We start from the raw sequence: 144,179 nt of genomic DNA, 5'->3' as shown, positions 1-144,179 counted from the left end.
TCGCATACTACTCTACTGTATTACTGTTCCTCAGCATGACAGGGTTAAAACCCTGGAATTCTTTGTCTAACAACATAGATGGAGCATCTTCACCCACAATCATTAATGTGGCTTACCACAACATTCTTAAGGGAATCTAGGGATTAGCAATGACTGCTGGCCTTACCCTTAATGCCGACCCAGTGAATTAATACATTAAAATAAAAACTCATTGAAAAAGTGCTGGGGGAAAGAGCAGAAGAAATCCAACACAGCAACTTTTTTTTTAATTGAGATGTCAGGTACAAATGGTGTCATGCTTTCTCTTGATTTGATGCAATTCTATAAGTACGGTATCATTGAACACCTTAATCAGTCAGTTTAATCTCTGTTATTGTTGAGGACAGATTCTCTGGAGTACTTACTGCATAAGTAACTACACATTGGGATAGTGTGCTTAGATATGTTTTGACACTATGTCACCGTGGTAAGATATAGATCATTGATTTTTAAATTCCATTGTCTGATTTTAATAGTTGGGACCATCATGGAATAATAGGGTTTTAAAACTGAAAAATAAGCACTGCCTTAAAATGGCCAGAGGAAGCAACTGAAGACACAGGTTCAAGATTAGAGTGGTGCTGGAAAAACACAGCAGGTTAGGCAGCATCCGAGGAGCAGGAAAATCGGGCAAAATGAGGCTGGGACCCTCGGGGGTGGAGAGATAAATGGGAGGGGGTGTGGGGTTGGGGAGAAGGTAGCTGAGAGTGCAATAGGTGGATGGAGGTGGGGTGATGACACAGGTTAAAAATGTGTTGCTGGTTAAAGCACAGCAGGTTAGGCAGCATCCAAGGAATAGGAAATTCGACGTTTCGGGCATAAGCCCTTCATCCTGATGAAGGGCTTATGCCCGAAACGTCAAATTTCCTATTCTTTGGATGCTGCCTAACCTGCTGTGCTTTAACCAGCAACACATTTTCAACTGTGATCTCCAGCATCTGCAGACCTCATTTTTTACCTGATGACACAGGTTACCCAAGCTTTGTGAAACCAGTGAGGAATAATCTAAATACTTTGAACATGGTACTTGTATTCTTTTCAAAAGATGCCGAAACTCGACAGACTAGGTGTGAGGAAACCCTCAAACCTTATTTTGGTTTAAACCTGTGTGATATGTTTTGCACATTGGAGATGAAAGATGTCAACTATAATTGTCAAGCATGAAAAAACAGAATTCAGATGGTGGAATGTACAAACCAACTTGTATTTCAGGGAACTGTTTTTGGCAGGACTCAGGTGATGAATTGTGAAATGGAACCACTGGTAAAAAATTCTGTTTCTCTCAGACTCTCAAGAAGGGAAAGGAACAGAACTGATTAAAAAGAAACATGAGAACAGCGAAAACTCAAAGGACAACTGAAATGTTTGCTAATGCTGATGATACAAGGCATTAATTTAACAAGCAAAGTCTCAAGTTAAAATGCCTTTAAGCCTCAAGGACACTCTAAGGACACCCTCCTACTGAACTGGATACTAACCCTTTTCAGCATTGTAGCTGTGTGCATGTATGTTTGACATATTCTTTATTATTTTTAACAGGGTTAGCAGATTGAAACATCCAAGATTCTGAGGAGACTTGACAGGGAAACTGGGGAATGTTAGGTTCCCCTAGAGGGGGAGTCTAAGACTTAAGGGCACAATCTCAGGAAAGGGGTCAAAATATAAGGCAGAAGTGAGAAGGAATTTATTTTCTCAGAAGGTAGTGAGTCTGTGGAATTCTCTGCAGCAGTGGGCAGTTGAGATTGGGTCATTACAGGCTGAGTCAAAAAGTGTGGTGCTGGAAAAGCACAGCAGGTCAGGCAGCATCTGAGGAGCAGAAAGATTGATGTTTCAGGCATAGACCCTTCATCATTGCCCAAATCATCGACTCTCCTGCTCCTCAGATGCTGCTTGACCTGCTGTGCTTTTCCAGCACCACACTTTTTGACTCTGACTCTCCAGCATCTGCAGTCCTCGCTTTCTCTCATTAAAGGCTGAGACAGACAGATTTTTAATCGGTAAGAGATTCCGGGTTAGTAGGGAAAAGGCAGGAAGGGGGAGTTGAGGATTATCAGATCAGCACCGATCTCATCGAATGGCAGAGCAGGACTCAAAGGGCTGAACGGCCTACTTCTGCACCTCCGCCATATGGTCTAGCAGCAAAAGTAAACCTTGCAATGGCTCCATATTGCTTCTGATGAGCTAAGTGATGGCATTTTACCTGGACAGAGGTACAGCCTTAAGCTAAAAAGAACAAGAATTCTTGTTGCAGCCAGCTGGGGAAGTTGGGGAGGGGGAGGTCGAATTACCCCTCCATACCTGGTTGCAACAAATATCATTAGGTGTTACAGATGGGCTATTTCACACTGATATTTTCCAAAATGCTTTCCTCCAGGCTAAATCCAGTTTCTCCTGGCTCAGTTTAGTTGATGACACTCTCCTGTCTCTGAGTCAGAGGGTTTGATCTCCCCATTGGAGCTTACATTCATAATCTATGCTGTATAGTGCTGATGGAGTGAGGCATTAAACTGAGGCTTCATCTTTGTGTTCCGGTACTTCAGATGATGTTAACAATCCCATGGCACTCTGTACATTAGAGCTGAGGAACCTCCTGGTGAACTGTGTAACATTCCTTCTTCAAACAATGCCTTTGAATTACCTTGACTGTTTCGATTTGTGGGGCTTCGGTATGTATGAAATGCCGCTACATTTGCTGCATAATAAAAGTCACTGCATCTCAAATTGACTGTGCATGTTTTTGAGACATTGCTGGAGTGTCACATAAATCCAAATCTTGCTTTCTTCAATGGAACTTAATCTGACTGTTACATATCATCTGTTAGATTTTACAATTAGGCTTGTTCCTTGACAATAGAACAAGATTGTTGGAACTGATGTCCTTGTCAAAAACCTTCTGTTACTGCTGTGATCTGCAAATTTCAGCAGTGTACTGGGGGAATATATTTTGCTTCCCTGGTGATGACTTGACATTGATCAAACATTTGCAAAAGCACAGTCAAAACAATGACAGTAATCATCATGAAAGTGGATTCCAGAAAGCTGTGGGTTTGAAACAGTTAGGGTATTTACAAAGAATGTATATCAAACAGTTGATTATTGTTTCAATTCATCGTTCCCAAATTGAACAGAAAAGCAATTGAGATTTACATTGTGACTCGCTATACAATCTAACTATCAAAATTTACAAAGTTAAAAATCACACAACACCATGTTATAGTCCAACAGGTTTAATTGGAAGCACGCTAGCTTTTGGAGCGACGCTCCTTCATCAGGTGACAATCACCTGATGAAGGAGCGTCGCTCCAAAAGCTAGTGTGCTTCCAATTAAACCTGTTGGACTATAACATGGTGTTGTGTGATTTTTAACTTTGTACATCCCAGTCCAACACCGGCATCTCCAAATCATCAAAATTTATAACAGCCTGGGTTCCTTCAGGAGAGCAGCACCACATTTTATATTAGATTAGATTACTTACAGCGTGGAAACAGGCCCTTCGGCCCAACAAGTCCACACCGACCCGCCGAAGCGCAACCCACCCATACCCCTACATTTACCCCTTACCTAACACTACAGGCAATTTAGCATGGTCAATTCACCTGACCCACACATCTTTGGACTATGGGAGGAAACTGGAGCACTCGGAGGAAACTCACGCAGACACAGGGAGAACGTGCAAACTCCACACAGTCAGTCGCCTGAGGCAGAAATTGAACCCGGGTCTCTGGCACTGTGAGGCAGCAGTGCTAACCACTGTGCCACCCATATTAGTGAATATGATCCTCCACATTCAGAATTATGGCAAAAAATAATTGTTCCATTGAGCTGATCAAGTTTAAGGTGGCTATAGATTCTCAAATGTAACACACTGCAGTTATAAAACTCTAATAAAACCAGAAAGTACCGGTGAAGTTTAGGAGATCTGGCAGCATCTATAGAGAGAAAAATAGAGTTAACATTTTGAATCTTCTTTGGATGTGGCCTCATCAAACATTAGAAGGGAAATAGAAAGCACCAAAAGTGAATAAGTCAAAGATTAAAACAGAAATCTTACCAGAGAGAAGAGCAGAACTTCTTCCTGGAACTTGCGATACCGAGAAACCGTTATGACCTCCTCAGGAGACAGACACAAGTGGCACCCTTCGTTGACCAGTACCTCCCAGGAGCCAAAAGGCTACGCCAAGTTCTTCACAGCCTGCAATGCATTATCAATGAGGATGAGCACCTCGCCATGACCTTCCCTACACTTTCACTTCTCGCCTGTAAACAACCACTAAACCTCAAACAGATCATTGTTCATAACAAACTGCCCGGCTTTCAGGACAGCACCATACAACCTTGTCATGGTAGACGTTGCAAGACGTGTCAGAGTGTCGACACGGATACCACCATTACATGTGGGGACACCACCAACCATGTACACAGCAGGTACTCATGTGACTCGGCCAACGTTTTCTATCACATACGCCACAGGCAAGGATGCCCTGAGGCACGGTACATTGGTGAGACCGAGCAGAGGCTATGGCAATGGATGAATGAACAAGCCATTTTTGGTATATTGTGCACAATTCTGGTCTCCCTCCTACAGGAAGGATGTTGTGAAACTTGAAAGGATTTAGAAAAGATTTACAAGGATGTAGCAATGGATGGAGGGTTTGAGCTGTAGGGAGAGGCTGAATAGGCTGGGGCTGTTTTCCCTGGAGCGTCATAGGCTGAGAAGTGACCTTATAGAGGTTTATAAACTCATGAGGGGCATTGATAAGGTACATAGATAAGGTCTTTTTTCCAGGGGTGCGGGAGTCCATAAGTAGAGGCATAGGTTTAGGGTGAGAGGGGAGAGATCTAAAAGGGACCGAAGGGGCAACTTTTTCACGCAGAGAGTGATACGTGTATGGAATGAACTACCAGAGGAAGTGGTGGAGGCTGGTACAATTACAACATTTAAAAGGCATCTGGATGGGTATATGAATATGAAAGGTTTAGAGGGATATGGGCCAAGTGCTGGCAAATGGGACTCAATTAATTTAGGATATCTGGTCAGCATGTACGAGTTGGACTGAAGGGTCTGTTTCCATTCTATGGCTCTAGTTTCCTGGCAGTAGCTGGTGTGATGGGAAGCTGCAAAATAACAAGGAAAAATGTGCAGTTATTAAGGTCATTGACAAGTACTAATCCCCCTTAATAGGCAGCTCACCACTACCTAGTGAGAATCTTTCCTCAATGCCTGATACCTAATTAAAAGATATAGCGAGTTTCTTCCAATATCGAGATAGGTGTTGCTGCACGTATCATGCAATTCTGCTTATTTCTTGCCTTCGTCCACATCATTCAGGTTCCTATAAGGTTTTATTCAAAGTATTGACTATAATTTTGTCATTTCAAGTGGCAATTCTGAAAATTAATGACCGTGGTTTTTCCAACTTGCCAGTGGTTTGTGTTCAAAACGTAATCCATTTCAGAGAATGATGCATTTACATCATAGCGATTGAGACCCTGCATCTTATCTTCCCTCGACAAAAGGACACTGATCTGTATGATGCTCAAAATATGCCTGTTCCAGAATCTTGATCTGGTGGTTTGGAGCTGACCTCGATGTGACATTTGTAAATTGTACTATTCAGAATCTAGGCTTGCACTCCAAAAAGTCAAACTGTCAATGGATCATATTTCTGGACTTTCTTTTATTTTTTGATGGACTTGTTATTAATTTGTAGGGCGATGCATCTTTAAAACATAGCAAATACTTTGCTTGGAAAGCTGAACAGAGGAAATGCCATTTGCCAAGAGAATAATGAACTGATGACAGACAGCTTATTTATTCAGTGAGTCCCTTCAGACAAAGACCTGTGCTTTACTTGAAATTCTCTGAACTGATTTATGAGGAAATGTCTGACCACAGCAGCTATCACACCATAAGTCTGCCATATGTATGATTTATATCTGGCAGACACTTCCGGGCACCCTTTCATTTATAAATGCTGCTGCCTGGTGTAAATGGACTCCTGCAGGTTATGATAATGATATTATAGCAAAGAATTAATTATGATGTAATAAATTGTTGAACTTAATCATTTTCGCACCCGAAGAAAAGTCCAAACTATTTAGTATTGCATTGCCAGATCGGCATGTTATTCGATATGTGGATGTATACTTCACAGCATGTACACATCCACACAAGAACGCATACAACAATTGAAGACCTTTACAGATTGATCTCATTAACATAGAATATCCGATTTGTAACTGTCATTGTTTTCTGTAAAAAGAGAAACCCTTTGGGGTGGCACGGTGGCTCAGTGGTTAGCACTCCTACCTCACAGCGCCAGAGACCCGGGTTTGATTCCAACCTCGGGTGACTGTCTGTGTGGAGTTTGCACATTCTCCCTGTGTCTGCGTGGGTTTGCTCCGGTTTCCTCCCAAAGTTCAAAGATGTGCAGATAGGTGAATTGGCCATGCTATAGAGTTAGGTGCATTAGTCAGGGGGAATGGGTCTGGATGGGTTACTCTTCAGAGGGTCGGTGTGGACTAGTTAGGCTGAAGGGCCTGTTTCTAGGGAATCTAATCTTATCTGAGCAATTGGAAATCACCAGGAGAGTTTACCATCCTCGAACAGCATGGAATTCCTCCTGAACTGTCCTGTCTATTTAATGGATGCTCCTTACAATGATCACTCCTTTAGGACAGCACTGAACTCCTGATTTTATCCCATGCTTTATTGGGAAGTACACAACAATAGGTAATGCCACAAGTAATTCTCATTGTGAGATTTATTTTGAGAATGAAAGATTAAAAATATATCCCATTGACACTTAGCACATTCCACATCAGAGAAAACTGTTTCATTTTCAACCAAGTTTCTCCACCTCCTCATTCAGAACGTCCTGATCAATGCATAAGCTGTAGCTGGACAGCAAACATCTCCTCCCAAGAACTCTTTCTCTCATTTTTATCTCTCCGGTCTCTACTTACATGTGTTCAGCTGATCAACTCAGGGTAGTGGTTGGTTGCAGGCACGAGTTGAATATTTCAGAACTCCACATGCTGCTCCTTTGACAAGAACTTCAGTTTTGTTTGATTAACATTGTACAAAAGTTAAACTTGTTGATGCTTTTCATTCCTAAATTAAAAGCCAGCTACACAAGGAAGCTGTTTCCATTTAACCCCCTGGGTATGTAATAGTCAGTTTCTGGTATTGTTGCTCGATGTTAACATTGCTTTTTATTCTAATAACTAGTGTGATAATAGCAGAAGCAAACTACTGCTAACTCTAATGTAGTGGCAATTTGTGAAGCTTCAAATGGGGTCTTTGACATTTAAAGTCTTGTGCTGTTATATTGCCCAAACTTGGCATATTAAACCAAATGATTTTAAACGTGTTAAATTCTCCAATATTTTCTTGCCTCGTGAAATGCAAAATGTCCAAATCTCCATTTTCAGCATTGGAAGTCAAATTATCTCATTTAGAAATTATTTCTTTACTCAGTCTCATGCTCGCTGCCATCTTATGTTCATGTGGAGAAATCAAAATCCCAGTTAATGCAATGGTTTACAGTCACTTGGTTTTGAGTCAGAACTGATAACGCTTTGTCAAAACAAAACTCTGACGAAAACCATAGAGGAGCTTTGGGTGAGAAATATAAGCCCTCTGGTCTGGTGGTGTCAATGGATCTTTTGGAAGTTGGGGGAGTAACATCCATGAAAGAAAAACAACATAAAGGCTTTGGATCTGTCGTTTCTTCAAAGTGACACTCCACTCAGAACTTGGAGTTTTTGAACTCCAAAAGTTTCCAAATATGCAGATTTGGAGTAGGACCAAATGACAAATAGAAACTCAGAGGATTAGACAGTACTACTTAAACTACGCTGGATGACTCTCTAAAATTCCAGCAGCATTTTTTCTTTACTGATTAAAATCCTTTGATTTTGGTTGCTGTCTTTGGATATTTTTTAAGTCAGGCGAAATCTTGATTTCTTTTTTGAAGGCCGTAAATGCTGTTGCTCCTGTGCATTTGAGAGTCAAACCAGGCCCAGGAAATCTCCCTTTTTCTCTCAGCCATTTTCTTTTCTGATATTTATTTAATTTATCACACACTAACCCTTTTCACCATTATTTTTGTTCAATCACTTTCTGCTCTGACTTTCTTACGTCTTGCATTATATTTGTTCGTTCTCGGTCCCTCTGTATAATATTGTGTCCCTGTTGTTTCCCACAGTCGCTGCTTTTTAATATCCTTCTTCTTTTTCACTTGGCAATTATAATGCCTAACAAACTGTGAAGGAGATAGAGACCTAGGAACAACGAGGGCCTGGGGTAAAATTAGGAGTTTGAAATAGTTAGGGTACAACTTAGTTTTAGGAAGTGTAGGTAAGCTGAAACAGGCAGTAATTTTAGAAGTGAGTTTGGATTTATCTCTTCATTTTGTATTCATAATAGACATAATCAAAGCTGTCATGTCAGCTGTAACTCTTAACAGCTTTTTTTTTAACCATCCAAAATACTGTGATAGAAAGAGAAGCCCAGCAGTAGGCGTTGTGCTGTGGATTTCCAAATAGATATTTGCTAGGATTCATCGAAAAGGTGGATAAAATAGTGACTTATCGAGTTGGGTGTGAGATGTTAGCATGGACAGAGGAATTTTCCACTGAAGAAACAGAGAGTAGAAATAAACTTGGCATTTTCAAGTCAGTAGGCTGTAACTGGCAGACTGTCAAAAGGATCACCTTAGGCCCTCAGATATTTACAATTTATCTTCATTGTTCAGTTGAAGAGACCAAGAGTAATGTAGCTAAATTATTTTATCAACACATAACTAGTTGGGAATATAGGTTGTGAAGAGGATATAAAGAGGCTACATGTATGAGACAGAACAGGTGAAATACAATGTGGAGAGGTGTGAGATGAGTCAGTTCAGTGATCAGAATAGAAAAGAAGAATATTTTTCAAAAGGTAGGAAACTTCTTAAATGTTGTTGTCCACAGAGACTCAGGAGCAGTCATACAAGGAACAAAGAATGTTAGCACCAGGTATAGTAACCAATTGGAAACTGATGAAGGGTTTATGCCTGAAACGTCGACTCTCCTGCTCCTCGGATGCTGCCTGACCGGCTGGGTGCTTCCAGTGCCACATATTTTGACTCTGACTCTCCAGCACCTGCAGTCCTCACTTTCTCCCAACCAATTGGGAAGGCAAATGGCATGTTCACCTTAATTTAAGGAGGCTGGAGTACAAGAACAGAGAAATCTTGACACAATTCATGGAAGGGAAATCATGTCTGACTAATTTACTACAGTTTTTTTTGAGAAAGTCTCAATCAGAGTGGTTAGAGGGGAACTTTCACTCGGTGTGTTGCATTTGGACTTTCAGAAAGCATTCAAAAACGTACCTCACAAAAGGTTAAGTTGTAGGATAAGAGCTCATGATTATTGAGGTGGTATATTGTCATGGATAGAGCATTGGCCAATGGGCAGGGAACAATGAGTGTGGCTAAAGTGTGCTTTTTCATGTTGGTGACCTGTGGCTTCCACAGGGGTTGTTGCCGGGACTAAGCTGTTTACAAATATATTAATGACTTGGAGGAAGGAAGTGAATGCACTGTAGCCAGGTTTGCAGATGACCCCAAAATAAGTGGAAAGTCGGGTTATGAGAGGGAGAAAACAGTTTACAAAGATATATTGAAAAGTTAAGTAAGTGGGCAAAGGGTTGGCAAATGGAGTACAATGTGGGAAAACGTGAAGTTGTTCATTTTGGAAGAAAGAACAAAAGAACTTAATATTATTTAAATGGAGAAAACCCTGTAACACAAATGGATTTGGGGGTACTTGTACAGGAAACAGGAAACTAGTACACAGGTGCAACGTAACCAGGAAGACTAATGGAATTTTGGGCCTTATTCCAAGGAGTACAAGAGGAAGGAAATCTTATTGCAATTGCACAAGGTGATGGTGAGACCACGTCTGGAGTACTGTGAGTAGTTCTGACCCCCTTATTTAAGGAAGTATGTCATTTCTTTGGAAGCAGTTCAGAGGAGGTTGAATAGGATGATCCCTGGTGTGGAGGGATATCTAATGAGCAACGACTAAATTGGCTGGGACTCTACTCACTGGAATTTAGGAGAGTGAGATGTGATCTCATTGGATCATCTTGGATTTTTAAGAGGCTTGAAAGGGTAAATGCTGAGTGGATGTTCCCCCTCATGGCAGAGTCTAGGATTAGAGGACATAGTCTCTGAATTAAGGGGCACCAATTCAAAACTGAGATGAGGAGGAATTCCTTCTTTCAGACGGTGTGAGTCTTTGGAACTTCTTGCTACAGGGAGTTGTGGAGTGCAGATATTTATGGCGTATATTTAAGGCTGACATAGAGAGATCCTTGATCAGTCAGGGAATCAAGGACAATGGGGAAAGGGCTGGAAAGTGAGTGTGAGGATTGTTGGATCAACCAGGATCCTATTGAATGGCAAAGCAGATTTGAGGGGCCATTAACCTATTCCTGTTCCTATTTCTTAAGGCATTATGGTCTTCATTGTATCGGGCTTTGATGAGACCACCCCTGGAGTACTATGATTAAGAAACTGAAGGGCTTATGCCCGGCATGTCGATCCTCCTGCTCCTCGGATGCTGCCTGACCTGCTGTGCATTTCCAGTATCACACTCTGATCTCCAGCATCTGAACTCCTCACTTTCTGCTACCTGATATATATCCAAGTCAGGATGCGTTGGGGCCTGGAGGTACTGATGTCCCCATGCTTTTCCTGGTCTTGTCCTTCTTGCAGAGGCTGTGGAAGAGTGAGTTTCTTTCAAAGTAACCTTGGTGAGTTATGCAGTTCATCAGTATCATGTTTCTAATACAGTATGAATTGTTGCTGTCTTTGAAATGTGATATTCTTGTACCCTGAGCTAATGGTACCAAGAATGGTACAAGCAAGGCAAAAACACTTTGACAGTGTGTCTCTTTTTCTCAGCAAACTGTGCAGAATAAAATGTGTCATGAATCTGAGTTTTGGCCTTCTTTCGAATAGATCTCATTTTGTTCGCTGTGGCATAGAAAAGCAGCCAAATTGTAAAATCAGACAAAGGCCATGTTCACCCAGTACTGAGGCCAACAGATCAGAAGATCCTCGGTTATCGTCATCGTTTGATGCTGAAGTAGTGGATGTCAGCAGAAGCAACTGTTGGAATTGGTGCAAATGGCCTCAATAATGACATCCGAAGGAAGGGATTAAGTAGATTAGATTACTTACAGTGTGGAAACAGGCCCTTCGGCCCAACAAGTCCACACCGACCCGCCGAAGCGCAACCCACCCACACCCCACCCCTACCCCCTACCCAACACTACGGACAATTTAGCATGGCCAATTCACCTGACCCGCACATCTTTGGACTGTGGGAGGAAACCGGAGCACCCGGAGAAAACCCACGGAGACACGGGGAGAACGTGCAAACTCCACACAGTCAGTCGCAGTCAGGGTTTGAATGCCTCTTTATAATCCAGGGACTTCTGAGCAAACGGGGTTACTTGGGCTAAGATTAAAGGTGGCCCTTGAACAAGAAGACGATTATGCGCATCACTGGAAAAGAAAAGCAGCCTTGGGATAAAATTGGAACGGTAAATTCTGAAGTATTATTTAAAAAGGCACAAGAGAAGATTGTGATAAAACACAAACTTTAATAGCAAAATGAAGGTGGAAAAGATGGCTAAGGAGGCACATGAAATATTTGCCATTATTGAATACAAGACCAGGAAGGTAACAGTGGAGTTGTGTAAGATATTAGTTAGGCCGCAGCTAGAGTACTAGGACCTGTTCTGGTTAGCACACAGCAGGAAGGACATGATTGATCCAGCGAGGGTGTGGAGGAGATTCACAATGTGTTTTAAATGATGTAGCTGTACCTGTGTATAACACTTCCTCTGGCATTATGATTAAAAGAGTTCAAAAATATATACTTCTTAAAATCTGTAAATATATTTCTTTTTTTTTAGAATTCTACAGTATGAAAATAGGCCCTTCGGCCCAACAAGTACACACTTCCCCTCTGAAGAGTGTCCCACCCAGGCCCATTACCCTACATTTCCCTTGACAATTCATCTAACCTGCATATTTTTGGACCATGGGAGGAAACTGGAGCATCCTGAGGAAACCCACGCAGATTCAGGGAGAATGTACAAACTCCACATAGAAGGAGGTGCCTGTAAACAGGAAGGTGGCTTGAAGTGTGTATACTTCAATGCGAGAAGTATACGAAATAAGATAGGTGAACTTGCAGCGTGGGTTGGTACCTGGGATTTCGATGTTGTGGCTATTACGGAGACATGGGTAGAACAGGGACAGCAGGTTCCAGGGTTTAAATGTTTTAGTAGGGTCAGAGGTGGGGATAAAAGAGGGGGAGGTGTGGCATTGCTTGTCAAAGATATTACTACAGCGGTGGAAAGGATGATGGATGAACACTGACCATCTGAGGTAGTTTGGGCTGAGCTTAGAAATAGGAATGGTGAGGTCACCCTGTTAGGAGTTTTCTACAGGCCTCCTAATAGTCCTAGAGACGTAGAAGAAAGGAATTAGAAGATGATTCAGGAGAAGAATAAAAGTAATAGGGTGGTTGTTATGGGGGACTTTAACTTTCCAGATATTGACTGGGAAAGCAATAGCTCAAGTATGTTAGATGGGTCAGTGTTTGTCCAATGTGTGCAGGAGGGTTTCCTGACCCAATATGTAACAGGCTAACAAGAGGTGAGGCCATACTGGATTTGGTTCTGGGTAACGAACCAGGCCAGGTGTTAGAATTGGAGGTAGGTGAGCACTTTAGGGACAGTGACCGCAATTCGGTGACTTTTACTCTAGTGATGGAGAGGGATAAGTGTGCACTGCAGGGCAAGAGTTATAGCTGGGGGCAGGGAAATTATGATGCGGTGAGACATGACTTAGGATGCGTGGCTTGGAAAAGTAGGCTTCAAGGGAAGGGTGCAATCGATATGTGGAGCTTGTTCAAGGAGCTACTATTGAGTGTCCTTGATAAGTATGTACCAGTCAGACAGGGAGGAAAGGGTTGTGTGAGGGAGCCATGGTTTAATAAGGAATTGGAATCCCTTGTTAAAGGGAAGAGGGCGGCCTATGTAAAGATGAGGCGTGAAGGTTCAATTGGGGCGATTGAGAGTTATAAAGTAGCCAGGAAGGATCTAAAGAGAGAGCTAAGAGCAGCAAGGAGGGGACATGAAAAGTCCTTAGATGGTAGGATTAGGGAAAACCCAAAGGCTTTCGATAGGTATGTCAGGAATAAAAGAATGCCTGCCTGGCACACTCTCCTCATTCCTGATGAAGGGCTCTGGCCCGAAACGTCGAATTTCCTGTTCCTTCGATGCTGCCTGACCTGCTGTGCTTTAACCAGCAACACATTTTCAGCTGTGACCTCCAGCATCTGCAGACCTCACTTTTTACTCTAGGGTAGGAATAGGTCCAGTCAAGGATAGTAGTGGGAAGTTGCGTGTGGAGGCTGAAGACACTGAATGAATACTTTTTGTCAGTATTCACTCAGGAACAGGACATTGTTGCCGATGTGAATATTGAGTCAGAATTAATTAGAATGGATGGTTTTGAGGTATGTAGGGAAGAGATATTGGAAATTCTGGAAAGGGTGAAAATAGATAAGTCCCCAGGGCCTGATGGCATTTATCCTAGGATTCTCTGGGAAGCAAGGGAGAAGATTGCAGAGCCATTGGCCTTGATTCTTATGTCCTCGTTGTCTACAGGAATAGTGCCAGAAGACTGGAGGATGGCAAATGTGGCTCCCTTGTTCAAGAAGGGGAGTAGGGATAACCCTAGTAACTATAGGCTGGTGAGTCTCACTTCTGTTGTGGGCAAAGTCTTAGAGAGAATTGTAAGGGATAGGATTTATGAACATCTGGATAGGGATAATGTGATCAAGGATAGTCAGCATGGTTTTGTGAAGGACAGGTCGTGCCTCACAAACCTTATTGAATTCTTTGAGAAGGTGACTAAGGAGGTGGACGAGGGTAAAGCAGTAGATGTGGTGTATATGGATTTTAGTAAGGCGTTTGATAAGGTTCCCCATGGTAGGCTACTGCAAAAAATACGGAGGTATGGCATTGAGGGTGCATTAGAGGTTTGGATTAGGAATTGGCTGGCTGGAAGAAGACAGAGGGTAGTAGTTGATGGTAAAGGTTCATCTTGGAGTGCAGTTACTAGCGGTGTTCTGCAAGGATCTGTTTTGGGACCGTTGCTGTTTGTCATTTTTATAAATGACCTGGAAGAGGGGCTAGAAGGTTGGGTGAGCAAGTTTGCGGATTATACGAAAGTCGGTGGAGTTGTTGACAGTGAGGAAGGATGTGGCAGGTTACAGTGGGATATAGATAAGCTGCAGAGCTGGGCAGAAAGGTGGCAAATGGAGTTCAATGTAGTAAGTGTGAAGTGATTCACTTTGGTAAGAGTAACAAGAAGATGGGGTACTGGGCTAATGATAGGATACTTGGTAGTGTGGATGAGCAGAGGGATCTTGGTGTCCATGTACACAGATCTCTGAAAGTTGCCAACTAGGTAAATAGTGCTGTGAAGAAGGCATATGGCATACTGGCTTTTATTGGTAGAGGAATTGAGTTCCGGAGTCCTGAGGTCATGTTGCAGTTGTATAAGACTCTGGTGCGGCCACATCTGGAGTATTGTGTGCAGTTTTGGTCGCCACACTATAGGAAGGATGTGGACGCACTGGAACGGGTGCAGGGGAGGTTTACCAGGATGTTGCCTGGTATGGTAGGAAGATCATATGAGGAAAGGCTGAGGCACTTGGGGCTGTTTTCATTGGAGAAAAGAAGGTTTAGGGGTGACTTGATAGAGGTGTACAAAATGATTAGGGGTTTAGATAGGGTTGACCATGAGAACCTTTTTCCACGAATGGAGTCAGCTATTACAAGGGAGCATAGCTTCACATTAAGGGGTGGTAGGTATAAGACAGATGTTAGGGGTAGATTCTTTACTCAGCGAGTCGTGTGTTCATGGAATCCCCTGCCAGTAGCAGTGGTGGACTCTCCCTCTTTATGGGCATTTAAATGGGCATTGGATAGACATATGGAGGATAGAGGGCTAGTGTAGGTTAGGTGGGCTTGGATCGGTGCAACATCGAGGGCCAAAGGGCCTGTACTGCGCTGTATTGTTCTATGTTTTATATTCTATGTTCTATGTAGACAGTCGCTCGATGCTGGAATCGAACCCATCTCCCTGGCACTGTGAAGCAGCAGTGCTAACCACTGAGCCACTGTGCCAAAATTTATATTTTGATCCAGTCAGAATCATTTATTATACTTCTAGAAAATTTAGACAAGTACATGAATAGGAAAAGTTTAGAAGTATATCGGCCAAATGCAGGCAATGGGACTAGATTATTTTGGGAAACTTGGTTGACATGGACTAGTTGGACGCATGGGTCTGTTTCCATGCTGTATATCCCTATGTTTATGACTTTGACCAAAAAGTTTCAGCAATGAAGAGATACTAGAGAGCTTGTTCTCCTCAAAGCAGAGGTAGCTGAGGTGGAAACTTTTTGAGGTATACATAAATCTGGAGATGAGGTGAACAGTAGAGGGTTCAAGAAGCAGGAAGTCAGTGATGAGGAAACGTTTTTTCTCTCAGAGGATTGTGAGACTTTTGAAATCCCTTCCTCAAAAGGCAGTAGATGCAGAATCTTTAAACATTTTTAAGGCAGGGCAAGATAAGTCATTGGTTTCCAAGGGGATGAAAGGGTATTTGAGCAACTGCAGGAATGTCGTATTGAGGTTAAAGTCAGACCAGCCATGATCTTATTGAATGGCAGAACAGGCTGGAAGGGCCAGACAGCCTACTCTTGTTCCTTGTTTGTATGTTTGCATGATTTTACATTTGTTTGTGTACAAATTAAAGGGCAGGAGATTTAAAGGGATTTAAGGAAAAAAACTTTTCACCCAGAGGATGATGGGGATCTGGAGTTCTCTGCCAGAAACATGGCCGAGGCACAGAATTCTTACAACATTGAAGAAGTATTTAGATGAACACTTGAAGAACCATAGCATACAAGGCTCTGGGCCAAAGAACTGGAAAATGGGACTAGAATAGATAGGTTCTTGATGACTGGCACAGACATGATGGGCTGAAGGACCTCTTTTTTGTGCTGTTTGATGATCAGTAGCTGTGTGTGAAATGCAAGAAATAATCATGAGCAGAAAATCATGCATCTGGGGCTCAAGTAATTGTAATCCTGTAGAGAAAACTAGAAAATATGTGTCTTGGTGATCATTACTCTTGTGACCAATTGGTTAAGAATAGTATTGTGGTGCAGATTATATTACTGATCTGGTAAAACATGACACTCATTACCATCTCCCATGCTGAACTGGGATTCATTAACTCTTGCTGGGATACTTATAGGATACCATGTAGGAGACAAACTTCTTAAGTGTTTAGCAAATGCTCTGAGACTGACTTTTCAGTTCAAGAATAACTCAGTGGTGCTGAGTTACTGGGAGAGGGATTACTGATCTGGTGTAACAGGGAAACCCACAGGTTATTTCAATACTTCGGTCAGGGGCATTTTAAAGCAGCCCGCAGAAAATGGTTTCTCACTGGGGTTTGCTGTTGAATGTGCAGCAGTGACAATGGTAAGGACTCACAAGATCCCATCTCAACCTCGGTATTTAAAGAACCAGCCTAAAGATCAAGACATTTGGAGTTGGAAACGCCAGAAGCTGAAATATGCGAATACATTGAAAAGGCTCCAAGGCTGGACTTGGTTAAGTGATGGATCCAATGGTATATTCTGGGATAGGGACACTGTACTGCAGTGGCAGTGTCCCTACCTCTGGAGCAGGACATTTGTGTTCAACTCCCACCTGTTCTAGAGGTGAGTAATAAGGTTAATTAGAAAATGTATATAGTGTTGGATAGAGTGGAAAGTATGAGGCTTCTTCCCAGGGTGGAGAGGCCAATTACGATGGGGCACAGGTTCAAGGTGCTAGGGGATGGGTAGAGTTTAAAAGAGATGTGTGAGACACAAAGGGTGGTGAAGGCCTAGAATGCATTGCCAGAGGAGATGGCGGAAACAGACACAATAGCAGCATTCTGGAAGCACGTGAACAAATACCTGAATAGGAAGGGGATAGAGGGATACAGATCCTGTAAGTAAAGACAGTTTTAGTTTGGAGGGACAAAATGTTTCCGTGTAGAGTTGGAGGGCTGGAGGACCTGTTCCTGTGCTGTATTGTTCTTTGTTTTTTGTACTGCTGGATCAGGATTTCAATGATGACTCCATTGATATTATATTGGGACTAGGGAGATTCCACAGCATGATGCCTTACAGGAGCCAGACAGAGAAACAATCCTGAGATCCTGCAGTCAAAGTTTGTAACATTGCTGGGCCTGATGAGCCACTCATTGCCTTCCTGGGTATTGTAGGCCTTCGACTGGGACACCCTGGCTGTGTTTCCAGCAGAGCCCTGGCAGGATGTGGCAATAAACCTATTGAGGGTGATTGTGACTTTAACGTGTAGCCACCAGGTTCAGCAGAGCAGAGGTCTCTTTCTCAGTGTCTTCCGCCATCTGAAGTGATAAACTGAGCCTTCTGAGAAACTGATGTTCAGACTTGTCAAAGAAACACCCCCTCTAAACATTCTGCCCCTTACCTTCAATCCATGCCTCCTCCATAAAGGGAAAAAAGTCTCTTCCTGTCTAGGCTATCTATGCCCCTCATAATCTTACACAGCTCAATAACATCCTCTGCTCAACAACAACCCCGGTGTCCACTCTGCCTTGATATTTAAAACTCTCCAGCTCAGGAAACTTCCTGGGAAATTTTCTTTGCACTCTCTGCAGTGCAATCACACTCCTTCAATCATGTGCATTCCAGAACTGCGCACAATGCACATCATCAATACAATAGTATTAGCTGAAAAGTATCACTTGCAGGCCTGGGTCAGGTTCTTGAGTTTCCTGCTTATCCCTGTTTGCTCACCTGAAACCAACATGATCCAGATAATTGTTCAAGACTAACTTGTGGAAATGATAATTTTTGAAACTTTTAAAGTCTGGGACCTGGTTGGTACTGGTATGGGAACCTTTTTCAAGCGAAAAGAACAAATAATTTTGTGCAGTGAGATTTAAATAAAGTCAGAACTCTGAAACTATTTTTAGTATGCTGTTAAAAATTGTGTTTAATCCAAGCACAGTGTCAAGGAGTGAGATTGTGGTGTGATTATTATGTTTTTTATATGGCAAGAAATGGGAACAAATTCACCCATAATTTGGCTCCTATTTACTATGTAAACTAGTGATTCCAGGGAAAGAAAAATACTGAATCTTTGGTGGAATCCAAATGCTGTAAGCCAGTGCTAACTTTGCTTTCTCACCAAGCCATTATAAGTAATTGAGACAGTGCTGGAAGTGAAGTTCAAGCAACTACAATATGTTGGCCCAGCACAGAATGGTGGCTTACTCCTGCACTTCTTGATGTTACGATGCCATGGAAGTCGAGCCCTACTATGCTCACAGAAGTTGAAGGTTTGATAAAGTAAGCAAGGTTCCTCAATTGTACCTGAATTTCAGACCCAGATTAATAGGAAGCACAGACCAGGTTTTCGTACTGAACAAGAATCATTATTTATTATAAGCAATTAGAGTCCAGCTACAGGTAAATAGTTATAAACCTGATGCGTTAACACTGCTAACTAAAACTTTAATGCCCTTACAAACTCCCCTTATCCACAGACAGTGTAAACACACAGGGTAAAATAGACTTTGTACAGAGGGAAAAAAACTGGAAAGACAGTTCACTTGTCTTTGCTTCCAATCTTTTTTCCCAGCTTTTATTGTTGAGATGATCCTTATGACTCGTAAAACCATAGACCATAAAGTATCATGGAAGCAGGCCATTCAACCCATCTAATCTGCTTCACCATTCAATGAGATTATGACTGATCTGATAATCCTCGGCTCCACTTTCCTGTCTTTTTCCCATAACCCTTCCTTCCCATACTGACTAACAATCTGTCTATCTCAGCCTTGGATATACTTAATGATCCAGCCTCAACAGTCAACTGTGGTAGAGAATTCCAAAGACTGACTACCACTGAGAAAAAATTCATGCTCATCTCTATTTTAAACATGTGACCTCTTATTCGGAGATTATGCCCATGGTCTTAGAGTCTCCCACAAGGGGAACAACCTCTCCTCTTCTACATTGTCAAGTTCTTAAGCATATTAATAAAAACTGAAAGAAATGCGGATGCTGTAAATGAGAAACAAAAACAGAATTTGCAGGAAAAGCTCAGCATGTCTGATAGCGCCTGTGAAGAGAAATCAGAGTTAACTGAGGAAGAGTCACTGGACCTAAAATAATAACTCTGATTTCTCTCCACAGATGCTGCCAGACCTGCTGAGATTTTCCAGCAACTTCTGTTTTTCTTCTCATTAAGAATCTTATTTGTTTTAATAAAATTGCCTCTCATCCTTCTATTTTTTAGCAATGAGTACAGGTCCAATCTACTCAACTTCACTTCATAAGACAGTCTTTCCATATCTGGGATCGACCTAATGACCCTTCTCTGGAATGCCTCCAGTACCGGTATATCTTTCCTTAGATAAGGGGCCCAGCATTCCATTTGTCTTTCCCATTACCCACTGAATTTGGATGCTAGCATTTTGTGATTCATGGATAAAAACTCTTAAATCCCTCCATTCTGGAGTCTTCTACAGTCTTTCTCCAGTTTGTGCTGTTATCACACTCACCCTGGACCTTCCTGAATGTTCTGTGGCCTTTGGCCAGAGAGATTAGATTAGATTCCCTACAGTACGGAAACAGGCCCTTCCACCCAACAGGTCAACACCGACCCTCTGAACAGTAACCCACCCAGACCTATTCCCCTACCCTAACCTACCATATATTTACCCCTAACTAATGCCCCTATCACTATGAGCAATTTAGCATGGCCAATTCACCTGACCTGCACATCTTTGGATTGTGGGAGGAAACCAGAACACCTGGAGGAAACCCATGCAGACATGGAGAGAATGTGCAAACTCCACACAGACGGTTGCTCAAGGCTGGAATCGAACCAAGATCCCTGGCGCTGTGAGGCAGCAATGCTAACCATTGAACCGCCATAGCACCCCAGGTGATGAATGGGATTCAAAGCATCAAATGAAGTCACTCCAACACCCTTGACTGTTGGCATGATGTAAAGTTCACGACTTCAGGCATTAGCTGGAGGTCAAGGTGCCAGAAAGTCTGATCGATACTTCCCCAATACACAACCTTTGGCTCAGTTTTAACTGGCTTCCCGAACCTTTGTGACCTCTTTGATCTGGGTTTCCAAAGTTGTCTGATGGCTGCTATTTAATTTAGTTTGGCCAATTTTCTATCAGGCCCAATTTCTCCAGCTGTGAGTCAATGTAGGATGTCCAATTTTGGGCCTGTGGGTACTTGACCACACAGCCTTACCTGTGGTGCAGGTCGTAGTCTTTGACAGCTAACTCAGGAAGAAGGCTACTTGAAGCTGACACAGGAGCTGTCAACATGTGAGCTCTAACATCATTTCACTCATTTAAGATCTTTAGTGGCAAGACACATCACAAGGCTATTATAGAGAAAAATATGAAAGTAAGCCAAAAAGGAGATACTTGAGCAAATAACAAAGGACTTGCACAAAGAGCTAAGCATCTTATTAAGGGAGGAACGTGAAGTAGAGAGGCAGTGAGGGTTAGGGAGAGAATTCTAGTATTAGGGCCCAGGTACAACCATCAACTGTGGAATTATTCAAACTGGGAATGTTTGGAGATCAGAATTGTAAGAACACAGAAATCTTGGAGGTTGTGTGGCTGAAGGAAATTACGGATATGAGGTATAGAGGAATTCAAAGATGAAGATGGAAATTTTTAAAACTGAAGCATTGCTAAGGCAACCGATATAAGTCAGTATAAGCAGCCAGTATAAGTCGGTATAAGTAAGTATAAGCAATATAAGTCAGGAGGCAGAGGGGCAAATCATGAAAGGAATTCATTGCATGTTGAAACTCAGGCACCAGAGTTTTGAATGCATTACATTGACAGAACGTGAGAGGCCAGGGTCTCTCAGAAAAGTCTCAAGGTAATTGGGCCAGACAAGCTACTCCATAATTTTCGAAAGTAAATATAATTCACATTCAAAATCCCAGATTCAACCCCTAAAACTGTGCTCAGTGAGCCTTACCAGACGCAGTAGCTGAGGTGTTACTACCACTCAAATTGACAGTTCTGAGGCTTGGAAAGGGACATATTTACGAGAGCTGAAAATGTGTTGCTGGAAAAGCGCAGCAGGTCAGGCAGCGTCCAAGGAGCAGGAGAATCGACGTTTCAGGCATGAGCCCTTCTTCAGCCCATTCCAGCCCTTCTTCAGCTCTGATCTCCAGCATCTGCAGTCCTCACTTTCTCCACATATCTACGAGAATCAATTTCAGCTAACTTTTTGAGTGGTGCATCAATGAGTCATAGAGTCATTTGCACCACAGGAAACAGTCATTCAGTTCATTAGACCTCTGCTGGTGTTCTGTAGAGTAATCCAGTCAGTCTGTTCTCTGCTTCATCCATGCATCCAAGTTTCCATCCAATTTTCTTTTGAAATCATTCAGCATGGGCAGCGAATTTCAGTTCATTAGCAGTTGCTGTGTAAAAACTTCCTTATGACCCTGCAGCATCTCTTGCCCCAAACCTTATATCTGCATTGCCTTAACCTTATGCCATTTTCTCGCATGAAGGATTATACCATGTTCACCTGCCATAGTCCTGTGCATCCCTCTCAAAATTTCCTTTTATCTTTTTTGTTCCAAGCATTTGTCATTGCAGCTGGCTTCATCTGTTTAGGAAAAACAATTAAGTCGAGGTTCCAAATGACCATTGAAACTTTGTGTGAGTCAGACTTTCCTTAGAGGAAGAGAAGGTAATCTATGTTGTATTCTCAAGATAACTCTAAAATGTCAAATCACACACCAGGTTATAGTCCAACAGGTTTATTTGGAAGCATTAGCTTTCGGAGCGCTGCTCCTTCATCAGGTGGTTTTCAGCTGAAGGAACAGTGCTCCAAAAGCTAGTGCTTCCAAATAAACCTGTTGGACTATAACCTGGTGTTGCGTGATTTCTAACTTTGTAAATGCCAATCCAACACCAGCACCTCCAAATATTAAATATCAAACATCAAATAACAGCTGGAACACTGGGGTATGTTAAAAGAAAAGCCTTGATGAAGTTTCTGGTCTGCATGATGGCATTTTCCAAGATGTAATCTAATTGGATGTTAAATTGTCATGAAACTTAAAAAACTCAACTTTTAAAAGTCACGACCATAAAGACTGGAGTGAAAAGACTGTTTAATGCTGTTGCCACGCAAAAACTATCAGCGCTTCTTCCAGTCTACAAAGAGAAATCAGTTTACTTAATTTTATCCTGAAAACCAACCATGTGGACTGCACTAAAACTCATTTGATTTGCTCCATAAAAAAAGTATGTTCTGGAGTTGCTCAGGCCAAGTTAGACACGTCAAGCACCACAGACACGAACACTACCCCTTTAAAATTGGAATCTGAACTCTTTCCATCTCATGCGAAACAGTAATATAATCTGCAACAAATTGCTGAAAATTGACTGAGAAACTATGATTATGAGGATATGGATTCAGGCAGGTATTCTTTTTCCACAGAAACCCAGTGGAGGCTGCCTCACGAGGCTGAGTTCGACAAATTATTGATCTGTATCTTAGTCAAGAGTTGCGGTGGTAATGGGGAAGAGAGTGTGGCAGAGGAGATTGGAGACAGGCATGTAGTAAGTAGCACTCAGGGCACAATTAGATCATTCATGATCTTATTGAATGGGAGCAGGGTTAATAGGTTGATTGGTTTACTCATTTTTTAAATGATCTTATCATTTCGAAAGAGAGTAGAGAGCAGGGACTGGCTAATTCATCAAAGTGTTAGAATATGGGATTTAATTGTGCCCACATATTTTGTTATAAGTTAAATTCACAATTACTCTTTGGGAAAATGGAGATATTTTCACTTAATTGTCAGTTTATTATTTTACATGGTGCGTTAGCTATTTCTTTACTTAACCGTGCTTAGTTCTCCTTTGATAATTTAAGACTTCATATTAACAGGACTGATTTCATTTTAAATAGAGTCATACAGATGTACAGCATGGAAACAGACCCTTCGGTCCAGCTCGTCCATGCCGACCAGATATCCCAACCCAATCTAGTCCCACCTGTCAGCACCCGGCTCATATCCCTCCAAACCCTTCCTATTCATAGACCCATCTGGAAGCCTTTTAAATGTTGCAGTTGTACCAGCTTCCACCACTTCCTTTGGCAGCTCATTCCATACAAATACCACCCTCTGTGAAAAAGGTTCCCCTTACGACTCTTTTATATCTTTCCCCTCTCACCCTAAACCTATGCCCTCTAGTTCTGGACTGCCCCACACCAAGGAAAATACTTTGTTTATTTATTCTATCCATGCCCCTCATGATTTTTTAAAACATCTGTAAGGTCACCCCTCAGCCTCCGACACTCCAGAGAAAACAGCCCCAGCCTATTCAACCTCTCCCTTTTGCTCAAATCTTCCAACCCTGGCAGCATCCTTGTAAACCCTTTCAAGTTTCACAACATCCTTCCAATAGATCTTGCACTGAACTCTGTGATTGGGTCCTATTGCAATGTTACAAGATCCACATTAGCCCAAAGAAAAGATCTTCATCTTTCAATCGAACACTTATGTCTCTGGGGTCAATGAAAAGTTCAATAATTTTAAATCATAACTTCAATGATGTTTACTGTTGATTTTTGGCTTGTTTTGTTTTGTTTCGTTATTTTGATACCCATTCCAGGAATTTTGATTAAACAGGAAGGCAGATTATTATCTGAATGGCAATAGGTTGGAAAAGGAGGCCAATGCATCGAGACCTGGGCTTCCTTGAATACCAGGCCCTGAAGGTAAGCAGGTGGTAAGGTAGGCAAATGGAATATTGGCTTTTACCGCAAGAGGATCCAAGTACAGGAGCAGGGATGCTATTCTGCAGTTATACAGGGCCTTTCCTGAACAATGAAAGCAACCACCCCAATACACACAAAAGAAGTTTCATCAAGACACTATTCAAAAGGGCCACAACACACTGCAGTACACCAGAACTGCAAAAAGAGGAAGAAGAACACCTATACAATGTATTCGCCAAAAACGGATACCTGCGCAATTTCATCAACAGATGCCTAAGGGAAAGACAACGGAACGAGGACGTGCAGCAACCCAAAGGACTAGCCACACTACCATACATCAGGAGCATTTCCGAACTGACAGCCAGACTACTGCGCCCACTAGGACTCATAACAGCACAGAAACCAACAGCCACTCTCAGACAACAACTCACCAGAACGAAGGACCTGATACCCAGCATGAGCAAAACCAATGTAGTGTACAAAATTCCATGCAAGGACTGCACAAAACACTACATAGGACAAACAGGAAGACAGCTAACGATCCGCATCCATGAACACCAACTAGCCACGAAACGACATGACCAGCTATCCTTAGTAGCCACACACGCAGATGACAAGCAACATGAATTCGATTGGGACAACACGACTGTTATAGGACAAGCCAAACAGAGAACAGCCAGGGAATTCCTAGAGGCATGGCACTCATCTACAGATTCAATCAATAAGCACATCGACCTGGACCCAATATACCGACCATTGCAGTGGACAGCTGAAACTGACAACTGGAAGCGGCAGATTCAAACCATTAAAAATACCGGAGGAAACATCACAGAAGCACTTCACAAGAAGCTCCCAAGCACTGAGGATGTCACCTAGAAAGGGGACGAAACATCTGCAACACAGATTCCCAATTCAGCGAACAGAACCACAACAACTAATCTACAAGTCAGAGCCTGGTTTATCCTAATTACCATGTACGCCAGTATTTAGTATTAATTAATAATAGTGTTCTTTTAAGTCAAAGGCTGAAAACAGTTCTTTGTTTCACTTTGACCAGTCTGTCTTGAATTCAAAGTCATAATGTGGCATCAAACCATATCATAGGAGAGGTGGGGCTTGGAGGCATTTGGGTTTGAGGGGTTAAAAAAATTGAGGCGTTGCCAGACCAGTAGGCAATGTAGATCAACGAGTACTGAGCCATCACGTCATAGAGCTGTACAGCATGGAAACAGACCCTTTGGTCCAACTCGTCCATACTGACCAGATGTCCTAAATTAATCTAGTCCCATTTGCCAGCATTTGGCCCATATCCCTCTAAACCCTTCGTATTCATATACTCATCCAGATACCTCCAAATGTTGTGATTATACCGGCCTCCACCACTTCCTCTGGCAGCTCATCTCATACATGCACCACCCTCTTCATGAAAAACTTGCCCATTAGGTCCCTTTAAATCATTCCCCTCCCACCTTAAACCTACGCCCTCTAGGTTTGGATTCCGTTACCCTGGGGAAAAGATCTTGACTAATCATCCTATTGATGCCTCTCATGATGCTCCAGGGGAAATAGACACATCCTATTCAGCCTCTCCCTATAGCTTAAACCCTACAGTCCAGGAAACATCCTTGAAATCTTTTTTGAACCCTTTCATGTTTCACAACATCCTTCCTACAGCAGGGAGATCACTGGGCTGACAAGTAGACAGCATTTGGGGTACATTAGGAAATGAACAATAGAGATTTGGATAAATTCAAGTTTATAGCAGGTGGGAGATTGGAAACTTACTAGGCTAGCACCGCCTTCCTAACCTGCACTCGAACTCAGCACCGCCTTCCTAACCTGCAATCTTTTTCCTGACCTCTTCGCCCCCATCCCACTCCAGCCTATCACCCTCACCTTGACCTCCTTCCACCTATCGCATCTCCATCACCCCTCCCCCAAATCCCTCCTCCCTACCTTTTATCTTAGCCTGCTGGATACACTTTCCTCATTCCTGAAGAAGGGCTTAAGCCCTAAACGTCGAATCTCCTGTTCCTTGGATGCTGCCTGACCTGCTGCGCTTTTCCAGCAACACATTTTCAGCTCTGATCTCCAGCATCTGCAGACCTCACTTTCTCCTGCTAGCATTGGAATAGTCAACCAAGGTGCGCTTCATGTCAAATAGCTTACCAATACTTACTGTGCAGGTCACACATGAACAATGGTAGCTTAACACAGCTGGCATCTGTGAACTTGTTTGAGTCAACAGATCCAAACATGGGAAGTATTAGGAGGTGGGAAAGGAAAGAGAACAGCAGTAAAAGAAAACTTGAGAAACTTGAAAAGTATATAAAATAAGATAGGAGTGATAAATGAAAAAAAATCCTAACAAAAAAATGTACAGACACTGATGAGTTGAATGTTACCCCAGATGAAAAATGCCTACTTTGAGAAAAATTGGTGATATTAAACTCAGGGATACAGTGGCAGAGTAGTTGCTCCTGGGGTAGTAATTAAGGGGCTTGGACTAATGATCCAGAGATGTCTATTTGCCAAATCTGGCCACAACGGCTGGAGAAGATACATTTAGTGGAGTAAATAATTCTGGAATAAACATCTCCTTTCAGTAATAGTGACTGTGAAACAACCGGAAAATTGGTAAAACCCATCTAGTTCACTAATGTACTTCAGGGGTGAAATCTACTGTTCTTACCCAGTTGAGAAGACTCTATATCCAGTGACCTGGCTGGCTTTTGGCCGATTTCTTGAATGGTTTTTCCAGCAAACCAGTCAGTTCTATTGTAAATCAGTAAACACTGGCATGGCCAATGATTCCCATATCTTGGGAATAAATATATGAAAAGGATTCAAATTGACAATTTTATCTATATTTCAGTTGTACCTGTAAACATTGGAGAATAATTAGAGATTCATGATTTCAGAGAAAAGGCCTTTACTGACTACTCTGATGATTCAGTTTGGTTTGTTATTATATGAAGAGTTGGAAATTCCTCTGCGCCCCCCCGCCCATATTGTGAGTTATATTTTCTCCAAATTAATTTGTAGTTTGGTTAGCTGTCTGTATTGGAAGACTTTATTTACATAACAAAATGCTCTGCATTTCAAATGAACTTATTGTTTGTGAATTATTTTAAATATTGGACATAAAATGAATGTTAGTGAGTTTTGAGAGAATTTATAGCTCAGGTTGAGTTTCTGGCTTTAGGTTTGCTCACTGAGCCGGAAGGTTCAGTTTCAGATGTTTCATCATCATACTAGGTAACACCATCAGTGAGCTTCCGAATGAGGCACTGGTGATATGACCCGCCTTTTATTTGTGTGTTTAGGTTTCCTTGGGTTGGCGACATCACATCCTGGGGTGATGTCATTTCCTCTTCTTTTTCAGGCGATGGTAAATGGGATCCAAGTCAATGTGTTGATAGAGTTCCAGTTGGAATGCTATGCTTCTAGAAATTCTTGCGCACTTCCATTTGGCTTGTCCTAGGATGGATGCGTTGCCCCAGTCAAATTAGTGTCCTTCCTCATCTATAGAAAGATACTGGTGAGAGTGGGTCAGGTCTTTTTGTGGCTAGTTGATGTTACCCATTTACCACCTCCTGAGAAAAAGAGCAGAAAATGGCATCACCACAGGAAATGATGTCACCACGCCAAAGACACCTAACACATAAATAAAAAACAGGCTATACCACCAATGCTTCATCCAGAGGCTCACTGATGGTGTTACCTAGTATGGTGACGAAACGACTGAAACATAACCTTCCAGCTCAACGAGCAAACCCACATCCATAAAATGACTAAAAACCCCAAACTATCTGATTGATAAAGGAGAAATTACATGGGTTAAGAATGCCTTTTTATAATAAAAAAACTAGTTAATCTGCTAATGACAGAGTGTATAATGGTTTCAATTTATTGATTAATATTCATTTACAAATGAATTGCAACTACGACATTTGTAGTCAATTCATCATTGAACTATTTTATGCAAAAATCCTTGAAAAACAGATTACATTATTTACAAATGCATGATCACTTTATTTTGTCAAGCTACTCAATAAAAGAAATAATAATGGTACAGTAAGTCTTCGGCTCATCCGATCATTAAAATACATCAATTGAAAATCGATGTAAACAGACCTTGCAGATTAATTGAGTTGGGATAGGGATAACAGTACTGGAGTACATCCACTTTCCTGCCTGAACATAAATGTCAGTTAAAAGCCTTCTGGATGGAGAGACAGCACATAGAGATGTGGTTCCAAGCTCCTACTAGCTTCAACCGGAACAGTAACTCTCACTGTATCCCATCATATTAATTGTTCCCACTTTGGATAACATAATGGTTCCTGTGGGTAAAATTGCTGACCTGTGAACTCTGCTGATTGACACAAAGATTGAGACTAATTTTGCACACAAACGAGCAGAGGCTTTCAACCTATCCTGGGATGCAATTGGATTCTGGGTTCAAGTAGGAGAGCTTAGATATCAGAAACCAAAAGATAGCTCTCACCCCAGCACTAAATCATTCCCTTTGAAAGACGTGTGGTTTTTTTTAAAAAACAATGCCCCACTTCCCATAACAGTTTTACAAACTAAGACAATTGAGACCAACATCTGCAATATGTACAATGCTACATAATCACTGCTGCGATAATTGATGCCACTTTCCTTAAGTAGTGCTGGAAAATGGCTCTTGCTCGACATAAACTAATGTTACTTTGTTGACCAAATTCCTCATCTCTCTTCCTGAAGGTATATTGACTCTTCGCTGAGGCACTGTTTCACAGGTCCTGATGTGTTTGAGATTTGACCAAATGTTGCAAGATATTGAACTGTAGATGGAAGACATACGTCCAATACTTGCACAGGGACCTCCAGCAAGAGCCAGTGGACAACAAGCAGATGGAGGGAACTCTAGTCTTCTCTCCCCCACCCTTCTCCTTAAGCCTGGAAAGGAGTAGTTTGTGCTTTTTGCTACACTTGCTCTGGAAACCAACACAATTCAGGGATGTAGACCCGATGGAAGTGGCATAACAACTTTATCATGGACCCACTGAGCCATAGCAGGCATTTTCTGCAAATTAATTCAGCAATGAAGGCAAGGAAAGGGTGGGATTGGGCTACAAGAGGTTGATAGTTCTTTACTGACTATGTGACCAACTGTTTGCCTGCTTGTGAGTTTTACAATTGACAACTGTGCTCGCTGGACAAGGGTCACAAAATTTAATCCAAGCAGTGAGTTCAGCCTCCAGATTGATTCTGGTAACTTTGGTTTTATATCTCAGCACTGCCCACTTATTTCTCCTCAAATCCCTGTTGGATCTACCGTCAGATTCTATATAAAGTATTCACTACATGCTGGATAAAGACGCTTTGAATAGTTAGTTATTGAAGAACAAACCACATCATTCGGTGCGTCTGCACACTCAGTGTGGGCGTTACAGTCGGAGGTTACTGGTGGTTTGTTTTTCATTAACACTCTATGCTGTCATTTATCTAGCTGACCAGAAAGCAGGGGATAGCTTTCCCAATGTGAGAGTTGGCAAAAATAGCACATAACTGAATCATGACAACACAAGAAATTTTGATTTTCAGTTTGTAGAGTGTATGCACTTTGGTCTTCCTACCTGTTTGTCATTGGGGGAGTGCAGCAGAAGTCCACTAGGTTGAGACTACGTTGTTCTAGAAGATTGGTTCTACTAGGCCTGTGCTCACAAGCAGTTAGAAAGATGAGAGGGGATCTGATTGAAACAAATAAACGTCTAACAGGGCTGGATTGACTAGATGCAGGTAGGATGTTTTCCCTGGTTGGCGAGTCTCAGACCAATGGTCACAGTCTCAGTACAGAGTAGACCATTTTGGACTGAAATGAGGAAACATTTCCACACTCAAAGGGCAGTGAACCTGTGGAATTCTCTACCACAGAAGGGTGTGGAGACCAAGTCATCGACATTCAAGAAAAAGACAGATTCATTTTTAGATGTTAAAGGCAACAAAAGGGTATGGGGAGGCAACAGGAACATGGCATTGAGATAGAGGATCAGGCCGCTCGGTCCAACAAGTCCACACCGACCCTCTGAACAGCATCCCACCCAGACCCATTCTCCCTACCCCATCCCTGTAACTCTGCATTTCCTGTGGCTAATGTGTCTAACCTACACATCCCTGAAGATTAGCAATTTAGCACGCCCAATCCATCTATGATCACATCGAACATGCTCTGCCATTCAAAGGGCTGAATAGCCTACTGCTATTCCTAGTTTCTATGTTTATATCAGTATCCTAGAGTAGTGACCCAAGTCAGCAGGGACTGTGCGAGAGTATGGCCATTCTGAATAGTAATGTGCCCTCAATGTTAAATGGACTGCCCACACTCACTGCCTAAATATATACATGAAGATATGCCATTCTGGGTCTAGTATCATTGAACTGTGTCCAGGCAATCAGTGACAGAGCAAAAAGAAGGCTAGAAACCAGTGTGTGTTTTAAACTTGGTCCTCCTTTTCCTGTTTTGTTTATGATGTGCATTCACTCCTTGGTATCAACCTTCAGTCAGCACATCCAGGATAAACTACCAGAGGTCATCATCTAATGGACACATAGGTCAGCCAAGATTGCAGTAACGTTATAAAGCATAATGTAAAATAAAACACCCATTCACAAAGGCAGGGTACAACCTACTTGCTCACCTTGCTGTCTACAGGATGGCAGCAAAGTAAATGACCTCAGTCTTGATCTCAAAACAAATAAAAATCGGTACAAACACTAATTTGACAAATGGATTTTTAAAAGAAATTTTAAAACTATTGATTGTCCCAAACTTGCATATTTCAGGTGCAACATGCTTGAACTTGCCTAAAATGGCAATGTCAGTTGAGGAATAAAATTTGTTTAACCGTGCATTATAAATACCATGCTTCCTTGCAAAGTTCTCATTCCTACAAATATCAGCAAAAGTTATGGCTCATGACTACACTGAAAAGCCTGTGACCACACTTGGCCACTTTTCCTTCAGACTAACCGAGTGTCTTAAGGAAATAGGACAAAAGCAACAATTGACCAGCTTAGTTTAAACTAATGTGGCCATCATGGGACAGGCCAAGAGAGATTAGTACATCTATTTCTATGCCTGAAGTAGTGAACCTAAAATACATCGCAAATATTTTACACATTGTCATATTAATTGGTCAACACAAGAGGTAGCTTTAACTATTCCTCTGCCATAAAGATGTCCAGTACTCTACACATGGTTTAATAATCACTTCACTGATATTATGCCACCTCCACACTAACAAGATGAGCCTTAATACCTGTGAGTAAATAAAAGACTTAAGCTAGCCTCCAACCTGGTACAGACTCTAAAGCTGGCTGGCAAGGCATTTATTCCTCATTTTCACTTAACACTATGAGGCTGCTGGAGCTTTCTTCCTCAGAATTTTGCTCCTTACTCTAAGTATCAACTAATTGCATTGGGGGCAATGTATATGATCCATTTGTACTTCTCAATTTCATGTTTAATTTATTTCTACCATGGGGCACATGCTGAAAATACAAAGCTATGATTCAGAGAGTGTGACATAAATAATCTGAGAGTAACTCTTTAATGAGCAATGCTACCTTCCAAAACCTGCAGGCACAGGCAGGTGGATAAACCCATTTGGGTTTAAGCCAAACAAGAGCTCAAACTTCGCTGGCAAGATAGCAATGATCATATCCACCACAGCCAGGAATGTATTGTATTTAAGGCTGATCAAGGTAAATGTGTTTAAGGGGAATTAAGTACTGTCTGTTTTCAATACCAAACTAGAATTTTTCCATTTATAGACAATGTCCAAATGTGGAAGATTTTCTGGGGGAGAGGTCCATGGCCTATCTTGGATAGAATACACGCCTAATTGGAAAACTCACTGATAGTCGTTGATTTACAAAGCCAGGACAAGATCTCCCCTCCCATCAGGTAAGTGCAGGATCACCAAAGTTCAGAGCTGTTTGAGAGAGCTTCCTGGAGGCCAATGCCTTGCCCTAGGTGTTGTACAAATTAGCGCAAACCACCCCCCATCCAAACAAATTGACAGACAGGGATTTATCTTTCTGGTAGGCTGGCTCCTTCACATCGCAAATATCGCTGAAGTAATTGCAGCTCTTGGTGGATATGACCCTTGAGTGGTCATTGATTAAATCACCGAAGTGCCTCATTGAACGATGGGGCATGAAGGTTGGCTGAAATGCAATTTCTCTGACGGTGGTAAAAGGGCAGGTATCTCTTTGATGCCAACTCACCCAATTATCAGCTTCTCCCACCAGCTGCTCTACATTTTATGGGAGAGGTATATTCCAAACCCAGTGTCAGGTCATTGCATGCTTGAGAGAAAAATTACCTCCGTCCATATTCAGCCAATTCCAATTAGAGAGAAATATCATTGTTGTCATTTCCAATGCAATCAGCTCTCAGAGATTGTTCACTGGTGCAAGGTTTTGTCGGTTTTGTGCTATGAGCATGTTCTCACTGGGAACTAGATACAGAACGCACTTATTTTTAAAATGGTTCATTCAAAATACAGAGAGCAAAATCTACATTTTTGACTGGATCCCACTAATTCATGGAATGAGAATTTATTTCCACAGCTGATAGATTTGCAATGTAACTTTCAATAACACTCAGATAATTTACTTCCATATCTCAAACTCATGCTTAATGAAATGTCTAAATGTGCAGCCACATGATAATCCCTAATAAGAAGTGACAAGATTACAATCCATGCACTCTCCGTAGATTTAATGCAGATTGTACACTATTGTTATAAATGCCCAATATTTATACTGCATGCTGCTGGATTCTGAAGCAGGATTCCCCATTTTAAAAAGGTGTGTTCGTTACAAAGATTAGGTTTACCTTTACATGCAGTGAAGGAAACGAACCGCCAGTCAGCTGATCAGTCAGAGCTCGATTTAAGATTAGGCTTAAATACGGAATTGTATTTGATAGGAAGTGATTTAGTGCATTTTATGCATAGTGTGTTGAGGAACAAAATAGCATGCTTGTTTTACAAGTAAATATTGGGTTTTGCAGTTCTACTTTGAATTTTTCTGGACTTCTTTTCCAGTACTCCCCTATTCAATTTTGCTAAAGTCAAATGAAGTTTCATTTAACTCATGTGTTGATTTTCTACTTTGCTTAACTCACATCCAAATTACAACCATAGCTTTTTTTGTTTACCACAATAACCATCCTATGTTTTAAGGATTTTCAAAACAGGTTTTCCTTCCTCTTTGAACAACTAGAGAATAAAAATGTTCCTTTTTTAAAATCTATATCCTCTGGTGGGAGTCCAATCTGTTAGATTTTTGGGGGAGCTGTGATATCTATTTCCCAAACAAGTCTCTGCTACACAGAAACACAGTCTACACTCGGAGACCCCAACTGTAATACCAGCTTGATAAATGGCTCTAATCACTGCTGATGAGACACAGAACTTAGAAGTTAGACAGCTAAGGAAGCAAAGATGTCCCAACTGCAGAGAGGGAGAGAAACGGACCAAAGTGAGAAAATGAAGAATATCTGTTCAGTCAGCAGCCATGAGCCTTTGAATGTTGGGTGTGTTTCTGAAAATGTTCTGGCAGATTTCTACAAGAAAACTCTTGCAATGAAACTCAATTTAAAAAGCATAAATATGGCAGATTTCTTTTAAAAATTGAGAAGAACAAATAGACTACATGTTGGGGTTTGATCAATTTGCTGCTTATTTGGGAATAATGAATTTTTAAAAAAAAAGACATGTCTCAAACTATGAAAGAATCTAGCACAATGTGTATATGTGGTGGGTGAGACATATGCAAGAAAGAAATAGACAAAACAATCCTCTAAAAATCATATACATGACGACTTTATATCCCCAGTTATTTGATATACGTATGTTTAAAGCAACAGATTCTAACTTATAATTTCTACCAGTTTCTAATAGTTATTGCAGTGCAATTAGAGAGATTAAAAACCCAACATTTTCCTTGTTGTTGATCAATACATATATCCTTTGTTATAGTGCTGTGAATTGATGCAGCCAGCATCTGGCATGTAGGGGGTGTTCTCGTCCAGATGAGACAGGGGAACAGTGTCTTCTTCATTCACGTGCCGATCAAATTCAGACTTCAGCAGCGGCCGCTGATTGTCAGGGAATGCCAAAGAGAAGAGCGCTTCTGGTTCACAGACGAACTTGTACACGTATCGCTCGCCAGCCACCTGCAAACAACAAAGGTCATTGGAGTACACCAGAGGGCACCCAGCTGCTCTGTACACAGAGGATAACAATGCCTCATTCAGAGTTTGTGCCAGACTTCTTTGCAAGTTCTCTCCTCTCCTCCCTTGACAGTTCATGAAGCAATTGATTTTCCATGATTGCCAGAACCTTCTTTTTAAAATAAAACAGGTGCAAGCTTAGACATGAATCTTGGCAGGCTATTGGGCTATGGAGGGCATCACAGAAAACCCTCTCCTATCTTCAGCTGACCCCTGCACATCCACGCGCTTCCTGAGTATGTCAGTGCTCTGTGAACAGCAGTGTAAGGCTGGCTAATTACTTTTCTCCAGCAGAGAGAAGTTAAGGCCAATTATTGTGACTCAGATGGGATTAGACAACTGCATACAGCAAGGATCTAACGTGGCTCAGTGCCACACCAGGTCACTTACTGGAAGGCAAGACTTAGAGCAAGCCTGAACTGCCAAGTACCAAGTGCAACCTTCATGACAGATTGTAATTTTTTGGCATGCGATCAGACCTTGGGCCAGAAAATTGTGTGGAAAACATCTAACTGTGTTCATTCCAGATTAAAAAACAATACTAAATTAAGACAGAGTTTCAATCCAGCTTCCAGTTGAATAGATTGCGTGGTAAGCAGGAAATGAAGACTCCCCATCATACTATCAATTTTCTACACTTACTTCACCATTAAGTCATAGAGTCATACAGCACGGAAACAAACCCTTTGGTCCTACCAATACATGCCGAACATAATCCCAAACTAAACTAGTCCCACCTGCCTGCTCCTGGCCCATACCCCTCCAAACCTTTCCTATTCATGTACTTATCCAAATGCCTTTTAAATGTTATAATTGTATTCATATCCACCACTACTTCAGGAAGTTTATTCCACGTCCGAACCACCCTCTGTGTAAAACATTTGCCCCTCGTGTCTTTTTTAAAATCTCTCTCCTCTCACCTTGAAAATGTGCCCCCTAGTCTTCAAACCCCCCATCTTAGGGAAAAGACAACTGCCATTAACACCATCTCTACCCTTCACGATGTTATAAACTTCTAAGGTCACCCGTCAACCTCCTACACTCCAGTGAAAAACATCCTAGCCTTTCTTCATAACTCAAACTTTCCATTCCTGCCAACAGCTATTCTTTCCCCAACTGCTTCCAATTTCTTTTCTTGAACCCAGTCAGCTAATCATTTGGGAAACTGGTGGAGGACAGGAATTAAAATTGCAAGGGAATCTACAGTTTAAACACATACAGGTCACGTACTATTCTGGCTCCATAATATCAAGTCTGGACTTTAAATGGGAATGGGAGGGGTTTAAAAAAGGAATGAAAACATGTTTACTTCCTTAAGATTGTACCTAAAGTTATGGATCATATTTGGAAAGGTTGATCAGGTTGGGTTTATACTCATTGGACAGCACGGTGGCTCAGTGGTTAGCAGTGCTGCCTCACAGCACCAGGGTACCAGGTTCAATTCCAGCTTTGGGCGACTGTCTGTGTGGAGTTTGCACATTCTCTCAGTGTCTGTGTGGGTTTCCTCTGGGCACTCAGGTTTCCTCCCACAGTCCAAAGATGTGCAGGTCAGGTGAATTGGCCATTTTAAATTGCTCATAGTGTTAGGTGCATTCGTCAGAGAGAAATGGGACCGGGTGGGTTACTCTTCGGAGGGTTGGTATGGACTTGTTGGGCCAAAGGGCTTGTCCCTACACTGTAGGGAATCTAGTCATCTAGTCTAAATAAGGTGATCTTATTGAAATACATGAGGTGAGAATGGGGTGATACAGTTTGGGAGGAAGTGAGGACTGGAGATCAGAGTCAAAAGGTTTATACCTGAAATGTCGACTCTCCTGCTCCTCGGATGCTGCCTGACCTGTTGTGCTTTTCCAGTGCCATGCTTTTTGATTCTGATACAGTTTGGGGTCTCGCAGTTAACACCCAGGAGAAATTTCCCCACCCCTTCCAAGGGGCCAGGAGTCAGTGGAATTCCCTTCCTCAGAGAGCAGTGAAGACTTGGACATTAAATAATTTTAAGGCTGAGTTAAATTGAGTTTTGATCAATAGGTGAGTTAAGGATTATGGGAGGCTAACAAAGAAGCAGAGTTGAAGCCAAGATCAAATCGGACACGATGTTGTTACAATACAGAGCAGGCTTGTGAGGTAAAATGGTCTACTCTTGCTCCTAAAGCGTGCACTCTCACTCTCCTGCCGACATTCATTCCGACTGCTTCCCTGCCCATTATGCTCTCTACCACCCCATCCCACCTTGATAAGGTTGATCAATTGGCAATCCCGCTGCATCCCTATCACAATCTAAGATGACCCTTGCTGAATTTTACTTAATATGAATTGGGGAGTTGGTTTCAGCAGCACAGTGGCTAGTGGTTAGCACTGCTGCCTCTCAGCGCCTGGGAACAGGATTCAAATCCAGCCGCAGACAACTGCTTATATGAAGTTTGCACATTCTCCCAGTGTCTGTGGGGGTTTCCACTGGGTGCTTCAGTTTCCTCCCACAGTCCAAAGGATGTGCAGGTTAGATGGATCGGCCTTGGTAAATTGTCCCATAGTGTCCAGGTTGGGTGGATTAGCTATGAGAAACACTGTTTACAGGAATAAGGTAGGGGCCTGGGTCTGGATGTGATGCTTTTTGGAGGGTCGATGCAGACTAGGAATTCTATTAGATTCAACTGTAGAATTGAAACTGAAACTTTGGACCCAGTGGCTGCATTCCTGTCTGGATTGGAGTGTGTCTATGACATGGCTTTTGGAAGTTGCAGTCTTATCCAATGTTGTGTAAAGGAAGTGTGTTAAAGTCTGAAATGATGAATGTGATCAGGAGATGTGCATAGTTAGAGTGTTAGTTGATTGGCAGGGAGTCAGGAGGCTGGTCACGTAATTTATGCAAAGGTTTATTGGGTGGGGACTCAGTTTAATCTTTACAAAAGAAAATGGTCTGATTTGATGTGGCTGCTAGTCACAATAAAATGATCACTTTAATAATTACATTGAACTTACCTTTTGCATGATCCCCTTCTCGTAATAGTAGCGAAGTGAACGGCTAAGTTTATCGTAGTTCATGGCTGGTCGGTTCTTTTGCATTCCCCACAGTCTTGCCACCTATAGAAAGAAAATCATTTGTTCAACGCGTGCACAAAAATAAGAGAAGGTTTCTGGTATTTGCCACCTTTCGTGGAAGGATATCACCATTTTTAACCAGTCTGGCCTACAAGTGGCTCCAGGTCCATACAGTGATGTTGCTGAATCTTAACTGCCCACAGAAATGACATAGGAATGTCACCTAACCTGCTATAGAAAAATGCACTACAGACGTATCGATACTTCAGGGATTGCACCATTTCAAGGTGGTTTGTAATTAGGGCACAGGATAGGAGGTATATCAAGGTACAATAATAGGAGCCTAGGGCAGGAATACCACTGGGGGTCTGTATTTTCTGTCCTCCCTCACAGCTACCTTCTTGAGGGGTCATAGTGTGGGCAATTATCATTGTCTGTGTCAGCAATATTCACATCCCAAAAACAATAAAAAAAACACACAAGTTATGAAGAATGGCAGAAAATGGATTCGATATTTTATAATAGGCCTCATGGCAATACAACTTTGAACGCAGAAGTTTATGTAGGTTTAATCAGCAACACTAAAAAGTGGTTATCATTAAAGAAGACAATGCAGCAGATCACCTGGGCCTAGAAACTGGTCATCAGAATAAAACCCTCAGTCTGCATTCACCTGTAAGTCAACAGTTCGGATGCGCACCCTTTTGCATTTGTTCTGAGTACAACTTGAAATGCAACCTTTTCTTTACAGATGTTGACAAAGCAAGTGTGCTTTTCCAGAACTTTTTGTTTTCTTTCAAATTTCCCACTTTTAATTATGTTTAAAAGATTCATTCGGCACCATTGAGGTTTGTTTCACTTTTGTTAAAATTGTAGTCCTCACTTTCACAATGTAAACAGAGTAATACACAGCTGTTACTTTGGAGAAATAGCTGCTCGAAGTGTAGCTGATACAACCAATCCACATGACCATGGACTTAGGGGTCAAATTACTTTAAGAACATTTTCAGCATGACAGAGATGAATATCCTTGATGTAACATACAATCACAAGAATTAGGAACAGCACTAGGTCACTTAGTCCCTGGACTTGCTCTGCCACTCAATTAGATCTTAGCTCATTTTTAAAAAAATCATTCGCAGGACATGGGCATTGGTCAAGCCAACATTTATTGTCCATGCTTAACTTGCTCAAGGACAGTTAAGAGTCATCATATTATTGCGGGTCTGGAATCACAAGTAGGTCAGACCAGGCGAGCAGGACAGTCTCCTTCCATGAAGAACATTTATGAGCACAGATAGATTTTTCTGACAACTGACAATGGTTTCATGGTCATCATTAGATCCTGATGGTGGGGCAGACAAGTCCTTAACATCTCAGATCAAGATGGCACCCCTGACACGCAGCATTCGCTCGATTAGTGCCCAGAAGGTGTCGGGGAGAGTGTCTATGGATTCAGTCGCAGAGTCATTGGTCAACACTCAATGTTAAATCTCATCCATGGCAGAAAGAGTGGTCCCCTGGATAAGAGACTGGTCAGTATGAGCGACTGCGTGAGCAGAACCCCACAAGGGCTTTAGTAGCAAGAGAAATATTGGCACAGACAAGACTTTACAACAGGAGAGACTGTAGAATTTCTCACTAGTTATTAAAAGAAACTATAATGCAATGTTATTTCTAAGAAATGGCTAATTAGAGAAAGCAATCACATTTACTCGTCAAAATATTGGATCCATGTCTGAGTGCTTATGCTTTGCTTCCATGTTTTTCCAAAGTTGTCATCCCATCTTTAAGGCATCACCTGGGGAACAACTAATGGATTCCCACAGCCAACAACAGCTCAGCCGCAGGGTCATTCTCTGGGTGGAACCTTAGAGGATGAATGTGATTGGATGACTGGACATTGCCACTATGTACACATTGTAATGTGGTAAGTCACATTACAAGTGTATAGTCGGTGGGCGTGTGACAACCTCTGGTGAGTAATATTAGAGAAGCAGAGATCAGAATTTCCGTTTACCTGTGTGTGCAAAATTGTACATAAATAAACTAATTACTTTTCCCCCTGAAAGGGCAGTCTAAAGGCAGATGTCCCAAGGGTTAAATAATTGAACTGCATTAACCAACAGGTCTTTGTTTAACAATGTGGCCTCAAATGCACAATGCTTTTTGGAAGCTCTGAGCACCAAGGGAGAGTAACTTTGTTAAATGGAGTCATCAATCACCGACTGACACTAATGGGCATGTCCCTGATCTCCTCAGTTTATTGCTTTGATGTAAATGTTGATTTTTTTTAAACTGTCAGCACCTGGCCCTGGGTACAGAATGATGCCATTTTCATGTCAGCAAATAAAAATGATACCTGGCCCAGAAGAAAGCAATAGCTCCTCGTGGATGATGCATGGGTCCCAGGGTTTCAGCGGGGAGGCATACCTCGCAATGTTAACAGATTGTGGGTGCTACTGTACCAAACCATTCTGTAGGGAACATGGTCCAATCAGCAAAGATAGTTTATCTCAATAGATTTGGGCTTATCAGAGAAGGCCTTGGACCAGTGAGAAAAGAAACTCCATGGGAATTTCCATTTCCCACTGGTATCCATTGCACATAAACAACCAAGATGAGTTTGTGATGTACACACAGATTAATATCCTGTCAATGCCCATAGTCAACATGCACAAAATGGATGTTTTGGTGAGGTATTAGAATACCCAATATCATCAGAAGCAACAACCTATAAATTACGCAAATGCTAAACAGGTCAAGCAATACTAATGTCATTGTCACTGAGCCATGTGGTACAGATAAAACCTTCTGCTCTGTGGAGTTGTTATATTCTAACTGGACTTTTCTGGCAGAATGGGGACTGAACAGTACTCGATATGAAAGCAGGAGAAATCATTCAAAAGGGACCACCACCACGAAACCCCTGCTTAATGCTTTTCAGCAGCCACCTTAACAGCAACACGTGCTGGGATCCTGGGACAAGGTGTCAGCTGGCCAATAGCTGTTCTTCGAGCAAATGTCATATCCATCCTTGAAAAAAAAAACCCCACGCCTACGGGTGCCTCTCAAACATGATGTTGGCTAGTTGTATTCGATAGCTGAGAGATAACACGATAATTAATCCCAAAGTAATACCCCAAATCATAATGGACCAAAACTGAAAAGCACTAACAAGAAATAAATGGAAAATCATGCTAATGTTCATACAAATGGCTAAATATGGATGATTTATTGGAAAACTTTATCTGTGGAACCAAGCACCAAATGGAGTGACTGGACAGAACACTGAAAATTGCAGGCTTATGTGAATTGTGACTAATTAATAGACTTCATATGCCCTTAGGAGTTTTAGGCAATTCTAATGTGAGCAGAACATATCTGAAAAACTACTTAAATGGAACAATTTATCAGAATTGAACCATGGATTTTACTTCATGGTCTAAAATTTCCTGTTCCAATAACTCAAATGAACATCCACAGATGTCACTCAAATGTTGTTGCCTTGTTCTGAAGAAATTTGAAATATGACATTATAACGAGTGTTATAAATCAAGTCAAACACTAGCTTAACAAAGTGAATATCTTTGCAAGTCTTTCTTCCATAATGAAACTTTGTAAGAGTACTGCTCAATTGCAGTGTATTAATTGGTACACCCATGTATTAAACAGCACTGCTGGGAAAATGGATACAATTGCACACAAATCCCAAGATGGCAAAACCATAGTCAGTTCCTAATGGAAACTGGCAGATTATGAAGTCTCCACATTGCACTGCCGATTCCTGCTCTGACAATCTTCTGGGTGTTCCCAGGCACTAGGTTCTGCACTCCATAACTGGCGATTGGCTGTAGACTGGGCAGCAAAGGTCTGACAGCACTGCAACGGTTAATCCACCAGCTGATCGGGATTTCCCCCCAGTCCATCCCACAGAAACATTGGCAGATGGAACAAAGCATGGAAATATAGGAGATAGAAGCAGGAGACCACCATTTGACCCTTCCAGCCTGCTCCACCATTTGATCACAGATCGTCAAACTCAGTAAGCTAATCCCACCCTACCCCATATCCCTTTAGCCACGGGAGCTATATCTACCTCCATCCTGAAAAACACAATGTTTTGCCCTCAATGACGTCCTCTGGTAGTGAATACCAAAGAATCAATTGCCCTCTGCATTCTACTCTGAGCGTGTGGGCCCCAAACCGCACACAGAGGTGAGCGTTTAACTGAACATGCATTCATGAAAGTGGCACATAATCGTCGGTTCACTAAGATTTCCATCCCACTTTTCATGAAAGCTGATTGAAGCACAGCAAAGAAAATATGAAGAATCAACAGTCCCTACATAAAATTCTCTCATCCACAGTTCTTTCCGTTTGTTGCCTGTGGAAATAGCATTCGACAAAGGAAGGGAGTGTCTGTGTGGATTGGCAAATCCACCTGGTCCCGGAATAGAGTGGTGCTGGAAAAGCACAGTAGTTCAAGCAGCATCCAAGGAGCAGGAAAATCGACGTTTCGGGCAAAAGTCCTTCATCAGGCAGAGTGCCTGAAGGGTGGAGAGATAAATGAGAGGAAGGTGGGGGTGAGGAGAGTAGCAGCATAGAGTGAGTGGGGGTGGGATGAGGGTGGGGATGAAGGTGATAGGTCGGGGAGGAGGGTGGGGGAAGGTAGCAAAGAGTACAATGGGTGAATGGGGTGGAATGAAGGTGATAGTTCAGAGAGGAGGGTGGAGTGGATAGGTTGAAAGGAAGATAGGCAGGTAGGACAAGTCATGGGGACAGTGCTGAGCTGGAAGTTTGGAACGAGGGCGAGTTGGGGGAAGGGGAAATGAGGAAACTGGTGAAGTCCACATTGATGCCCTGGGGTTGAAGTGTTCCGAGGCGGAAGATGAGGCATTCTTCCTCCAGGTGTCAGATGGTGAGAAAGCGGCGGTGAAGGAGGCCCAGGACCTCCGTGTCCTCGGTTAAGTGGGAGGGGGAGTTGAAATGTTGGGCCACAGGGCGGTATGGTTGATTGGTGTGGGTGTCCCAGAGATGTTCCCTAAAGCGCTCTGCAAGGATGCGTCCAGTATCCCCAATGTACAGGAGACTGCATCGGGAGCAATGGATACAATAAATGATATTAGTGGATGTGCAGGTAAAACTTTGATGGATGTGGAGGGCTCCTTTAGGGCCTTGGATAGAGGTGGGGGAGGTGGTGTGGGCACAGGTTTTTCAATTCCTGCGGTGGCAGGGGAAGGTGCCAGGACGGGAGGGTGGGCTGTTGTGGGGGAGGTGGGGGAGTTGGCTTGACCAGATGGTCACGGCGGGAACGGTCTTTGCGGCAGGCGGAAAGGGGTGGGAGGGAAATATATCTCTCTGGTGATGGGGTCCATTTGGAGGTGCCAGAAATGTTGGCAGATGATTTGGTTTATGTGAAGGTTGGTAGGGTGGAATGTGAACTCCTGGGGGGGGTTCTGTCTTTGTTATGGTTGGAGGGGTGGTATCTGAGGGCAGAGGTGCGGGATGTGGATGAGATGCATTGGAGGGCATCTTTGACCACGTGGGAAGGGAAATTGTGGTCTCTAAAGAAGGAGGCCATCTGGTATTGCTGTGGTGGAACTGGTCCTTCTGGGACCAGATACAGTGGAGGCGGAGGAATTGGGAATAACAATGGCATTTTTGCAGGTGGTAGGGTGGCACGAGGTGTAATCCAGGTAGTCGGTGGGTTTGTAAAAAATGTCGGTGTCAAGTCGGTCGTCATTAATGGAGATGGAGAGGTCCAGGAAGGGGAGGGAGGTGTCAGAGATGGTCCAGGTAAATTTAAAGGTCAGGGTGGAATGTGTTGGTGAAGCTGATGAATTATTCAACCTCTCCATGGCAGCACGGGGTGGCATCAATGCAGTCATAATGTAGTGGAGGAAGAGGTGGGGAGTGGTGCTGGTGTAACTACGGAAGATGGACTGTTCTACATAGCCAACAAAGAAAGAGACAGGCCTACATAGCTTACATAGAAACAGGCATACCTGGGGCCCATACAGGTGTCCATGGCTACCCCTTTGGTCTGGAGGAAGTGGGAGGATTCGAAGGAGAAATTGTTAAGGGTGAGGATTGGTTCGGCCAAACGAATAAGAGTGTCGGTGGAAGGGTACTGTTGGGGACGTTGGGAGAGGAAGAAACGGAGGGCTTGGAGGCCCTGGCCATGGCAGATGGAGGTGTTGGGGTGGGGTGGGGTGGGGGGGTAGACAGATTGAGGCAGTTAATGTCCCGGCAGCAGTTGGAAATGAAGAGGTCGAGGGCAGGTAATAGGCCAGTACGGGGTGTCCAGGTGGATGGAGTGTGTTGGAGGCAGGTGAAGGGGTCCTCGGAAGGTGGGCGGGAGTCCTGATTGTAAAAGTAAGCTCGGAGACAGAGGCGACGGAAGAAGTGTTTGACGTCACGGCATGTATTAAATTCATTGATGCTTGGGCGGAAGGGGATGAAGGGGAGTCCTTTGCTGAGGACTGATCATTCGTCCTCAGTGAGGGGGAGGTCTGGAGGGATGGTGAAAACACGGCAGGGCTGGGATCTGGTGTGGGTGTGAAGCTGTGAGTAGGAGCAGAGCCTGTAACTGGAGTGGGCATGGTGGTGGGGGGAATGGGGGTGGAGTCATGAGCAGGGATGATGTTTCCCTCAGGGTTATGGGGGGGTGGGGATAGTGACTGTGGGATCTGTGGGGGGCATGTCAGCAGAATGCAGGTGAGTGGCGTTGGTGGGGGCGGAAGTGGTGGCGAACATGGCAGTGGGGGGGGGGGGAAGAAACGGAAGTTACTGAGCGTGTGACATCAGTGATGATGGGAGGGGCAGAAGTTATGTCACATGTGGTGCATGAGGAATTGTGCAGGGCGGAAGTGACGTCCTCCATTCTGTTTGTAACAGAAATAGCAATGGCTCTTGCGGTGCAGTGGGTAATGTCCCTACCTCTGAGCCAGGAAGCCCAAGCTTAAGTCCCATCTGCTCCAGGGGTGTGCTAGAACCTCTTGAACAGATTGTAAGAATTTTCTAATCAATGTAAATAGAAGCATTTAAGTTTAGAAAGCTGTTATTCCAGCGAGGAATTCACTTCCTTGATTACTGGAACCTCAAATTGGGAATTCAGGCATAAGTCACAGAGGATGCCATTTGGCCCATTGTGCTTGCACAAGCCCGATAATTATGCACATTTAACTGGTGTCAACTTCCTGTTTTGCATAAACTTACACACTATTTCTCTCCAAATAATTATCCAATGCCCTCTTGAATGCTTCATTGAACCTGCCTCCACCATATCCTGAGGAAGTGCATTCCAGATCCTGACTTGCTGCTGACTGAAAATGTTTTTCCTAACTTCACCCTTGCTTCTTTTGGAGATCACTTTAAATCTATGCCCCCTTGTTCTTGTTTCCTTTCCCAAGAGGTAAGTTTCTCCCCATATATTCTTGTCAGCCTGCTCACGATTTTGAAAACTTTATCAACTCGCAGCTCAGCCTTCTTCTTTTCAAGAAGAACTTCAATCTTTCCTCATAACTGAAGTTCCCTAACACTGAAACCATTCCTATAAACTGCTTTTGTGCTCTTTCTCCAATGCATTCACATCCTTCTGAGAGAGTGTGGTGACCACACTGCACACAGTACTCCAGTGGAGGTCTAACAAGTGTCTTATACAGGTTCAACATCACCTCCTTGATTTTGTAACTATTCTCCTATTAATAATGCCATGGATATCATATTTTATTTACTACTCTCCATCTATTTTGCCACTTTTTGTGATCTGTGCTCATATACACCCAGGTCCCTTGGCTACACCTCCTTTAGAATTTTACCCCCAACTTGATATTGCCTTTCAATGTTCCTTTTACCAAAATGTATCATTTCATACTTCTGTGCTTTGAAATTCATATGCCACCTATCTCCCCACTTCAACAACTTGTCCATGTCATCTGGAGTTCTACACTCTCCTCCTTACAATTATTCTATGTTTTTGTCCCCTGCGCACCAAGATCCAGATCCTTAATATATATCAAGGATTACAAGGATCCCATTACCACCCCTTGGGGAATTTCTCTACAAACGTTCTTCCAGTTCAAAAAATATCCATTGACCATTATTTCTCTGTTTCCTGTCACTCAGCTCATTTTGTGTCCAAGTAACAATTGACTGACACATATTAGTAGATAGAAAATCTGGGGAATGTGTAGTGGAATTCCTAAGATCTGTTCCTAGTAAGTGCCATTTTGTAAAATTTCTCTTCAAAAAGCATCTGGAAGTGGATTCCATTTGATTTTGGACCAGATCATGTGAAGGGGCATACGACCACAACAATAATTTGTATTTATGTACTAGCTTTAAATGTAATAAAGAGTTCTGAGATATTATAAACTAAACTAAAATTTGAGCCACAAAAGGATATATTAAAGCAGATGACCAAAAACATCAGTCAAAGAGGAGGTCTGAAGGAGTGTTGTGAAGAAGAAAGGGAGATGAGAGGTAGAGGGATTTAGAAAAGGCATTTTTGAAGCTTTTGTCTCACAACTGAAGGCACAACCATCAATGGTGGAGCACTTTAAACTGTAGGTATTGCAGAGCAATGCAAGATTACTTGGTGCTGGAGAAGATTACAGAGATAGAGAGGGGCAAGATTTGAGAACAGTGAGATTTGAGAACAAGGCTAAGAAGTTTATAGCATTGCAAAATTGGCAGCACAAGGTGATGGATGAAAGGGGCTTGGTGCAAGTTAGGACACAGAAAGCAGAGTTTTGGATGAGCTCAAGTTTACAGACAGACAGAATTTGGATGTTGGCCAGAAGTACATTAAAACAGTCACATTCGGATATACCAGCAACGGGGTTTCATCAGCTGATGGACTAAAGCAGGGATGAAAATCAGGCAATTATTTGGGGGCGGTGGGAAGGTATGATGTCTTTGTGGGCAAAAGGGTTCTCAACATATTTAAAGATAGCACAAATGTAATCTTTGATTTAGAATTTGAGTCCCAGCAAGTATTTTCATACAAAAGTGGAATTTAAGACTTCTTTAAAAACAATACAGTATATAATGCGATGGTTGCGTTCTTGCGTGACCCTGAGCTATATAAAAATCGTGCAATAAAAATAGCACTAAGTGATGGCGATGTAATTGCGTTATAGCCAACACACATTTTACAATTTTGTGCTTTAGAAACAATGACCACTGTGCGTCAATCGCATTGCAGCCAATTCACGTTGACAAAACGCATATTATAACAGAATGACCTGCATTTGGTTTTAATTTTGAGTCTTCTTCCCAACTGGTTAGGATTGTACTCAACCATTTGAGATTCAGTTTAGTAATGAATGTCAGCTTTTCGACGATGTCATGATTAGCTCAGTTCCATTTTAGCTGATGGTGTGACTTTTGTTGTAATTGGTTCATTTGTCTTGTGTTCAGCTGGTAATAAATGTAATGGCTCCCTCCTCAAATTGGTTTTGGCTCCTGCACTGGTGACATCATAACAGCAAAAAAAATCAATTTGCTTTAGATCAAACTTGAAAATTCAAATGTCTGAAATTGAAACTTCCAAGAGAGAAATGGAGATATATCTTTGTCAAAAGAAGATCACCACTTGAAACAGAATCTAGGTAGGTTATAGGAGAATAAAAACTGGAGTAATTTAAGAAACAGTTCGCTGAGGTGTGGTGGGAGGGAAACACAACTGGACCCTTAACAGATTGATCGACAAGGACAGGCTGAACAGTTTTCATCAACTGTTGGTTAGCACTGCTGCATCACAGCACCAGAGACCTGGGTTCAATTCCTGCCTCAGGCAACTGTCTGTGTGGAGTTTGCACACTCTCCCTTTTTCTGTGTGGGTTTCCTCCAGGTGCTCCGGTTTCCTCCCACAGTCCAAAAATGTGCAGGTTAGGTGAATTGGCCATGCTAAATTACCCATAGTGTTAAATGAAGGGGTAAATGTAGGGGAATGGGTCTGGGTGGGTTGCTCTTCGGAGGGTCAGTGTGGGTTTGTTGGACCGAAGGGCCTGTTTCCACACTATGTAATCTAATCTGTATTACTCTTGTGATTATAACTCACTTAGGTTGAGAGTGTCAGACATGTACAGCACAGAAACAGACCCTTCAATCCAATTCGTCCATGCTGACCACATATCCTAAATTAATTGAGTCCCATTTGCCAACACTTGGCCCATCTCCCTCTAAATCTTTCCTATTCATATGCCCACCCAGATACCTTTTAAATACTGTAATTGTACCAGCCTCCACTATTTCCTCTGGTAGCTCATTCCATACAAATACCACCCTCTGTGAGCAGATTGCCCCCTCGGTCCCTTTCAAAATCTTCCCCCCTCACCCTAAACCTATGCTCTCTAGTTCTGGACTCCCTCACCACAGGGAAAAAATTCTTGTCTATTTACCCTATTAATGCCCCTCATAATTTTATAAACCTCTATAAGGTTACCTCTCAGCCTCTGATGCTCCAGGGAAAAACAGCCCCAGCCTTAAGCCTCTCCATGCAGCTGAAACCCTCCCACCCTGGCAACATCCTTGTAAATCTTTTTTGAACCCTTTCAAGTTTCACAACATCTTTCCAATAGGAGGGAGACCAGAAGTGCACACAATATTCCAAAAGTGGCCAATGTCTTGTACAGCTGCCACATGACCTCCCAACTACTGCACTCAATGCTCTGACCAATAAAGGAAAGCATACCAAATGCCTTCTTCACTATCCTATCTGCCTGAGATTCCACTTTCAAAGAACTTTCAATATGCGCTCCAAGGTCTCTTCATTCAGCAACATGTCCCAGACCCTCATCATTAAATGTATAAATCTTATCCTTATTTGCCTTTCCAAAATGCAGCACCTCACATTTATCTAAATTAAACTCCTTGGCCTATTGGCCCATCTGATCAAGATCCTGTTGTGCTCGGAGGTAACCTTCTTTGCTGTCCACTACACCTCCAATTTTGGCATCAGCTGCAAACTTACTAATTATGTTCACATCCAAATCATTCATATATATGACAAAAAACACATTGTTGTTCTACTTCAACAGCACCTTCCTTAACTAAGCTGCATTGTAGTCTGACACTATTCACCACAGACTGGTTTTGAAATAATCCGACTGTATCAAAATATTATCAACTTAGATAATGTATTATGGCTCTTTTAATTGCTAATGTACAGAAAAGCTTTGACAAGCAATGCGCAAGTGAGCTCAGTCAGGCCTTTTATAACAGTTTCTTTTCTTATTTCTTTCAAATGTGTATTTTTGTTTCAATCTTAGTCTACTTTATTTAAAAATTTTGCCAAAGTACACATTTCCTGTGTCATACATACCTCCTGTAACTGTGCCTGATGCATCTACCTCTGTCAATTTTTCCATCTTGACTCTTCCACGTTTTCAGTCATATTTAAACCTCTCTAAAAGATGCTGCTCTTTCCTATCAACATAGTTCCTGTAAACATCAAACACTTGCCTCAAGCAATGAGGATTCCACCCAGATTCTAACAGAGGCATCATCAGTACAGTCTGTCCTGATATAACACGATAGTTTCTTTCCCATGCGATCCCATAGTATAAGAAAATCACTTAATATCAGCACCATTTAAACCAATGGGGCTGGAACCACATTATATCCAATACAGCTAAGAAAAGTTTGCGCTCCTCAAAAACTCTTCAATCGTGCTACAGCCAATTTGCATTACAGCAGAACTGACTGTAATTGTTTAGAAGGCACTGAAAATGCAAACAATTTAAGCTTGTTCTTGGTAATCGCTTAGAACGTAGCTTTTATTGGGTTTGTGTATGAATGGCTTACACCTTCAAGCTTGATGATCAACATCCATTCAAGGCTGAGCAGGTTCTATAAAAGCAAGAGAGAGAGATGCGGTGCTTTAAAAAAAACAGTATTGGTTTGGAGAGAGGGGATGCTTTCCAATGGTTCCCACTTTGTAATGTGTTTTGAGTCAGTCTCATCCAAACTCTGGGCATTGGTTAGCTCAGTGGGCTGGGTGGCTGATTTGTGATGCGGTGTAATGCCAACAGTGCGGGTTCAATTTCTGCACTGGCTGAGGTTTCTATGAAGGACTCTCCTTCTCAACATCTCCCCTCACCTGAGAGCTTAAACCGTCACCAATTGCCTCTCTCTAATGAGAGAGCAGCCTCTGGTATGGGGGATACTTTGAAGAAATCTTATCTGCACCACTAAAACTCTCCTCCCCTTCTCCCCCCAGCCCAATACTCAATACTTCCAACTCTCAAATTCTTTTGAATGGACCGACTATTATCACACTCCCCAGCTCCTCGTGGTTGATCTATTCTTGATAAGAATTCTAATGTTGTTCTTCTGACACCAGAATACTGCAAAATCTCTCCCCTGCCATCTTGGTACTAACGTATTCTGAGCTCAGTTTTGTACGCCTACCTTAATTCACCAGAATCTCCCTCATTGTTCATGCCAGCCCCAAAGACTTGTGCTGCTGCCTTATACAGATAGCACTTCCAATCCTAATGTTCGCTCAGTTAGTAGTACGTTTACCTCTGAAGTGCAAGGCTGTGGATTCAAATCCCACTCCAGGACCGGGATACACAATTCAAGGCTAACACTCCTGTGTAGTTTGGAGAGAGTGCTGCACTGTCAGAAGAACATTTGGATGAACAATTAAACAGTCCCAACCTCTCCTCCTCTGGTTCAATGCCCATTTTTGAAATTAAACTTTTGAGAAGCACTTTTTGGATACTAAAGGCAAATTTCTGGTTTCCTGAGCTGCAAATAAATGAAAAGAAAGAGGCAAGTCCCAACTTCCTCTGAATATCCTGGAAACCATTGCCAACTCCAGCACCAGCTACACTTCCTGCTGCTCCTTCTTTAAGCATTCCACTGCTACCCTCCATTTATCTAGACCTCCCAAAATGTGATGTGCTGAACTCTTACTTGCTGTTCATTCCAGACCAACACCTGAAATACACAGGGGGCAGTGGGCAAATCTATCCTGGGACGCCCCCAAATCACCCAGGACTATCTAATCACGGGTGAATAATCAGAGAAAAGTCACCAGCGTAAACAAAATGGGAGGAAATGGTAATGAGCTGCCCCTCCATTCGCAGGTTGCTTCTTCCCCGCATGCCTTGCTGATTACCTGTCACTCAAGACAGTTAGGAAAATGAGAGATCGCAGACAACATTTCCGGGAGCCGCATTTCATTGTGGACCCCCCCGTGCCAGATCCTAGATTATGTTCATCAGGTTTGGGGATCTGGAGGCAATGGTAGTAATAGATCTCTGGGTGGAGGAGAAAAAAAGCTGCAAGATGGGGTGAAAAGGAGGCTGAATCAGGGGAGTGGAGAAGGTACAGAAGGAGACTGTAATAGGGGTCCATTGGAGAAGATGGATTCTGCCATGTGGAGAGGACAGTTTGAAACCTGACAAAAGACAATCAACTAAATGGGATTGGGAAAAAAAAAACTTTAAAATCACTAAGGTGATTAATTTATGCAAATAAATATGGGATATCTAGTTTAAGGCAGTACAAGTTCAGGAGCTACTGTCCTTAAAAATCTGAGATGCAGTAACAAGAGTAGTATTAACCTTCTTTTATTAATTCCTTCACAGAGTGTGGGCATCACTGGCATTTATTGCCAATCCTTAATTGTTAAGAGTCAGCCTGGTTAGAAATAATGCAGTTTTGTGCATTAGCCGTGATCTCACTATTCTGTTGTAGTTGTCTTTAGGATGCTGGCTTTTTATATGTAGAAGTGTGTGTCCATTATTTTGAGGGGAGGGGGAATACTTTTGTTGCTAACTTCTGCCAGTTCCTTGCACCAATTTAAAAACTGTGGTTAATGCTTTCCTTGTGTATTATTGCTTCAAGTTTAATGAAGAGTTGATTATTGAAGATGTTAATAACTTCTAATTCTGTTTCTGAGAGAGTTAAAATACGCTATATTTCAACCTAATACAGAAAGAATTGTTACCAAGAGTCCATCACTTATAGAATCATAGAGAAGTACAGCACAGAAACAGACTATTCGGTCCAATTCATCAATGCTGACCAGGTATCCTAAAAAGATCTAGTCCCATTTGCCAGCATTTGGCCCACTATCCCTCTAAACACTTCCTATTCATATACCCATCCAGATGACTTTTAAAATGTTGTATTGTCCTAGCCTTCACTCTTCTTCTGACAGTTCATTCCATACACACACCACCCTCTGTGTGAAAACATTGCCACTTAGGTCCCTTTTAAATCTTTCCCTTCTCATCTTAAACTTCTGCCTTCTAGTTTTGGCCTCCCTTACTCTGGGGAAAAGACCTTGGCTATTCACCCTATCCATGCCCCTCGTGATTTTATAAATTTCTATAAAAGGTCACTCTTCACGTTCCAGGAAAAATAGCCCCACCTATTCAGCCTCTCCCTATAGCTCAAACACTCCAACCCTGGCAAAAATCTTGTTAATCTTTTCTGCACCCTTTTAAGTTTCACAACATCTCTCCTTATAGCAGGAAGATTAGAGTTGAATGCAGTGTTCCAATAGTGGCCTAACCAATGTCCTGTACAGCCACAACATGACTCTCAACTCCTATAATCAATGCATTGACCAAGAAAGATAAATGTACCAAATGCCTTTTTTCACTATCCTGTCTACCACTTTCAAGTAACTATGAAAAAAGGTGTCTTTTTTTTCCAGCAACATTCCCCACTTTTAAGTGTATAAGTCCTGCCCTGATTTACCCTATCAAAATGCAGCCACTTACGCTTAACTAAATTAAACTTCATCTGCCACTCCTTGGTCCATTTGCCCATCCGATCAAGGTCTCACTGTACTCTGAGATAACTTTGTAGCCCACTACACCACTGATTTTGGTGTCATCTGCAAACTTACTTACCATATCGCCAACGGTCATGTCCAAATCAATCGTAATAATGACGAAAAGAAGTGGACCCAGCACCGATCCTTCTGGCACACCACTGGTCACAGGCTTCTAGTCTGAAAAGCATTCCTCCACCACCACCCTCTGTTTCCTACACAAAACCAATTTTATTTCAAGTGGCTAGATCTGCCTGTAGTCCACGTGACCCAATTAATGTGTGAGTTAGTGAGAATGAAAAAGTACTCAAAAGAAAACCTGATCTCCCGCCCTACACTAAACTATATCCCCTTAGCCAGTCCACCTTAACATGCAATTTCCAGTCTGTCTCAGATGCTCCCTCTCAACGGTTTCCAGTGTTTCTTCTTGAGCTTATTTGCAATTGATATGAAAATGTGAAAAGCCGTTTTACAAAAAGAAACAAATTATTTTCACACCTCTTCTGGTTCAACCAGTTTGAATTCCATGCCTCGACCTGTCCAAGCAATAAAGTTAGAGTTGGACGGGTCATCCAGGAGTGCAACCAGGAACTGCCATAACTGGAGAGAGCCTCGTCGCTGATATAGAGGGCCCTCACGATATGTACTGATCTCCTGTTTGATGTCACCTGCCAAACAAAGACAAAATAATTAAATGCACCGAGCTGAGTGAAACCACTGAAGAAATTGGTCTAGATCATAAACAGTGATATGCAAGCATTCACGTTTTCTATAATGTATAGAACCTGGTCATGCATTTACCCTATTGAGAAGTCTAGATAAAGGTTAAGACTGTGGAAAATACAAAATGAATTGAGTAGTGATGAGGTGACATTATGTGTATTTTTAAAAGCACACCCTGCAGAATAAAGGACATGTCATATGGCTTAATGGGTAGCATTGCTGCCTCGGAGTTCCAAGTTCAATCAATTCCCACTCCAGGATTTGATGGGCATGGGCAGTTGAGACGCATTTATTATATGGCCAACAGTTTGATTACCAAACTGCAAATCCTTCCAATGCTTTGGTAGATAATTAAAGAGACAGAATTTGTTGGTCAGCCAAATTGCAGAGGGTAATGGCGAACCACTACAGATTCATGGAGATGGCATGGGATTCAACTTAGTTCAGGACTGAAAGTGAGCCTTCAAGTCTGCCTGAGGCAGTAACCCAGGCAGGAGGTGGGATCTGCTGAAAGGGATAAGAACCAGTTTTGTTTCCTCAATGTTCAATTGAAAAATGTTGTAGTTATGGAAACACACCTTCTGAGGCATGGAAAGACACACTATTGCTAGCGATTTGGTCAGATGCATTGGATAAGGCATCAAGGGATCCTCACAAGGGCAGCACCAAGTAGTTAGGCAACAGCAGAGGCAGCGCAGGAGGACAGCACAGTCAAGAAGGACACATTAAGATCATACAGCAGTCAGGCACGATACACTTCATGAAAAATAAAAGGACGTAGAACTCAATGAAACAAAATGTAGGACTTAGGTGATTGTAAATATGTTTTTAATTAAAGGTTGTCAGCTTCAGTTAAAAAAAAAAGTGGCAGCACTGAAGGTGTAGCTTTCCATCATTTTGAGAATGTACTAATTCGCTAAGTCTTGTCTGCAATAGTGAGTGTGCAGAAGTATGATTGGGTCATAGAGGCTTGAAGAATGTACCATCTATTCAATACCAAAGTACACTAGCTCCTTCTTGATATTAGCAGATGGAGGCTAAGTAAAATTAAAATATTTGGGTTTTAAACCCTTTGCTTTAATATTAATGTCTCAGAACCTATGAAACAGTCAAAATTCAGAACACACACTGGTGGTCTAATCCAATAAACTGACCAATAGAAGCCTAGAGGAACAGGCAGTTCCTTCAGTCTTTACTCAGTGTCTTCTTGACAGTCTAACAGCCTTTTAATTTTCTGAATTTGGAAAGGTTATTGCTAGACTTCAGGAAATTGCATTTGCTAAGTTAAAGTTTGAATAAAATGCAGTGTTGCAGGAAACTAGTTGAAGATTACACAACACAATAACTATGTTCACACTTCATTGTGAGCTCCTGTGCTGGACGGCATTCAGCAAGTGGTAATAAACTTCATTCCCACTGGAGTCAGGCTGAGCCACTGTTTCCAATGGAAAATGCACTTGGGTACTTTAAAAGGAAATGTGCCCAGCCAGTAATAACTAGGCACAGCTTGGTTTGTGAAAGGGCTATATTAACAACTTTTACATGGATCACTCACAAGCTGTAGGCATGAACGCTTCAATATGAAAGTCAATTCACAATTCTCATACCTGTCTTTCACGAAAAATGAGTGTATGTTGTAATTGAGCCAAGTTATTTAATATTTATATCGTATTGCATCTGTTGCCTACCTTCCCTGTTTCAAAGTGACATTAACTAAAACATCATGGCAACTCGCCTTCAAGATCAGGATGGGCAGGATACTTACACTGAGCCAACTGAAGGGTTTGATTACTTTGGCTGACTTTGCATTGTTTGAACTGGATGAAATCATTACTCTGGGCCATTCATTCATACCAGCAAATTATATTTGATGTTTCAAAGTTCAGTGTACACGTGGAACACTTTACTGGAGAGCGTTCTGGAGAAAGTGGAAAATCCTTGTCAGCTCTGTCGCTTGTGGAAGTGATGCAAGTTTCTCACTATCGTCCTCAGGGATCTGTTATTCCAGTTCCCTGTGGGACACTCCATCTCAGACAAAGGGAGGATAAGTATTGACATTAACAGCAACAATGTTATTCCCTTTTCTTGGGTCATTGTTGAAAACCAGTGCAAGTCCCTCCTTTTTCAGGGTTTAGAATACGGAATGATCCTGCCTGAAATTCAATAGGCCTAGAAGACATGTCAGAGGTAATTGCCACTTTTGGCATTGGATAATGAAGCGGCAAGTGGATCACCTGCCCCTTACACTGTGCGCTTGCTACATGTATTTCCACCAGTTTGCTGTTCATAAAAGGAGAGAATTGCCCAAAAAGAGCAAAATGAGAATTGAGAGAGAGCTAAATGCACAAGACGGTCAAAAGGAAAGTCTCACCATGGAAAATCAGGTGGTGGGGAGGGGTCTATGCCCAAAGTCTGCCCTTAGCAGTGCTGAAAGAACAGATTAAAACCAAAAGGGAGAGAAATCCTGGAGCAGGCAAATGTTTACCTGAAGTTCCCCCAAGATTTATTCAGTTTAATGGCTGCTAATGTTGATGTGGCACTTGTGTTCAGGGGTCAGCTTTGCAGTACTTCTGCAAAGAGGGTTGGTTCATTCCAGTGTTTACACCATATTGACGGCTACACTCTGGTTAACTGAGATCTATGCTGCAAAAATTCTTGGACTAGGGTGTACTCTTGCATATAATCCCAGATCCTAAACCAGGATCAAGTCCCCAGCTTCTTGTCAGGCAATTGTGCCAGGGTTTGACAGCACTGACTGGTGGGTCTGCCAAATCAGGTCTGCTGTGGTTCAACTGGTAAGCACTCTCACCACAAGATCCCCACTCTAATCCTACTGCAGGTTCCAATGCATAGAGGGATCACTGAACCAACAGAGATGCTGACTTTTGCATGTGGGTTTTAATAGACACCCCTTCTCCCAGTTCATGGGGATGCAAAAGATCCCATGGCACTATTTAAAGGAGTTAATCCCCAGCCCGATAACCATTTCTCAAATTCAAATACATGATCCACCCATAATCACGTTGTTAATTGCATTCACAGTTAAAAGTAATGCTGGTGAATTTGTTGTCACATGAAAAACCAAAGTAGAAGTAATCGTCGCTCTTGATCTTCCATCAACGGCATGATATACAGTGTAGCTGGAGTGTTTCTGAACAGTGTTCAGGCTAAACAAGCATTTACATCTCATAACTGATAGAAATTGGTCATTTCAGCTTCTTGGGGAAGCTCAGCCTCACTAATATGGCATCGACCAATAGGAAACCACTTCAGCTTACTCTGCAGATAACTGGGAGCAAAAAACCTCCTGTTCCAAACACATCAGTTAGAAAGACCCTGATTGGTAAAACTGGTGTGCCTGCTAAGTCAGTGGGGCAAGACATAATTAGACAAGTCAAAATATTTTGTCCCAAAAATATTTACAAAATTCTAAAAGTCAACTCATTGCAAGGGGTTGCTTCTCTCCATTTTCAGCTCTTTGTAAACCTCTCCCCTTCGAAGAGATCGTGCCAGTGGGATCAGAAAAAAAAACAGCAGAATACCCCAAAACTAGTTTTGATTTGGTATTTGAAGTGAGCAGATTAAAATGGATGTTTGACATCATGTGGTGAGGTATGCGTGCGGTATAAGGACACACAAAAACAGGAAGATTTCCTGGAATCAACAAGTTTAAAAAAGAACAATGATGAACATTCAGTTTGTGCCCAAGCAACACATAATCAAATAGTTATTGGAGGCATTGGTTTACTTTCATTGGGAAGCAGTTTACCACCCCTTATTAAAATCAAACTATTTACTGAAGTACATTTTTTTCTCTGTTCTTTCATCAGATGTGTGCAAAGGCAGTATTTGTCATCCATCCTTAACTGCCTCTGAACTGAATGACGTGCTCAGCCATTTCAGACGGTACTCAAGAATCACCACATTGCTGTGGGTCAGCAGTTACATGTACCGGAAAATGTGTTGCAGAAAAGCGCAGCAGGCCAGGCATCAAAGGAGCAGGAGAATCGATGCTTCTCGCATATGCCTGGCCTGCTGTGCTTTTCCAGCAACACATTTTTCGGCTCTGGTCTCCGGCATCTGCAGTCCTCACTTTCTCCTAGCAGTTACACGTAGGCCAGATGAGGCAAGAACAGCAGATAGTTTTCTTACAAAAAGGAACTTAGTTAACCAGATGGGTTTCTACAATTGTGTAATTATGTTTCTTGTTACTGTCAGTAGTTTTTCAATTCCAAATTAATTGATTGGAAGTCTTAAATTCCACCAGCTGCCATTGTAGGAATTGAACCCATCTGCCCGTACCATTAGTCTGGATCTCTGGACTATCAGCCCAATGATACCACCTTTATGCCAAGAAGTTATACAGCTCATTGAGATTGTGGAGGAATTGAGAACAATCAGATCCAAATTTGTTCCCATTTTATAACTCTCATGGACTTCATATTCACATCAGTAGAAGGAATTGCATGCAAATGGTTTATAGTTGATGCCTCGTTTATGGGTTTAGGAAGAATGGACAAAAATGCTGCGATCTCCAAAAACATCATCCCAGAAAGCACAATAATGATAAAGGAAACTTGGCCCTGCTCACCTTCCCCTTGGCATGTAGGGTTGCCAATCATGGCTCAATGCCATGACATCGTTATGGGGCACAGCAAGAGGCATTGTTATGGGGCTCAGCTGTCTGGGGATTCAACCCCAAGTGTTCACTCAAATCAACTGAGCTAGCAGGCTGCCTGGCCCCGCACATAATGCGGTCACATTGGTTTCAATCAGGATTGCGTGAGCCTTGCATTACATCAGCGTCACGGTACAAGTGCACATGGGGGTCAGGTAATTTCTTTAAATGGAGATCAAAATTAGCCAGCTCCCAGGTAGCTGTTTAAAATCATCTTTAAAAGGGAATTTTCAGTCACCAAAGGCCAGTGAGTGGAGCTCTACACACATTTATATTCTGGATGTAGGTTTGCTCACTGGGCTGGAAGGTTCGGTTTCAGACGTTTCATCACCATACTAGGTAACATCGTCAGTGAGTCTCTGGATGAAGCACTGGTGGTATGACCTGCATCTGGAAGCTCACTGATGTTACTGAAGATGGTGATGAAATGTCTGAAACTGAATCTTCCAGGTCAGCGAGCAAACCTACATCCAGAACCTCAACTCAAGCTATAAATCTTCTCAAAACTCACTAACATTTATATTGTATGTGCTTTACCCTCAGTGAAAAATGGTGAGTGCGGCAAGGATAAAATTACATTGCATACTTGAACCACAACTTGTATTAATTCATCGCATTTTTGTAAGATGCTTTTATGGGTGCAATTATTAAACAAAATTTGACATCCAGCTATTTAAAATATTAGTACAGATGAACAAATATTTGGCAAGGGGCGAATTTTAAGGAATGCCTCAAAAAGTAGCAGAAAGAATAGAGAGGTTTAGTCAGGAAGTTCTGAGCCTTATGGCTGTGGTAACTGAAGGGAGCAGTGAAAATGGAACAATGTTAAAGCAGATAATGGTGTGCAATCCTGCATTTGGAGGATTAGGAACCACCAGTCAAAAATATTGTAGAGGAAGAGTCCAATGTCCATGGACTGTGAAAACAACACACTTCATGCAAAGTTTATGCATTCAATATTACAGCCACCAGTTGAATTTCAGCAATCAAGGAAGTTGCTTTATTTTTTCCACAGTCTGCATATGTAAAATGAATATTGTGATAAGAATAAATAAAAGAAACGCAATTGCAAATAGAATTTGTAAGAACTTAAGCATTTTACACCATAAATCAGAGCTTTTGATCTTCAGTTTATTGAACAATTAAAGTCCTAACCTTCAAGTTTGTCGGGAACCACAGATGCATCGTCACTGTAAGGTCTCAGCTGTTTCTCATATGAAAAGCCTGGAATGTACAGAAGCAACATTAGCAATTTCGTTATTGCCTGCCTCAATCCAATGCCTTGCCAATCTGATTTTAATATTAAAAGCTGATAGGAGATAATTAACTTCAGGGACTGACGGATGGTGGAAGCAATGTGGTGAGGATAGAGTTAAGGTATCACAATGGCGGAGCCGAGTTATGCTGACTACAGGTTTGAAAGGAGTGAGAATTGCCTTAGCACCATTCACCAAGATGTCCTATGTACACAACAGCTTAGAATCTCAAAGGAGTGAGACTTAACAACTGGCAGTCCTCAAAAGTATTTGCAAGTGTCTTTCATTGATGTAATCTGTGACTACTTGCTAATTTACAACAAACTATATCTAATTAGTAAGAGACTCATCTACTTTGAACCAGGAAGTGTTTTTCTCCATCATGCTTGACCAAGCAGGCCTTAGTTTCCTACACTTAAAGAGGATGATGATGACAATTACCTTCATCATGAATAGCAAATTATACACAGTGTAGTGAGCTGCAACATCCAGATGATAATGTCAACATTTGAGTCATGAGTTCCACTACCATACAGCAGGTTTAAATTGTTCTACAACTTTGAAATATTGATTGATAACTGCCCAACTACTTGCTGTGCTCAAAACATTCCCTGGCATGGAAATAGATGGACTTTATGAAGTAGTTCTCAGAATGTTAGTAATGTTCCTCTTGGTATGTTTACATTTCCAAGGGGGAACAACTTGACTAAAGTGCAAACAATTCTTTAAGACAAGAGCCTAGATTGCTGAATGGAAGTTGTAAATTGCCTTTGTCTCAGTTCAGATCAGAGTTTTCCTCTACCATAATTGTTTTAGTGTGTACTTCAAAATGTCATTCACATGTCTAGATATTAACCTTTGAACCTATATTCTTTATATTTACTTAATAATTACATGATTATTAATATGATTTGATTAGATTCTCTACAGTATGGAAACGGGCCCTTCAGCCCAACAAGTCCACACTGACACTCCAAAAAGAGTAACCCATCCTGACCCATTCTCCTATCCTAACTACTGCACCTATCACTACGGGCAATTTAGCGTGGCCAATTCACCTAACCTGCACATCATTGGACTGTGGGAGGAAACCGGAGTACCCAGAGGAAACCCACACAGACACAGGGAGGATGTGCAAACTCCACACAGGCAGTCGCCCGGCTCTGTGAGGCAGCAGTGCTAACCACTGAGCCACCGTGCCGCCCACTTTTTTTTCCAAAGCACAATGGATTAGCAATTCATTGCCTTAACCTCTCGGCCACCTCGTAGCCCCCATGATTTATTCTCTCATTTTCTGATTTCTTTTGAACTTAACATACAGCCATGGTCAGATCATGGTTGGTCTGCACCTCAACTCTGTTTATCTTTGTTCCATATCCTTTGACGCAAGAAACTCAGTGATCTCAACCTTCAAAAGTTTCAGTTAACACCAGTATCCATCCTCTCTTCCTCAAGTTATCTAGATTGCTACCATGCTTTTTGCAAGAAGAAATGCTTTCTGACTCCCCTCCCAAAAAAGGAGGAATTCTAATTTGAGTACATCCCTCTCTCCAAAGTCCCCAGTCACTGGTGTTATCCAGTTGAATATAGCAGCAGAGTAAAGGTGTTTCAAATAGCAAGGAATACATATTCTGTTTCCACTGATTGAGATAAACTTCTCTTGTATTAGTGTCAGCCATTTTATTTAAATCACAGTTGAACACCCAGGTTTAGCCTCTCATTCAGAGAACAGTGCTGCTAGCCATGTAAAACAAACAAAGTCAGGATTAATAGATATTAAAAAATACAAAGAAACATTTTCCATTGCAATCATAAACTGTACTATTAATAAACACAGGTGTTACCTCAGGAGCTCAGTAAATTAGCAACTTGCAGTTATATAATATCATTTAACTGTAATTAATTACCAAATAACATTCCAAGAATCTGATGCAAATAGCAGGAGGTGAATTCTAAATGTCCACTAGGATGCGTTCACAAAACTGGCCATATTAAATCTCTGCAAAATTGTAGACAAGCCAGTTAATTGACAGAGGACCTTTAATCACAATTGGTTCTACAAAAACAAACACCTAACTTATCTTCCATTTTGTGTTTGCAATGATCTTCTGGTGAATAGTAACCCACCACCCTTGCACGTAACGAGTCATTGCATTTAGCTGGCAGTAAGACATTTCAGGTAACAAGATAAAAATTTCAGGAGCTGATTAATGGGCAGGAAACTTGAACCAGTGGGTGAGATGGCTTGGGGGCAGGTGAAGAACAACTGCAGGTTAATGAAGGTTAGCATCAGCTTTGGAAGGAAAGCAGAAATCCTCTTGGGAGAGGAAGTAGAGGTGGAAGTTCAGGGAGGTTTGCAAGAGGAGCATGGAGGGAAAAAAAGGTAGCAAGGGACTAAGGCAGGAAATTGACTGGTCTCTTGGCATTTTAGTAGCATCCTCAGAGAGGTCACTCAGGGTCATGTAGACAAAACTAAGTGGAAACAATTTTGAACATACCAACAACTACCTCACTACCATCAGCTGTTTCTTCAGTTGTCCAAAAGGTGGTGCAGTACCTTTATTCAAAGCAACTGCAAAGAACATTGTTCTTTATTCCTGGCATATTGTCACAAAATGTTGTAGAAGTTTTTTTAAACTGAAATAATGGCAGGAGGTTGAGGAAGCTCTCAATGCACTGAGACAATTGAAAGGTAAATGACAAATGGTTAACCTTTCAAAAGTGTCATCTGTTTGCTGTTAGGTTCAGCAATGTTTCCAATTTGTCCAAATATAGCCAATACATACACGTGCTAGAAACGTACAAAAAACCCTAAACAGGACTAACACAATAACTTCCAGTGGTTTTACAACACATTTCTAAATATTTGGTTTCTCATGTAATTGATGGAACAAGATTTGCACAGGTTTCAAGAGGAGCAAAGAACTTACCTAACCCCAGAATCATGGCACTGCCAAATCCTGAGGTCACCAGTTTGTTGAAAATTTCAGTAGCCTAACCTGGCATTTTTAAAAAAAAAGTAACCCTCCCTAAATTCCCCAAAATATATGTAAACAAGAACTGGTTACCACCTCAAAACAAAATAAAAATGCCCAGGTATCTATCAAATGTATGTGTCTACTAATAAAGCAAATCTGGAAGCAAAGACAGGTTTGGGTACATCATTGGAAACCCCTAAGCAGCAATGTTTAAACACCTTTGTATACAGTGGAAGCTTGATTTGTTTGCTTTTAATTTTACAAATTGCAACTGTTCCAGTTTGAGCAACAGCATATGCTGATGGATGAATTGCAAATTAAAAATTAACTCAGTTTTATTTGGGTATAGGTGACTTCATTCATAAACCTAGATTACTGCTGTCCATTTGTAGTAGACAGGCAGGAGGCTAGAAGAACATGGCAAGCCAGGCAGCATCTGGAGGTGGAGAAGCTGATGTTTCAGGTGTAACCCTTCTTCAGGACTGGAGTTGGGTGTGGGGGAAGCCACAGATAAAAGGGGGAGGTGGGGGCAGGGTGGTGAAGTGCGGATAGGTGAAGACAGGTAGAGGGTATGACCTGGTTGGTCAATGGGAGGAATGAATTCTGTAAGTGGCAGGGAGGCATGGAAGGGATGGAGTGTGTCTGGGAGGGTGTTGGAGGATGGGAAGGGAGGTTATTTAAAATTGGAGGACTCAATGTTCGTTCTCTGCACTGTAGGCTGCCCAGGTGGAAGATGAAGTGTTGATCCTCCACTTTCCGGTTTGGTTCATTGTGGCATGGTCATATTGGAAAGGGAGTGGGAAAGGGAATTGAAATGAGTGATGACGGGGAGTTCAGGTCAGTTCCTGTGGGCCCAGCTGCGATGCTTGGTGTCCCGTTCCATAAGTTTACGTTTTGTCTCCCAGTATAGAAAAGACCACCTTGGGAGCATTTGATGCAGTAAACTAGGTTGGAAGAGAGGTAGGTTTACCTGTCTCACCTGGAAGGACTGTTTGGGGCCCTGGATGGAGGTGAGGGGGGGTGGTGTATCAGCAGGTTTTGCATCTTTTCTGTTGCAGGGGAAGGTACCTGAGGGTATGGGGAGTGGGGGGAAAGGGAAAGGGGGGTGGGTCAGTGGGGAAAGTGGCACAAACCAAGAACTGTCGAAGGGAATACTCCTTGCGGAAGGCAGAGAGGGGTGGGGGAGGGAAAGATGTTCTTGGTGGTGAAGTCTAGTTGAATTTGGCCGAAGTGTTGAAGGATGATGCTTTGGCTATGGAGTGGTAAGTGAGGACAAGGGGGACTCTGTCTTTATTGAGTTAGGAGGGGGTGGTTTAGAGCAGTGGAATGGGAAATGCAGGTGGTGCGGTGGAGGGCTGTCTGGATGACAAAGGGGGGAAAAGCACATTGTTCAAAATAGATGGACATCTGGGATGCTCGCGAGTGGAGTGTCCTCTTGTCCGAGCAGATGCGGCGGAGGCAGAACAATTGGGATAATTAGATGGAGTTCTTGCAGGATACTGGGTGGGAGGAGGTGTTGTCCAGGTAATTAGGCAAGAGACCTCAGACCCATGATATGTTCCTCTTACTCAATATGATCATAGCTGAAGTCCCTGACTCCTTCACGTGCAGAAGTGTGTCCAGCTGCAGCTCTTGTTAGGCCACATGACAGCTCTGGAGCTGCGGATGGACTCACTTTGGAGCATACGTGATGCTGAGGTGGTCATGGATAGCACCTTTAGTGAATTGGTCTCACTGCAGAGTAGGACTGCTGAGGGAGAAAGGGAATGGATGATCAAAAGACAGAGAAAAAGCAGGAAGGCAGTGCAAATGTCCCCTGCAGTCATCTCCCTCCAAAACAAGTATACCATTCTTGGATATTGGGGGAGATGGTTCATCAGGGGAAGGCAGCACTAGCCAGGTTCATGGCATCGTGACTGGGTTTGCTGTACAGAAGGGTGGGAAAAACAGTGGAAGGTCTATAAGCAAAAGGGATTCAATTCTAAGGGGAGTAGGTAGGCAATTCGGTGGTCGAAAATGAGACTCCTGAATGGTATGTTGCCTCCCAGGTGCATGGGTTAGGGATGTCTCAGATCGGCTGTAGGACATTCTGAAGGGGGAGGGTGAACAGCCAGCTGACTTGGTGCATTTAGGCACCATTGATATCAGTAAAAAAAAGCAGAATTTAGGGAGTTTAGAACCAAGTTAAAAACTAGGACCTTAGAGGTAGTAATCTCAGGATTGCTACTAATACCATGTGCTATTCAGAGTAGAAATAAAAGAATAGGCAGAACAGAAATGAAAGAATAGGCATGGTTTCAGAGATGGTGCAAGAGGGAGGGGCTCAGATTTTTGGGACATTGGGACCAGTTCTGCGAGAGATGAGACTATTACAAATTGGATGGTCTACATCTGGAACCAGTGTCCTTCGGGGTGCTTTTGCTAATGCTGTTGGGAGGATTTAAGCTAATGTGACTGGCGAATGGGAACCAAAACAATCAGGAGGTAGTAACTGTAGGGAACTAGATCACGATGTCAGCGTGACTAAGGGGAAAGAATAGGCAGGGAGCAGATGATGAATGCAAAGCAACTGGTGGTCTGAGGTGCATTTGTTTTAATGCAAGAAGTGTAGTATATAAGGCAGATGAACTTAGGGTTTGGATTAGTACCTGGGTGTATGAAGTTATTGCTATTACTGAGACTTGGTTGAGGGAAGGGCATGATTGGCAACTAAATATCCAGGATATCAATGCTTCAGGTGGGCATAGAGAGGGAGATAAAAGGAGTGGAGGAGTTGCATAACTGGTCAAAGAGGATACCACAGCTGTGCTGAAGGACAGCAATATGGAGGACTAGGCAGTGAGGAGATATGGGCACAGCTCAGAAATAGGAAGGGTGCGGTAACAATGTTGGAGTTGTGCTACAGGCCTCCCAACAGCAAGTGTGAGGTAGAGGTACAAATGTGTAGAAAAATCACAAAGATGTAGAAGCAACAGGGTGGGTGGTGACAGGAGATTTTAATTTTCCCAACATTGATTGCGATTCATGTAATGTTGGAGGATTGGATGGAGCAGAATTTGTAAGGAGCATCCAGGAGGGCTTTCTTGAGCAGTATGTAAACAGTCCAACTCGGGAAGGGGCCATATTGGACCTAGTGCTGGGGAATGAGCTCTGTCAGGTGACCGAAGTTTCAGTAGGGGATTACTTTAGGAATGGTGATCACAGTTCCATAAGTTTTAGAATACTCATGGGTAAAGATGAGCGTGGTCCTAAAGGAAGAGTGCTACATTGGGGGAAGGCCAACTATACTAAAACTCGGCAGGAGCTGGAGAATGTAGATTGGGAACAGCTGTTAGAAGGTAAATCCTCATTTGATATGTGGGAGGCTTTTAAAGAGAGGTTGATTAGAGTACAGGAGAGACATGTTCCCGTGAAAATGAGGGATAGAAATGGCAAGATTAGGGAACCATGGACGACAGGTGAAATTGCGAGACTAGGTAAGAAGAAAAAGGAAGCATACATAAGGTCTAGGCGACTGAAAATAGACGACGCTTTGGAAGAATATCAGGAATGCAGGATGAATCTGAAATGTGGTATTAGGAGGGCTAAAAGGGGTCATGAAATATCTTTAACAAACAGGGTTAAGGACAAGCCTAAAACCTTTTATTAATATGTTAGGAGCAAAAGGACAACTGGAGAAAGGGTTGGCCCACTCATGGACAAAGGAGGAAAGTTATTTGTGGAGTCAGAGAAAATGGGTGAGATTCTTAACGTGTACTTTATATCGGTATTCACCGAGGAGGGGGACATGGCCAATGTTGAGGTAAGGGATAGGTCTTTAATTACTCGAGGTCAAGTTGGCATAAGGAGGGAGTAAGTGTTGGGTATTCTAAAAGGCATTAAGGTGGACAAGTCCTCAGGTCCAGATGGGATCTATCCCAAGTTTTTGAGGGAAGAGAGAAAGAAATAGCTGGGGTCTTAACAGATACCTTTGCAGCATCCTTGAACACAGGTAAAATCCTGGATGACTGGAAAATTGCTAATGCTATCTCCTAGTTCAAGAAGGGTAGCAGGGATAATCCAGATAATTATGGACTGGTGAGCCTGACGTCAGTGGTAGAGATGCTGCCAGAGAAGATACTGAGGGATAGAATCTATTCCCTTTTGGAAGAAAATGGGCTTATCAGTGATAGGCAGCATGGTTTTTGTGCTGGGAAGGTAATGTCTTACCAGTTTAATAGAATTTTTTGAGGAAGTGACAAAGTTGATTGATGAGGGAAGGGTTGTAGATGTCACATACATGGACTTCAGTAAGATGTTTGAGAAAGTTCCCCATGGTAGATTGATGGAGAAAGTGAAGTCACATGGCGTCCAAGATGTACTAGCTAGATGGATGGAGAACTGGCTGGGCAACAGGAGACAGAGAGTAATAGTGGAAGGGAGTTTCCCAAAATGGACAACTGTGACCAGTGGTGTTCCACAGGGATCCGTGCTAGGACCATTGGTGTTTGGGATATACATAAATGATCTGGAAGGTATAAGTGATCTGATTAGCAAGTTTGCAGATGACACTCATTAGTGGAGTCGCAGATAGTGAAGGGGACTGCCAGAGAATGTAGCAGAATATAGCTAGGTTGGAGAGTTGGGCAGAGAAATGGCAGATGGAGTTTAACCTGGGCAAATGTGAGGTGTTGCATTTTGGAAGTTCCAATTCTAGAGTAAACTATACGGTAAGTGAAAAAACCCTGGCGAAAATTGACATCCACCTGGGTGTTCAGGTCCATTGTACCCTGAAGGTGGCAACGCAGGTCAATAGACTGGTCAAGAAAGCATACGGCATGCTCTCCTTCCTCAGACGGGGTATTGAGTACAAGAGTTTGCAGATCATGTTACAATTGTAAAAGACTTTGGTTCGGCCACCTTTGTAATACTGCGTACAGTTCTGGTCACCACATTACCAAAAGGATGTGGATGCATTGGAGAGGGTGCAGAGGACATTCATCAGGATGTTGCCTGATAATGGAGGGTGCTAGCTATAAAGGCAGGTTGAGTAGATTAGGATTATTTGCATTAGAAAGATGGAGGTGGGGGGGGGGGGGTGGGGGACTGACTGAGGTCTACGAAATCATAAGAGGTATAGATAGGGTGGATAACAAGAAGCTTTTTCCCCAGAGTGGGGGCTCAGTTACTCGGGCTCACAGGTTCAAAGTGAGAGGGGGAAAAGTTTAAGGGAGATGCATGGAAAGCTCTTCATGCAGAGGGTGGGTGCCTGGAACACGTTGCCAGCGGAGGTGGTTGAGGCAGGCACAATAGAGTCATTTAAGATGTATCTAGACAGATATATGAATGGAGAAGAAACAAAGGGATACAGATCCTTAGAAAATGGATGGCAGGTTTAGAAAGAGAATCTGGGTCAGCACAGGCTTGGAGGGCTGAAGGGCCTGTTCCTGTGCTGTAATGTTCTTTGTTTTTATGCGAGTCTGTTGGCTTTTAGTAAAGGTCCATCTGGAGACTGTCACTGGAAATGGAAATGGTGAGGTCAAGAAAGGGGAGTGAGGTGTCCAACTTGGACCAAGTCAATTTGAGGACGGGGTGGACGCTGTGGGTGAAGTCAATGAACTCCTCCAGTTCAACCTGTGTGTAGAAGGCTACACCAATGCAGTCATCGATGCATCGGTGGAAAAATTGGGGCACAGTGCCCGTGTAAGTACTGAAGTGGGACTGTTCAATATGGTCAACAAAGAGGCAGGTGTAACTGTGCCAATCTGGGCGCCCATGGCCACCCCTTGATTTGAAGGAAATGGAAGGAGTTGAAGGAAAAGTTGTTGAGGGTGAGGATCAGTTCAGCAAGGCAGGGAGGGCATTGTTGGAGAGGGATTGGATGGGTCTGTTGGAGTGAAAGAAGCGGTGGGGTGTAGATGGGAAGTGCCTGAATGAAGGGCGAGAGGATGGAGTTGAGATGGACAAGAGGAGCATGCAGAGATGATGGGTTGACTGAGTATTTGGGCTTGGGGGGCAGATAGAACAGGGCTGTAGGGGGCTGGGGTTTATATGTTTGGAGGTAGTGGAGGGGAGATCACCGGAGGCAACGAGAGCACGGACAGTGGGGGTGATTATGGCCTGATATTGTGGGGTTGTTGTGCAAGGGGAAGGTAGGACATGGTGTCGGAGAGTTGGTGTTTGACTTCTCCAGACTACCGCTGCCCTGCCTTTATGAGCGGGTTTGATGGTGAACTGGGGGTTGTTGCAGAGTGAGTGGAGTACTGCATATTGAGGAGGCAAGGTTGGAGTTGCTGAGGGGGGTGGAGAAATTGAGATGGCCGATATCACTTCAGCAGTCTGCAATGAAGAGCGTACAAGGCCATCGGGTGGTGACCAAGTGAAAGATGAAGGTAAGAGTCAAGAGAAGAGGTCATCTGAGGGAGGTTGGGAGTATTTGTCGAAAACGAAGGCACAGGAGGTCGCAGAAGAAGAGCTCTACCTCGTGGTGGGTCTGGAATTCATCGTGATGGGGACGGAGGGGTACGAACATTTACCCTTTCCTGAAGACAAAACGTTCAGCCTCAGAGTGCGAGGTCAGGGGGATACATACCATTCGTAGAACCACTGCATTGAAATGGCACTGAAGGAGACCTTTCAGCCCATTATGCCTTTGCCAGTTGAATTACCTAGGACCTTTTCCCTATCGTCCCGAACATCACATCTACCCAAATAATCATGCAACACCCAACTGGGGAGCAAAGCCTGGGGACTTTTGACTATTCAGCAATGGATATCCATTAGGATCACAGTCCATGAGACAGGAGACTGTGCTATAATAGACTATCAAATTCCTACTGGACACTCTCAGGTCATGGTTGATAGAAAAATTGAAGTATTAATACTTAAAGCAGTCATGCTTTGTTGCTTGTGCATAATTATTAACCTTAATGCCTTGACAAAAATGCATAAATGGCATCAAGTGTCGGATTGCCTGTGAATAAGTGCGAGGTAAGCAGGCTACCTTACAGACACAGTCCCAAACGGGTCTCAAAACGCCCGGTGCTGGTGATAGCTCAGCTTCCTGGACAGACACAGGCTTCTGGAATTGCCCAATCCTCAAGGAAATCAAGCCTGATTAAGACTACCCCTTTTACAGGCTGGTTTTGTTATTCAGTGCAAGCATCAGCCAGCTGCAGAGCAGCAGTAAGAGGTTATACAACCACACTCCCATTCTGCAAGCTTGATGATTTGGCGCTTTTTGATAACAGATTGGGGTGGCTTTTTGCTGTGGATTAACCAGCAGGAACAAGACTGAGACAGTTTCAAGGTGAACCTACATTTTATTCCAACAGTGACATCTTGACTCAACCCTGAACCAGTGGCACTGTTTCAGCTGGCAATTGCCAAAGGTTAATATTTGTTAAGAAGTAGATCAGCTTGGACTATATAACTTGGAGGTTCCATAAACTAAGGAAAGTCTTGACATGTGGCATCTTTATGAACCCATCTCGAGCTATGCTGCACCATGTTTTTTTTGCAGAGACTCATTCAGATAGTAATGCATAATGCAATAGCTGTAACCTCTGATTAGAATACATCAGCATCACAATGTGGCAGTTCTCCAAAGAGACTTAGACATTCTGCCAACAGAGTCTATTCTTTGTCATAAAATGGTCAAGCATGAGCTGAGTGTAGAGCAAAGAGTTATTCAACTGCAAATTGAGGAAAACAGATATGAAAAGGTGTACTGAAATGATGATTCAATGTTTTAAGATGATAAGGTGACAAGGATTCCCTCCCTGCAAAAGGATAGTCAATCTGTGAAATTCCTTACCACTGCCAAGGCAGTGTCGTTAAGTTGATTCAAGACTGAGATAGACATTTTTAATCAGTAAGTGAGCCAAGTGTTATGAAGAGAAGGCAGGAAAGGTAGAGTTGAGGATTATGAGATCAGCCATGATTTCACTGAATGGCAGTGCAGATCTGATGGACAAAATGGCTTTAGGGGGCATATAAAGGAGACCCTAGAGGTTCAGTTCGTAAATACACCATTCAGAATAACCTGTACAGAGTTAACTGGTGAACAGCAGCAGCTCGCATTGACTTTGGGACAGAGGAGATCTAGTAAAGGTACAGTCTCTGTTCCAAATTTCTGGTGATTGTACCTATAACCAAAAAAAAAGGAAAGTCAAGTTTGGCTTCTTAAAATCATCCCTCAGCAGGTAGTCAGCCAATCACTTTCAAATTGGTGCTAGAAAAATAACCTGGCTATTAAACACTTCGGAACTCCTTCAAAAAAGGAGGGAAGATGATTGGAAAACCTTAATTTCTGCACTCAACTTGCGATAGAAATTATTATACTTCTTCAACAAAGGAACTGACTGAAAACTATTCAGGAAGGAAAAAACAATGAAAAGAAAATCCATGAGTAAATTGAAAGCTAATCAGGAGATTCATCATATCACTGTCTATTTGCTTTACAAACAGAATTTGCAAATCCTTATTCAATTATATATTGAAACCACTTACTTTAACAATCCACTGTCTTAAAATGTTAGAACAAAGAGAAGTGTAAGGTCATTAGACAATAACATTGCTTCAATCAATGGGAATGTACAGGACTAGAAAAGTTCTTGGCAGTCCATCTGGTTGACTCCAGTACATATGTATTTAGGACTACAAGGCATACACTACCAACTTGGTACAATGTCATTTCACAAAGTAGCATTCTGATCTGGAGAAGTTAATATCCTGAAAGAACTTGCATTTTTACAGAACTTTTACCTTCAAGGTTGCTGGACTGAGTTGCATAACCTTCACTGGGCACATACATAGAAGGACAGCCAGGAATATCTAGGAGAAAAAAAAAAGGGAAAAAAAATACATTACCAGTTATGCGGTGGAGTCCTTTCTTTCCACAAGTTTATCACAGATATGAGTAACTTTAAACAGGTCTACTATAACAGATTGATCAATATGTTGCATCCCTAAGAGGACTGTATGGAAGCTATTTCATTCAAATTAGTCCAAAAACAAAATAAATATAACATCATGCATCAAAAGAATTATCTAACTGCAAAAAAAAAGAATTTAAAAAGTTACTTTAGTGTAAGATGTAAATTGCATGTATTCTACGTACTAAAATTCCAATCTACTCCAAAAGGTTTATGATACAACTCAACCAATTTGAGATTTTTCAGCCATAATAAAAGGTAACATGTTCATGTTTTTTTGCTTCCCAGGGTAAGAGAGCCCAACAGCTAGAGGGCACAGGTTTAAGTTGAGAAGGGAAAGATATGTAGATATCTAAGAATCAACATTTTCATGCAGAGGGCGGTGTGTATATGGAATGAGCTGACAGAGGAAGTGGTGGAGGCTGGTACAATTACAACATTTAAAAGGCATCTGAATGGGTATGTGGATAGAAAGGGTTTAAGAGGGATATGAGCCAAATGCTGGCAAATGGGACTAGATTAATTTAGAATATCCAGTTGGCATGGACGAGTTGGACCAAAGGGTCTGTTTCTGTGATGTCAAAGGTTATGACTATTGAAACTGCTCAAGCTCAGCTTCGAAACTGAAGTGTTTAATCACGTGTAAAATCATCACAGGACATAACTCCTTATACTAATGCTTGATGCCCAACCCTCTATCCTGTTGATAAGGCAGAACAACAACCACCTAACCAATACCCACAAGCTTGCTGGATTTGGAACCATGGACATAGTCGCATTACACAACTGCAAGACAACTAAACATTGGGATCATACACATTAGGATCATGCTGCACTCGGGAATCAGTCAAAAGTTTGAATGTTCTGAAAAAGAGAAAAAAATTGCTCCCATCCTGAGTGTAAACTGGCCAATGGAACAATTATCTCTTTCTATTCCCCAGATACTAACACCTTGTCATCATTTTTGTTTTACATTTATCCATTCCTGGATTTTTCTGATGTTTTATTTGTGTCAAAAGCACACAAGAATTTAAATTTAATTTCAGCTAGCTATGACAGTAAGTACAAACTGTACTGACCAAAAATGTTTTCAATGTGAACTGATCTGTATTAGCTCCAGCAAGAGGGGTTTTTAGAATGGACTTCAATGTCCGGTTAAGAAATGGGAAAATTAAATCAAGACTTGTCCAATTATTGGCCAGTGACCCACACATGCATTATTGTGATGCCTCATGAAAATGAGCAGCTTGTAATCATTCAATATCTAGTCCCATATGATGAACAGGGAAGGGTCCTAGTCTGAATGACTTGTAGAAGGTTAACCCAACAAAATCAACAGGTCCCCGAGGTAGGTGGGTAAATGTTAGCAGAAACAAGCAGGTAGGAGGGAGATGACATAATCGCATTTAAAACAAAGTGCCGGAGAAACCCAGCAGGTCTGGAATCAGCAGAGGATACAGAGAAAAACAGTTACTGTGAAGGCTAACATGACTCTTCTTCAGAGGTTCATGTTTTCTGAAAAATTGTCACAGGCTCAAAACATCACCTGTTTCTCCCTCTCCACTAATGTTTCCAGATCCGTGGAATTCCTCCAGCACTTTTGTTTTTATTTCAAACCCCCAGCATGCGCCACATTTTGCTTTTATTATTAGAAGTATTTTGTATTTGTTGAATAAACCAAATAAAAACATCTCTGGTGTTATCATTATCCATTTTAAATGGTTTCCTAAAAGTACTGCTCCAGAATTAAACTTTAAAACATTAAAAATAGTCTTAAATCAGTGTAAGAAATGCTGAATGACTAATTTGTCCGTCGTCATTCAATAGTAGCAAACTTACGCCAAGTCAGATATTCAGGGCTGCGAGCTCTTGGCAGACAATGTGATGCAGCACTGAAAGAGAGTTGCCATTTTTCAGAGGAAAGCATTAAGGCATCTCTTCTTATTAGTGGATGCATAAGATTCCATGTCACTTTGCAGAATATTATTGACGTTCTGCCAGACTCCCGGCTGAAATTTACTCCTCAAGTAAAAGATTTTATTTGGTCATTATTGCCTTACTGTTCGAGAGACTTTGATGCCACCTTTCCCTCTATTCCAAACGTGACTAAAATTACTTCTCCTAGGTTGTGAAGTGTTTTGATCAGAGTGGTGTTGGAAAAACACAGCAGATCAGGCAGCATCCGAGGAGCAGGAAAATCGTCATTTCAGGCAAAAGCCCTTCATCAGGAGTGCTCCAACACCACTCTGATCTAAACTCTGGTTTCCAGCATCTGCAGTCCTCACTTTTGCCTGTGAAGTGTTTGGCCCATGATTACTTAGCACCATTTCCAGAGTCAAAGTCAAATTCAGTTAATTCAACAAAAAGCGGGAACAAAGAGTCAGTGTCACTATTGGTGACTTGTGTAAAGGCTTCAGCAATCTGGAGCATCCTTATAACGATGCCATGGAGCTGCACATCACTGCGAACACAAAGCGTGGAATTAGAAAAATGAGAGCACACAAGGGCAAACCTCGTAATGAGCAGACAAAGATACATCGTGCTTACCAATGGTAACTATACATCAGAGCCTAGTGTACCTGGGATGACCATGAAAAGCAGTGTGTTGGAGCAATGGATAATAAAAGGTGTTACTTTGAAGTCTACATCTGAAGACAATTCTTGAATTGGCCTTTTCAGTCAGTCTGACTCAAACCCAAAACTGTATCAAGCCATGGGACAGAAGAGTGACCATCAAACTCCCAGTATGCTGATACAACCAATTGGTTCATCAATGTCCTTTAAAAGAATGAAAACATGCTGCCTTACCATCATCTGGCTTTCGCATGTGACTCCACACCCACAGCAACATCAACTCTTAATGCCCTCCAAAATTACCGAGTAAGATGTTGTCTGAAAGCATTAATACTTGATTGGGTGCACTAAGCACCATCCACAGTGTTGATGTCATAGGCACTTGGTCAGGGTAAAGAAGGAGCTTGAAGGGGGACAGACTTGAGGTTTGTGTACTCCCAATAGTTTATGTAGTAAAGTAGGTCAAATTCATGCAATCTGTAAATAGTTGCAGTAATATCATGAAGTCCCCAGTGTTTAATCTGCAAGACTCCTCTCAAGAGCAACTAGTAACAGACAATAATTGCTGATCTTATCAGACTTATGTCATGTGAAATTTAAAATAAAACATCTATCAGGTGAGAAAGTACATTTAAATACAATTGGGTATGTTTTATGGGTCCACATAAGAGCTTCAACCGCAGCACTACATTTGCTAATGTGCAAATTCTGCTAATGATTTCTCAACTGTGAAATTAATGATCAGAGAATCCTTTTCAGCATTGGCCCCAATATGCTCTGACTGCAGGCAGTAAACTACGAAAGTCTCAATTTATTCCCCTCCCATTTTACTCCTTTTCCTTCTTGGCTCCTGCAGGCAATGATGTTGTAAACAACTTGGTGCCACTAGACACCTTGAGCTTGCAGCACTAAAATGTGAACGTTGGTGAATTGTATTGAGCTGGCTGGGTATGGGCATGGGCAAGAGAAAGAGAAAGGGGAACGTGCTCATGCATTCCAATGGATAATAACCAGAAGCTGAAATGAACGCATGCTTAAATGCAGTATTCACTAGGCAGAGGTTAAGGTCATTGTGATGTAGCTAATTAATTTGAGTGACGCAGACACAATGATATTCCTGATTGACATCAGTTTTCCAAATAGTGATCAAACCTCAGATAATCGTAGTCTAGGAGACACAGTAGCAATTACTGCTCATACTTCCCATTTGAGGAATTGGAATACACAGCAATGAACAAAATAAATCCTTGCAATCATTAAAGGGTTAATTAAGCTGGGAAAATGAAGCCAGTCTCTGGCTAAATCGGGTGTACAAACAGTTTATGTATCCATCAACCCAGACCATAAAAGGGAATCTATTCAATACAAAAGGTCGCACAATAGGAAATTCCCCTCTAATAGCTCACCATTCATCATGATTTTTTTTCCACTAAAGGCACAAGACTGACCACAAATCAAACAAAAAAAAAAGGAAATATCCTGTGCTGGATTGCAGAGAGAATTTGTAGATCATTATAATAAATAATGGGTATTGAGATAGAATTGTAGAGCATTGCAGCTTAGTCATCACATAACTATACCACCGGGCTCTTTAATAAAAGCTTGGGAGGCATTCCATCTGCACAATTCTCTCATATGATCGCAGCAAGGGTTCCAGAATTGGTCTCATCACCCCATGACTCAGGAAGGTAAAAACACTGATGTCTGTTTCTATTTTGGGAACATAGGAGGGAGGGGGAAAAGATGACTGTTAAAAGTGGTTTTGCCTTTCAAACAATAAAACAACGTAGCACATGCATTAAACAAAGCACATGAGCCCAAGTTTATCCTGGTTATAAGCTAGTTTGCCAGACCACCACATTAGAGTGGCAGAAATTGGTCCATATGATGAGGCTTTCCCCCTCCACCATGACACACCAAACACTGCCAATGGCATGACACATTTTGCAATGGTGCATTCCTAAAAACATAGACAGGGATGAGCCAATAATTCATATGGATGAAGAATGCTTCTCCTTTCCTGGTCCATGTTGATGCAGCTGTTGTCAGATGAGCAGCAGTTTGCATTCGGTAACTACCAATTAAATTTCAAGGCAGAAGACTGGTCATTATCCAGTCAACAGCTGGATAGACTACAATGTCTGACATATTGTCAGGCAAGGGGACATCCAAGCTTATCCAAACACACATGCACACTTTTCCCAGCACTGGGGTGGACCCACACTGGATGGATTGCATAGTTTAAGACAACAGTTCACCACCAACTTATTGAGATTAATTAGGGATGGGTAACAAATTCCCACATGAAATCATTGAATTAAAACCAAATGCAAAAGCACACAAGTGAGGAAGAGGTCAGTGAGCATCATTGGCCTGCAGGATGCACTGCCCCTGCCCGGACCTTATTAGCACTCAGCACCATGGATGATCAGTCAAATAACTTCCCTTTCCATCTCCCAACTCCCTTCCCAACCCCTCCCCTCCCCTCCATTCCATTCCTCTGACCTACCCTTCCTTCAAGCCACCAATTGGATTCATTCATCCCATCGACCAACCAGGTTGTACTCTTTACCTATGTTCACCTATCCTTCCTCACCACTCTGCCCCCACTCCCCTGATTTGCTGCAGCTCCCCTTACACCCACCCCCCCAATCCTGAAAAAGGATTACACTCGAAACATTCACTTCTCCATTTCCTGATGCTGCCTGGCTTGTTGTAGTCTCCCACCTCCTGCTTGTCGACCTCTTGTTTATAAGGCCACTGGCTAGATCAGCATTGACGTCACTGGATGACGACCAGTCTTCTGCCTTGAAATTTAATTGCTAGTTACAGAATGCAAACTGCTGCTCATCTGACATCAGTTGCATCAACATGGACCAGGAAAGGAGAAGCATTCTTCATCCATATGAATTATTGGCTTACCTCATCCCCAAAAACAATTGACAAGCCCCCCTCTAAAACCTTTATATGATGATGGTAAAAAGATACAAAATTTGGCTTCAAACTTCTCTAATGCCATCCAGATTGACAGGGTTATTAAGAAGGCATACAGCGTTTTGGCCTTTATTAACAGAGGGATTATGTTCCGGAACCAGGAGGTTCTGCTGCATCTGTACAAAGCTCTGGGACGGTCACACTTGGAGCATTGTGTACAGTTCTGGTCACCGCATTATAAGAAGGATGTGGAAGCTTTGGAACGGGTGCAGAGGAGATTTACTAGGATGTTGCCTGGTATGGAAGGAATGTCTTACGAGGAAAGGCTGAGGGCCTTGAGGCTGTTCTCGTTAGATAGAAGAAGGTTGAGAGGTGACTTAATAGAGACATACAAGATAATCAGAGGGTTAGATAGGGAGGACAGGGAGAGCCTTTTTCCAAGTATGGGGATGTTAAACATGAGGGGACACAACTTTAAAGTGAGGGGAGATAGGTATAAGACTGATGTCAGAGGTAGTTTCTTTACTCAGAGAGTAGTAAGGGTATGGAATGCTTTGCCTGCAATGGTAGTAGATTCGCCAAGTTTAAGTGCATTTAAGTCGCCACTGGACAGGCATATGGACGTACATGGAATAGTGTAGGTGGGATGGGCTTCAGATTAGTATGAAAGGGCGGTGCAACATCGAGGGCCGAAGGGCCTGTACTGCGCTGTAATGTTCTATGTTAAACAAATGAAGCAAAATTAAACTAGGGCTCCCGTCCAGACTGCAGGATTCACTGGATGGTGCATTTAAGGATGGCAGGTAAAATGTGACTCGAGTTTAGCCACAATGCCTCCTGAGTACGAATAGCCTATAGCCACCCACTGTCTAGACGCGTACACATCGAATGCAGTACCAGAGGTAAGCACCCTCTGGACAGAATTGGTACAAGTTTTAGTTAAATAAAAAAGGCAGTTTATAAAAGCAAAAAAAAAATCACGGCAAATGAACTCCACAGACTGTCGCCAAACTAACATCTGGCCAAATCCTTTAGTAGCTGAGATCTATAGCACGGTCTCCAGTTTCACTGGGCATGCTCATTTAACCCTGGTGAAGTCATGTGCCCTTATAGAGGAAGCGTCTGGTGAAATACTACACCGCAGAAATTCCAGCTGGGAATTCTAGTCTTTCAGCCCTCCATTTTATGAATGAAACGCTGCTAACTCCATTCATAGAAAAACAAGTTCCTACTGGCTGGTCCCAGAGGAGAGACAGTCATTGAGGGTAATGTAACAAAAGAGCTCAGCGGACTGAATAAGTACTGCAAACTTCTATTACCTGAAGGGTAACAACAAACAGTCAGTCAGTCATGCTGTCTGTTCACAGGCTTTCTAGTGAAGGTGGTCTCGCTAACTTGGAAAAAAACACAGTGCTGCACAAAGCCTTAAAAAGGCATAAGAAAGCAAAAGAATGCAAAAGGAAAAAGAAATGAAATCCACAATCTGTCAACAAGCATAAAGTGAACTATGATATTACTATGAACCTGGAAGGTTTGCTATGAACTAGCAACAGGTTTGAAGACAGCCACTTCAGAGTCACATTCTACTTTTTTAAATAAACGACAATGCAAAGTTCTAAACAGAATAGCCGAAAAAGGTGAGATACAGAGTGAAATCTAGGCTGGCATGGGGATATTACAAAACAGCAATTCAGCAGGACTGGGGACTGGGCTCATTACTTCACAGTTCAGTTTAAATGCTTTATGTCAGCAGAACCCTCAGAGTACAGAATTGCCCTGCAGTTTTGTTATTGAGTAAACAGAACAGACCAGGCATATCAGAGCATGAGGCACTGTTGAAGGCAGTGTATGAGGCACTGTTGAAGGCAGTGTATGAGACACGTTTCTGATGGACTGGTAGGTCATTTGAAGTCAACTACATTTGGATGTTATGTTGCGATAGAGCATCATCATCAGGCACTGGGGAAAGTATAAGCCCCAAAATTTCCTCAGCGTGCCCATGTTTATTACATTACAACTAGAGGCCTAGTGGCAAAAAGATGCTTTTATTTTTGCCCACATAATGTTCAGTTCAGATAAACTTGCCTGTACCAAGATCCTGCCCTCCTCATTCCCATGATGTCTGGTTGGTAATAGTGTGGAGGTACCTGACCTTTAATAACCCTGCATCCCAGTGATTTGGGATACATTCAGTACTGGCCCAGATACAAATCCCTCTCACTTCCAGTAGCATAACCGGAACTTTGAGGCTGCTCCTGCCATCAGCCTTTGCTCAGCGACAGCCCCTTGGGTGCGTGGAATACACTTCAGCAAAGGAAGTAGAGTCAGCTACATTAGGGACTTTTAAGTAACACTTGGATAGGCACATGGAAGTTAGAACAATGAAGGGTAAGTAGGTTAGTCTGATCTTAGAGTAGGATAAAAGGCTAGCACAACATTGAGGGCCAAAGGGCCTGTATTGTGCTGTACAGTTCTATGTTCTATATCATAACTTTATTACTTTTGACTCTGGAGCAAACAAACCAGGCAGGATTGGAGGAGGTATTGGCCTTTGAGAGGATGAAGTGTTAATCTTCTATGCCATCCACCCTCTGATAAACGTAAATGTTCCTAAAGCACCGTGGATCAGGGCATTCATCCTGGTGTCCAGACAGATATCACTAATAATTAAAACCAGATTTTCCAGTCATTTGTCTCATTGCTGTTTGTGGGGCTTTGCAATGCAGCAGGATTTCTTACAGTAAATCCTTTTTATGCTCTTTAAAAGAGAAAGTGAGGACTGTAGATAAGAGCTGAAAATGTGTCACTGGAAAAGCGCAGCAGGTCAGGCAGCATCCAAGGAGCAGGAGAATCGATGTTTCGGACATGAGCCCTTCTTCAGGAATGAGGAAAGTGTGTCCAGCAGGCTAAGATAAAAGGCAGGGAGGAGCGACTTGAGGGAGGGGTTTTGGAAATGCGATAGGTGGAAGGAGGTCAAAGTGAGGGTGATAGGCCAGAGTGGGGGTGGGAGCGGAGAGGTTAGGAAGGCGGTGCTGAGTTCAAGGGATTTGACTGAGACAAGGTGGGGGGAGGGGAAATGAGGAAACTGGAGAAATCTGAGTTCATCCCTTGTGGTTGGAGGGTTCCTAGGCAGAAGATGAGGTGCTCATCCTCCAGCCTTCGTTCGTGTTGCTATGGTCTGGCGATGGAGGAGTCCAAGGACCTGCATGTCGTTGGTGGAGTGGGAGGGGGAGTTGAAGTGTTGAGCCACAGGGTGGTTGGGTTGGTTGGTCCGGGTGTCCCAGAGGTGTTCTCTGAAACATTCCGCAAGTAGGCGGCCTGTCTCCCCAATATACAGGAGGCCACATTGGGTGCAGTAAATGATGTGTGGGGAGGTGCAGGTGAATTTGTGGCGGATATGGAAGGATCCCTTGGGGCCTTGGAGGGAAGTAAGTGAGGGGGGTGTGTGGGCGCAAGCTTTGCATTTCTTGCGGTTGCAGGGGAAGGTGCCAGGAGTGGAGGTTGGGTTGGTGGGGGGTGTGGACCTGAGAAGGGAGTCACGGAGGGAGTGGCCTTTTCGGAACGCTGATTGGGGAGGGAAGGGAAATGGATACCTGGTGGTGGGGTCCGTTTGGAGGTGGCGGAAATGACGAATGATGATACGATGTATATGGAGGTTGGTGGGGTGGTAGGTGAGGACCAGTGAGGTTCTGTCCTGGTGGCGATTGGAGGAGCAGGGCTTGAGGGCAGAGGAGTGGGAAGTGGAGGAGATGCGGTGGAGGGCATCAACGATCACATCTGGGGGGAAATTGCGGTCTTTGAATAAGGAGGCCATCTGGGTTTTGCGGTATTGGAACTGGTCCTCCTGGGAGCAGATGCGGCGGAGACGAAGGAATTGGGAATATGGGATGGCGTTTTTACAGGAGGCAGGGTGGGAGGAGGTGTAGTCTAGGTAGCTGTGGGAGTTGGTCGGTTTATAGTAAATGTCCGTGTTGATTCAGTTGCCCAAGATAGAAAGGGAAAGGTCTAGGAAGGGGAGGGAGGAGTCTGAGACGGTCCAGGTAAATTTGAGGTCGGGGTGGAAGGTGTTGGTAAAGTGGATGAACTGTTCGACCTCCTCTTGGGAGCACGAGGCAGCGCCGAAACCCGGACCAACCAACCCAATCATCCCGTGGCTCAACACTTCAATTCCCCTTCCCACTCCACCAAAGACATGCAGGTCCTTGGATTCCTCCATTGCCAGACCATAGCAACACGATGGCTGGAGGAAGAGCGCCTCATCTTCTGCCTTGGAGCCCTCCAACAACAATGGATGAACTCAGATTTCTCCAGTTTCCTCATTTCCCCTCCCCCTACCTTGTCTCAGTCAAATCCCTCAAACTCAGCACCGCCTTCCTAACCTGCAATCTTCTTCCTGACCTCTTTTCCCCTCCCCCACCCCACCCCACTCCAGCCTATCACCCTCACCTTGACCTCCTTCCATCTATCGCATATCCAACACCCCTCCCCCAAGTCCTTCCTCCCTTCCTTTTATCTTAGCCTGCTGGACACACCCTCCTCATTCCTGAAGAAGGGCTCATGCCTGAAACGTCAATTCTCCTGCTCCTTGGATGCTGCCTGACCTGCTGCGCTTTTCCAGCAACATTTTCAACTATGCTCTTTAAAGCCCTACAAGATCACCGGAGGCCTTCCCTTGGCTCACATTTTCACCAGGGACTATTGCCTCACTCTCCGATGTTATAGCCAAATAGGGAATAAGAGGGTGGCACGTTAAAAAGGCAGCCAACGAAACTGGCCGAGCTGCCCAGCTGCCCTCCCAGATGGGATGGTTGCTCGCTTTATCAAACAGCAGTCTGGTGTTAAGCCAAGCCCAACATAACAAGTTCCATGAGGGGCATTTAGATCCTTATTATTTTGCACACAGCACAGTCCAGCCTGTGTGTCACTGAGCACAGTGACCCCCTCCCATTCTCACTGTGCTCAGTGAAAATGGGAAGGGGGGTGTCACTGAGCACACCAAGAATGGAGATGCCTGAACTGTTCATGTTGTTTAAAAAAAAGCTTCTTTAGACGTAAACCATATCCAGAATTGTATTTTTGCGCAACCTCTCAGATTTTGGACTTTCTTTCAAATGTAATAATCCTGTTCATTGTCTTTTCCTGCTTTCGTCCCCAAAATCCTGAAGGTTAGAGCCTCAGGAAATGCATACGTTATAAAAGCACCTTCAGGCAACAACGGGCTCCACTCCAACAATGACACTTATTGTCAGAGCTCTATTAGGAAGTCAAGCCGTGCACCCTTCAGTCGCATTTACATTTTGCAAATAAACACAGGGTACAATTTTCACCAAAGCTGTTTCCTCAAATGAGCATAAGGCTGAGTTTGTGTTGCAGTCCTTTTTTTTCCAAGAAAATGTTCTCATTTCTAGTCAAGGCCTCAGCCAGCATGGGGGGGGGGGTAAAATCCCCAACTGACCAGATGCTGTCAGTGCACAAATATCCACAGGTGCACAATTTCCAATGGAGCCACTGGATAATAGACGAAGGATGGAAATCCTCACGTAATCATTCTCACGGCCAGTTATTGTGCTCTCCCCACAGTCACTGACAGGCAGTGAAACACCACACTCAAGTGATCAAACCTGTGACAATCTTGGTTGAGGCGACAGGCAAGAGATGATAGCATGCTGATAATGTCATTGGAACAGTAAACCAGAGGTTAATGGTCTGGAGAAATCGGTTCAATTTGCACCATCACAGCCGATTGGAACTTGAATTCCGTTCCAAAGTCTTGGATTGAAACCTATGCTCAGCTTTGGTGAACATATAAAACCCCCAGCTGGTTCACTATTGTCCTTTCACTAAAGAAATATTTACCTGCTTTGGCCTCCTTGTGACTCCAGATCTATTTAAATGTGATTGACTCTTATATGATCTAGCAGGCTACTCCGATGGGGTGCAATCACCCACTATTGAATGCTATACATGAAAGATGAGTGGAGTGTAATAGTGATGGGCAACCACTAATTGGGAACAATCATCCTGAGGGAGTTGACACATTCAAGAGAAGGAAGGACAACATTAGAGAAAAACGTCCCTTGGATATCAAGGAGATTATTTTACACATTTAAAAACAAACAGAATATTTGAAGAGCAATCTCTTTCGTTCCTTCCCAAGCAAGCTTGAGCAGCATTCCTTGGATAAAGGAATGGGAAACATGAGAAGTCAATAACAAGCACCTTATGACAAACTCCATCTGTTGAATGGCAGACTCTGAACAACCACAATAAGAGTGGTCCTTTCTAAACGGTTCAGGGCAAGCCACTCCCCTTTCAGCGCCAATCTCCACCAGCGAGGTCCCAGAACGAACCACTTGTCTGTTTCTCCACAAACACACAACGCTTCATGTCATTAGGGAGCAACTCCTCTACAGATTAAATGGCAGACTAAATTACTTTAAACTCAGTAAATGGGATGGTGATTGCTTAGCTTCAGAGATTTGCAATTGCAAAATACATCATTAAAATACTGCAAAGCAATATGAACCACCAAAATCACTGGCAGTGGTGTTTTCAAACTGTTCACGTGGAAGTGCTTTCATGCCAGCACTAATGGAATCATGCCAAAGTAATTGGATTCATACCAATGTAATTGAACAACAAACTAGATGCCAAATCATTTCCATTCTGCTCGTAATGCACACAACAGCATTACTGCATGACGGATTCTAAATAAACAGCACTTGTACAAATATTGACCGGTAGATGCAAAACAAGTGTGAGACAAAAACGAAGTGTGGAAATGTCCCTTTGAGACTGTCTAAATGGTCTTGGAACAAATGTGAAGAGACTAGCTGTAATGTTCTAATGCTGGGTTTCTGCAACAGTCAGGGCAACATTACAAGAAGCTTCAAGCAGTGTACACTGAACTCAGTTTGATTTCCTAGCAGCACTGGTTTAGATGCATTCTTGTATAACTGGGCAGAGAATGCTGTTATCCCTTAATTAAGGGCAAGTATACAAACAGCTTCCTTCACCATCTTCACTCCTGCTAATTTGCCAACCCTCAAACTTTTGTAAATACAAAAATGCATTTAGATAACTTCAAATCCATTTTTGGAGTGTCCTCAACTCACTGGAAAACGTCTTGCATTTACCTAGCACCTTTCACAGCTTCACAATGTTTCAAAGTACTTTATAGTCGATGAAACACTTTTAAAGTGTCACTGTTATGGAGAAAGTTGTGAAACCGTTTGATTTGGGGGAATTTGTTGCTTTCCACTGGCACAAGAAATATTTCTGTATTTACTATTAACAACATTCAGCTTATTGAGACAGGAATGGCCTCTCGCTACCTTGTTTCTGCAGTTCTACTTACCATGGGACTGGTCTAATTTTGTCAAAATGTTTCTCTCCCAAACCACTACACCACAATTAATAAAAGGCATCCCCTTACCTGGGTCATATGCATAATCTGGAGGTTCCTGCTTGATGAGCATGGAGTGTGAGAAACAGTGGGTGCTCCCACTGCCAATCGGGTTTCCCTGCTCATACATCGGGTCGTGGTACTCCTGCTTATAACTTTGCTGTGGGTATGGAACACAGGGCTCAGACATTTGCCGCTGATATGGCAAAGGTGCTTCCCTGTTCATGCCCTGGGAGGAATGGAAGCGATGACAGAGCTCCAAAGGCTGTTGTTGAAATTGTGAGCTGGGGACAAATAACAAAATCGACTATTAAGAAAGCACACAGTCACCCATGTGAGACTTATGAATCTTCCCCTCACCAACCCACTGAAATGACTTTAGCATCCTTTTTGTTGCTTTCAAGACACTTATCTTTGCTACTTAACTCTGTGATCTGCCTGTATTGCTCGCAAGACAAAGCTTTTCACTGTGCCTTGGTACACGTGACAATAAATTTAATTAAATTCATACTTCAATGGACTCGATCCACCTTCCATGGACAATCTCCTCAGGTCATATGTCCTTACTCTTCATCCTTTGCCCCAACTGCCCCTGAATTGATCTTTAAAATGCACGATATGTTTATTTAGTTGATGAAAGCAAGAATCTAGAACGCTGCAAAAATACACAGACTGGAGTAGACAATGGCCATTCAGCCTGCTAAGCCTATCCTGTCCAGAGATCACGTGAGTTTGCTTTCATAGATGGCCTCCCTCCAATACCACCTCAATCTCATCTTTTGTTTTGTTGATTTTGGTGATGCTGAGGGACTCAGGGTTAGACAAGCAAGACCAGTATTTGGAGTCAAATTATCAGCTATCCATGATCCAACCGAAATAGCCAATGGGTCAAAGGGGCTGAACTATCTCCTCATATTGCTATGTTAAGGAACACCAATTTCTTTTCCCTAAATTACCTGAAAAATATCAAGCATTACGAAAATATGAAATACCAGCCAATCTATTGAACGTGTTCCTTACTGTCATAGCACAGTGTAGCTTTTACATGCTCCAGAGTATGAAATCAAGTCATACGTTGAATTTTATATCATTAATAAAATTGTACAGCAGATAAAAGAAACATTTGCATCAACTCAAGATATATAAAATCTGCATCAAAGATTTCTCAGGCCCTTGTTTGAAGTGTTATGATTTTCTGATTTGCCTATTGTGATCTTATAGGATTTTACTCATCAAGTTTTAAGTTACGTTTCAATTTACTGTTCAGCTGCCCAACTTGGAACTGCTGTCACATCAAAGCCAGTGTGTGTTAGCATGGAAAGCCTTTCAGCAATATTGCTACTTCTGACCGAACAAAGAAATGCTGGGTTTTCCTCATAAATCAGGACTCCCAGGCCACTCCAGGTTTCCATCCAAAACCAAAGCAGACATTAGGCAAAAAGGACATGTTATACTGGGAGCAGACGTGAACCATGTTAAGTTAAGGTATTCCAGGTATTCTCAAATTCAACTAAATGCAAAACCTTCCTCGGCTCAAAACAAACGCTCCGAGACAAATGCTGCAAAAATGACAGCATGAAACACTTTTTCAGATTGGAAATTTCTAAACTTAAATAGAATAGTACTCCCTCTAATAATTGCGACTGGATTCCAAACAAAATGCTTCACATGAATTATGTCACATTAAATTGTGATCCACTAACTACAATGCAAACAAACAGAGGCATGGTCAATGAATTCCAATTGAGGGAGTACCAGTGACCCATTGTAGGAGTAAGAGGCATTTCATCATTAAAACATTCAAATAAGTTTTGATTCAAAAAGCAATAAAATTATGTGAAACTCAAAGACAATAGGAGAACTTCAAATCTGTACCTGTGGTCCATTGGGAATCGGCCATTGGTTATGCACTGTGTGGGTGTATGGAGATTCACAAAGCTGTGATCCCGTCTGGGATTCACCGTGGACTTACTGCAGGGTTGTTGTAATGGAGTATTTGAAGGGGTCCCTGGAGCTGGGGAGTTGAGACCAACATGTGGCTTTTTCTCATAGGCACTACATAAAGTGAAACAAATGACTTGATTAGCTAAATGTTTTCTTTAGCATCTTAGAAACAGTTCATTATATCTATACAGTGATTAAAGGCTTATTATTGTGTTTTGGACATTCCTTCAGCCTGTCATGAAAAGGATATTGTACCTCATCAAATAATTTCTTTCCAATATAATTTCAAAGCTTCCATTTTGGCTCCCTCCCCATCATTTATGAGGTATATCTCAACTACATCATTAAGCATAAATCCTGCTTTTACAGGGACACAAATGAGAATCAATTCTACCTCTCCCCACTTCCATCTACCAATCTCATGGCTGCAAGTATTCTTTCCAATTACATGCCTGGTAAGAAGACAGAGGGGAGCCGCAATTGTATCCAGCTCAGTGGTGGCCAGGTCTATATTCCAATTAGCAAACACATGCTTCGAGCATGGATTTCAAGGCTCCCTTGCTATCGACGTATGCCAATTCCAGATATGTGCTTAAGCTCGACTGACTTCAGATACCAAACTCTCTTTTCTCCACTTCTGCTGTATCATTGACCTTCAGCTGATCTCAACTCTTTTTTTTTTACACCTTGAGATTTAACTTAGACACAGTCTTACAGCCTTGTCTCCCCCTTGGAGACATTATAACTCAGTTTCACCTCCAGCTCCATTCACCCACCCAGTCCTTTTCCTACTCCAGACAAGTTGATGTTAGGACCAGTGTTGTTTTTTTTTTAAATCCTTCTTTGGCAATCTCCTTCTGTCATACATCCTCGTATACATCTGTTCTTTACTGTTTCTCTATTCTTTATACCTCACCACAGTGAATTACTGAAACCTTCTTCTTTGGAATCCTCTCCCCAGATTCTTGTCAATACTTCCTTTGCTAAAATCTCCTGGAAACTCTTGGGATCAAGGACTCCATTTGGCCAAATTTCTCTATGTTCTTTCTTGCTAAACTTTCTTTCCCGCTCAATACTGTATAAGTGCGTGGAAATGTGATAGAGTCATATAGCACAGAGACAGACCCTTCAACTTGTCCTTACCCAATAGACATCCCAATCTGACCTAGTTCCATTTGCCAGTATTTGGCCCTGATCCCTCTAAACGCTTTCTATTCATGTACCCATCCAGATGCTTTATCCATATAATAATTGGATCAGCCTCCACTACTTCCTTTGGCAGCTTGTTCAATACACGCACCACTCGCTGCATGAAAACCGACTCCTCGGGTCTTTTTAAAATCTTTCCCCTCTCGCCCTAAACTTATGCTCTCTAGTTTTGGACTCCCCCAGCCTTGAAGAAAGACATTGGCTATTTATCCTACCCATGCCCCTCATGATTCTGTACACCTCTAAGGTCACCCCTCAGTCTCCGATGCTCCAGGGACAAAAAAAGTCCCAGTCTATTCAGCATCTCCCTATAATTCAAACCCTCCAGTCCTGGAAACATCTTGTAAATCTTTTCTGCACCCTTTCAAGTTTAACAACATCTTTCCCACAAAGGCAACCAGGACTGTATGCAGTATTCTAAAAGTGGCCTCACCAATGTCCTATGCAGCTGCAACATAACATCCCTACTCTTATACTCCGTGCACTGACCAACAAAGGCAAGCATGCCAAATGTCTTCTTCTTCACCTTGTCTAGCCGCAACTCTATTTTCACAGAACTATGCACCTGCACTCCTAGGTATTGTTTGGCAACACTCCCCAGGACCCTACCATTAACTGCAGAAGTCCTGCCTTGATATGCCTTACCAAAATGCAAAACCTCTAAATTAAACTCCATCTGTCACTCCTTGCCCCGGCCCATCTGATCAAGTTGTACAGAGATAATCTTCTTGGCGGTCCACTACACCACCTATTTTGTTGTCATTTGCAAACTTACTAACCATATATCCTATATACACATTCGAATTATGTATATAATTAGAAATGGATACTGGATTGAAAGTTTATTTCAATTCTACCACTTTTGCTGTTAGATCGGCTGCATTTGAAACACAAATGTTGAAGCCAGAATCACAGAGCACCTCAATTTACTTTCCAGATCTAGCATGCAAGTATAGTACTGTATTTATTGTTAATACAGTGATCACTGCTGGTTTGCAGAAAGAAGGCTACTGAAATACTAGTGTCACATCAAAATCTTCATTTTAACTTAAAAATATATAACATAAATCATCTTCATACTGGGTCCTTTAGTTGTGTTGTGTATAAAGGTAAGCAGCTTAGTGAGCTTTGCCTTTATAGAGATTATTTTGTAGATGCCGTTGTTGCTTCATGCAACTGCACCAAGTCACCAGGCACATCCCAATAGCATTAATGATAGTAATTTCAGCCAATGTACACATACATAACTGGAACTGCACAATGCTAGTTTAGCCTCCCAGAGGAAATTGTTGAGCTTAATACAAACTTTTTAGCTTGCTTTAATAATGCATGAAAAATTCCTCATTCACCCATTACTAATGCATCCTGTACTGGATTGAATCACATTCATATGGAATGTCTGTTGCCAATGAGTTTCAGCGCTGGGAGTACTAGAAAACAGACCTTTCGGTCCTACCCGCCCATGCTGACCAGATATCCCAACCTAATGTAGTCCCACCTACTGGCACCCGGCCCATATCCCTCTATACGTAGACCCATCCAGATGCCTTTTAAATGTTGTAATTGAGCTAGCCTCCACCATTTCCTCTAGCAGCTCATTCCATACATGTACCACCCTCTGCGTGAAAAAGTTGCCCCTTAGGTCCCTTTTATATCTTTCCCCTCTCACCCTGAACCTATTCCCTCTAGTTCAGGACTCCCCGACCCCAGGGAAAAGACCTTGTCTATTTATCCTATCCATGCCCTTCATGATTTTAAGCCTCTATAAGGTCACCCCTCAGCCTCAGACACTCCATGGAAAACAGTCTCAGCCTATTCAACTTCTCCCTTTAGCTCAAATCCTCCAAACCTTGCAACATCCTTGTAAATCTTTTCCGAACCTTTTCAAGTTTCACAACATCCTTCCTATCGGAAAGGAGACCAGAATTGCACACAATATTTCAAATGTTCTGTATAGCTGCAACATGACCTCCCAACTCCTGTACTCAATACTCTGACCAATAAAGGAAAGCATACCAAACATCTTATTCACTATCTGATCTACCTGCGACTCCACTTTCAAGAAAGTATGAACCCGCACTCCAAGGTCTTTTTGTTCAGCAACACTCCAGAGGATCTTATCATGAAGTGTATAAGTCCTGCTAAGATTTGCCTTCCCAAAGTGCAGCACCTTGTATTTATCTACATTAAACTCTATCTACCACTTCTCAGCCCATTAACCCATCTGCAAATTTGACTAAAAGTAAAGATACAATCAAAATATGGGAAGTAGCAAAGAAACGTCACTCTATGTATCGCTGTCTTCTCTATTTCTGTTAGAGTCATGAACAAAATGGCAAGGTTTGGAAAGCATTCGGCCTGAATATTTAAAAGTATTTAGGACAAAAAGAACTAGAATTCGTGGCTCTGGAAACTTTCAAGGATACAGGTAGTTTGTAGCATGAACGTTGGCTGAATTCAGCTTTAGAAAGATAAGAAGAATTTTACTCGATGCGTTCCCTCTCAATACCATCTCTGTACATTTTACACAGCAGTCTGAATGCTAGCCCAAGTCAGAGTGTTACTTTGTAATGCTGCTTCACCACTTCATGTTTAATGTACTCTTCAATGAGGAAAGTGATGCAGAGAGTCTGTCACTGATGCTGGATCCCAACCTACGCTTTGAATTAAGTTGTGTATATAGGAGGGAGAAAAAAAAAAGTGAGGACTGCAGATCAGAGTTGAAAAACGTGGCGCTGGAAAAACACAGCATCCTTCGATGTGCTGTGCTTTTCCAGCACCACACTTTTCTACTTCGATATATAGTTGTCAGTTAGCTCAGGTGGTTGGACGGCTGGTTTGCAATGCAAAGTGACACCAACATCGTGGTTCAATTCCTGCTCTACCATTAAGGATTCTCCTTCGTGGATGGCACGGTGGCACAGTGGTTAGCACTGCTGCCTCAGTGCCAGAGACCCGGGTTCAATTCCTGCCTCAGGCGACTGACCGTGTGGAGTCTGCACGTTCTCCCAGTGTCTGCATGGGTTTCCTCCCACAGTCCAAAGATGTGCAGGTCAGGTGAATTGGCCATGCTAAATTGCCCAAAGTGTTAGGTAAGGGGTATGGGTGGGTTGCGCTTCGGCGGGTCGGTGTGGACTTGTAGGGCCGAAGGGCCTGTTTCCACATTGTAAGTAATCTAATCTAATCTAAACTTCTCCAAGTTTCCCTTCACCCTGAGGCATAGTGACCCTCACGTTGAACGGCCAGTCATCTCTAATTGGAGAGCATCTGGTAAGACCATGAAGACTTTATATTTCACAGTTTTCCTTTTGTCATTTATCACAGATACCTCTTCCCTCCTGCACATCATACAATCCACCATTGCTGGCCTGGAACAAAGTGTTTTTGACCACAGGTATCGCTGCAAGTCTAGTCAATGCTGTTCTGTTGGCAGCCCATGAGGCAATAGGTTGAATTGAGCTGTCTCCATGCCTCATATGAAGTTGGAAAACTATAGACATTGGGATGCTTATAGTACAAATGTTTGTTGAGACAAAGAGACTGAACCTGGAGACACCTAGTCCAATCGAAACACCACTTGCAAAGCTACCAGACGACATTTGTAGATTAGGTCTTTACATTAAATACCAGCCATGACAGAATGCCAATAACTATTTACAATTATTACGCAGGCAAACCCTGACTCATTTCATATCTGTTTATAGATTAATGTGAATAAAATAGCTGATGTATTAATCATCAGCTATTTCTAGAAGAATGAAGTTGAAGTTGCCATGAAGTAAAAAAAACAAAATTATCCATATGTTCCACTTCCTTGGGAAAAAAAACTATCAGAAATAGTTACAAACTTTGGAACTGAATTCCTAGGAAATGATTAAAATGATGCTTTTGCGGATGTGCAAATTAATTTTACATTGAGAGCTTGTGCTAAGGTCACCTATTGTCTTTTGATTTCCTTTATTAAGTCCAAATTTCCACAGCCTGCCTACGTATTTTATGGGACCAAAGATAGGGAGATGAAGCAAAAAATAAAAACAGAAATAGCCCTCATATTACTATTTCCCTCACCTTCTATGTCACTCTTCCTGCTCTCTCTCAAACTAGAGACCTTGGCCTTATACTTAGATTTAACCACAGGAAGAAAATAATAGGAATTGTATGACTTTAATGAATGAATGTTATAAATATTACAACATGTAATGGCAATAGTGGAATGAAGTCATTTGTGAGAGTTTTCCCAAAGAAACAAGAGAATTTGAATTTGGAGTAATTGGGAATAAAATCAAAGCATCAAGGGGAATATTCTCAGAGGATCAGAGCTATCCATTTTGTTTTCATACAAAGAAAATAGGAACAGGAGTAGACCATTCAGCCTCGGAACTCGGTCCTCCATTCAATATGATCATGGCTGATCATGTAGGAACAGGGTGCTGAATGACTTTTGCCCTATACCCTTTCATCCCTATTTAAAGGTTTAGCATGGAAGCCAGCAACATAATTTTCACTAAGATACAAAAAGTATTGTTTTGCATACTTTTTCAGCCTCTGCTCTATGTAAACAAAGATCAGTACTTCTTAGAAAAGGCAGAATGTGAATGAAACATTAACTCTTTCTACCACACCATTCTTCTGTGACTTACAGTGACAACCCATAACACTAACCTGGCATAAAGGCACTGTTCCCCATTGTTGTACTGGAATGATTGCTTGTGACGACAAGACAAGTTCGGGTTAGAAATGGGACTCTGGGGCTCCTTTTTAATCTTCAGTGTGGGGCTGTGAAAAGCCACTGTTGGAAGGAAAATATTAAATGGTGGTTATTAATTGTCTTACAAAACTCTATTCTCTTCAATTCTAAATGTTCAGCAGAACTCTGATCAATGTATCAGCACTATCTTAAATGAAATAATTTCCAGATGTCACAGGAATCTTAAGCTGCTGTTACAGATCTCAGTTACCAATAAACAATTCAGTATATTATTGTTCATATCAAACTAGAAAAAAAGTGAACTTTCTCAGACACCTCCAAGACTACTAGGAGAAAGTGAGGACTGTAGATGCTGGGGATCAGAGTAAAAAAATGTGGTGCTGGAAAAGCATAGCTGGTTAGGCAGCATCCGAGGAACAGGAGAGTCAACATTTCGACCATAAGCCCTTCATCAGGAATGCTTGGGGGAGGAGGGGGTGGGGGGAGGCAAGGGGTTGAGAGATAAATGGGAGGGGTTAGGGCTCAGGGGAAGGTGGCTGGGAATGCAATAGGTGGATGAAGGTGGGAATAATGGTCATAGGTCGGAATAGAGTGTGGAGCAGATAGGTGGGAAGATTGACTAGTAGGACAGTTCAAGAGGGCAGAGGCAAGTTGAAGGTTTGGATCTGGGATAAGGTGGGGGAGGGGAGAGGAGGTGAAATCCACATTGATGCTATGTGTACTGCCTCCTGGTCTTAGTTCAGACTGAAATTCTACAACATACATTTGAAAGAGAGAAAACTTTTAGTGCTACTGTACATCAAGTGTACATGAGAAACATATTTGAAGTCTTAATGGTTAGATAATTATAAACGATTAAATTATTTGGAAGAAATTTGTATGGTATGTAATGGAGAATTTTGTCAGCTTATTTAAGCAGATGTTGCTGAGTCTAGATATAAAAACTCAATTATTAGGCAACTCTGCTATTAAAAACATACAATTGCAAAGCATGTGTACATAGGGGGTTTACTAGCCAGATAACTGGTCCTTGCACAAAATACTGCAAATTTCTCCTGAAGAAATTAGAGTCAGCAGAAGACAAAAAACACAGACTAAGCATCAGGGGCAACCTGGATGGCACAATGCTACAATTCCCTTTGTATCCCCATAGCTCAAGGTGCTGGCTTTGGCTGAGCCTCCAAGTCAGATATATTGTGGTTTCAAATTACTTTCCAGAAAGTTGAACTCAAGATGCAGGCTGACATTTCAGTGCAGCAGTCATAGCCATAGAGACAGAGCTGTAGAGAGCAGACCCTTTGGTCCAACTCGTCCATGCTGACCAGACATTCTAAATAAATCTAGTCCCATTTGACAGCATTTGGCCCCTAGCCCTCTAAACTATTCCTATTCATATACCATCCAGATACCTTTTAATTCTACCAGCATTTCCTCTGGCAGCTCTTCCATACATGCACCACACTCTGCATGAAAAAAAGTTACCCCTTAGGTCTCTTTTATATCTTTCCCCTCTCATCCTAAACCTATGCCTTGTAGTTTTGGTCTCCCCCACCCCACGGAAAATACTTTGTCTATTTATCCTATCCATGCCCCTCATGATTTTATAAACGTCCAAAAGGCCATCTCTCAGTCTCCGATGCTCCAGAGAAAACAGCCCCAGCCTATTTAGCTTCTCCCATTTGCTCAAACCTTCCAACCCTGGCAACATCCTTGTAAATCTTTTCTGAACCCTTTCAAATTTCACAACAGCCTTTCTATAGCAGGAAACCAGAATTGCACACAATATTCCAAAAGTGGTCTAATCAATGTCCTGTACACTGCAACATGACCTTCCAATTCCTGTACTCAATGCATTGACTGATACAGGCGAGCATACTCAACACCTTTTTCACCATCCTATCTGCCTGTGACTCCAATTTCAAGGAACTATGAACTTTCACTCTTTGTTGTGCAACACTCCTGAGGACCTTACCATTAAGTGTATAAGTCCTGCCCTGATTTGCCTTTCCAAAATGCAGCACCTCATATTTATCTAAATTAAACTCCATCTGCCACTTCTCAGCCTATTGGCCCCTCTGATCAAGATCCAATTATAATCGGAGGTAAACTTCTTTGCTATCCACTACACCTCAAATTTTGGTGTCATCTGCAAATTTACTAACTATACTTCATGTGTTCATATCCAAATCATTTATGTAAAATGATGAAAAGCAGTGGACCCAGCACCAATCTTTGTGGCAGTCCACTGGTCACAGACCTCCAGTCTGACAAGCAACCCTCCACCACCAGCCTCTGTCTTCTATCTTTGAGCCAGTTCTGTATCCAAATGGCGAGTTCTCTCTGTATTCCATGTGATCTCACCTTGCTAACTAACCTATGTTAATGAACCTTGTCAAGCCTCTTAACGAAGTCCATACAAATCACGTCCACTGCTCTGCCCTCATCATTCCTCTTCATTACTTCCTCAAAAAAAACTCAATCAAGTTGTTGAGTTCTGTTACAGGTGCTTTTTTCAGATGAGATATTAAGCCAGTATCATTTTTTTTTAAACAGCCTCCTCAGAAGGGTTACAATGATCAAGGCCAGTGCCTTGCCAAACATTCAGTTTTCAACCAACATAATTGAAACTGCTCATTAGTACACCGCAGTGTGAAAACTGGCTGCCATGATCCCTCCATTATTACGGTGACTGTACTGCAAAAGGACATCATTGGCCGTAAAGGGTATCTGAAAGTCACAAAAGACACGATACAAATGCAAGCCATTTTCCTTTAGACTCTTGATTACAATTTTATACCATCACAGTGGAATAGATTTTTGATTGGTAGCAATCAACCCAAAGGAAATAATTAACTGTTCACACTTATAGCGGTCACAAGTCTCACCAGGAGATAATGATCTGATGCATGTACTGACGTCGCTTTGCCAGCTGAATGCCAGTCAATTACTCATACCAACCTGCTGCTTCCAGCTGCAGTGATAATGTTGCAGTAGCTTGTACCATGTAATACAACTAGAATTAGCCCTGTAAAGTTTCTATTTGGCTACAATCTTTCGAACAATATGAACCCGCTAACAGGTAATTGGCCATAGCTGGTAGCTAGTCAAATGAGATAATGATGTTCCAAAATGAATGTTGTTTGACCTCATCGTACCCATTTAATGTGACTTCAACTTGTAGTTTACTAATAAGGCAATTGGGATTATACTCAAACATGTTTACACAAATACAATCCAGTCTTGTAGTGCCCTAAATTGCTACTTTTGTATAATGTTTTCTGTTGACATAACAGGGGAGATTCTATAATACTGACAGCAAGAGGAAATCTCTGTCCCAGTAAAAGTTTTGGTTTATGATTTGATCTGCTGAATACTACAGTCCCCTCATGAGATCATTTCCACTCTGTCATATCTAGAGTAAACTGAAAGGAAAACCCTCAACCTTACGAATCCATGAACATGTGACTGCAGGATCATTACAGACTTCTCTACACAAAAAAGGTAAACCAATTACCTCAAAGTTGTGCCATTTCACTAAGTCAGCAGATCTCTTGGTTAGAAGATTGGTTTGTATCTCCATATCTAGATGGAGCTCTTCATCATAAACAGATACTTCAGTACAGAGAGAATACTGCACCGACTGTTATGTATGATAATAGTTCTAAAAGGTTTCTGTAGGAGGGTGCTCCACCCAATCTATATCATTTTGGCTTGGCTTGGTGTCCGGCTTATGACCAAAAGTCAGGCGCATCATTCGTAGCTCCTGCTGGGTGTAATTACCAAGACCAACTAACTAGTCTAACGAGCATCTGACATCATGTAATAAACTAAACATTGTTGTGAAGACTAGCTTGTGGTTCATTCCCTACAATTATTAATTAAACAGGATCGTTGATCCAACAGGAAAGAAAGATCATTCTTGTTCAGTTGGAACAAAAGTAGGAGAGGAGATTTCCAAAGTCACAAGTTACCAATGATTGCTAGCTCAGAGTTGAGGAGCATTTTCTAGGAGTTAATGTGAAGACCGTAAGTTCTAATTTTTGATTGCAGACAAAAATGGGAAGAGTACAGTTTTAAACATCTAGGACTGTGGAAGGCAATACTGCGTTACAAATGCTCATTGCAAATGCTGTTTACAGTGCTGTATCATCAAGCAGTGGAGGAGCAGGGGCAGCTTACTGCCAATGAGTTGGAGCTGGTGGGGGTGTACACAAACTGAGATTCAGCTGAAAACAGGTAACTGGTTGGTCTGTAGAATAGTGACCAGAGACCTTCTGCCTGTCAACAATTTTGTAATGGGCTGCCAGGTAGTTGAACAGCTTAGGGTGTGAATGAGATGGTCACAAGCTTCTGGACCTCTGGAAATGGAGGTGCAGGTTTTTCTCTGCAGTAAAAAAAAATCAAAAGCCTGAAGAGAAACAGCATATTTTCCCTCACCAGTTGCTGTAAGCCGTGACTTTTAAACAATTAAGCTGTCCCTAAAATAATACTAACAATATTAAAGACAAGCCAGAGAAACTTTGAGATTAGGAGCTCCTCAAGCTAAATGTTATTTTCCCTTGTATAGAACATAGAACAGTACAGCACAGAACAGGCCCTTCAGCCCATGATGTTGTGCCAAACATTGATCCTCATGTATACACCCTCAAATTTCTGTGACCATATGCATGTTCAGCAGTCTCTTAAGTGTCCCCAATGACTTTGCTTCCACAACTGCTGCTGGCAATGCATTCCATGCTCTCACAACTCTGTAAAGAACCCGCCTCTGACATCCCCTCTATACTTTCCTCCAACCAGCTTAAAACTATGACCCCTTGTGTTAGCCATTTCTGTCCTGGGAAATAGTCTCTGGCTAACGACTCTATCTATGCCTCTCATTATCTTGTATATCTCAATTAGGTCCCCTCTCCTCCCCCTTTTCTCCAATGAAAAAAAATCCGAGCTCAGTCAACCTGTCTTCATAAGTTAAGCCCTCCAATCCAGGCAGCATCCTGGTAAGCTTCCTCTGAACCCTCTCCAAAGCATCCACATCTTTCCTATAATAGGTCAACCAGAACTGGTCACAGTATTCCAAGTGCAGTCTAACCAAAGTTTTATAGAGCTGCAACAAGATCTCATGACTCTTAAACTCAATCCCCCTGTTAATGAAAGCCAAAACACTATAGACTTTCTTAACAACCCTGTCCACTTGGGTGGCCATTTTAAGGGATCTATGTATCTGCACACCAAGATCCCTCGGTTCCTCCACACTGCCAAGAATCCTATCCTTAATCCTGGACTCAGCTTTCAAATTCAACCTTCCAAAATGCATCACCTCGCATTTATCCAGGTTGAACTCCATCTGCCACCTCTCTGCCCATCTCTGCATCCTGTCAATGTCCTACTGCAGCCTACAACAGTCCTCTATACTGTCAACGACACCTCCAACCTTTGTGTTGTCTGCAAACTTGCTGACCCATCCTTCAATCCCCTCATCCAAGTCATTAATAAAAATTACAAACAGTACAGGCCCAAGGACAGAGCCCTTTGAAACACCACTCACCACAGACTTCCAGGCAGAATTTTTTCCTTCTACTACCACTCGCTGCCTTCTGTTGGCCAGCCAATTCTGTATCCAGAAGCTAAGTTCCCCTGTATCCCACCCCTCCTGACCTTCTGAATGAGCCTACCATGGGGAACCTTATCAAATGCCTTGCTGAAGTCCATATATACCACATCCACAGCTCGACCATCATCAACTTTTCTAGTCACATCCTCAAAGAACTCGATAAGGTTTGTGAGGCATGACCTGCCCCTCAAAGCTGTGCTGCCTGCATTTAATCAAGCCATGCTCTTTCAGATGGTTATAAATCCTATCCCTTAGAATCCTTTCTAACACCTTGCAGACGACAGACGTGAGACTTACTGGTCTATAATTGCCAGGGATATCCCTATTTCCTTTCTTGAAGAGAGGAATTACATTTGCCTCTCTCCAGTCCTCAGGTACGACTCCAGTGGAGAGCGAGGATGCAAAGATCTTCGCAAGTGGCCAAGCAATTGCATTTCTCGTTTCCCAAAAGCAGCCGAGGACAAATCTGGTCCGGGCCTGGCGACTTGTCAATCTTTGACAAAATTTTCAGCACATCAGCTTCCTCTATCTCTATCCTTTCCAGCATGCACACCTGCTCTTCAAAGGTTTCATTCACTACAAAGTTCTTTTCTTTCGTAAAGACAGAAGCAAAAAACTAATTTAGGGCTTCCCCTACCTCCTCAGACTCCACACACAAGTTCCCTATGCTATCCCTGATCGGCCCTATTCTTTCTTTGACCATTCTCTTATTCCTCACATAAGTGCAGAATACCTTTGTGTTCTCCCTAATCCGTTCTGCCAGGTCTTTCTCATGTCCCCTCCTCAGACCATTTTTGAGCTCCTTCCTCGCCTGCCTGTAATCCTGTAGAGCTGAGCTTGACCCTAGCTTCCTCCACTTTATGTAAGCTACCTTCTTCCTTTTGACGAGAAGCTCCAATGCTCTCATCATCCAAGGTTCCTTTATCTTACCACTTCTTGCCTGTCTCAGGCAACAACTGTTCCTTAAACAGTCTTCACATGTCTGTGGAACAAATGGAACCATGGAACAAATGCTCCCAATCCATGCTTCCTAACTCACGTCTAATTGCATCATAGTTTCCTCTTCCCCAATTAAATATCCTCCCATTTTGCCTAAGCCTCTCCTTCTCGGTAGCTATGTAGAATGTGAGGCAGTTGTGCTCACTATCACCAAAATGCTCGCCCACCATAAGATTTGATACCTGCCCCGGCTCATTTCCGAGCACCAAGTCTAGAACGGCCTCTCCCCTCATTGGTCTGTCAACGGACTGAGTTAGGAAACCCTCCTGAACACACCTTACAAAAACAGCTCCATTCAAATCTTCTGCTCGAAGGAGGTTCCAATCAATATTGGGAAAGTTAAAGTCACCCATTACAACAACCCTGCTACATCCACACTTTTCCAAAATCTGCCGACCTATACTTTCTTACATTTCCCTGCTGCTTATTGGGGGGCCTGTAGTAAACCCCTAACGAGGTGACTGCTCCCTTGCTGTTCCTAATTTCCACCCATACTGACTCAGTAGGCAGATCTTCCTCGACAATGGAAGCTTCTGTAGCTGTGATACCATCTCTGATTAGTAGTGCTACAACCCCTCCTCTTTCCCCCCCTCTCTATTCTTTTTTAATTGCTCTAAACCCTGGAATATCCAGCAACCATTCCTGCCCCTGAGAAACCCATGTCTCTGTTATGGCCACAATACCATAGCACCAGGTACTGATCCATGCTCTAAGTTCATCACTTTTATTCCTGATACTCCTTGCGTTAAAGCAAACACACTTTAGCTGATCCTTTGGTTCCTTCCCAGGAAAATCCTTCCCACTAGCTGGTCTACGTCTTGCTATTGCCTCATCTGCATCAACTCTCACCTCCGGTATACAGCTCAGGTCCCCACCCCCCTGCCATACTAGTTTAAACCCTCTCGAACTACTCGAGCAAACCTTCCACCCAGGACATTGGTCCCCTTCCTGTTCAGATGCAACCCGTCCTTCTTGTACAGGTCTCACCTTCCCCAGAAGGCATCCCAATTATCTACATATCTGAAGCCCTCCCTCCTACACCAGCTGCGCAGCCACATATTAAGCTGTGCCCACTCCCTGTTCCTTGCCTCACTATCTCGTGGCACCAGTAGTAAACTAGAGAACACTACTCTGTTCGTCCTGCTTCGCAGCTTCCATCCTAACTCCCTGAAATCACTTTTTATATCCTCAATCCTTTTCCTGGCTACATCATTAGTGCCAATATGTAACACGATTTCTGGCTGTTCGCCCTCCCCTTTTAGAACCTATACACCCGATCGGAGACGTCCCGGACCCTGGCACCAGGGAGGCAACATACCTTCCGGGAATCCCGATCCTGACCACAAAATCTCCTGTCGATTCCCCTAACTAATCGAATCCCCTACCACAAGTACTTTTCTATTTTGCCCCCTTCCCTTCTTTGCCAGTGTCAGAGAACTGACTACTATGGCTTTCCTCTGGTAGGTCATATACATCTCAGCAATGTACAGAAGATACAAGATTTATTTGCGAGAGAGTGTTAAAATACCTCTACAATTACAAAATGCCAGCAATCATGCTTACAGCTCAGTCCCTAATAGCTTCTGTAGTGCCTATTTCTTCTGAATCCACAATCAGGTTTAATTAATCATACTGAATAGATCAGTCACTAGACTTAAACACTGAACAATTGAACAGTATTTTATAGCAAGACATAACCTGCCGATGTTAATGAAGATGATGGGGATTCTGGAGCTGATCCTTTGGCCTCAGGAATACAAAACAGACAGACTGCTATGGTACAGTTAAAGCTAGACCAAACCAGAAAACAGTACAAGCTGTGGCCATTAAAAACCAGTTAGTTTAACCGGGGTCATTACAAAATTGTTGGAATCGATTAAGGAAGTAGCAACCGGACATTTGGAAAGTCAAAATGCTCTCCATCAGAGACAGTATAGTTTTATGAAGGGCAAATCACTTTGCTTCTTGCATATTTGAAGAACTCTAGCAAATTAGTCAAAAGTAGATAAATATATAGATTGGATATATCCAGACTTTCAGTAGGCATTTGATATGGTGCCACATGAAAGGCCAATACACAATGTATTATCAAATAGGATTAGGAGTAATAGGTTAGTTTGGATTCATGATCGGCTTATCAACTGTAGGATAACTGGGTCTTTTTCTGGTTAGCAAGCTGTAAGTAATGGGATGCTGCAGGGTTTGGGTCCCAACTAATTACAATATGTATTAATGACTTAGATGCAGGACAGAATATACCAGAACCAAATTTACAGATGACATGAAAATAAGTGGAAAAGTAAATTGCAAATGAAGAAATAAGAAATTTACAAATAGATATGGATTGGTTAGGTGAATGGGCCAAAATTTGGCAGATGAAGTTGAATGTGCATAAGTATGAGGTTATCCATTTTGGTTAGAAGAATAAAGAGGCAGTTAACTAAATGGAGAGAAAATACAGAGTGCTTCAGTGCAGAGAGATCTGGGTGTCTTCGTACATAGTTGCAGAAATCTAGTATGCAGATACAGCTAATAATAAAGGATGGCAAATGGAATTTTGGTATTTATTTGCTAAAGAAATAGAGACTAAAAGGTTGGGAAATGTTGTTGCAATTGTATGGAACATTGGTTAGACTGTGTGTGGAATACTGTTTACAATATTACTTGCGTGGAGGAAGGATATAATTGCATTGGAGACAGTTCAGAGAAGGTGGCCAGATTAATTCCAGAGATGAAAGGCTTGTCTTATGAAGAGATTTGAACAAGTTAGTCCTGTACTCACTAGAATTTAAAAGAATGAAAGGAGATCTAATTGAGGTCTAGAAGATGCAAAGTGGATTGTCCCTTGTGGGACAATCTAGAACAATTAGTCAAATTAGTTTTAAGCTAAGGGGTGGCAGATTTAAAACACAGGAGGAGGAATTACTTCTCTCAAAGGGTCATGAATCTATGGAATTCACTTCTCCAGAGTGCAGCAGATGCAAGCATATGGAGAAATTTAAGGAAGGGATAATAATCTTTTAATTAGTAATGGGTTAAATGCTTACAGGAAATGGGCAAGGAAGTGGAGTTGAGGCAGGGAGGAGATCAGACATGAATGGGGGAGCAGACTTGAGTGACTCCTACTCCAAGTTAATAATCTGGTCTACTTCCCCAGTTGAAGCAAGGTTACAAAGAGCTGAGAGGAGGGAAGTGTAGAAGTCATCTAAAAGAAAGACAGGCAAACATAAGTGAAATTGTACAGTATGGATGATACTGACTCAATGCCAAATCAAGGAGTTTTACAACATGGTCTTACTCAGTACTTACTGAGGGATTTGGGCTAGTATAGTCATATTGAGTAAGACAATTTCATCTGGAGTAGTGGTAGGCACTGTAAATAGTTTCAGAACTCCAAGGTGGAATAGAGGGACTCTGGTGCAACAATCTGAGCCAGTAGTAACTGTTGGAAAATGCAGGCTGCCATGGAATTTGGGACAAACTGGTTTGTGATGATTCAAAAAGTTTACAGGTTCCCTGTCTCAGCTCATATATGGTGCAAACGTTTTCAGGAGAGAAAAGGGAGGAATGCAACATACTAACAGAGACAGGCATTGTTATTATACCGTAATCCCACTGTTCTCCCTGATCATCTCCCAGTTAATCAACTTTTATTAGCAGCAATAAATTAAAAAAAAATTTCTTTGGACCCGCTATCTGGCAAAAGCTACCTTAGTGGACATCACAGACTGGCCCACTACTCCAATCTGTTTAATGTATTTATAGCTGACGGGTTTGCATCTGCCTGTTACACTGCTCAATAATTTTAAAAAAAACTTTGATATGCCAGCCCAAAAAACCCTACGACTCATGCTTCAAGAGTTAATGAAAAATATATTACACTTGTGCAGGAATGATGTAGACTGGTTAGACTTATCATTTGGATTGTTATAAGAGAGGAAAAGGCTTAAAACCAAATGATAAACAGATGGGTTTACGTCCTCCCCAGACTCGGCATTTGGGGTCACAATAAGCCAGTCATTACTACCATGTACCTTAGCATACAAGGAAACCCTGGAGAGCATTCACACCCCAGGATATAATTGCTGTTTCAGTATCATGTTTTAGCCAGAACTGGGACTTGTTTGCTCTCTTGATATACAGTGAACATGTAAACTTGGAGACACATTAAACCGAGTGTGAGAGAGGAGTCATCTACTGGATTTCCCCAACAATTCATAGGATGACTTAATTTCCAAAAGGAGATTGGCTCCAGGCTGCAGTATTATGAATGCCCACAAACCTCTTTCTCTGAGAATCCTACACTTTTCTTTGGGGATGCTGATGTCAGGAAAGTGGGAAACCACTCTAACGTTCTCTCAAAAATATTAATTTGGCGAGCACATGAAGCTCGGCTGTTATGAGCCAATAGATTGTATGAAACAAAATAGCCTTCCTCATCCCCAGCTGTTAGATGATCTAGGAGCAAAGCAGCAGTAACAACTCACAGTAAAAACATGGATCCAGAATTCCAGAACATTACCTAGCAGTTAATAATTTAACCAACTGACACACTGGAGGAAGATATTAGTATGTTCTTTCATTCATCTGTAAATGGATTTCAAACTGTAGTTTATAGCAGAAGTTACAATAAGTCTACTCATTCATTAATTTTATGATGGCTAATTAAAAACCAGTTGGAGTAGAAAGTGTTTTCTCACTTTATTTGACAAAAACTGTAGATGACACCTTCAGAATTTCCAACAGATTTGATGAGTCCCTCTATCTGCTCAACCAGTTGTTAAGGATCCATGATAGATTTTAAAGTACAGCGAGTACTTCCTCCTCGAACAGGACAAGCAAAACCAGGTGATCTGATCAGACACTTGTCATGTGTGACAACTTGTATATGAAAAGTAGCTATTCCCTCCACCCACTTAACAAGTGCCTCAGTTGTAAGGTATTTAAAGGTGTCTTGTGGATATGATTAAAGTGCTGAAGAATCATGGAATAGAATTGGGGGCTGATACATCTATTTCAGAGTTGACACAGGTTTGGAGACATACAGCTCAGAAACAGACCCTTCGGTCCAATCTGTCCATGCTGACCAGATATCCTAAGCTGATCTAGTCCCATTGGTCATTCTTTGGCCCACAGCCTTCGAAACCTATTCTTGTACCCATCCAGATGCCTTTTAAATGCTGTAATTATACCAGCCTCCAGCACCGCCTCTGGATGCTGACTCCATACACACACCACCCTCTGCATGAAAATGCTGCCCCATGGGTCCCTTTTAAATCTTGCTCCTCTCACCTTAAATCTACGCCCTCCAGTTTTGGATTGCCCAACACTGGGGAAACGACCTTGGCTATTCTCCCTATCCATGCCCCTCACCATTTTACAAACTTGTATAAAAGGGCACCTTTCAACCTCTGATGCTTCAGGAAAACAACCACAGCCTGGCCAGCCTCTCCCTGCAGCTCAAACCCTCCATCCTGACAACATCCGTGTCAATATTTCCTGAACCATTTCAAGTTTTACAACATCTTTCCTATAATCAGGAAGACCAGAATTGGTCTCCCTAATGTCCTGTACAGATGCAAGTTCAATCTTGTTTCTATGAGCTTATCAGTGAAAATCCAAATGTGTCTTTTCGGTCTCTTTAAAAATGAGCTACCTTGCTCTTTTCCAAAAGCTCAATCAATGGTTTCCCTTCAAGTGTTTATCCAATTATTGAGGGGTGACCTTACTGAGGTTTATAAAATCATGAGAAGCATAGGAAAGTTGACAAGCGTCTTTTCCCCAGGGTGGTGGAGTTCAAAACTAGGGGGCATATTTTTAAGGTGAGAGGAGAAAGATTTTAAAAGACCACGATGGGCAACGTTTTTGACACAGAGAGAGGCTAGTGTGTGGAATGACCTGCCAGAAGCAGTGATGGTGCGGGTACAGTTATAGCTTTTAAAAAGACATTTGGATAAGTGCACGATGGGAATGGTTTGGAGGGATATGGGCCAAGTGCAGGCAGGTGGGACGTTTAGTTTAGGAACATAGTTGGCATGGACTGGTTGAACTGGAGTCTCTTTCCATACTGTATGGCTCTAATTTCCATTTTATGTATTTACTGAATCTGAATCTACCATCCTTTCAGGTCACGAGTCCCAGATTATAATAACTTGCTGCAAGAGAAATAAAAGCTTCTGAGAAAGTCATTCAACCCATACTGGCTTGCTGAATGTCTCATTCTCCTGCATTCACTCACAATCCAGCATGTAGTTCTTTGTCATAAGAGAATCCAATTCCCTTTTCACTACTTTGATTCAATCTGCTTTCACCACAGGCAGGCGGTACATTCCAGATCTTACCCATACACTGCATTATTCTAAATCATTTGATTTTTACAAATTATGTTAAATCTGGGCTTATTAGTGGAAGCTATTTCCTCCCTATTTACATGAATCAGATTTGAGTTACTTGAAGTATTCAATATCATATCTCCTCTCATCCTTCTCTTCTGAAGAAAATATAATTTCTCCAATTAAAAAAAAGTAAACAGAATCCAAAATTCTCAATGTCTCAGCACCTGTGGAGGTCAACAAGTTTAATGCTTCAGGTGAAAACCCATCAGAACAAGTTCACCAGTTCTGATGAATGATCATCAATATGAAACATTAAAATCTTCCTTTGCACAGATGCTGCCCAATATGAAGTCTGCTGCTTACTTAGGTTCTCATTTAAAGTTTTCCAGCATCCTCAGTATTTTCCTTTTATAGTAGTGTACAGCTTCTCCAATTTATCTCTGGAACTTAAATTCCCCCAAACCTGGAGCCGTTCTCATGAATCTTCCCTTCCCTAAAATGTTGCACTCAGAACTGGATGGCAACTCCAACTGAAACTGAACTGGTGTCTTGTACAAGTTCAACATAACCTCCTTGCTCTTGTATTCCATGTATCTTTTAGTAGAGCCTACAATACTATATACTTTAATTAACTGCTCTCCCACAAGCTGTCCTCCCACATTTAATGAATTATGCTCATCTACACCCAGGTCCATCTGCTCCTGAAACCCCTTTAAGAGTTGTCCCTTTTTAAAAATATTGTCCCTTCCTACCAAAATCAATCATTTCCCATTTATTTGTTTTGAGCTTTATTTTAAGAAAAAGAAAATCACTCATGGGATGTGGGTGTCATTGCCTGGCCAGCATTCATTGCCGGTCCCTCACTGTTTTCGAGAAAGTGGTGGTGAGCTGTCTTTTTTTAACCACTGCAGTCCATTTGGCACTTGTCAGTCCATTCCACCAACTAGTCCATTTCCTGCTGAACTTAAAGATAATGGTTCTCATGGTTCACTGACAAAGTTTGAAATTGTGTCTTATACAGAAAAGGTCCAGGTCATTAATATAAATCAGGAAAAGCAAGAATGACTCCTGGGAAACTCCACTCCATTGAAAAACACGCATTAACCTCTACTTTCTGTCACTCATCCAATTTCACATTCATGTTGCTACTGTCCCATTTATTCCTGGAGCCATAACTTTGCAACCAAGTCTACCCTACAGCTCCAAGTCAATTGGCTTTTGAAGTCCACGTGCACTATTTGGGGCGGCATGGTGGCACAGTGGTTAGCACAGCGCCAGAGATCTGGGTTCAATTCCCACCTCAGGCGACTGACTGTATGTAGTTTGCACGTTCTCCCAGTGTCTGTGTGGGTTTCTTCCGGGTGCTCTGGTTTCCTCCCACAGTCCAAAAAATGTGCAGGTCAGGTGAATTGGCCACACTAAATTGCCCGTAGTGTTAGGTGTAGGGGAAATGGGTCTGGGTGGGTGCGCGTCGGCGGGTCGGTGTGGACTTATTGGGCCGAAGGGCCTGTTTCCACACTAAGTAATCTAGTCTAATCTATTGAGAGGATCACCCATATCAACACTAATTTTTCTAGAAAGTCCAGTAACTTTATGAAACTGGAAAAATTAGTGTCAACTTTCCTTGATTACTGCATAATTGTCCATGTGATGATTACATTTTGTTCCAAACTAATGTTTTTGGAATTTCCTGCTCAACCAAAGTCAAAGTGACTGATCAGTGGTTGCTAGGTTACACCCTTTTTTTGAGGGACGATGCGACATTCATGACCTTCTGCCACCAGAAACAGTTGCTCCAATGTGTCCTATCAAATTTAATATCTTTGTTAAATATTTAGCAAATACTTCATAATCATTAAATTATATTAAATCTGCACTAGAATGATATTAGATTAGATTAGATTACTTACAGCGTGGAAACAGGCCCTTCGGCCCAACAGGTCCACACTGACCCTCTGAAGAGCAACCCACCCAGACCCATTCCCCATATTGACTTGCATATTTCTAATTGGATGCAATTTTCGCTGGCCTTTCCCCCCACAGCAACTCCCTTTAAAATACTTACTTGTGCTAGCTGTTGGGTCACGGATCCAAACATACTCCAATAACAAATTCCAAGTGGCCATTAATTACATTGCGAATCTTGACCGGCAGAGATGGAAAGATACTGGACTGAGCAGCACAACCGACAAGATCGACCTGCCTTCCACAGAGGTCATCAGATTGCTAGGAAGAGCAAAAACCAATGCAGGTTGTTCCTTCTCTAAAATTGGAGACCTAATACCAATATTCTGACACTGCTACAGTTGAAATTAGCAACTAGAGTAAGGACTGGAACTACACTCAACAACATCCTGGTCTTTCCAGCTCAAATGTAAGGTATGAACTCGATGAGACACTTGGGGTGGGGGGGGGGGGGTTGCAAACTGAGTGCATTAAAAGATTAATTAGAATGATCTAAACTACATACAAATATAATTAGATTTATTACAAAGTCATAATTGGTATGAGTTATTTGAGTAGAAATACATAACATTATAAATTCTCCACAGGGTAATGAGAGTTAGGATCATTCAAAAAGAAAAAGTTGCAGATATTGTATCTTTTTTAAAAATAAGTCACAAATGCATTTAGAGTTTAGCCCTCTACCAATGGTTGGTAAGCCAGCGTTGAGTAGAAATGACACAAATGCTCAACTCACTTGTAGATCAGAAATCTGTCTAATTCAACCTCTTGCATGCATCAAATAGGCCAAAATAGAAAATTTGTAAAGATTAAATGGGCTTCATGAAAGAAATTCCTCCTAATCTCACTCTTAAAATGGATACTTCTTATTTATAAGTAATGTCCCCCTACTACTAATTTGCTCAGGGGTTTGTAGGAAGAGTGGGGCGAAGAAAGAGACTACCAAGAGACTCTCAGCAACTACCATGGTTAGCCCAGTGGATCGGTGGTTCACACTGCTGCCTCACAGTGCCAGGGATCTGGGTTCAATTCCAGCTTTGGATGACTGTCTGAGTTTGCACATTTTCCCTGTCTGTGTAGGTTTCCTTCAACAGTCCAAAGATGTGAAGGTTAGGTAGTTTGGCGGTGCTACATTACCCATAACATCTTGGGTTGTGCAAGCTGGGTGGATTAGCCATGGGACACGCATGGTAACAGGAATAGGGTAATGGGTAGGTTTGGGTGCAACGTTTTAGAGAATGGCTGTGGACTGGATGGGACAAATGGCCTGCTTCCACACTGTAGGGATTCTATGAACTACCTTGTCAAATCCCTTCAGAATCCTTAACATTCTTCTGAACTCGAATGAGTACAAGGCCAACCTGCTCAACTTTTCCCTACATGATAACCCTTCCACCTCATAAATATAAAAAAAAAGGGCAACTGAGAGAAAAGAGGGTTCTGCTAGATTAGATGAAATTATTCCAGCATGACTCAGCACCTTTTTAGAAGGAGGAAGAAATAAAATACCACATTTCCCAATTGATTCGTATTGCAAATTCCTTTGACAGACAGGTTAAGTGGGCCCTGGAGTGGAGCATTAAATTCTAGTACCAGTTTTATCTGAAAGAAAAACATTTACAAAAAGGAGTCTGGATTGGTAGATAACCTGCCAATGATAGCATTGACTTACCGTAAAGTTTCAACGTCAATGTAATGTAAGTACAATGCCATATTAAAGGGAAATTACTGATTAAAGAGTGATATTTAAATCCCATATGTGCATACACAATATGAATTGGAGGGATAATGCTTTCATCATGTTTAATGATTAGCTCCATCATACTTTCAAATGATTACCCACGCCATATTTTATGACTGGGTGCAGAAATGATGCTGTAATAACTGGCTAGTAGCTTGAAATTGACATGATTTATATTTAAAGAAAGTGTTTGAGAATATTGGACTTATTTTTAGCAGTTGGGTGCTGTCAGAAATAATTTGCCTTCAGCAAAGAAAGGAAGGAACCTTGTGTTAAACTGGTCTTCTCTCTCTCTCTCAGCACCACATATCTCAACCACTCTTTAACCATTTCCACGTTGAATCTCAAGTGCATGTTATTCTTTCTTGTCACTTACAGATGTACAGCTACTTTCTCACCACATGCCCAACAAGATCAAACCTGACCAGTGAACAGCTTGCATTCATTCAGACAATTCTTCTCAGCTTTAGATGTTAAGCATTAATCTCAAAATTGATAGTCTGTTGTCTCATTACTTCCTTAAAAAGTTGCATTCTGCTTGTACCCAAACCTTAGATTCAATGCCCCTTTTACCTTTGCATCTTCTTATAGAATCATAGAGATGTACAGCATGGAAATAGACCATTCGGTCCAACTCGTCCATGCTGACCAGATATCCTAAAATTAATCTAGTCCCATTTGTCAGCATTTGGCCCGTATCTGTCTAAACCCTTCCTATTCATATACTCATCCAGATACTTTAAATGTTGTAATTGTACCAGCCTCCACCACTGCCTTTGGCAGCTCATTCCATACACACACCAGCCTCTGTATGAAAAAGTTGCCTCTTCGCTCCCTTTTAAGTCTTTCCCCTCTCACCTTAAACCTATTGTCTTGTCTTGACAGGAATTACTGTGCTGTCTTACATGTTTTGCACTTTTCTATGCACTTTATGCTGTCCTGTGTGTGACTGTGTTCTTGTGTAGTCTGTGTGTTCATGCAGCACCTTGGTCCTGGAGGAACGTGGTCTCGTTTTTTTATTGTACCAGCTGTATATGGTAGAAATGACAAATAAAGTTTCTCTACTGTACTCCACCTCTACCCTGTAGTTCTGGACTCCCTGGTCTATTTACCCTATCCATGCCCTCATGATTGTATAAACCTCTATAAAAAGTCACGCCTCAACCTCCGACACTCCAGAGAAAACAGCCCCAGCCTATTTAGCCTCTCCCTGTAGGACAAATCCTCCAACCCTGGCAACATCCTTTTAAATATTTTCTGAATACTTTTAAGTTTCATAACATCTTTAGTAGGGAGACTAAAATTGCACACAATATTCCAAAAAGGTGGTCTATCCAATGTCCTGTACATCCACAGCATGACCTCCCAACTCCTATACTCAATGCACTGATCAATACAGGTAAGTGTACCAAACGCCACCTTCATTATCCTGTCTACATGCAACTCCACTTTCTTTCGTGCCAACTTCAAATCTCAATGCCACTGTCTCGATTGCAATTCTATGTTGCTCCCATGCTGGATTTCAACTTTGAAGGCCATCCCTTTCTTCTAAAAATGAACACAGTTATTTAAAAGGAGGCAGCTTGGCATTATTTAAGCACAATGATTTATGCTCCCTTCTCAAACTTCTCACAATGTGTTTCTACTCCCCAGTAAAAGGCTGAGGACAATAAGTTGCATTTATCCAGCAGCTTAAGCACAGTGACGCTGAAATCCACGCAGTGCTGCAAGTAACCTTAAGGGAACTGTCTGAAGACATGGTCAAAGGAGGAGGTTTCTGAAGAAGGCTCAAAGGGTTGCAAGGTGAAAGGTCAGCACAATCTGGGAAAGACGGTCGAATGAGGAGGTGATAACTAAAGGCTCTGCTAAGTGGAGAGGATGGGAAGATGCAAAGAAAAAAAGTCAAGAAGTAACCAGTGTGTAACACCACAAAGCTGGAGGATATTACAAAAGTAACAAGATGACTTATAGCAACAGAAGAGAATTTTTAAAATATTCTGTTCATGGGATGTGGGAGTCACTGGTTTTGGCATTTATTGATCATAAAACACAAGAGCAGAAGTAGAACCTTCATTACATCATCTGCTCCACCATTCAAAGATGCCAAGGTTAATCTAATAATTCTCAACTCCACTTCTCTTCCTTTTCTCCCAGAATTCTGATTCCCCTACCAATTTTTTTTTAAAAAGCCATCTCTCAAAGCCTTTAATGTAATTAATGACCCAGCCTCGAGCGCTTTCAGCAGCAAACGAATTCCACAAATTCACCACCTCAGAAGAAACTGCACTTAATCTTGGTCTTAAATGGGCAATCTCTTGTTCCGAGATTGCGCCCACTGGTCTTAGACTCTCGCACCAGAGAAACAACCCCTCAGCATCTACATTGTCAAGTCTATTAAGATTCTTATATCCCCCAAAAGGACACCTCTCAATCTTCTAATCTCCAATGAGCAGATGCCCAATCTGCTCAACCTCTCCTCAAAACAGTCCCACCATACCTGGGGCCAACCTAGTGGACCTTTTTTGGACTGCCACCAGTAGATCTTTCCTTGGATAAAGGAACCAAAACTGTTCATCCTGTTCCAGCTGCAGCCTTGACCAGTTTTAGCAAGATCTCACTTTATTTGAAATAGAATATAGAGCTTTTTTAAAGAAGTGCTACATTTCATTTGCCTTGCCCCATTTCCCACTGAATTTGGGTGCTTGCTTTTTGTAGTTTATGCATAAGGACTCCCAAAACTCTCTGTTGGAGCTTTCTGCAGTCTTTCACCATTTGAATAATATTCAGCTTCTCTATTCCTTCTGCCAAAGAGCATGAACTCGCATTTTACCACATAATGTTCCATCTGCCAAGTTGTTGCTCACTCGCTTAACCTGTTTATATCCTTTTTTAAATTCACATCTTCTATTTATGTATCATCCGCAAGCTTGGCTCTAGTACATTCACTTTTGTCATCTAAGTTGTTAACATATGTATTATAAATAATTGCAAAATTTGTCAAGAATGGAGAGAGTTCAACTGAGAATAAATTAAATTAGTTACACACACACACGACTGTAGTTTGATATGTGCCATGACTCTGAGACAAATATCAGCATTGAAATAGAACAAGTTGCAGACACATACAACAAATTCAGCTGTGAGCAAGAGGACGAGCAAGCGTGGGAGAGAGAGAGAGAGAGAGAGAGAGAGCGCGAACGAGAGAATGAGAGCATATGCACGAGAGAGATAACGACAGTGTGTAAGAGAAACAGAGAGCACATGAGATGGGCGCTGTGTTAACTTTCCACTCTCTACTAATGCACATAACCTGTAATCTGCAATCTATTCATTTAGAAAAACACTGCTTTATAACTGTACTAATTACTGCATCTTTCTCACAAGGACAATTTAAAGTCATGTACTTTTTCTCAGTACTACACTTAAACATTAGCCAACTAAGTTGCACAATTTAGATGAACAATTATTTGGGTTGCTTAAAGAAAGGAACCATTCAATTAATGCTAAAATGTACATGAGTTACAAAACTGCTCATTTAAACAAATGACTCGTTAATGACTTTAGATTAGATTAGATTAGACTTACAGTGTGGAAACAGGCCCTTCGGCCCAACAAGTCCACACCGACCCGCCGAAGCGCAACCCACCCAATACCCCTACATTTACCCCTTACCTAACACTACGGGCAATTTAGCTTGGCCAATTCACCTGACCCGCACATCTTTGTGACTGTGGGAGGAAACCGGAGCACCCGGAGGAAACCCACGCAGACACGGGGAGAATGTGCAAACTCCACACAGTCAGTCGCCTGAGTCGGGAATTGAACCCGGGTCTACAGGCGCTGTGAGGCAGCAGTGCTAACCACTGTGCCAACGTGCCGCCCTTTGTGCCACCGTGCCGACTTGTGAAAAGTAAATTGAATTCAAGAGGATGGTATGAGGAGGAACCGACATTTCATAGTCGTTTTGTAGCAAGTGATTAACAGGTTGTCAAGTTTATTGGTATTAAAGTTTAAAAGCTGGCAACGTGAAGTAAAAGCAAATACTTCAAATATACAGCAAGTCTACCTGCACTATTAAAAATAGAAAAAAAATCACTTTGTCACAGCCTAGAAGATAAAACAAAAGACAATAAAAGGATAGTGAAGGTGGTGTTTGGAATGTTTGCCTTTATTGATCAGTGCATCAAGTAAAGGAGTTGGGAGGTCATGTTGCAGCTGTACAGGACATTGGTTAGGACACTTTTGGAATATTGTGTGCTGTTCTGGTCTCCCTCCTATTTGAAGGGTGTTCTGAAACATGAATAACACCATTACGCGTAGGGACACTTCCCATCATGTACATGGCAGGTACACATGTGACTCAGCCAACGTTGTCGATCTCATACACTGCAGGCAAGGATGCCCTGAGGCATGGCACATTGGTGAAACCGAGCAGAGGCTACGACAACAGATGAATGGGCACCACACAATAATCAACAAATGGGAGTGTTCCCTCCCAGTTGGAGAACACTTCAGCGGTCCAAGACATTCGACTTCAGACCTTTGGGTGACCATCCTCCAAAGGCAGACTTCGGGACAGGCAGCAGCTAAGTTCAGCACCCTTGGGAGGGTGTCAACCGGGACCTTGGGTTCATGTCACACGACATGTGACCATCATTGCACTATACACACACACATTAACAGACTTAGACCCCTTTACAGTCACACACACATATACACTCTCTCTTACAGACACTCACAACACTCCGCCCCCCCACCCCGCCACCTCCAAACACATGTTTGTGGGGTGAATTTGTACTTGTAGAGTTACAGTGTACTTTGCTCAAAAACTGCACGAAACCATGTCAGATCCTGGTAATTCATTTTTAGATTAGAATCAGTCTAAACAATTTGGCACAGTGAGCAGCATGGTAGCACAGCGGTTAGCACTGCTGCCTCACAGCACCAGAAACCAGAGTTCAATTCCCGCCTCAGACGGCTGACTGTGTGGAGTTTGCACATTCTCCCCTCGTCCAATTTCCTCCCACAGTCCAAAAAAGTGCAGGTTAGGTGAATTGGCCATCCTAAATTGCCCATAGTGTTAGGTGAAGGGGTAAATGTAGGGGGGTGGGTTGCGGGTCGGTGTGGACTTGTTGGGCCGAAGGGCCTGTTTCCACACTGGAAGTAATCTAATCTGATCACAGACAGCAGCACACAGGGAGCTAACACCTTCAACATCAATTGTTAAAAGTTAACCGGAGAATGGAACTTTTAAAAAATGTTGTGATTTACATATGAAAGAAGTGAAACTAACATGGTCATTCTAACAGATGTGAGACTTAACAAACAATCAAGGTATTTTTCAATGTATAGTTTCAGTTACATCACACTGTAAACTTTTGCCATAAATTCTTTGTTTTACAATTGTGTACTCCACAACCACCTGGTAAAGGAGCGGCGCTCTGAAAGCTAGTGCTTCCAATTAAACCTGTGTGTTGTGTGATTTTTAAACTTAGTTCTGAAACTTGGAAGGGTTCAGAAAAGATTTACAATGACTTTGCCAGGGTTAGAGGATTTTAACTATGGGAAACAGGTTGAATAGGCTGGGGCTGTTTTCCCTGGGGTGTAGGAAGCTAAAGGGTGAGCTCAGAGGTTTATAAAATCATGAGGGGTATGGATATGATAAATAGACAAAATCATTTCCCCAGAGTATGGGAAAGTCATTTGAAAGGGACCTAAGGGGCAATTTTTTCATGCCAAACTGCCAGAGAAAGTGGTGGGGGCTGATACAATAACATTTAAAAAACATCTGATGGATATATGGATAGGAAGGGTTGAGAGAGATATGGGCCAAATATTGGCAAGTGGGACTAGATTTATCTAGGATATCTGGTCAGCATAGAGGAGTTGGACCGAACGGTCTGTTTCTGTGTTGTACATCGCTATGACTCTGTGACAAGGTGATTTTTTTTCTTCCCTGCGTCACTTTGACCACCCTGTTTATATTGAAGAATGTACTCTCTAATTTTGCTGCTTATGAAAGGGTTACAATGAAAAAAAAATAGTTGTTTACAAATATGGAATATCTTACACCATTGTTTGTAACCTTTTTCTCCTTTAATTATTAGAATTTTAGACTTCTATTTACACATTTAACACCAGTGATGAGAAAATGAAATTGCAATTTAATGTAACAATTGAAAAAAAACACAAATTCTATAAAGCAGAAAGAGGGGCATTTGAACCAATTGAACTACATCCACCTCTTCTCAAAGGCAATAAGGATGGATAAGATTACTTTTACGAGCAAGCCCACAACTCATGAATGACTTTGGGAAAAAATACCTTATGAATAAAGTATTGTTTGGTTGCTTCCAAAGCAAAATTGAAAGGATTCACTTGCACTATCAAATATAACCTACACACACAAAAAAAAAGAGCTCGAATCCCTTGTGAAACTAGTTGCTCAAAAATAAAGTTGCATATTACACTTATAGCCCTACACTGATCAAGAGCATTTACTGCATTATTGCTTCATTTAAAATGGATGAAAGCAGAGGTCAAGACTTAATTAAACAAGCAGCTATTTCTGAAGTCAAAATGTAGCAAGAACCACAATTCTGTAACAAAATGTAATTAATGTAGAACAGGACAGAGACACATTGGAACCTTATTTTAAAAGAGTCATGATTTCAATACTCTCAAGCACAATGTGTTAAAAAAAATTTCTGAAAACCACAACAGTCTATGCGAGCTTGATTCATCAAAGTTGTTATTGCAAGAATTCTTATTGCGCTGTCTGTGGTTCTGGAGCCACAGGTTGTAGACTGCTTGATTAAAGCCTTAAAAGAAGTTGTCACATTTGACAACGTTGATATAATGCAGTATTTTGACATAAAAGCCAGGATATTGACAACTCGCTAAGTCATAGGGGCTTGCAACTGACTTTAGTACATGATTAATTGAAATATTGTAAGGATGTAGCAACCCCCAAGTACACATTTTATTAGATCCTAAACATTTTCCACTTTTTGCCAGTGTAGAAACAATCATGCAGGGATAATTGAAAATTTTGACTAAGTCCATGGCGGATTGCTGGGAGGGCTTTTGATTCATGCATCAAATGAAAGATATTGACAAGGGCAATATTAAATTGGAGAAGATACTTTAGTGGATTCAATCTGAGTGAATATAAACTTAAATGGCAGGATAAAGAGAATAGATAGATCCTAAAAATTTGTTTAATGTCTTCCACCTCCAGCTGGTTAAAAGAAATAGGCAAGGAAACTGCAGATGTTTTTATCAGAAACTTTTCAGTGCTTTCTAGATTCTAATTATGTCTTTCTATTGGAAAGTAATACAGCTACATTTTCAATTTAAGATTAGAGTCAAAAAGAACATGTAACCACAAAGCTAGAGGATTAGCATAAATTGTGGGGCAGTTATTGGAGTCAGTCATCTGGGTGAGCACTTGGGCATATGCCAGCTGTTACAAACATGGACAAAACACAATTTGCTTGCTTGAAGCACACAGACTTTACAAAACACTCCATTTAGGTGCTGGATTGTGAGTGAACACTAAACTGGAGGAAGGCGTAAAAACTTCAAAATTCAATGGGCACGGCGCTGAAACAGATTTCTGTAGTGAAAGGAAATGCATGGCTGCGATGCTGAAGGGAGGTTCACAGAAGGAGGGCACTTCGACTGGAGCAGCCATTGATGCTGGATTAATGCAGTGTTTTAGCGTCCTTTCCTTAAACTTAATTGTACTCTGATAGGGTCAATCACAACTAGAGTAATGAAGGGCCAACTTTTTCTAGCCTTCTGGACTCAGAGTTTGAAGAGTTACAAATGAGCTGAAATCACATTAATAAAAGTACTTGCGTTTGTGTGATGTCTTTTACAACTGCAGGTCATCCTAAAGGACCTCATGGTCAATTAAATACTTTTTTGTGATCAGATTTCATTATGCAGTGCCAACTTATAATTTATCTGATCGTTTACAACACATAAGTATGGTTATTCGGAGACAAATATTACCCAAGATGAGAAGAACAATTCCAAATAGCAAACTACTGTCGATGCTGGAGATTTGAATCCACAAAAGGAAAACCTCAAAACATTAACTCAGAGGCTGACAGACCTGAGAGTTTCTCCAGACCATGTCTGAAGGTAAATAAAACTATGAGGATCTACTGCATGCACCTTATAGACATATACTGAACAGACTCGGGCAGTACATCTTATCCAAAAGGCAACCTCTTTGGTAGTGCAGGACTCCCTCACAACCTCCAGTTTTCAACCTAAATCACATGCTAAAGTCCATGTGGGATTTCAATTCTTGTTGTTCTAATGGGATAGAAACATCTACCAGTGACCCACAATTCTAAACAAGCAACTATGGTCTCATGAAAGCAATGTCCCTTGCAGGCTGGTCATTACCATCTTGGAGTGAATGCGTGACATAACACAAACCTAAACATGTCAAAAAACTTTCAGTACAATCCCAGGAGTGGACTGAGTTAATGGAACAGAGTAAAGGGTGACAGTAGTACATTACTAACACTAAACTCTGGCTAAGGAATGTAAAAACTGCCAAGTTCTTGCTCCAGTCTCTTAGTACATGTATTCCAATCAACCTGTTTGGATATAGAATCTCTCCAGTGCAGAAGGGGGCCATTCAGTTCATCGAGTCTGCACTGAATCTTTGGAGAGCACCTCATCCCCAACACTCCATCTCCATAATCCTCCATTTACCATGGATAATCCACCTAGGCTGCATATCCCTGCACTATGGAGCAATTTAGCATGGCCAATCCACCCAGCCTGCAAACGTTTGGACTGTGGGAGGAAACCAGAGCAACCAGTGGAAACCCATGCAGGCATGGGGAGACACACACTCTCAGTTACTCAAGATTGGAATCAAACCAATGTCCCTGCCATTGAGAGGCAACAGTGCTAATCACTATGCCACATCTCAGGAGCTTGTGGACCTTGAATGTAGTGCCCTTGGTTCCAAGATAGAGACACTACCTGTACAACATTACAGCCCTTCTATCCACTTGGTAATATCTGAATAGTCAAGTAAGAAAACAATCTGTTCACATAGAGGTCTCCATGCACAGGAGCTCACCAGTGATCTCTATGCTGGCATAAAGAATGCCTTGTACAGCAAGAAATCAAGTCTGACAGTATTGATGGGATGATATTCCATTAAGAACCACAGGAAAGATGAAATTGGTAAGCTGACAAACCTAAGCAACACAAGATCGTCTTCATTATTACTCTTAGTATTTATATAAACGTAAAAGTTCTTTTTTAAGAAAACAGAAACTAGGTTCCCATTATATTTAATCAGACATTTGTAAAATGGCTCAATGCTAATTTGGATAATTGATAAACTTGATTTTTATAAAACTAAAATTGGCTGCTAAAATGTCATTGTCAGGAGGATTTTCCAGGAGTTCTTTTCATTGGAAAACATCTGGAATGAATTGCAGCAAAAAGTATAAATAATGGAATTGATAAATTACTGGTGTCTAAATAACAAGCAGTTTAGAGGAACAGTCCTGATAAAGACTTTTTTTTAAATCAAGTGGGTATTTTTGCTTTTAATAATGTAATCAGCCAACATTAAGAGGCTACAGGAGACATGATAGTTTCAGGTTTGCCAGTCCTAGGAAGTAGACTGTATAATTAGATACAGAGTTGAATATAAAACCCTATCACTTTACACAAATAGCTTGCCTCTCCTGTCCAAATATTCCCTATTGTCCCCTGCTGAAACAAAGAATCATTGTAACCTGAAGAGAGCACTGGTTTTGTTCACCTTTCACCTGAATCAATGAACCTTGCAACATCACATGCCAGACTTAGGCATTAGGATGTTGACATAGAATTACCAGCCAGCACAGTAAATAAGTGACCATCATCCAGCTTTTGTCTTCCTCCTGCATTGTTTGACATTGTAATGCATCTGGAACTCAAGAAGTCAAAACTTTAGTACCAGTTTAAAAATATCAAGGTACCTCGAAAGTGATGATAACATGAAATTAAAAGTTGTTTCTATTGTACACCATAGAGACTCAGTTTAGTCAAAAACACCACTCATAATCTGGCAAGTAATTGGGCTTCAGGTTCAAGTAAAATGATGGAACCAGGTCAAACAGAGTATGCTGCTCTCCTAAGACAGAACAAGACAGCAAAGCTCAATCAAAACCATTGGAATTTACCATTTTGTTTGGGCAGATTGACTATTCTGTTTAGAAGTGGACAGGACTACAGACAATTTGCAAATACAGCACTAAACAATTTGACCAGAGTTTAAAACCAATTGCAAATCACTGCAATTGTAAGAGACAGAGACAGAGGGATTAGCAGTCTACAACATAGACTAGATTTCACATTCAAACAAAATTGAATCCAGGGCAGCAAGAGTGAACTACAATTCCAGATTAAATGCAAAGCCTGGAACTTAAGCTTAACCAATTCTTAAATCTCATATACTCTGTCACAACAAATAAGATCCATTCCAAAATCACCTCTATTCCCTGACATTAAAATAAGCATGTTTATAACTTGGAAGAAAGCTAAATTTGGACCTTGTCCTTTATACTGGTTGTGGAAAAAATGCAATTCATTAAACTCTTATGTAGTTCTTCACATGACTTAGACGTCAGAGGGAGATGCCACCTGCTGAAAATTGGCTTGTGAAGACTTGGGGTCTTAGGCACTGCATTAGGCGGCTGTGTTTAGGAACCTACTTTTACAGAAATAAATAAAGGAGTGTTCTTTGCAAAAAAATTTGAAGAGCCATCTTCTAAAGGAGCAAGTGGCCTTAGGAGGAAAGTTTGTATGTTTGTGCAGCCACCCACAGAGCAGGCTATTCCAGATCAGTATCTCAATGTATAAGTAGTAGCATTGGCCTAAAACACAAGGTAAAACTCTTGTTACTGTCTTTATTTTCTGTAAAATTGCATTTTTATCTATACGTAATGCTTACACGATCTAATCGGTGTAGAAACAATTCTGGAAGGTATGCTAACATTAGAAAGAGACAAGAATTTTAAAAAGAAATTAAAATGGTTGGCAGTGGGACAAAGTGAAAAAGCATTTAAGTGAAGTTCTCAAGGTTTGACATCCTTACAGATTGGAGTAAAGGACAAATGATGGCTTAGTAAAATCCTCTAGTCAATAGCAGAGCCATAGATTAGAAAGTCCCAGGTTCAATTCTCAATATGTACAAAAATAACGGGTCTCTTTCTCTCAGTCTTGGCAGTGTGTATTTTCAGTGCCAGCAAACTATGTGGAGTTAGGATATTGGGAAATGGTGGTATTAGAACAGGTCTAGCTTGATTTTGGAAGAGCTTTTATGATCAAAAGCTGATCTGGTTATTACACAAGCATGTCTACAGGAATTAACATCTCACAGACCTTAAAATCAAGCCAACTCACCCCCTTAAGACAAATCAAACAGGCAAGTGGTTTTACACAGCACCAACACGCTATTTATAAATGGAGTAAAGCACAGACAAAAATTCTGCTTTATTGAATTGCCAACATCAGTGACCATGCCACACTTAAAAACTCTTTAGGGAGATTGGACATTTTTCTTCTGGACTTTGTTTTGCTTCTCAGAGTTGGATTTCCAGAACAATTTTGCAAGTTTGCAATTTTGCTGGTTCCAGATTATCATTGATGGCCAGTGTCCTAGGTTTATGGTCTTGTTTATGTCAATATACCTTCCAGAAATATGCCTATATCATCATTGGAACAAAGCATATGATGCAAGAACATAAAGACACTCCATCTTCGTCAGATCATTTGAAGTATTACAATCACTTACTATGAGCCCAGCCACTTAAATGCCTGAGAAATCCAACTATTGGTACATAATACTTTAATAAAATAATTGTTGGATTCTTCAATACCACAATTTCCACACAAAGTTTCTTATGTTACAGAAGCTAGAAAACATCGTCACATCAAATAAAACATGTTGCTGGAAGGAAATTTAGCAGAAAAGGGTGGCCAGAGTGGAATAGAGAGAAGGTGTAAAAGAAACATTTTTTAAAAAACAGAAATACAAATAAAAAAAAATCACAAAAGCTATTTATAATCAAACAGCTTTAAGAATATCAAAAATGCTTTCTTTCTGATTGGATATGGAATTATGTTAATACATTAAACTGGTGAAGTGTCTGCTTGTTGAGACATTGGAGACTTTTTAAAAAAAACCATATTAGGTTATCAACATTATAAACCTTGTGCTGCAGAGTAGTTAGCTGTGACAGTAAATGTAATCCATCTGGCTATGCTTTTTAGCTTTTACTGACAACATGTTATGTAACAACTCATCTTTCTAGCAAGAGGCACTGGTAAGCCTGTCAACCATTCATCACCAGTAAAACAAACTAATGACCATATATGGAAGCACTTCCTGCTCATAATGATCTGTTGCAGCCAGCTTTCTGTTACAGATTACAACCAACCCATTCATAAAATGTGAAGGGCTGCCTGCTTTCACTTCAATGGGCCAGTCATAAGGGAGGGGCACATCACATGACAAATACCTCCTGATGGGAGGAAACAACTGATTGAGCAGATGTAGACTGGTTGCAGTTTTGTAATTTGTGATGCATTTATATTGCAAGATGTCTGAAGAATTCAATTATTCAAAGCTTTAAACAGCTTGTAATGGTGCATGGAAACTCATTTGTAGTTGCATTTTTACATGATAAGATTGTGTTTCCATTGAGGCACACGCTGAGTTGTGTAAGAGCAAGGTTCTTGTCACAAAAATGTAGGTTTTATTACTTGGAGCAAGTTTAGTGGACAGTTAGGCTGAGGTTAGCATTTTTACCCAATTAATTGTTGTAATGCAAACATTGCTGGTGAGACTTGCATTTATTATCCGTCCCTAACTATCTTTGAGTAGCAATGACGTGGAGGTGCTGGTGTTGCACTCGGATAGACAAAGTTAAAAAATCACACAACACCAGGTTATAGTTCAACAGGTTTATTTGGAAACACTAGCTTTCAAAGCAGTGCTCCTTTGTCAGGTAGCTGACAGTTACCAGATGAAGGAGCAGCGCTCCAAAAGCTAGTGCTTCCAAATAAACCTGTTGGACTAAAACCTGGTGGTGTGTGATTTTTAACTTTAAGTAGTGGGGAGCAGTCTGTGACGAAGTGGGTTATGAAGCTGATGGAAGGTGCAGGTGGGAGTTACAGGCAGGCCAGACCAGGTAAGGACAGCAAATTTCCTCCCTGTGGTTTTTATGACAGTCCAATTATTTGAAGATTAGTAGTAATTTTAGTCCAGATTTGTTAACAAAGCCTCCAAATGCCATAGTGAGATTTGAACTGATGTCCCCTGGATCCTGAGTGCAGATCACTGGGTCACTAGTTTAGTAAAAGTCCTTCTACTATCCTCAATTCCTCTGACATGATTATACTCCCCTCTCCCTTGAATTCCAATCTCCAAATAGTCCTTGATTTTCTCCTCCCACCTCCACTGTACACAGTCATATCATCGGTGTGTTGCTGTTATTAGGGCATCAGTCTTCAGGAGGAACTGTAGAAGTTTGATTTCTTCTGTGGTATCAAAATGCCCTTTTCCTGAAGAGATGGGATTCCAAATCACCAAAAGCCAAGGAGCAATAAAAAAAGATACTCACGGCTTTCACAGTGATAATCCGGCACAAACTGCTCATCGCTGTCTGGCACCTGAGCTGGAAAAAAAAAGAGGCGGCAGATTTCAGAATTGTGAAAATGTTGCTCCTTCCCCCGCACTCACTCCAAATCCTCATCACTCTGCCCCTCAAGATGGGGAATGTATTTTGCAGAATTTCAGTACAAATTGAGAGCTGGGGTCGATAGAGTGGTGATTCTTGTGGCTGCTTACACACATGTATTTTCCCCAGTCGCCATTCAAAATCGGTGGTGATGGAACATTCTTCGGAAATGTTGATAATCACTAAGTGGGATGCCACTCTCAGCCAATTTTTGTACCATCTCGCTTTCCAGCAAAGGGTCACTACAGACCGGGACAGAGAATGGTTTGTTGACTCACTATTGTGCCTCAGCCGAGATGGTTTAAAGAACTCTTGGCAGAAGTTGGATAAAAGTATACAATATGGATTATGCCGGACTTATTTAATCAGCGTGCTTTGGTAGGGCAATAAGTGGTACAGTTACTCACCAAATAATTGAGTAAGCGGTGGATGATGTTCTCAGAGAACATAGAACTGTACAGCACAGGAATGGGCCCTTCACCCCACAACGTAATGCTGAAAATGACACCAAATTAAACTAATCCCATATGCCCATTCTTGATCTATATTCCTCCATTCCTGGCATATTCTTATCTAAGGCTTATCTAAGCAGCCCTTAAACACCCCTGTCGTATCTGCCTCCATGCGTTCCAGACTCCCATCATACTGTGTGTAAAATTTGCCCCTCATCTCCTTTGAGCTTTCCCCATATCACCTTAAATGAATGCCCCCTAGTATTAGACATTTCAAATCTAGGAAAATGATTCTGACTGTCGACCCTATCTATGCATCTCATCATTTTATAGACTTCTATCAAGTCTTCCCTCAGCCTCCACCATTCCAGGGAAAACAATCAGAGATTTTCTAGCCTCCCCTTATATCTCATACCCTCTAATTCAGACAGCATCCTGGTAACCCACTCCTGCACCCTCTCCAAAGCCTCCGCACTCTTCCTGTAATGTGGTGACTAGAAGTGAATGCAATATTCTAAATGTGGCCTCACCAAAATCTTATAAAGCTGCAACATGACATCCTGATTCTTGTACTTAGTTCCACAACCAATAAAGGCAAGCATGCCATATATCTCCTTTTGTTGCTTAAAAAACAATTCATATCACAAACTACCAACAATCGTGTAAATGGAAAAGCCAGGCTATTAATAAATTTGCAACTTGAATTGCAGCTTGAGATCAACTTTTATATACAAGATGCAAGCTCCAGGGCTTTTGACCCCCAACAGAGAGATCCTTCAACAGGAAGTAGCAGTAATATGCACCCTGCACAGACTCTCTGACTAGGTATCAGACTGTTAGAAGCTAAACATCTGAGACTATGTGATTCAAGAAGAGATGTTTTATAAACCATGCAGTGGAGTTGTAAACGTATTCACAAACCAAGGCTCTATTTCCACCCTCGACCACATATACTTACATGCAGTCCTGGAACAAACGTTTATGTTAAAAGAAAATTCTCTCTCAACCCATTGTGGAACTTATTAGCAGAAATATAGTCATCATTTATATATACTTGCTGCAAGGTTTCCTTTCAAAATGACAAGATACTGATTTCTAGCCGACAAAATATGTAACAAATGACATGCACTAATGTTTGGATTCTCTGCCCATATATTGCGTGAGCACACCGACTCAGCACTGAAACAGCAACCTTTTATTTCCGAAAACTCTTAGATGCTCTTACTGCTTGGTATAAAAAGATGTTTTAAGCAAGGGTGACTGTGGAGACCCCATTACATTCCTCCCTTTTTTAAAATTAATATGGAAATCTGTCTTTAGATTTCAAAATATTTTAATATTCACTAAATGGAAATAAAGTTGATGAAATAGCTGAACACTTGTACTACTAGTTGGGCTTACGTGCAATGAACAGCTCACCGTGTTAATGTGGATACACCCAATGATGTTCAATCGATGTGGAAAATAAAGAATCATACAACATCACTTCTGAAATGTTGTTATTTCAGATGAAATATAGTGTTTGTGTGGGTTTGAGGAAATCTTGTATTCAAAGGTTCAGCAATTTTCTTTCTTAAATAATTTACAACGACAATGATATAACTCCAAGGTTTGTTCAGCATCACCCATGCTAACTTCCTTCTGTAAAACCATAAGCCCTTTCTAATGATCAAAGCTTCAGTAATTAATTAGTGGGATCACCTCTAAACATTTGTCCACATTAACAACATGGTCTGTACTAAAATCTTATAATGAAAACAGAGAACTGAAATCGCAAAACACACATCAGAAAATATTTGCATGTTAACTGATCAGTGAAAATATCAATTTAATCATGATATTCATTTTTCTGTCGCACTTCAGCGAATGTAAAATCATACGTCTGACCAAAACTGAAGATAAACAGAACACAAAATCTTCAGATGCAAGTGAAAAAGATCAATTTTATACTGAATTATAAGCGACTCTTCAATCAATAAATTGAACATTGTTTAAATAAAAATGTTTGAAAAAAGGTTTGGGGTGGAAAAATTTAGTCAGTTTAAAGAAACCACACTGACAGTCAGAACTAAAATATTACAAATGTTTAAGTACAGGTCTACCAGCATTGGAGAAAATAAAGAGCAGCTGTTTACATTAAGACCCAGCCTCCAGCTATGATTTCAAACATCAAACAATCCATGAATATCATAGCATTTTCTGTTCTCAGAAATTAAGGAATTTCCTAAACTATCACAAACAACATAATAAAACAAGATACCGAGTTGTACATCTTTAAGTAGAAGCCAAGCACCAAAGGAGCTCCAGTGGGGAAGAATGGGGATCCAAGTCAAGCTTGAATACCTTTCTCTCCCCTTTGGTACTAAACACACCGATTCTTATAGAGATGTATTTCCAAAAGGTGCTGGCAATTTTTTTTAAGCGCCTCACCCATTCTGTATCTGGGAGCCAAACCAATGAGTATCCGCAAGCTATTTGACCATGAAGGACATCAGTACCAAACCTGAACCGGTCTTCACCTGATGGCTAAAGGCTGTTTGTCCAGCAGCAGTTCCTGGAAAGACGGACGTTCTTCCTACCTGGACACGAAGGCCAAGTGTCATCAGGCTTTACAGCACAAGAGGAGGAGGAAAAGGAGGAGCAGGAGATCATTTGGCTCATTGGGCCCATGCTGACACTTTTGAAAGCCCGACCCACTTTGCCCCCCTCCCTTCGCCTTCCCTCACAGACATTTTTTTAAATTTCTGTCAGCTGCAAGTTTACAACTGGACACAGATTCAGAAGACTGGGTTACTTTTGTCGTCTCAGGGAGTCTGTCACTGCCCTTCTCTGCTTTGGCAAAGGGAATCAATCACATGACTGAACGAATACACCATCAGTCTTCTTCATTTTTGGCACAGGCTGGGCAAATGTGAGAGTTAATAAGGGGCGTCACTAACCAAACGCCAGCAGAATCCATGGCAGTCAACAACAGTTGCAAAGACAAGACCTGACCCAGCAATCTATTTTCCTTCCCCTTTTTTTCCCCTGCAATTTTCTAATGCAGCAATTTCGGATAATTCCTCCAGGGTTCATTTCTACCGAAATAAACAGTGGCACCCCTCGGCCTGAAGTTATCTACCCAGGAGTTAAACTCCTTTTTCAAGCGGGAAATCTCATTGGATTGCCTGAACTTGTATTTGCTGCGGCCTTTGATGTTTTTACTTCCCTGACGGTTTCCAATTACAAATCCAGGCAAAGCAACAATAAAGAGGACACTTGTTTCTTCAAAAAAACACCCGAACTCCAGACTGCTCAAGGTCTTTTTTTTAAAAAAATGTACTCATCGGGCTCTCACACCGCCACATCCCTCATCTCCCCACATTAACAGTTAACAACTTGTTTAGACACATGCAGGAATTCTCTGCAGTTCCTGTGCACACAAATCAGACTGCAGGGGATTTAAACAAAAAAAAACACACATCGACTTGCATGATGCTGGAAAAGGGAGCAAGGTTTAACTCACGTGTTCTCCACAAGTGGAACCATCCGTTCATTCAACAGAATCACTTTTCTCATCCCTCCGCACCCCACCCCCATTTTTAGTGGGAAAAATCCCATTATTCTTCAGCAGTGTCGACGTTTTGAAATTGGTGGGGTTAAAATTTTGGCATCACAAGTCTTTTTAGAAGATGCAAAACAAAAAAAGTGCAGAGATCTGTCAGTTTCAGAGACTTTTGTGCAATCACTTTTAATTTATTTCGGTCGAGTGCTTCTGCAGTCAAGAGGTTTAATTTACTTGGTAAGTTTTACTGGGAACTGTCCAAATGATTTCCGCTCGGGGCTAGTAGAAAGCACGGCGGCCGAAGTACAAAGCTTTGGAAAGAAGGGGCAATATTGCAGATTGGCAAGTAAAAGAAAGAAAATTTAAAAAGTGAGTCATTAAGGCAAAAGAGGACAATGTTTACCAGCGTCAGAGTTTAGCTGCACTGGGACTGGGAAGATGAAAAAAGTCCCCACTTACACTCCCATGTATTATTTTAAACTCACCTTCGGCAAGCCAAGTTTCTTGAAGTTGGCTTAAATCCTGAAAGAGATCTGCAAGAGTGAAAAAAAAGGAATTAGCAGGATAGTGCTGTAAAGTGCACCTTCTCCCAGATTTGTTATTGGAAGCAACAAAGCTGTCAATATTCATGCAAAAGTTAGCTCCCTGGAGAAAGTGGTTACCTTCTGAATCCTGAGTTAGTTCTTTGGGGATATATCTTTTCTTTCTGGCAATCACTGTCCGCCCGAAGCTCCCGTCGTGCGCTTTCTGTAGATGAAATCAAACACCAAGTTTTGGTTTTAACCCGCTCTCTCAGCCTGTACCTGGCATGCAGAAGTTACTGATACAATTCGCGGATTCCAACAGTTAACATCCTTCCCCGCTCCCCCTGTCCCGGCCAGTGACGGTGGACTCGGCTCCCTTACCCACTCTTTAGTGCCATCGAACTGTAACTTCATGTAGTTTCGCGATGATTTTACAAACTTCAACTCCCCCCCCCGCAATGAAGACCGAAAAAGGAAAACACTTCAGTTTTAAAATTTCAACTTTTTTTTGTTAACTCCCCCCGTTTCGAAGGGTCAATACAGCACCAAATTCCTCAGAATGACTACTTACGCTTGAAAATGTGTAAGGCACTTGCTGATCTAAGTAGCCATCCATCCTGTGTTCTGTTGTTAACCGTTTATGAGCATTTAGACTGGATTTGACATCAAACTCGATCAGCCTGCGGAGATTGGGGGAGTGGGGGGGGGGGGGGGAAGCAGAGATCATGAATGAACGAGCGAAGCATGCATAAATAATAAGCTTCATTCACACACAAAAAATTCAGCACAGACAGCCTGCAGGCAATGAACGGCTGCTCTCTCCCCGCAGAAACACACAGTCTCTTAAAGCGAGGATGTACCTGCTTAGAGAGGGAGCAGTTTGCTCCACGTTTTGCTGAAAATTTACGGTGAGATAACGCTGGGGGTCACATTTTAACCCGGCAGATGAAACAATCTAATGGAAGTCATCAATTTAAAAAAAAACACGCTTCTTCTAGTGTTTTAGACAAACAATTAAGTCCTCCTGAAGTGTAGACACTTCTTATTGAGGAATGGAAGTAGTCAATTCGTACACAGGAAGCTCCGCAACCAGTAATAAGATAATAACCAGCTAATTTGTCTTTTGGAATATTATTTGATGGATGGATATTGATCTGGACACAAGGGACAACATCCCTTCCTCTGCTTTGAAAGAGAGTCATGGAATTATATACATTTACCTGAGAAGGTGAACTCTAATATAACTTATGATATAGCATTTATCTAACAGAGCACATTATTGCCACTGCTCTATTGCTCATTACTGCACTGGTGTGTCAGTCTAACCTATTACACTAAAGTCTTGCGAGTTTGCAGATGTTGGCAACATTTCTTGACTAAAAGATTATCAAGTGCTCCTTTCTACGAACAATTTATAAAACCATTCATAGGATCACAGAACCCCTACAGCATGGAAGCAGACTGTTCAGTCCATCAAGCAAGTTGTTGGAGGGAATCCTGAGGATGTACATGTATTTGGAAAGACAAGGACTGATTAGGGATAGTCAACATGGCTTTGTGCATGGGAAATCATGTCTCACAAACTTGATTGAGTTTTTTGAAGAAGTAACAAAGAGGATTGATGAGGGGAGGACATGATCTCTATGGATTTCAGTAAGGCATTCAACAAGGTTCCCTATGGGAGACTGGTTACCAAGGTTAGGTCTCAATTGAAAGGGTTCTCTAAAGATTTACAAGCATGTTGTCAGGGTTGGAGGATTTGAGCTATAGGGAGAAGCTGAAAAGGCTGGGGCTGTTTTCCCTGGAGTGTCAGAGGTTGAGGGGTGACCTTATAGAGCTTTTTAAAATCATGAGGGGCATGGATAGGTTGAATAGACAACGTCTTTTCCCTGGGGTGGGGGAGACTGGAACTAGAGAGCATAGGTTTATGGTGAAAGGGGAAAGATATAAAAGAGACCTACGGGTTTTTCTCATGCAGGGGGTGGTGCGTGTATGAAATTACAACATTTAAAAGGCACGTGGGTGGATGGATGGATAGATATATGAATAGGAAGGGTTAGAGGAATATGGGCCAAGTGCTGGCATTTGGGATATCTGGGATATCTGGTCAGCATGGACGAGCTGGACCAAAGGGTCTGTTACTGTGCTGAACATCTCCATGACTCTCAGTCCACACCAACCCTCCAAAAGATCATCCCATCCAGACCACATCCCTGTAATCCTGCATCTCCCATGGATAATCCACCCAGTCTGCACATGCCTGGACACTATGTGTAATTCAGCATGGCCAATCCACTTAACCTGCACATCTTTGGACTGTGGGAGGAACCCAGAGGAAACCCACACAGACTTATAGAATTCAATAGAAGGTCTGCTAGGAAGAACATTTAGGTATCCATGGCCTACATTCAGTAAACTTAAAGACACATTCTGCAACAGCTAAGCTCATTGGTAATACACTTGCTGCTGTTTCAGAAGATCATTGGTTTATAAGATGTCCCATTAGGGCACCAAGTGACAAAATTGTCCCAGTGTCCTGCACAACATGTCACTTCCATTACAAACTTATAAATATATTGACTGGTCATTCATTTAATTGCTGTTTATGCAGTGCAAAAAAAAACTGTCATATTTTCCTACAAAACTACAACGACCACACTACAAGATCTATGAAACATTTCAAGACTGCCTGGGGATGTGAACTTTGAGACATAAATAAAAATTAATTGGTTTTTGTTAGCACAGATGCAAACAATAGCTGAAGATTCTGTACTTGTAACATCAGCATGACTACTCTCTACGCAGATTATGATGTGAAGGTGCTGGTGTTGGACTGGGGTCGACAAAGTCAAAACTCACATGATACTAGGGGAAGGGGCATATAATCTAACAGGTCTATTTAAATCCTTCACCTGATGAAAGAGCAGTGCTCCAAAAGCTTATGATTTTGAACAAACTTGTTGGAAAATAACCCTCCTGGTGTCATATGACTTCTGACTGTCTCTACATGAATACCAACTCATCTGTAAAGCACTGATAGCATTTTCAGTTTTGATTTGCAGTTGAATCACAAATTTAATATTTTAATTTGAGTAATTAGCCACTTCCAAAATGGCTAATCATGCATTTAAAAAAATAATTCTCCTAAAGGTAATCTACCAAAAAGTTTAAGTTCAATTATATTTTTGTGAAGAGTGGTGGAAATTCAAAACTCATAACACTAGTATCATTGATTCAGTGCATTTGGAGAGATTAACTTATAGAAATGGAACAATTGCAACAAACAGACTCCAACTTACTTCAATAAGGGTGCAGTGAATTAAACAGGTGACAGAGACGACTGCAGTACATATTGATTTGTGCCTGTGTGGATAAGGTTTCAAGGGAAGACATTTAACAATAGACCAGTTCATACCAGATGTATGGATTGAGTATCACTAGTTTACTTCTGAGAGTTTTTTCTGAAACAAGCACTTCCTCTGTCTCAATTGTGCAATATTCATGTGACAAAATGTACACATATTGCCAGTGGCCAACCTCTTTGAAACCATCTTTTCTTGCAATACTTTTTGTAAGTTCCAGTTATGCAATCTTTGACATTATGTCCAATTTATGAAGTTAAATGCAAAATTTGTCCACCACTTCGTCATGTCCGTAACAGAGATGTTCCATGTAAAAGCCATCAAACATAGACAACGCTGCTGCATACTCACGAAACAATGATTAAGCTCCCACAGAATAAAGTTGCATTATTATCAGTGTGTAGCATTAATAAAATGTTTTTTTCCTGTGCAATGCTTTTCTGAAAAAAAGAAATTAGAAATGAACATCCTTGCTATCTGGCTACTTCATGTTTTAATCAATTACAAAATCCTGTTGTGCATCTCTTATATTTATTATAGGCATGAATTGTTTTCTGGAATTCCTTGCCCCAGAGAGTTGGAGGCCAGATGATAAGGTATTTAAAGAAGAGGTCAATTGATTTTTGAAATATCAGGGAGTTGAGGGCTATCAGATGCACAAAAAAGGATTGAGACCCACTGGAAATCTTGTTGAGTGGCTGGGGGAGACTTGTGGGACTGAATGGCTTACTCCTGTTTCTATTTCTTACATTCATATTTATAAACAGGGAATGAAGGAGCAAATATTTCTTATGTATATATGAAAAATATCAGAGCTTGCAATTATAATAGCACGGTTCACAACAGCACTTCATAGTCAATGAAATACTTTTCATATGCAACCACTATTGTGATGCAGGAATTCTTTAGCCAGTTGCACATAGAAATGTGACACAACCAATAATGAAATAATGACCAGATAATCTGCTCTATGATGTTGATCAAGAAATAAAGATTTGCCTGTACAACAGGGAGTTCAACCCTCTATTTTATCAATTGATGCCATGGACTCTTTAACATCCACCTCAGGAGCAGATCCAAAGGATATTTCATTCAAAAGATTGCACCTTTATGTGCAGCACTGTCTAACTAGCCATGAAACGACACGACCAGCTATCCTTAGCAGCCACACATGCAGATAACAAGCAACATGAATTTGATTGGGACAACACTACTATTATAGGACAAGCCAAATAGAGAACAGCCAGGGAATCCCTAGAGGCATGGCACTCATCCACAGATTCAATCAATAAGCACATCGACCTGGACCCAATATACTGACCATTGCAACAGGGAGCTGGAACTGACAACTGGAAGCGGCAGATTCAAACCACTACAAATGCCGGGGGATCACAGAAGCGCTTCACAGGAGGCTCCCAAGCACTGAGGGTGTCACCTAGACAGGGGACGAAACGTCAGCAACACAAATTCCCAGCTCAGCAAACAGAACCACAACAACGAGAACCCGAGCTACAAACCTTCTAACAAACTTCGAGCACAGTCTAACCACCTGTCAAATCTGGATTAGATGATCAACTCTTGAAAATCTGGTAAATGCACAAGCTCTTGAATCAAGGTGAGTATGTTTACAACTTGAGCCATAACTGATAAATAGATGCACATATAACATACCACAGAAGACTGGACATTCTGATTGTAACAAGGACAGACAATATTAATAGATAAGTTTATAAATATAAAGAACATGAATCATTAAGGGCATGAAATCATATTTTGTGCCTGGATACCAAATATTGTATTGATGCCACAATTTCAAAGACAGTAATTTGTATTTACATTAAACATTTAAAATAGTGATTATTGTAATGTACTTCACAGAACCAAAGCAAGGCCCCAAGCAATAACAGCAAAATATTCAGGGAAGCTGACTTGAAGAAGGGCAAAAGCAAGTTTTGAGAAGGTGAGGAATGTGTCTTTTTGGGGTGGAGTTATTTATTGTTCAGATTGCAGGGCCAAATTTGATTGAAAACTGACTCTGAAAATAAAGCAGAGCGATTCATAGAATTCTGAAATCAGAAGATCAAAATGGGACAGATAAAATTGCAGAAATAAATGGCAACAACATGGAATTCTACTTTGGATGAGTTGGGACTTTATGCAGTGTGGAATGGAAGCAAATGAGGAGAAACAGTGAATACATTAAGCCTAGAAGTGGAAAAGATCTTGGTTCGGGGTGGGGAACTGTAGGACAAAGAGAGACAATATTGCAGAATAAAAAGACGTATTTCTATAGATTTCAGTATATCAGTAAAAGGTGTTATGATCAATGTGATATTGTTTAATTTACTTCCATATTATCTGAACTGTATTTCAACAATCTCTTGGGGTGATTAACAACCTTCTTGAAATGTCCTTGCTGAATAACTCAATGCATCAGAGTCTACAGGTGATCTTAAATTGATTGAGTGCTTTCAAAAGCACCTTTTAGTACAAATGCATCTGATCATTCAGGAGAGCTGAACATGGAAAATTTTTAGAATTTCTGTTTGAGTGGTTCTCATTTGGCATCACTCACTGGTAACATTATGTGCCAGCAGAATATTGTTTACCAGAGCATTGCACAACCATTATAGATTTGTTTCAGATCACTGACTTGTTCTGTTCGTACTTGCTATGTGACTCACCTTTATGATACTTCTGGGCTGAAGCATTATGTAAAAGGGACAAGAATCAAGATACAGTAGGAAATGTCACTTTGTTGCTACTACTGAATCTTTACATTTTGGGAGCAGAGAAAATAAATTCACAGATCACAAATCAAAGCCATGTGATGTCCGGAGTGTGAAATGCTCATTTATGTTTCATTCTTTCAGAGAATGTTGAAACAATGACAAACTTAAAAATGAATAAACAGAGCCAGTAAAGGAGCAATAAAACTAATAGTCTCGAACTTATTGTTGACATTAATTAATATTAACATACTGTAAGATTAGTCTTTTTTTCCAAACTAAAAACTTATTTAAAATGAACAAGTTAATCCAATTATTGGAGGAACATTGTATGGATGCGTTAGCATTTCAGTTTGAATATCATGTCCAGGATTGTAATTGATAGATCTGATGATCATTTTGATTTGAGTCTTTACTATGGATACTCAAATGGTACAAAATGACACACCGGAAACCAAATAATCTACCAGAGAGGAAAAAGTGTTTTCTAAAGGATATCCAGACATGGTGGCGTCATTTTCAATTCACCAGTAGAGATTTACGCCGGCAATGTATCAGAGACACCAGTTTTAAAAACAGCCAGAGAAATACATGCTTGCTCTGACACTTGCCTGGCCCGCAACACTAGTTTTATGCTTGGATGGTAAATTGAAAATTATGCTTGATATGTTTACTCCAGGAAAAACTAAACAAGATGTGAAAGTTATTTTAAGGGTGAATTTAGTCAACCAAATGTATGTTGAAATGCTCAAGTGGTTCACAGTCAGAAATGGTACATACAATGCGTGATTGCGTTGTGACCTGGGTGTGTCAGAGAAGCCACAAGAGGCAGTGCACATCTTGACTTGCAATGATCTAACTAGAATTATATACAGGGAATAGAAATAATGGCACCTATGACACAGAAATATCAAATTCAAAGTAAAGAAGGGCTTCAGAAATAACTTCAAATGAACTGAAGATGCCCTTTTTTCCAAATAGCTCTCTCACTGCAGGATGCAAAACTACAACTGAAACCCATAAACTGGAGTTTGATCAAAGGGATAAAGAACAACTTAAATTTATATTGCATCCTTTAATGTATTCAAACGTGCCAAGGGTCTTCACAAAAGCATTACTAAGCAAACTAGGACTGAGTCTCATAAAGAGATATTATGTTAGTTGATCCATAGTCGAGAGTGTGGTGCTGGAAAAGGACAACATGTCAGGCAGCACCTCGGGAGCAGGAGAATCAACATTTTGGGGATAAGCCTTTTGTGGGATGCCTGAAGAACATATGTCCAAAATGTCAATTCTCCTGCTGCTCCTCAGATGCTGCCTGACCAGCTGTGCTTTTCCAGCTCCACATTCTCAACTCTCATCTCCAGCATCTGCAGTCCTCACTTTCTCCTAGTTGATCTGTAGCTTGGTCAAAAAGGTCAGATTAAAAAGGAAAAGAGAAAAGTGAGATAGAGATCTAGAGGGAATTCTAGGGTTTTATACCCTGGCTACAGAAGGAACAAACACTAGCAACTACAACTGGGGATTCCTGGGAGACCAGAATGATACGAGTGAACATATCTTGGAGGATGTGGGGCTGGAAGAGATTACAAAACAATAGGGAGAGGTGAGGTTATTATAGGATCCATAAAGCAAGACTTCCAGATTCCATGGTATTTCAGTAAACCATGGCATAATAGTTACCCAGCCCAGGAATAAATATGACATGACCCAGTTCAACCAGCTTTTTGTGGTTGGATACAAAAACCTCTAATTGAGGAGTTTTACTCAGGAAAATGGGTTTCTATGACACAATGGGACATATGTTAATTCTCAATAAACAAAATTGAAACCTGCAAACTATACTTAAATACAATGAAACTTCAATTGTATGTATCCCACTTACCTGTTTTCCCAGCTATCATCTGCATGATAAACCTTTTTGTGGGATTTAATCTTATTGTATGTTGCATTAACATTAATGTCCTCCTGCATAAGATAGCAACCCAATTAAATTCAAGAAAGACTGAATTCAGTTGCTGTAATTTGCATTGTACTTGTCTTCAATGCTGTACGTGAGATATTTGTCTTTCTGTATGACCAAAATCTAAGGACATTTAATTATTCATCAGCTTCCATTAATGGAGGGTGGAGCACTTGTTTATCATGGCAGATACAGTCAGATAACAACGCTAACAAAACAAAATGTCCCAGTATACTCCCAATTCCCATGGACCTTCTACAGTAATGGAAATCCTATAACTTAGTAATCAGTTTTTTTTATTATTTAATAGCTTCCCTTGCTGATGGTTTCTTTAATATTGTTATGCTAGCATTTAAATAAAAGTTCTCAAGTGATTTATTTTTTTTAAAAAAAAGGGTTAACACAAGATCATGAGATCTAGTTGGATGAAGAAGGCTCTTTAACCACTTGATAACACTATTTAATCTCACACACCTTCACCCCTTTATATTTTCTATTTGCTCCTTAATTTAAACTAGCCTCTGGCCTTAGTCACACTTCCAGGCAATTTGCTGTTAACACCTTTCATGTGAAAGAACATTTCTTGATTGTCTTAAAAGTTTCCCTTCAAATACCTTGAACTTGCAGCCTCCTGCCATAACATATCTGAAAGTGTTATTTCAAATTTATTTCATTCACTTAAGCTATCTTAATCCTTCAACAGGTTTCCATTTCAACTCAAATTCTAATTATCTATACAGATATTAAAATGCAACATCCACAGCACAATGCTATTTCTTACCAATGGATTTTCCTTGAAGCTTAGTAAGTCGGGTGATTCTGTTACAATAATAACTTCTGCAGTAAGATACATCAGCACACCAAGTAAATTGAGTATTAGGGCATCAACACCCATCAAGACACCACAACCAACAAAACAAGAACACAACAAACCTAGCTTCAGCTAATAAAATGTATTCCTCGTACTTGAGACGTTGCTAAACAGTAACCAAAGAGAGAGTTTAGATGAGAGGAGTTAGGCAAGGTGAGATTTCATCTCTGATGTCAACTGAAGCCCTCAGTGGAACTGCTGATAGCAATTACACTCCAGTATCCATTATTCTGTACGTTATGGAAAACTACAGAAAGCTCCCAAGATACCTGATAATTTCAATTGGTGATACTCTCCAGTGTGGAATGAGGGACAGGACTCGGTGTAAATAATGCTGCCAAGAAATGATGGGGCCTGATTGTAACTCCGTGTAAGTGAACGGGATTTAAGTAATGTCCCACGGTTCCAAGTTTGATAGGACCAAATTAAAATGAACACTTCCATGGGTATGTTTACTTCTTGCCTTAATGACAGCAATGTGGGGATGCTGCATTAAATTCAAATCTGATGAAGCACTTGACTGGACAGTGAGTGAATTTCTATTTTCCGTGAATGATGAGCTAATGGTTCCCTTTACCCTTGCATTAAAGCCATAGGCCTCAGCTGGTTAGTGTACTGAGCAGCTGAACTTTTTGAATTTGCAAGAACTCAACCCAATCTCACATTTGTCGTAGATTGTTGTTCTGCTGAGATTAACCAATGAGTGTGTTACAACTGGTTTTAGTGTCACTGGATCAGAAAAATAATCGACTACTGTTGGAACTCCTTGCCTCATACCTGTTGGAAGAGCTTGTGTGTTAATATTGAGAGATGAGAGGACCAGGCTGTGATATGGTTTCCATCAATGAATAGCTTGGTAATATTGTTTACACTGACGCTTGGATGAGGACAAGCATGTAACTGTATCCTAGGAAGTCAACATCTTCAGGAGGGAAGCAAAGACAATTCGTGAAAAATGTCCATGATTAGGCTTTTGAAATTGTCAGCAAAATTACAACTAACTCTTACATGAGCTTTTTTTTTTAAAAAAGAATGTAATAAATTACTGGAGACTAATCATTGTGAAACTTCTGCTAGCTGTTAGTTATGGCAAAGAATTCTGGTTAGGAACAAAGTAACAAGGGGGTGGTACAGTGGCTCAGTGGTTAGCACTGCAGCTTCACATCGCTAAGAACCTGGATTCGATTCCAGCCGCGGGCAACTCTGTGTGGAATTTGCACATTCTCCCTGTGTCTGCACGAGTTTCCACCCATGGTCCAAAGATGTGTAAGTCAGGTAGATTGGGCAATTTAGCACGGCCATAGTGTTAGGTGCATTAGTCAGAGAGAGAAATGGGTCTTAGTGGGTTGTGCTGAAGGGCCTGTTTCCACACTGTAGGGAATCTAATCTTATTACAAGGCAGAAATGAGAACTATGCAAGTTTTTATTTTTAATCAGATCCACAAAATCCTCTCGTGCTGCTTTGCCTGAGCAATTTCATTGGCCTTTAAAGAGTTAAATAGTTTATTCCTCTCATTTTAAGAGGTATTCTTCAAAACAAAAACAAAAATAATTAATTATTTTATAAAAGTTGAAAATGTGCAAAGTATTTCAATATGTTTGCAAATTCATATGGTCTGCTAATAAAATTTGCCTTGCTTCGCAGAACTGTTATCAAGGTCGTCCTGCAATATTCAAGGGAATAATCTGAAAATTATCTGACTGCTAGCAAATATTTTCAACAACTTTTCATTCTTCATTGTAGTTTAGAATGTGTGGAAATGTCTGCTCTAAAAATAGATTACAGTATCAAAAGATAATAAGCAGACTCATTAGCAGATAGTGCATTCATGCAAGATTAATTCAGGTGTACATTGAAGATGCTATATAAATGCAAGTACCTATTGTAGTTTAGGCAAAACATCTTGTAAGTATAGATGAAATGAATACATTTTAACTTTTTAAATTCTTGCATTCAAACAAGCTATGTGAACTTTTCAAAGAACTAAAGCACAAAATCCATTGTTTTCTGTGTGTAATTTAATGGTATCATTATTATATCTCTAGTATATTCACTTTATGACCAATACTGAAGTATTAGCATTTCTTCTTGCAAAACAATGTCAATGTGCTTTTAGTGGTTAATCCTTTTAGATCTTCAAGTTTGCAAATGTTATACCTGAACTCTGAAGTGTATTCAGAAGCCAGGTTCTGAGATGCTTTTCTAATCTCTTACCCAAACTAATAATCCCCATCTACTGAGTTTCAAATTACACTCACTGGTGATAAAATTTAAAGACAAATTAAAATGTTAAAATTAAAATACTCAATTCATTTACTCCATGTGTGCCTTGTTTATGTCTATATTCTCCATTGGATATAACTGAAAATGAAGTTGCTGCTAACCCAGTGATGTGAATGATTCATAAAAGATAGAATTATTACAGTATCTAGTTCAGTTTAAGTTTGATGGCATAAATGGACTTACCGCTCCTTGTCCATTTGGACTCTAGTGTGTTATTTTTCTGTTATAAAATTATTGAATGACTTGGAATTGTCAGAAACTTATTATGCCTGGATATTTTACATACTATGCCTTCAAACAGTGAAAACTATCATTGTGTGTCATGGGGAACTAAGGTTTTGAACAATGTTGTGCAGTGTCTTGCAATTACATTCTTTGATACTATCTATCTTAACATGAAAAATACAAATAATGCTTTGCAGAAGCAAATTTATCAGCACAAGGCTGGAAAATACACAGTTCCATTCCAAATCTCACAAAACAGGCAGAAAACGGTGGACAGTCTGAATATAAAGGTGGAATTGCAAGGCTGGATTGCTATTCTTTTCTGGTTAATTAATATTAATAAAATACAATGATCACTGGGCATTGATATTCATCAATGGGCCTCTAAATTCCTGACCTTTTTTCTCATATACTGAATAAAATCGCTGATAATGAATAGGAAAATTTTCATAAATATTTTGGATGAGTCACATAAAGATGGCTTATTTGAGTAATGTAGTTCAAAACAAAACAATGGCAAGTAACATTGACAAGGTTTTTTTAAAACTGGCCCTCAGAAACACTATATCTAAATGCATTTGTGCCACTGTTTTGGCCATTTTTCTCCATATACTTTTGCAGATTCATATTCATTGAGTATGTAACTCATGAAAAAGCCAAATTCAAGCTGAGCCACCTACTTCTTAAACTATTTTTTTCAATAAAAATAAGTTGATAGAGACTTAATGGAACTCAATGTAAAGTGAATGCTTCACATTATGTGCAGATCATATGAATTTATACTTATGTAGCTGGACCTTTCACACATGTGGCCATAAAAACGTCACTGTTGCAAATTTCAGAGTTAGCTTCATATATTCAGCTTGGGTTTGATGTTTCCCTCCTTTGCACAAGTAATGCAGTCGCACATCTGTGTGATATTCTATAAGCGCCTACTGATAACGTCTATAAGCAATGCTTTCTATCAGAACGTCTGAAAAACAGGATGGGGTGATAAGCAAAAAAAAATCATATTGGAGCATGATTCCACATGGTGAGAATGCTGCGTTTTCCTCTAAATTTCTCTCCGATTTAAAAAAGTAACAGTGAATGAATTAGAGAAACCACGGAAACACAACAGAAAATCATGAACGTTTCACTAATGTGGCCTGGTAACAAGAAAAATGGCATTATGTTAGGAATATTCATATCCTGTCAAAAAGATTTACTAATATATTTCTAAACGGACAGAAAAGGACAAATGTTGAGTTATCTGCTAATACTCACCTTACATTGACAATAATTCAATAGGAAGTTGGGGAGTACTTACACTGTTGATACAAGTTTATATTTTACATTGTACTAAATTGAGTTTCATGGTCATTGCCAGTAATTTCAATCTTTGATTTTTTCAAAAATAAGCTCAGTGGATAAATACACCAAGGATTGTGACTCTGAGCTATATCTGCACAGTGGTTAGCACTGCTGCCTCACAGCACCAGAGACCTGGGTTCAAATCCCACCTCGGACAACTGTCTGTGTGGAGTTTGCACATCCTCCCAGTGTCTGTGTGGGTTTCCTCCGGGTGGTCCGGTTTCCTCCCACAGTCTAAAGATGTGCAGGTTAGTTGAATTGGCCATGCTAAATTGCCCGTAGTGCTAGGTGAAGGGATAAATGTAGGGGAATGGGTCCAGGTGGGTTGCCCTTCGAAGGATCGGTGTGGACTTGTTGGGCCGGAGGGCCCTGTTTCCACACTAAGTAATCTAATCTACCCAGATTGAGAGCATCCGAATGTAATTATTGTGTAAAACAGAAATGGCTAAAGAAACTCTGGCAGCATGGGTAGAGAGAAAACAGAGTTAATGCTTCTAGTCCATTGACCCTTCTTTATTGTCTATTTTAAGTTCACAGATCTCAGTCAATGTATGAGGCTAAATTGGCTGCAGTGCCCAAAGACTAGCAAGTGAGAAATCAAAAGCTCCTGCTCTTTATTTAACGACCCTTGCTTGAAAGTACATCCAAACACGTATCAGCTAACAATGAGATCAACCTCAACTGTAATACTATGCACAGTCAATTGACCTGGCTAGATCACCATAAGAATGATCACTTGTCAAAGATATCAGGGGGCTTCGGGCACCTGTAAAACTGTCTCTAAACATATCAACAGTCTCCAGAAAGGGGATTTTAAAGGGGTAGAATGTTCCTACTAAAATAACCCATACTCAAAGCACCTTTAAAATAGTAAAATATGGTCAGTCTTCATACATCTACGCACAGTGATGTGGTCAACATTACTATATCTAGGTTTAATCACTTCTAAGTTTTCCTTCCTTTCCCCAAGCATTGTATAACAATAAGACTCTAATGTCTATTGTTTCAGCAGTTTGATTTCTCTTGTGATATCTAGGAAGATCCTTTGAGACAACTGTGGGATTAGACATTGTCAGCAATTAATGTTTTGCAGAAAGTGTCATTCGTGTTTATGAACAAGACAATCAAATAGGATTGCTGGGTTTTTAGTACTTCTGAAGAGCAAGTTGTAAATTTAGATGAGCATTCAACACACATCTAAATAAATTGCCATTAAAGTCATTGAGTAAAATTGACCAAGATCATCACTCCTGATGATTGTTAATTTATACCCAACTGGAAGAATGAGAGTGCAGAATTTAGGTGAGGACTAGATTGTGTTAGATGTCCTAATATTCAAATAATATGCTGAGAGTCACCAAGTGGAACAAGAGAATAATTAGCACTCGAATTATACCCCAATGATTGAGTGGCTCCCAACATAAGGGAGGGAAGAAAAGGTCAAACATCAGAAGTTGGCAAGATCGTAAACATTGCACAAATTGCCACTCTTACCACAGTTTTATCAATTCCAGTCTTGCTGTTAAATGAAGTACCCCAGTCAATGTGCAATAATTATGATGCAATAACTGACATCTTCTACTGAAAGACAGAAGGAATTTAAGAACAGGGTAAAAGCAAAGAGTCCACTTCATGATACCATCACTACTTATAGCAACATCGACAAATCCAAAGAACAAACTATTACCAGGCAATATAATGCACTTTCAAGTACTTTTCAAAATAAATCCTGCTTATTACAGCAAAGTTCCCTTCCATTAGAATCACTCTGTTTCACATCATGGCAACATAATTCTCTGACACTTAAGGATTTATGACCCATTTCCCCCCATTATAAACAGAAAGCCCATCTATGAAAAAAAAATCATGGCTTACGGCTGAGGTGTTTTAGATGCCTCTTCAGTGAAACATCTAAACCTTAATATTTTCCATCACTTTGTTCCTTCTTTCTTTCTACAGGTCATTAAAACATCCATGTTCGAACACAGTCCATCTGACACTCATTATCAACACATTGAAACATCCCATATCTCAGAGACAATGGAAAGAGAGAGAGGTATGATTGAACAAAAACTGCAAAGTTTCAATAGTCATAAAAAAGGTTAAAGATCTATAATTACTTTTGTCTCCAACGGTATTGAACAAAAAATGCAAAGGCCTGTTTTTCACAATAAACAAAGTTCCATTCTTTGCTATTGAGGCGAAAACAACCTTTTGGCACCAAACTCTCTAATCAGACTACAGCTGGATAATATTAATAATTTACATATAAATAGCCTTCAATCTACGTTTTCCGATCTGTATGAGTTAAGAATTGAATGACTAAAAATTAATGAGATATTAATCAAATTGCATTGAATATAGGAATGAGCATGGGGTTGCTAAATTAAAAAAAACAAGCGCCATACTCGACTACTTTACTGTTAAACAACTCTTTCTGTCTCAGTCCTGAATAGTTTTGCAATAGCGAAAGCCTAAATCGGTAAATAAATATCAGATAGCATTTAAATATTTGGTAACGTTTTAATTCTCAAAGACAGCTTGAAGAGGATAACTGAATTTTAATTTCATTTGCAGCAAATCAGATGTTCTTTGTAATCAGGCAGGGGATTTGGTAACTAGCAATGTCTTTGCAAACAGCCCATTTGCAAACATGAACTTTTGTTTTAAAATATAATTAATTAATTTCTTCCCATTTCTGTAAAAGATGCGCCCAATAAAAGGGCAAGAAGTTAAATATTCAATGTTATTTTAAAATAATTTGAAATGATAGTGGATTTAAATGCGCCCTGTCTCAGGTTGGCTACTGGGGCAGTGTAGCTTTAAGCATTTCCACTGTCATTGCCCAGCGCTTCATGTTTGTCCGGATCAGACGAATAAACCACAAAGCAGATCATCGTGCGATAAGCACCAAACGTCAGGGGCTGGAAGGGATGAATAAACTGCTGCAACAAGAAATTAAACTTCATCTAAAAGTATGATCTCACCTGATTTATGGAACTGTTTTGGCTGATGCAACATAAATCCCCGGAATCGGAGAGCTGCATATGTAAAGTTTTTTTTAATAAGTCTGTGCAGCCGACTTCAGTGATGGTTTCAAAAGACTTGTTTTTCTTGCTCCAGTCAGTTGTTTGCCCAAGGGATTCGGCGATTGGTTCATTTCCTCTTTCACGGGCTCAGATTTCGTGTCTTTTTTTTAAATGAATGACCTGACTTAGTCAATGACATGACATTAACAAAGATTCCAGCCTATGAGAGGTGAGAATCGAGGTGTTATATTACCTGGAGATGGAACACCCACCCCCAGCTCGAAAACCAATCAGAATCCAGAAGCTCTGTTCCATTCATAGTTCTGATCCTCTGCCATGGCCTCTCATTCACAAAAAAAAACTTTCAAGGGGTCATTGATAAAATCTGGAAGCGGTGGAAGTGAGTATTTATTCAGACATTTTTTTTAAAGAGAAGACTGAATTTTGTTCGAATCAAAATTTTCAAAGCAGAGTTTTTGTACATAAAGTTTTTTAGTTATAGAGTTTGAAGAACAAGTTAATTAATTAACAGTTATCCCTCATTATTTTCTTCAGATCTAGCTCCAACATGATACACAGTGGAGCACTGTTTACAGAGGGAAGCTGGAGTCAATTTGCATTTAAGTCTTGCCTTAAGTTACATAGGATTATGAGGCATCAGGCATTCATAAGAGTTGCATCATCGAAATATTTCTGCAGCTTATTTTCCACAGACTACTTGGTGCATATGTGTGACTTAACCCTTTTAATCACCTCCATCCTCGACACACATAATGACAAATACGTGAATTATACCTTTGTTACTAGTCTTTTGGGCATTTTAAAAGATATGTTTTCGGGGTGACTTAGAGACAGCATCATTGAAACACTCTCGTTGACATATCACAATGGCAGTAGTATATTAACAAACATGATTCATGTAGAAAGTCTTAGTAACACATGAGAAACATTAACCTGAATTTAACAGATGATTTATTGGAGATATAATGTTTAGCACACATAGATGGAAAATATTTTTTGTTATTTATGTTTGAAGAAAAACACTTTAGAGAATCAGTTTTAATGGAGTGACTAGGGAATTCTGAGGATAACTATTGATTTCCAAGATTAGAAATGTCCTAAGTCTTAACTCTTCATGCGCCAGTTGCAAGAACTGCTTGCTTCTGTAAAGCTTTAAAAAAATACTCTGAAACCCTTCACAAAAAGGGACTGATGAAAAACTAACACCAAGACAGCTGAGGAAGCACCAAAAATGTTGTTAATGAGTAAAAGGAAAAGATTATTACTTGGGTGAATGAGAAGTGAAGATGTTTGTGAAGGAAGAGTCAGGGTTTAGGATTCTGAATGTTCAGTGACTCAGTATTAAAGTTGAAGTGAAGGGAAAGGAAGACACAAAAGATCAGAGTCGGAAGTCAGAGTGTTAGAAAGGGATGCAGGACTGGAGCAGATTGCAGTGACAAAGTGGAAATTAACTATGAAGCGATATATGGTTAACATTAATATTTAAAATATAGTACTTGGGGGAATAGGAATCCACTGTGGGTCAGTGAAGATTGGGTGGAGGGGACGCCAGACTTAGTACAGGAGTGGATCAAACTAAACATAATATGAACAAGGCAGAGAAAGAAATGTATCTTTGCGTTTTTTCTTTTGGCACTACAGGTTCCATTAGGACTCCAAAAGGGTGTCAACTGCATTGGAAGAATGGGTTGGACTCCATATTGGTGCCAGCAGTAGTTCATAAGAAATGAATGTTGACAGAAAGCGTGCAGAACAGGAGTAGAGCATGATGTCAATCAGTGTCCCACACAGACTTGACCCTAGTAGGTGATATTTTGTAACTCAATAGTCAAAGCAGTTGTGAAATGGAAATATTCCCAGAGATCACTGTCCAGATGAATGGAATTTAACAGGGTGTGAGTCACAAAGGTGGAAAAT

The 144,179-nt window shown here is 41.4% G+C and overlaps 1 protein-coding gene across 1 annotated transcript; it reads right to left on the bottom strand.

Annotated features, from left to right (window-relative positions):
- Nucleotides 1–28,030: 28,030 nt before the first annotated feature.
- etv4 (ETS variant transcription factor 4) lies at nt 28,031–142,440 on the bottom strand. Its single transcript, XM_060849106.1, has 13 exons — nt 142,200–142,440; nt 126,997–127,105; nt 126,564–126,648; nt 126,387–126,434; nt 121,789–121,842; nt 91,440–91,566; nt 85,500–85,679; nt 83,655–83,908; nt 70,542–70,610; nt 58,718–58,786; nt 52,660–52,829; nt 37,299–37,400; nt 28,031–34,262 (listed from the first exon to the last, which is right to left on the bottom strand). The coding sequence occupies exons 2-13, from the start codon at nt 127,039–127,041 to the stop codon at nt 34,041–34,043; spliced, it is 1,425 nt and encodes a 474-aa protein (XP_060705089.1). The 5' UTR covers nt 127,042–127,105; nt 142,200–142,440; the 3' UTR covers nt 28,031–34,040.
- Nucleotides 142,441–144,179: the final 1,739 nt, after the last annotated feature.

The sequence above is a fragment of the Hemiscyllium ocellatum genome, chromosome 32 (genome assembly GCF_020745735.1).
Source record: "Hemiscyllium ocellatum isolate sHemOce1 chromosome 32, sHemOce1.pat.X.cur, whole genome shotgun sequence".
Taxonomy (NCBI): Eukaryota; Metazoa; Chordata; class Chondrichthyes; order Orectolobiformes; family Hemiscylliidae; genus Hemiscyllium; species Hemiscyllium ocellatum.
This window is presented reverse-complemented; position numbering and strand designations above follow the sequence as displayed.

Coding starts and splice junctions, on each gene's coding strand:
- etv4 (XM_060849106.1), bottom strand. CDS start 127,041: ATGGATGGCTACTTAGATCAGCAAGTGCCTTACACATTTTCAAGC. Junction 91,567..121,788: donor GGATTATCACTGTGAAAGCC/GTGAGTATCTTT, acceptor TCCTTCCAACAG/TGGCTTTTCACAGCCCCACA. Junction 58,787..70,541: donor TCAGTCCAGCAACCTTGAAG/GTAAAAGTTCTG, acceptor TGTACATTCCAG/GCTTTTCATATGAGAAACAG.